We start from the raw sequence: 144,179 nt of genomic DNA on the forward strand, positions 1-144,179 counted from the left end.
ACATTAACTGTGTTATCACCCTTGGGCTCACTCTGTCCATTGTATCTGGAATGTTTTATACTTAAAGTTTGTTAGTTAGATGGAGGAGAAATTGGCTGTTTATTTTGTGATAGTGCCTATTGCGAAGCAACATTGCTTTTTGACTATAGTGTCTGACTAGTACCCTGTTACAAATAATAAGCTGGGGCTGAAATTACATTCTTAGTAAGTAGGATAGGAAAAAGAAGGGGAAAAAAATGGAAAAGACAGACTTCTGAAAATCCACTTTTTTGGTCTCTGCAATCAAATAACGATGTCTATTTTCATGTATAGGTGAGATGCTTTTAGATGCTAATTGATTCCCCTCTCAAAAAAAAAAGCCTAGTTGATTTGATAGTCATTGGAAACAGGGCAATGCTTTCTCCAAAACTTTTATTATAAGGGAAATACTCTGGGTTTGAAAGAGAACATATTGATGAGAGAAGTTTGAAATCCCTCTGTGGCCTTCTTGTCCTTGATTGGTTTCACAATATTTGGATAACAAGTAAAAAAATACTTGTGGTCTCTCTAGTCTGAGGAAACCCCCAGATTGGGTTAAAAGTTGTCAAAGACATGTTTGGCACTGACTTTTCCAGTCTGTGACACAGGGATTAGAGAATGACTGGAGCATGGTGTACATCAGCAAACCCAGGTTTTGAAGCTGGGTTTGGGCACCACCATATCCTGGGTCTGAACCAAGGAGAAGAGCCCTGATACTGCCTCCATCTAACCTACTCAATGGCTACTGCAAAATGGAAATAGCCAACAGCACGACCCATGTGACACCAAATCACTTAAATATGTGTATCTTATTTTGCCAGACCATGGATGGTGTTCTTACTGTGAGTGTTTATGCCTAGTCTCCCTCTAGCATGCCCCTGGTCAGTAGCTGATGTCCTGTCCCCGTTTCCACAGATGCCTTGTCCTGTTCAGTAAGGTGATCCAGAGAAGTCAGCCCAGCTGTGAAGAAGAGTTAGTGGGTAAAGGAGGACTGACAGCTGCCTTCATGATTAGCCAGGTCACAATTAAAAACCTGTGTCATTGATGATACTCTGGTTACCCGTAAGTAAATGAGAGCTGTAAGTTTAAGGGAAGAGGCATGTCTCCCTATTTTTTGCTTGTTTTCTCCTTCCTTACTTTCTCATAGCTCCAATGCATCAGTGTTTACAAAGAAGCAAATTATTCTCCTTTTAGAGAACAGACCCTCTATCTGGTCTTTCTCATCTTTTCCAAGATCACTGGGAGTTTGCACCATGCAGTACCCTAGAGACAGAATTAAAGCTTATATGCAAACTTTGTGACTTTTATTAGCATTAAATTGCATTTTGTAACTCTGTGGTTTTGTTGGTTTGCCACGCTGATGTGTAACAGATGTATTTTCTTTCACCTTTTTTTTTTTTCATATATATCTCCAAATAGTTTCCTCACAGAAAAGTGTTGGGTAATAGTGGGTAATAGCTTTGGTAGAAGGAAACGTGTGTTTCCCGGAATTACAGAAGGTCTAATATCACTCATTTTCAGAGATATCTACTGTGAGAGTGCTAGTATATGATGTATAACTGGTCTAAAGCCTTAGCTTTATGATAGAGGTAGAAACACATTTAGCTATTATAGTTGTTTTGGTGCTTCATGAAGCTGTGTATGTACATAACTCGCATGAATTGGCACCCTCCATTTCAACCCTTACTCCACAGCCTGTAATAAATGGGCAGAGCAGCCTGCTTGGGTGCTACACAGTGAGGCACAGGTGACCTCAAACAGTTTGGGACAGGAGAGTGGAGACACTGGTTGTAGGGGCTGAATGACAAGATTTTGGCCTATTTCCTATTTTTGCGTGAGTTTATATTCAGCAGAGCACATCTGGCACTTTTAATTCACAAGCAAATATTACTTGATGTGAACAGAAGGAACAGAATCTGATGTTAATGAGAATTTCATCTTGCCTTCAGAGGTCATGAAAACCTGTCAAGACCCTGTAGACAGTAGCGACAGCTGTTGTGTATGTACCTGCTCACTGGCCATTCTACAAACTACTGCTGCAGCCATTGGAGTATCAAAAGGTGGAGGCTCTACATGTTTTCTTACCAGCTTTTGTTGCACATTGTCTATTTCACCAATTAAATTTCATTATCAGTATTTCTGTAGCATTAGGGCCTAATGTAGGTCTCACATAGTATGTCCAGTACAGGTATTGATGTAACTAGGAAGTTTTAAAGAAAATCTCAATTTCCTCAGTACAAAAATCAACCTTTTTTTTTTTTTTTTGCCATATGTCAACTTTTTTGCCACTTTTTTTTTTCATATCTAGTTATTTCTGTGTAAATTCTATGTCGAGGTATCTGATTTTTGCCGATACATTGTAAGATCAAGGTAAAACAGGTTTATTAGTATGAAATAATCACTTAGGTAACTTCTATTTTGTTGATTTTTTTTTTTTTTTTAACAGTGGGTTTGGTAAAATTATGTATCCTGAACTTGATTATTTAACTTATATAATTTGGGCTCTGATAGTGAGGCAAAAGCAATGTAATTTTGAAATGTCAAGGAGGACGTGTGCAGCTTGTGGAGTTGATAGGTGTGAAAAAGCAGACTTAGAAGACATTACTTGCTTTGAAAAAATCTGTGATTGGAGTTGAAAATAGCAATGAATCTGCTCTAAGGAAAATGATAGAATTTTTTTTTTTCTCCCCTTGGATTGCTGAGTAATTTAAATTGCACTCATGGAATCATAGACTGTGTCAGGTTGGAAGGGACCCCTGAGGATCATCAAATCCAGCTCTCTGCTCCTTGCAGGACTACCTGATACTAAACTATATGACCAAGAGCGTCATCCAGATGCTCCTTGAACTCTGTCAAGTTTGGTTCTGTGACCATTTCCCTGGGGAGCCTGTTCCAGTGACCGACCACCCTCCCAGTGAAGGACTTTTTCCCAATCTCCAGCCTGAACTTCCCCTGACTCAGCTTGATAGTCATTCACACCTGTTGCTTTTGCCCCATTTCTGTGTTTCTTATCTAAGTAGGAATGTTCTTTCAAACTGACATGAGGTTGGGATACTAGCAGGACTTCAGAGCCCATGTTTTAGAACAGCTGCTGCTCTGTATAGGTTAATTTTGATCTGCAATTAGAGGCTGTTTAGGAATGACCTTACAAGGTGAACTTCTATGTGGCACTCTTAAGAAACTTTCTGTAAAGACTAGAGTGTTACAAAATTACCTGGTAACAATACTTTGCTGAGCTGTTTCAAAATGATACTTCCTCAAGTTCACATTTACAATTTTTAAAGAAGTAATGGTATTTTTCAAAAAGTGTCGAGCAGCTGCAAATCTGTTACGGTTCCAATGCGTGCTCAGAGCAGTGAACGTTTCATGCCAACTAGTGATTGCAACACATTGCCTTATTTAGTTTTGCATCTCTCTTAAGCTTGACATCATTGAGTTCAATTTCGTAAGATGGTGTTAGTAGAAAACTAAATAAAGGAACAATTCACTTAAGTTGCGTGCCAAGGAATGAAAATATGCATGCTGATTTTTTTTTCATAAGTGATCTTCAAAGTTTAGATTAACGAAAAATGTTCTTCCCAGAATTAATATTTAGGCAGTGTAAATTTGTTAAAGGTATTTTTCTGCGTATGTAAGTCTGAGAATTATACAAGGCTGTTTAACAGCAAAAGGATAGACTCTGCTTTGGAGATAAAATAAGACAAAACACAGGTTCCTAGCTGATTTTTTTTTGGGCGGGGGGTTGGGAGGCATGGGGCACACAGAGTGGTCCAGAAGAATCTACAGAAACCTGAGATGTTACCTGCTAGGGTACTATGTTTGCGATTTTTATATACTAACCTTTTGTCAACTTCTTTAGTGCAAAAATTAGCCTCACATCAATGTTTTTACAGTATTATTTACATTTTTTTCCAAACAAGATGAAATGAGGTTAAGTTCAGTAAGTCAAGAAAATACTCTTGTATAAAGTATTAGTACAATAGGAAAGGAAGCACAGATGCTATATTTAAATCTAGGAGGAAAAAAATCTTATTAAGTACAAAACATGATATCTACTTCTGAAATATTGGACTCACATGTAAAGCCATTATTTATTTTTCAGTTTTTCACAGTTGCTATTAACCCAGTGATAAAAATTGAAAAAGAAAAAATTACCATAACAGATCCTCTCTAAAGCTGGAAGTATCATGAAATTCCCAACCTATTAACTAATTAGAAATATGGAATGGTGGGACCCTGATATGTGTGTGATGTTCCAAGCATTTATTTAGGCAGATTGGTTTTGTTAGTATGTTTGAAGGACCATGACTTTTGTTTAGGTTAAAGCAGATGCTTGATATTCCTTGGTATTTCTGGTTTGCTTTAACCTCTTTGCAAGAAAGCAGGCTGTCGTAACTATGTTAACTCTTGCTGCTTTGTTTTGCATTACATGAAGTGAAATGGTTGAACCTGAAGTGTCATCTCTACCTTCTGGCTTTGTTCAGCATTCTCAAGACTAATATATAGATAAAACTTTAAAATAAGCAACTTGTAACTATAGCGCTTAGTGGCCTTCTGCATTCTTTATGCCAAGCTCTGTTCTGTATGCCAATACCCAGCATCCATGTAAAGGCCACAAACATTTGGTTGTGTAGGAGTGCAGAACTGGGGTTTTGTAGTTCAGAGAAATCATCAAACTACTTTGTATTATGCACTAGTATTTTCAGAAAAATAACACTGAATGAATACATAATGAAACTATGGTGACCTACAGGACTACTTTACAATCAGTGCATGCCCTAAAATATTGCTTTGTAACATCTGTTTTATACTAAATACTTGGTGTTCAAGTGAGTCTTGTTAGCTATTTGACAGTGTCAGACAATAATATTTATAAACCTATTACAATAAATGCCTTTTTAGTCTAAGAAAATGTGTGGTATGGCATTTATAAAAGGGAAAACAAAAAGGTCTCTGTGAGGCTGAAGAAGTCTCTCCTGCTGCCCTGTGTTAACAATCCTTCCTGTACCATGGATTTGAATGTATTACCCTGAGTAATCCCATTTAAGTCAGCGAGGCTGGTGATAGTAGCAAATTAACAGGTGTTGGGCACTACATTTTTTCTTTTTTGCTATCAGAATCACAGTGCAGATGTAAATAAATGTAGTAATCTGTATTTCAACGAAGTATTAATCCAACTTTCACTTACTGTAAGTGACTAGAATGTGGAGGTTCCTGTGGTGGCCTCTATGCTGCGTTTTTGTAACCTATTTGATGCAACTATAATCAAGTTGCCAATAATACTAATGTGGGTGTTCTTTGTCTACTGCCATCACTGCCTCGTTGCTTGGCCAGTCAGAGGAGCTCCTGAAGCACTCTGACCAGGCTTTTGCAGGGAAGAAGGTGCAATTATATTGGGGATTTGGAAGAGAGAAGGAACTCCCATAATGCTCCTCAAGCAAAAGCAGCTCTAGAAGTCTTTCAGACAGGGATGCTTCGATTTCTGTGATCTCTCAGGTTTGAGCAGGTATTTTAGCTCCTTGCTGGTGGAGTGAGAAGAATTTGCTCAAGGCACTGAGAAAAGTGTTGCTTTTACATTGTGTGCCCTGTTGTGTTTGTAGTACTGCTACCCTGTAGTTTCAGGCTGTGAGAAAGGTTAGGTCTTGTGTGTGTCAGTTACTTGTGCACTATCCAAGTGATCATGATCAACAGAGGCCTTAAATATACTCAGTAGAGGATCTTATATTGTTTGTCTTGTGCTACGTAACATTTGATGGATTGGTAAGGCACTTCGTCACAAACATGACGAGGCCAAAATATCCATCTGTTACTCAGATGTCTGTGTGTCCAACTCTCATTCCATGCACACAGCTGCTGTGTGGGCTAACCCTGCAAGATGATAGCGCTCTGGATTTTGTTCATCCCCAGGTTGTGCTGGTGCTGTGTTCTGCATGCTGGCCCAGAATGGGAGCATCTTTCTGTTGGTGCTATTGACCACTCTGCATTAGGACCACGCATTTCATTCCCCTCGTTAACTGAACAATATTTGTAGCCTTCTACGTGAATCATTCAGGTATAGCACTGCTGATAACACCGCATACTTTAACTGAGATACTGAATAAAGTTGTTTCTGCAATAAAAGTCACTGCTCTAATCATTGGGTACAACCAGAGCCAATGTTCCCAAGAGCTGGTTTTCATTTTCTTTTTATCACTGTTTAGTACATGATGTTTAATTTGGAGTCATCTTATCTTAACAGTTGATCTGTGTAAAAGATTAATTTTTAATTTATCCCAAAATACAAATGTATGTGCCAGTGACCTAAAGATACAAAGTTTATATCTCAATTATGAACTTCAAAAATACTTTTTTTTTTCCTTTGGTCCTGCTACTATTGAAACTATAGTCGTTTATGTGGAGTGTTTTTCATTCATCTGAAGAGGATATTAGTTTGTCATTAAACTGAGGTGAATTAATGAAGTGAGATTAACCCAAACTGAACCTTCACAGAAGTTCATTAACACAGGTTAAAACAAACAAAAAGTCTCTCAAGCAGGGATAGTTATTTTCTAAATACACAGGCCAGTGCTGACACCTTGTGGCTTCATTCCCGAGTTATTTTATAGTTCCATGTGGTTATTTCAGGTATAAAAATTGTGATTTAACTTGCTGTTGTAAGTGTTGTCTGTCTCCTCTGCTTTGTGGCCACCTCAGTACCTCGTATTTTGGTATCAGGTGTTAGACACCTTGCAACTTTAAGCTGACTTTGAGCTAATGTGCTTGACCGCACATCAAGTGAACAAGAACAAGGGGTGTCTGGGGTCTATTGAAGGGGATTCAGAAAGCTTCAGATCAATGCACAAAATTGTGAGTGGTAGTGCAACAGCAGGCACACGTTACAAGATTCTCTCTTCCTATTTAGAACCTCATTTTATATTTCTCTCTGCAGGGGAGAGCACTGAGAACTATCAATAATCAATTTATATTTCTCTCTGCAGGGCAGAGCACTGAGAGCTATCAGTAATTGCTGCGTGTGTACTTTTAGGCACATACATGTTTCTACATTGACACAAAGGCATTCCTTAGCTGCTCTCTTCACCATTGAAGAATTACTAATAGCAAAAATACATCTAAAGGGACTGTTGGAGAGTTTCTGGTAGTTTAGGACCCTGGGGTTGACTGCTTATCTATAGCTATAAAAATGCCTAAACCACAATGTATCAGTGCAATTTATACCTAAATTGGCATCTAATGTAAAACCACATAACATTTCAACTTAAACAAAAATAGCTGTTGAGGCTGCAGTTGCTGCTTGAAATCTGTTTACAGAATCACAGGTTGTTGGGGATTGGAAGGGACCTCAAAAGATCATCCAGTCCAATCCCCCTGCTGGAGCAGGAACACCTAGATGAGGTTACACAGGAATGTGTCCAGGCGGGTTTTGAATGTCTCCAGGGAAGGAGACTCCACAGCCTCCCTGGGCAGCCTGTTCCAGTGCTCTGGCACCCTCACTGAGAAGAAGTTTCTTCTCACATTTAAGTGGAACCTCTTGTGTTCCAGTTTGAACCCATTACCCCTTGTCCTACCGTTGGTTGTCACCAAGAAGAGCCTTGCTCCGTCCTCGTGGCACTCACCCTTTACATATTTATAAACATTAATGAGGTCACCCCTCAGTTTCCTCTTCTCCAAGCTAAAGAGACCCAGCTCTCTCAGCCTTTCCTCACAAGGGAGATGCTCCACTCCCTTCATCATCTTCGTTGCCCTGCCCTGGACTCTCTCCAGCAGTTCCCTGTCCTTCTTGAACTGAGGGGCCCAGAACTGGACATAATATTCCAGATGTGGTCTCACCAGGGCAGAGTAGAGGGGAAGGAGAACCTCTCATGACCTACTAACCACCCCGCTTCTAGTACACCCCAGGATGCCATTGGCCTTCTTGGCCACAAGGGCACAGTGCTGGCTCATGGTCATCCTGTTGTCCACCAGGACCCCCAGGTCTATTTCCCCTACGCTGGTCTCTAATAGGTCATTCCCCAGCTTATACTGGAACCTGGGGTTGTTCCTGCCCAGATGCAAGACTCTACACCTTCCCTTGTTGTATTTCTTTAAATTTTTCCCCGCCCAAGTCTCCAGCCTGTCCAGGTCTCTCTGGATGGCAGCACAGCCTTCTGGCGTGTCAGCCACTCCTCCCAGCTTGGTGTCATCAGCAAACTTGCTGATAGTACACTCTATTCCCTTGTCCAAATCACTGATTAATATATTGAATAATACCTGCCCCAGTACTGACCCCTGAGGCACTGCACTAGATACTGGCCTCCAACTGGACTCTGCCCCATTGACCACGACTCTCTGGCTTCTTTCTTTCAGCCAGTTCACAACCCACCTCGCTACCCAATCGTCCAGACCACACTCCCTCAGTTTAGCTGTGAGGATGCTGTGGGAGACTGTGTCAACTGCTTTACTGAAGTCAAGGTAGACCACATCCACTGCTCTGCCATCATCCATCCACCTCGTTATGTCCTCATAAAAGGTGATGAGGTTGGTTAAGCACAACTTCCCCTTGGTGAAGCCATGTTGACTGCCCCTAATGACCCTCTTATCCTTGATATGCTTTGAGATAGCATCAAGGATAAGTTGTTCCATCAATTTGAGGTGTTTCTTATGAGGATCACACATCCTCCCTCAGTTGTTACCTCAGAGATTGTTTTCTGATATTTATTGTCATGTCCATGTTCTCAAGTGTTCATGTTGTGGTAATAAATGAGTTAAAAATTTTTATTGCATTTAAAGAAAAAATATTTCTGATGTGTTGTTTATAATGAATAGTGAAACACAGAATTGGAAAGACAAGGTTTTCTACAGTATGAACCAAATCCTCAGGTTATGTAAATCAATATTTATAGCTTCACTCATCGAAGAGGTGACATTAATTTCTATTCCTGAAGAATATGACTGCCAGAGTCTGTTAAGAAAAATCAAAGGAATGAGGATGTGCCTATGAAGATTTGATTTGCTGGCATCTCTGCTTATCTAACAGAAAGATTTGTACTCTCAACTCCCTCCATGTAAATCTTAATTGATGATTGCTAATTGAATGTTAATGCAATAAATGTATTGTAATGAGTCATTACAGTCTCTTTTTGGCATGCTTCTTCTGCTCTGCAGGAACTGAAGAGAAAATGTTTGGGTACTGGTATGTGCTTTTTACCTATTTCAACACCCTGCCAGGAGGCAGATCTGATCAAAGAGCAGTGAGTGACAGCATCATTTTAAGGTGCAATAAAAGCTTCTCATATGGACAACTGCTTGTAATGCCTCATCACTATCAGGATCAAACAAGGTACCAGTAGGTCTATAAATGCCTCTGCTGTGTGAAATTAAAGCACTTTGTCAAACCTATATGTGATCTGTTCAGCACAGGTAAACAAGGAGCTGCAGGAGGCAAGAGGGACCTTTATAAGCATGAATGGGTGTGTAACTGATAGGAAAGGCTTTGCAGCACGGACAAGCCAGGACTGCAGTGCAAAAGCTTTAGGAAACTGTCTGGGGCCACCACAACCTACAGCTGTAGGATGCAACATGGTTACTGCAAGTGAGTGGTAAAACCTCCACTTTTCCTCCTTGGGATGATGATAGTGATTGGTCTCAGCTATAGTACCTTGTCTTTATATTGCTTTGCATTTAAAAGCTGGGCTATGAACAGTTGTATTCCCATTTTACAAGTTAAAAACAATTGTGCTCAGGGTAATCTCAGCTTTTAGACATCTGTGTCATGCAAGAAACGCTCCACCAAAGCCCAGGGGGACACAAATCTACCATGAAGTTACATAATATTAAACTTGCATGTAAATCCTGAAAAGAAAAATAAAAAAATCAAATTCCTATATCTATGCACTTTTCACATGTTCAGAGGAATACAACCTCTGTAATAGAGTGTCGAGGATAAGCTGCATTTCAGTCAGAAGAAATAGGAAGATGCCTCTAGGGGTTTTCTGGCAGTGTTACCAGAACCAGCTGATGGGTTGTGTTAAGCTGTGAAAGGAAAATTGTTTGAGTAGCACAGTGCCAGCACTGAGCTAGTTCAAATGTCGTGGATCCCAGTCCTTACAAAACTTGCTTGGACCAAGCACATTTATTATAAAGGCATCTGAGGCACCTGTAAAATGTTAGCTGTTGCCTTCATGTGTGGACACTGGGGTCTGGCACATGCCAGATACAGGAAATTAGCCCTTGCCTAGATTATATCCAAAATAACTCCATTTGGTTCAACATAACGTCACAAATGTCAGATCTAAAAAATGAGACAGAACAACTACTTTTTTAGTGGGCTTAATTTCCAATAAAAGCACAGATGCTTCCATGCTAAATAATTTGATGCTAGCACAGGTTCAAACAAGACAAAATTCTCCATCTGGTCTAACCAGTCTTGCTCTCCACCTTGCAATGACACTGCAAATTTCTGAATATTTTCAGCTTCCAGAGACTAAAGCAGCAGTAGGGACAGGAGAGTGTTGAACAGAACTGCAATAGGGCTGTGCTGGTTGGATGGGGAAGAGGAAGTGAAGCTTGCTGCTGGGCTCTTTTAAGCCTCAGCCCTTGGAAGTCACAGAATCACAGAATGGTTGAGGTTGGAAGGGACCTCTGGAAGATCATCTAGTCCAACCCACCTGCTAAAGCAGGTTCACCTACAGCAGATTGCACTGGATCGCTCCAGGCGGGTTTGAATGTCTCCAGAGAAGGAGACTCCACAACCTCTCTGGGCAGCCTGTTCCAGTGCTCTGGCACCCTCAAAGTAAAGAGGTTTCTCCTCATATTCAGATGGAACCTCCTATGCTTCTGTCTGTGCCCATTGCCTCTCATTCTGTCATTAAGCACCACTGAAAAGAGTCTGGTCCCATCCTCTCGACACCCCTCCTTGAAATATGTATAAGCACAAATACTGTCCCCTCTCAGCCTTATTTTATCCAGGCTGAACAGACCCCACTCTCTCAGTCTTTCCTCATAAGAAAGATTCTCCAGACCCCTAATCATCTTTGTAGCTTCTTCTCAGCACAAGTAACGATGGCGCTGGAAAGCCTCGCTCCGCACTCTGCGCTAACCGAAGCGGGAAGGACGAAATGAAGGACTTCCAGGACGCCCCCGCCTCTCCGTCAGTCCCGGCCGCGGGGGAAGGGGGCGCTGCCGCCGGCTCTCCCGGCGCAGAACTACATTTCCCAGCACCCTGCCCAGCCGGCAACTCCCCTTCCCTGCCGGGCTGGGTGCACGCCCGTGCCCGGAGCCGTGCGGCGGCACTACCGTGCCCGGCGCTCCCGGCCGCCTCTCCGCGCCCTCGCCCGTGCGGCAGCGGCGCGTCGCCCCCTGGCAGCGGCGGCCGGAGCCGCGGCCGTGCCCGGCGCTGGGCGGGAGGGGGCGGGCGCCATGGCTGACAGCGGAGAGCTCCCGGCGGCTCCGGCCGCGGCCCCTCCGGACTCGCCGGCGCAGAAGCGGCGGCCGAAGGGATCACCCAGCGCGGGTGCGGCCGGGGCGGAGGGCGCGGCGGCGGCCATGCCGCGGCTGCCGCTGAGCGGCCCGGGCGGGGCGGCGGGGATGTCGCTGCCGCGGCTGGAGAAGCCGATCAAGCAGGCCTTCTACAACACCGGGGCGCTGCTGTTCGCGGGGCTGTGCTGCGGCGCCGCCGTCCTGGTCTACTTCATCCTGGAGGCCTTTCTGCGGCCGCTGCTCTGGGCTGTGCTCTGCGGCACCTTCCTGCACCCCTTCAAGAGCTCCCTGACGGCGCTGGGCCGCCGCTGGCTCAGCCGCCTGCACCGCTCCCGCACGCCCGTCCTGCTGGCCGCCCTCCTCCTCCCCATCTGCTTCGCCAACTACGGGGTGGAGGCGCTGGGCGAGCAGGTGCTGCGCCGACGGCGGCTCTTGCTGCTCCTGGGCGCCGGGGGGCCGCTGCTCTACGGGCTCTACTGCCTGGGCAGCTCCCTGGGCGTGCAGGTACTGCTGGCCCAAGCCGCCCGCCTCATCTGCCAGGGGCTGGACTACTTCAGCAGCCAGTGGGTGAGTGCCGCCTGGGACGCGAAGGGGTCTCGGAGGTGGCTGAGTTCCCCCGGGGCGGGGAGCTGAGGGGCTGGTGGCAGTTTCCCCCGCCCCGCCTCGGAGATGCGCGGCCCACCGGGGAGGGCTGGGGGGCGGCCGGGCTGCCTCGGGGGGCGGCCGGGGGCGCGGTGCCGGCCGCCATCTCACTTGTTGCGCCGCGGCGGCAGTTGGCAGACGCAAACGTTTAAAAATCGTTAAGGTGCCTGTTTTGAAGCCGCCGCAGCCTTTTTATCTATCTATTTATTTATTTATAGGGTAAAGGACGCGGGAAGTGTCCCCACAGCACGCGGGCGTGACTCTAGCCGCGGTGCTCCGGGGGTGCAGCAGAGCCAGGGCTTCGCTGGGGCAAAGTACCAGCGTCCTGGTGGTGTAGGGCAAACCCGGCCTTCACTGCGAAAAAAACACATGCAAAATAGCTTTAGGAAAGCTCCCGCGTTGTAACCCACGGCACAGAGGGGTGCTGTGTGTAACTGAGTGGGTGTAGGGGGAGCAGATATGTTTTCTCTGCCAGTATTTTAGTCATGCTGCAGTTCTGAGATGCTGTTAAGTCAAAGGTAATTCAGGTGACGTCTTGGGCAAACACTGGCTCTTGTTGAGCTGTGAGATGTGTATCAAGTGTTGTGAAACAGCAGCTCAGCTGGTGACTTGGGGTGGGGTGGGGGGGCGTAGACTTATTTCTCAGTATACTGATTTTGGTTTTTTTTTTTTTCAAAGTATCAAATGGTGCAAACTCAGTTTGAACGTTAAAAAGTAAAGCTGGTTTTTTTTTAACTTAGAAATTTTACTTATAGTAATAAAGATCCTGGGAGGCTGCTTTTCTCTGTGTTGTCTTCAGTAGGTAGACTAATTAAAACCTCTGGCAGGACTCGTTTTCACTTTGTTAGTTATAATTGAAAATGCAAAAAAATACTATAAATCTGAAGTAAATGGTTATGTGAAAGTGTAGAAGTTCAGTAAATTATACTTTTATTAAATCACAGAATCACAGGTTGTTGGGGATTGGAAGGGACCTCAAAAGATCATCCAGTCCAATCCCCCTGCTGGAGCAGGAACACCTAGGTGAGGTTACACAGGAAGGTGTCCAGGCGGGCTTTGAATGTCACCAGGGAAGGAGACTCCACAGCCTCCCTGGGCAGCCTGTTCCAGTGCTCTGGCACCCTCACTGTGAAGAAGTTTCTTCTCACATTTAAGTGGAACCTCCTGTGTTCCAGTTGTACCCATTGCCCCTTGTCTTATCATTGATTGTCACCGAGAAGAGCCTGGCTCCATCCTCCTGACACTCACTCTTTACATATTTATAAACATTAATGAGGTCACCCCTCAGTCTCCTCCAAGCTAAAGAGACCCAGCTCCCTCAGCCTTTCCTCATAAGGGAGATGCTCCACTCCCTTAATCATCTTCGTTGCCCTGCGCTGGACTCTCCCCAGCAGTTCCCTGTCCTTGAACTGAGGGGCCCAGAACTGGACACAATATTCTAGATGTGGTCTCACCAGGGCAGAGTAGAGGGGAAGGAGAACCTCTCATGACCTACTAACCAACCCTCTTCTAATGCACCCCAGGATGCCATTGGCCTTCCTGGCCACAAGGGCACAGTGCTGGCTCATGGTCATCCTGCTGTCCACCAGGACCTCCAGGTCCCTTTCCCCTACACTGCTCTGTAACAGGTTGTTCTCCAGCTTGTACTGGAAGCTGAGGTTGTTCCTACCCAGATGCAAGACTTGACACCTTTCCTTGTTATATTTCATTAAATTTTTCCCTGCCCAAGTCTCCAGCCTGTCGAGGCTGATATATGATTGGCATGCCCAGATTGCTTAGTGTCAAAGACTGTTTTTAAGCTGCTCTAGTTCTTTAAACAAACCAAACAGCACTCACCCCCACTGTAGGTGAAAAATTACATATACAGTTTAATGGGGATATAGAGATATATGAAGAGAAAACTGAAGAACTACCTAAACCTGATCTTTTCATGTGGGCAAGAGAGGGGAATTGCCACCAAAAAAAGGAACCAAAAAAACCCCAAACAAACAAAAACCCAAACTATAACTAGCTTGTCCAGGCTTCTGATTTTGAATTGCATATGTTCTTTGAACACTAATTTTATCCCTTTGGTGGAACTGGTGCATGCTGATACCTCAAACACAGGTTTGAAGGTATATACCTGAAACAAAAAAGTAATAGATCTCCTGGACGTACTGACAAAGGGTATTTGGAGCTATTTCTAGTGTGAATAGGATGGACTAGAGGATGTGTTTTGTCTCTTGAAGGTGAACGAACAGTGGAAGAAGGGATTTCCTTGGCTTTCCATGCTGAAGTGTTGTCATACACTGGAAAGTGTTAGGAGAGATCTGTTTCTGGTCTGTTTTGTCCTTAGAAGTATAATTAAAACTGAGGAGATAGACAGAGACACTCTGTATTTATAGAGGCAAGATCTTTACCTTCAGCTGAGTGGTGTAAGAATGTAAGCATGGCTTGGTACTGATGGGAAGCTTTGGTTAGTTGCCACACAATTTACTTGATAAACTTAAGACTTTCGTGTGCATTGGCCTACCCATTTTATTTTTAATAATTCAGCAATATTGCTACACTAACTGACTTGGCTACATCCAGTCCTTTATTCAAACTTGGTTAATTAAGCTGTACTTACACTGAGTACATATAAGGGTACAAAAGGAAGTTGCAGTGATTTAACCTCATAGCTATGCTGGGTGTCTGTGCATGCTCAGTGCAATTTTGTTTAGCAGTATCTGATACTTCTGTTTTGCACTGGTGTTGCTATTGTAACACTTGGTTTCATTTAAGTGCTGTTAAGACTTTAACTGGGGAAAAGATAACTTCCCAGAACTCCTCTGACTTGAGTTCCATTGGAAGATTTTGGGTTCATGTCAGAATAACTGACCATGGACTTCCTTGAGCAAACCAGTTGCAGTAGCTTTCCGAGCAAACCAGTTGCAGTAGCTTTCCAAGCAAACTGCTTATGTCTATTTCTACATGAGAAAGAAACTCTGAGCTTCCCTTTGTAAATAACTTCAACTCAACCTGGAATCATCTGTATGCTTTATGGTGTTTCACCGTTCCAGTTTTTTTGAATTTTGCAGTTACCTGAGTTGTATTATCTCAGAGCTGTAGCAGAAAAACTGAATTTTATCCATGCTGCTGAGGAGCCTTGAGCTGGATCAGTTAACAGCATCTGCTTAAACTTTAGTTAGGCATTTTAAAGCCATTTAATTGCTGTATTATACTGTAGAACTCTGCATGGGTACAGTCTACCTGCACAGGAATTTTGGGTGTTGTGAGTCAGTTTGCTCCATTGCAGTGTTCTTCCCTGGGATCTGACTCCTTCATGGTTCTTTCTGTATGTTATCTAGCATGATCATTACAACTATTTTTGTTAGTTAGATACTCTATGTGATAAATAAAAGTAATGGTATTTTCATTTCTTGCACTGTTTCTTTGAGCAGCCCACTATGCCAGTCTTTATTTCTGTGTTTTGAAATATTTTGATATGGAGTAACTTAATTAACATATAATAAGAAATTTGCCCCTTAGTAAAGAATATGTTATTGCCAAGAATATGATATATAAATCATTAAAAGCATAAAAGAGATGAGCGAGTGTGAAACCAGTATCTGACTAGCATAGTACATTTGTTTATGGTAATTTTGATCTTGTGAACTATGAATGTCTGTGCTCCAGCCACCAATGATTCTGCCTTGGGCTGCAAAGGTGTACAGTGTATTTATTGTTATTTGGAGCTTTGCCCTACTTGGATGGTGCTGATACTTAGAGAGAGGAAGAACATACAAGGTTGCCTTCTCCTGTTCTGGTTCCTTCTGCTGTACTAGAGAAATGAGAGAATGCCTATCATTAGAATTTGACTTGGAACAATATAGATTTTGGGATATCAATTTGGTGTTCTCTAAAGGTATTTTTATGGTATCTACTAGGCCATGAAACAGAGACAGAAATTCTCTTCTCTTCCAGGAAAAAAAAGTGTTTTCCAAATGCAGCAATGGCATGTGAAAATGTTATAGTAAACTGTAGCTTGGCACCAGTGTGTTACAGAGCTTTATTGTACTGTTGTCCTTAAGTCTGGGAAAGCCATTCATGGTGTTGATGAGTGAAGGTATGCAAATGGCTATGTTCCTGTCTGTGGTTCTTAAGTCACACCTGCAATTTAGGAATTAAGAACCCTAGATACCTCCAGGATAGGACTGTTTGATAGGTGATTGCAAAACACTGTATTTGAAGAACAAGCCCAAGATCTTAGGTTAGTCTACAAGCATCTTGTTCCCACTGTCTCCTTTTCTTTCTCTTCGTTCTTTACAGTTCCCACATCATCTTTGAAGAACCTTGCTCAAGAAATGTAGTAGGCTGCTGGGCCTTAAAGCTAGGAGCTGGGTATAAATTCCAGATGAGTTCCTTGCTCTGACTCCAGCCTTCTCTGTGGCTTGTTTGTAGAAGTCTTACGTAGAGGACATGCAGTCTACATGAACTTCAGTTATGTACGATAGGGAAGGTGAATGCTTTTCTGTGTGCTGTTCTGGTTTTGTTTGGGTTTTTTTGTGTGTTTTTTTTTTTGTTTGTTTGTTTGTTTTGTTTTTTTGTTTTCGTGGTTTGTTTTGTTTTGTTTTGTTTTTTCTTTTGTGAAAAGGAGTGGAGTTTGTCCCATAGTGGACTGAATATACCCTGACATGTTTATATGCTATGGCAATTTCAGCATGGTTACCCTTGCAGTTAGCATACCATCTGCAGACTAATCTTGGAGTTCCTTGTCATCCTAGTCTTGTAGCAAGTATGCCTTGTATCCAGCATTGTATCTAAGGTATGGGAAATTCTTCTGCTTTGTGGCAAGAGTTCAAACTACTTTAGCCTGATGTTTTACACTGATGATAATATACAGGAAATGCCAGCTATTGGTTGTATTTTTTTTTCAGAAGGGTTCACATGCTCATATTTATTTAGAAAACAGTTAGTTTGTCCTAGCAGATGAAATTAATTATACAACTGCTCTACATTGACTCTGAAGTTCATCCTAGTAAATTAAATTGGATGCAGTCATAATTGACAGAATTCTTTGGAGTGAACTTGGTTACAGGGCTGTTAAAATCTTTCTCCCATGGCACGTCTTTCTTCCTTGGTTTGTCACAAGTTACTGGTCAGGGTCAGGACTGTTTGCTCGTGTGTGTGCATGTCACTGTATTCTTGTGTCTCTGTACTAAGTACAACTTGCGTTGTTCTAGCACAATTAGCATGCAGTTAGGAGACCTAAACAATCCTTCCCTCACTACAGTGCTGGGCAAATCTGGAAACACTGGAAAACTCCGTTTGTGTTGGCACTATATATCAGCAGTCCCTAAAGTAACCCTTGCAGACTGGAATTCTCAGACATGCTTCTTGCAAACGTTTTGGGTTTCAGGTTCCAAGATGCTTGGTTTCCACAGTGCTGTTGAATATCACCTATGGAGGCAAAAAAGCGTCAATATTTTGTCAAGTTTACCTGGTGAGGCATTTTCTATTCTAGCAAAGGAAAGGGTTAAGTTTGGCTATAATGTAGGAATAACTATAAATGAGAAAAAGAGAGTTCTGATTTTTAAGGTGCATATAGTTTCTGTTTCTGGAGTGTTTCAGTAGGGTTTTTTTTGTTGTTTTTTTCTTCCATTCCTTAGAGCAGGCTTGCAGGTTTCTAAAACTTGCCCAGCATAAAAAACCTCACACCTGAAAAAGCCCTTAAGTATTCTTTCTGCTGATTATATTAATCCTTTTTCCACCTTTTATTTTTCCCTTCCACACCCACCCCTAGCTTTGGGAGAAACTGCTGTGAGGTACCTTTCATGAAAAGGCTTGTCAACTTATTTAGATTTATATGTATAAACTGCAGCCCCAGGCAGTCAGCTGAAGCTAGCCTTGAGCCTAATGATATATGCTACATAAAATTAATTATATTTTTGTATTAATATGTATTACACAGTATCACAGTATGTTTGGGATTGGAAGGGACCTCAAAAGATCATCTAGTCCAATCCCCCTGCCAGAGCAGGAACGCCTAGGTGAGGTCGCACAGGAATATGTCTAGGTGGGTCTTGAATGTCTCCAGAGAAGGAGACTCCACAACCGCCCTGGGCAGCCTGTTCCAGTGCTCTGGCACCCTCACTGAGAAGAAGTTTTTTCTCAAATTTAAGTGGAACCTCTTGTGTTCCAGCTTGATCCCATTACCCCTCGTCCTATCATTGTTTGCCAACGAGAAGAGCCTGGCTCCATCCTCATGGCACTCACCCTTTATATATTTATAAACATTAATAAGGTCACCCCTCAGTCTCCTCTTCTCCAAACTAAAGAGACCCAGCTCCCTCAGCCTTTCCTCATAAGGGAGGTGCTCCACTCCCTTAATCATCTTTGTTGCCCTACGCTGGACCCTCTCCAGCAGTTCCCTGTCCTTCTTGAACTGAGGGGCCCAGAACTGGACACAATATTCCAGATGTGGTCTCACCAGGGCAGAGTAGAGGGGAAGGAGAACCTCTCTCAATGTACTAACCACCCCCCTTCTAATACACTCCAGGATGCCATTGGCCTTCCTGGCCACAAGGGCACAGTGCTGGCTCATGGTCATCCTGCTGTCCACCAGGACCCCCAGGTCCCTTTCCCCTACACTGCTCTCTAACAGGTCATTTTCCAACTTATACTGGAACCTGGGGTTGTTCCTGCCCAGATGCAGGACTCTACACTTTTCCTTGTTAAATTTCATTAGGTTATTCCCCGCCCAACTCTCCAGCCTGTCCAGGTCCCGCTGGATGGCAGCACAGCCTTCTGGCGTGTCAGCCACTCCTCCCGGCTTGATGTCATCAGCAAACTTGCTGATAGTACACTCTATTCCCTTGTCTAAATCGTTAATGAATATATTGAATAATACTGGCCCCAGTACAGACCCCTGAGGCACTCCACTAGTATTATTTGAACACAAGATTTCTTTTTTTACCACCTCTGAAACATGCATGGTTATTATGGAACTGTCCAGCAAAATTTTAACTGTGCTCTCTGTAATAAAGCAAGAAAATGAAGAAGTTGTGTATGGTGAGGTACAGTCTCTTGTCAAAGTGCTGTCATGAAGCGTGTCGGAGGAGTGTTACTCTGTCTGCAGGGGGAGAATTTGATGTGCTCTGAAAAACCCCTTCTCACAAGTGAATCTTGAAAAGTTTGATTTCTGAATAGCATTTTTATTAATGGAGTTTCTCATAAATAACATCTGTACTAAGACAGAAAAAGTGAACTAAAGGGCTGCAGTCTTCTGGATATAGATTTAATGGATTTCCTTAAATTCACAGGGTAGGAAATGTTGCAGGACACATTGAAAATGCTTTTAACTCATGTGTGACAGTGTTGACTCTGATGGTCAGTTCTCTCCCCTGTCCCAGGATTCTAGTTGAAAGTTCATAATGTTGTCATTTCAGAAAGCTGAACACCAGGCTTCTGTTTCGCATGGTTTAGCAGTCTGTGTGTTAATGCCAAACATATCTACGTGGATATATGTCATAACTGAGGGTTCTAGAAGAAATAAAACTGATGTGCTGTTCTAGTCCTTTGGATGGAGGACTAGGAATAACCCAGTCTGTCATTTTTATGTGTACTTGTGTTCACTTAGGAAAAAAAAATCAGGATGTCATTTACCTGCTTAGATGAAAGGCGGCTTCCTTAAAGAAGGGAAAAGGTGGTTGAGTTTGCTCTGAGGTGGGCAGTAGTATTAAATGCGTGATTAGTTGGTTTTGGGTTTTTTTTGGTTTTATAGCTGTTCAACCGTCTCTATGCTAACTGAAGGGCAGTTATACTTTCTTTATTCTACCAAACTCTCCACGTTGTGGGATATTTCCTCCTGTGTACTGTGGAATCTACAGTAAAGCCACATGGAATCAATTTTGATTCTGAAAATTGTCATCAAAATGACATTTTCATAATTCCTCACCTGCCTCATTATGTTTTTATTGTTTAGAAAACTATTTTCAAATGAACAGACAAAAATAACACTGTGAGGTTCATACGGAAAACACAGTTTGGCTTTTAGCAATGCATTTAATGCCTTGTGTCACTTCATTTTTCAAGTCCAACGCTATTCTCCCCACCTTTTGCAGTAGGTTCATTTTCCTTCACTGGCCTGCATTGCCACTGAGGAGGAGGTAGCAGTAATGAATTGCTGTCATAAGATCGCGTCTTCAGCCGGGGTTGCTCAGTGCAGCACTGTTGTACAAATTTGCAAAAGTGCCATGTGAATATTTGGTCCATGTTTTTAAGGATTTCCTATTTTAAGAAAAAATAATGAAAATCTCTATTTCCAAATGGAAATTTTGTTTTTAAATGTTAAAGGGAGGTGGTGAGGTAGTTAGGACTTCTTTTTGGTCATAATGCTGAAACTAACTGGAAAATAGGAAACTGTTTGAATTGGATCCATAGTTTCATCAAACGGCTTTAGATGTCTCAATTTAAAACAAACAAGCAAAACCAACCAAGAAACAAAATAACCAAACACACACAAAAACTCAAACCAAACCAAACAAAAAATCCCACCTAAACAAACCCTAAAAACTTTGCTGTATGATTTTCAAGTGGAAAAGGGCAGCCTTTGAAATGGCAAAGGGAGGGGATAGAGCTACAACTAGAAAACAAAAGAGTTGAGACATGCCATTTGGTAGGTCCTGAGTTGTTAAAAATTGGGAACTTTTGGAAGGTCGGCAAAAGAAGTAACTCTGGTTATTCTACTGAGTCTTCACTGTTGTGTTTGCTATAGGGTGGTTTGCATGAAGCAGGTGGGAAATGTGTTCCCTGCAGGGTGCTTAATTGTTGGGGCGACGTTCCGCAGAAGGCTGAGTCCTTCCAACAGCTTTGCTGCCCGTGAGGAACTGTTGTTGCTTATCCAAACTTGTGAGGTATGCTTCAGTTGCACTGTTGTCAGTGCCTGTCTTATCTCCCTGAGTCTGTTTAGCTATAACTGTATTAGATTTTAAACTCTTGGGGTTTTTTTTCCAGATAGTTTTTTATCAGCTGTGGGAGCTTGAGCTGGCTGGCTGAATGTTGAAGCTGGTGTGCAGAAGAGGTGGGACCCTCCACTTTAAGTAGCAGTGAGCTATTATTAGTAATTAAGCTTATCTGTAAAACCTCTACCTTAGAGATTAGCATGCTGATAGGGAAAAAAAAAAAGGGAGTGAACTGTGTAAATAAAGAATTTTACTCATCAGTATAAATGTGGTCAAGAGTTGAGTAGTAAGAAAGAGTTTGTTCCCATTGAAAAATGATGCCAAAGCCACCAGTATCTCACATTGTCAAATTCTCTTCACCTTTAATTGGAACTGGAAGCAGACTTTCAGTAGCACTGGTGATGCAGTCATGCTGATAAATACTAGACTTCCCAACACTATAATTTAAAAGAAAAAACACTGAAGCAGATGCTTGAATGTAACATAAAAGCTGCATCTTTCTATGGTGTAATTTTGCCTCCAGTTGGCAATTTAAAGAGAACTGAAGCCCTTCAGACTTGCCTGGACATCTCTAAAACTGACCTTTTAAATTTACCACTGCAACATGAAATTGGATGCTGAAATCCAATAAGTTGCCCTGCAGTATTCCAGCTGTTTATTCAGGGAAGCAGGCAGTTTTACTTTTTATGTCTAAAGGCAAACCAGCATTTCATTTAATTTGCAAGGGGTGCTACAAAATGCAGAGGAGATGTGAGAAATGAGGTATTTGCTGTCTATTGAGACAATGAAGATATGTGAGAGAAGGAAGAAGGAAAGATTACAGCATTAAACTATATATACTGGAGTTCGAATCTTTTGGTTGGAAGAGACCCTCATCAAGTCCAACCATTAACCTAACTCTGGCACTATACCATGTCCCTGACTTGAGCTACAGGTCATTTAAACACCTCCAGGGATAGTGGCTCCACCACTTCCTGGGCAGCCTGTTCCAAAGCCTGACAACCCTTTCCATGAAGAAAATTTTCCTAATATCCTATCCAAACCTCCCCCGGTGCAACTTGAGGACATTTGCTCTTGTCCTATCACTTGCTTTCTGGTAATTGTAGACAGCAATAAGGTCTCCCCTCAGTCTCCTTTTCTCCAGGCTAAACATTAGAGTTAGATTATAATCTATGATATAATTAGAGTTGTGCATGTCTATAAATATTGTGAGTGAACAGGCATTTAAAATCTCAGAGTATGTGGTGAAAGGCATCTGCAGCTGACTTCAGCTTGATAAATAAATAGTTGTGGTAGCTAATGTATTCTGCAATATCAGAAGTGTTACTCGTTAGCTGTATACTCTCATAAATCAAATTTATAGGAGTTTTGGTTTAGCATGGAATCTGTATCCATTCTAGTTTCAATGCAGTAATTACAGTAGCTTAACTTTAATGAAAGTAGGCATTATCTTTTATTCTTCATTTCCATGGTGTCAGTTGTTGAGATGGACATGTAATAGTAAAGAGGCCATTAATATTCTCATGCTCTTTTGACCAGAACTATTGGAGACCACTCAGAAAAACAGTGAGAAAGGTTCCATAACATGCATTTAAAGGGTTAAGGGGAAAAAAAAAAGGCTGTTGCCAAGTTAATATGGGATGAATTCCTAGTCCATGTCAATTTAGATTAATTCGCTTTGTCAGTTGCTTTCAGCTATGAATTGTTGGAAGTAGACTACCCTAGTTCCCATGCAGCGTAGAAGTGCTTGGCTATAACATTAACTGATAAGGAACTGATTACTCCATGGTGTCACTGAAATTAAACTTCTTGCACCAGTCAATTGATTCCACAGTTTTTTAGGATTGTTATTGTTTGATCTCTGAAACAAGATGACTTGTTTACTTTAAAATAAGTTGTTTCTCTCTATTCAATAGAACTAAGAAATAATTTTGCTTGGATCATCTGCTAAGCTTTTAGAAATGAGAACTGATGAATTATTGTAACTTACAAAAAATTATTGAATACCTAAACCCTGAAATGCTAGCTTCTAGTTCAGCTACCTGGATAGCTAAAAGCAGTTCAACATGTTTTGCTTTGTTGGCTGTTAAACTTAGCTTTGTGCCCTTTTAGCCTCCTTTCCTTTTTTTTGGTGTTTTATCATACAGATATGCTGTGTGGCATATGTTAGGGAGTAGGATAGCATCTTCATGCTGAGTTCTTTTGCCGTTACTGTTATGCTCTAATATGTCTTGTGTATGAATTTGTTATGAATCTGTGCTGTTAAATAGGTGCTGCCATGCATTTAATTTTTTGTTGTTGTTGTTCATGACTTTAGTCTTAATGTCTAAGAGTTCTGTTAGTTTTAGGCGTTTGTCTTGAGTCCACATTTGGCCATACACAGCTCTGTTGATGCCAAACAGAGCTACTTATAGCAGTGAAAAGTTGGACTTACCAGTTTTGATGAGAAAGATTGGTATGAAAAGGGTATACATTTGTTCACATTTCTTGTTATTTTAAATTGCCTTGTGTGTATGACCATTCCCTCTGAAGTTAACAGAGTATATCACTGCTTGTCTGCTGAATTCACTACACTTAAGATTTCCTCTATGCCAATTAGGTTCATGGGAGTAGTCGCACAAACCTGTTCTTCACAGGGACTATTTCCTCTTCAACGTGAGTCATACAGTGCAGAGGAAAGACATGAAAGCTCTTGGGGTGTGTTCTGTCGGATGGCTCGTTCTGTGCATCTGCTGGTATATTCTTACTTCTTACAGTGACATCTGATTCATTAGATGCTGTTCACAGAAGTTCTGTTTAAACTTCGTTAGGCTGTATTGATTTATAAGTGTAAATTTGAAGGTGTCTTTAGCTGGTTGTGCATAGGGAATGTTTGTTGACTTTTGGCCAGAAATGTCAGTTGTTTGTTTTTTTTTTTCTTTTAAGAATGCAACAGAGTATTTATTTTCACAAGTTTTCATATCTTATTTCACATCTGCTGAGTAGCTGCTTTTCACCTCTTGTTGTGTTTTCTGGTTTCTGCTTGATTCTTTTCAGTATTTTCAAGCTCAGATTCTTCATCTGAAGTTTCTTAATTAGAATTTTCTACTGTGATTTATCCGATGAGCAGAGGTATAGAAGGCAGTGAGAAGCAGCAACAGCAAAATCAGCAATCTGTCTCTTGATATGTTGTCACGGACATTTTTCTGTATCTTTAGTGGTTTTAGTGAAATATTTGATACAATTCTGTGTCACAAGTCATTTAAAAGCATGGCTCTTTTGTGGAAAAACACTGCTGAGGAACAGCGGGTTTTGTTTCGCTTTCTAATGGCTGTGTTTGGCTTAAAACCCCATTTGTCTCTTTGGACTGGAACACAGGAGCTGGCAAGCTGCTCTGTGCTGGAGCGAGTAGTGCTCTGTTGGCTCTGTCTCCCTGTGGCCCCACTGGTGGCCCCGTTTCATTGAGGTTCTCACCTTTCAGTAGTAGTTCAGAGTAGCTGCTTGGTCTCAGCTGCAAAAACATCTTCCTTCAGGGTTTGTCTCCAGCAAAGCGTGTATACTCCTTTGCATTAGACCCATACTGAAGGCAGACCAAAGATGTGTCTAGCTTGTCCATACACTTTGCACATACTTTACATTTCTCTTATGTGGAGCAAAAACTCCTGTAATTAATTGACAGTTCTGAAATGTGGGCTTCTTAATGAATTAGAACCTGACTTCAATTCTCTTGACAGGGGAGGGTGCACATGTGTGTATATGCACACATCAAAATATAGGTGCATTGTACTCCTGTATGTATACATACCTATGTGTATCTTTTTCTTAAAGATATGGACGCTGGTAGTTGGTTACCTGCTGATGGTTTCATTCAAGTGGAATATAAGCACTGAGCGTTACTTAAAAGCAGTCTCTGTCCCTGTCTGGATTATGCTGCTCTTTCACTTAGGTGAGTAATAAGGAGTTATTATTCTAATGTGTCTGCTGGGATTCTGTTGTCTGGCAAATAAAGCTACTCGCTTGCCCTTCTGCTAAATCGTTATAGTGGAGTCTTAGCTGACACGCAGGCTGTTTTATCTGCTCAGTAATTCTGGCTGCATGTGGTCAGCAAAGAGTCTTGGAGTAAGGAATGGGAAGGCTTCAACATGGTGAGCGATGTACATCTTTCACTCCTTCTGCCCAGTAGGCACCTCCCATGGCTTTCCCTTATTTGACTCACCGACCTGGTACTGACTCCCTGACAGTGAGGAAGGGCTGGGGTCACATGTGGGTGGATTTAGACATACGCTTGTGAAGATTTTTAATATTAGTATTTTCTTGAGAGCCTGCTATTAACCAAGGCTCAAGCTTTAAAATTAGTTTCATAGTAGTAATAGAAGAAAAAAAAAATGCTATCAGTAGTCAACAAGCATGTTGATATGATATCAACAATGTCAAATAAATCTACTAGTAACCTGTATAATCTGTTAATACAAATATAACATTATAGTAATCTGTTAGCATTAGATTTATTTTACATATTTAATATAACAGATTGTCAGATTATATTATCAAATCAGAGAGTTTATGGTAGAAGTGTCATGCAAATAACAGAATGCTATCATGATGGAAGGCTTCACAGCATACTTCAGGATTTACTTTGCTTTAGCAGCAGGTTTCAAAAGTTGTTCTGGCTGTGTGGGGACACTTTCCTGAGGCTTTAAGCTACACATAATGGCTTTGCATTTGCTTACATTTTGACAGTCTTGTATTTGCTGGGGAGTACTAGCTGAAAAGCCGAAACCCAAGAAGGCACTGCTTGCTGCCACTCAGTGGAGATCTAACATAAGTGTAGACTTTTGGTGGAACTTGATTTGCCTCTAATATCTAAAATGTTTTTATTTTGTGTGTATTTTCATGTAATTTTGCATATTTTTTAAAAACTTGTTCACTATATCAGCATAGTTTAAAGTCACTGAAGACAGGAACAGTAACAACTTGGTTTATTCATTGGGAAACTTGTCCACCTGTGTTCTACATTCTTCCTTTTCGTGAATGTAGAAAACTTGTTTGCTTTATGGCATTTAGTTTCTGCCCAGATTGTTCCTCGTTGATGTGGTGCCTTTCTTGGTTTTGTTAAAAGTAGAGTTGATTACTAGTGTACTTTTTCTTGTGAAAAAAACCTCGGTGTTCTATCTTTCAGCTTCTGTGGCAGGTTCCTGGAGAATTCCTGTGTTTCTGGTTATAGTTGTTCTGATGACTGTAGGCATGTTGCACGAACAGCAAAAGGGAAAGGAGTCTTCTGGTAAGGAACAAGTCACTGTTTCTTTTATTGTTAGAGGCAAAAGCTCTGTAAAGTTCAGTGAAAGAATCTGGACCATATCACTGTAAACTTAATATCATATGGATTGCAAAAACTGACTATAAGACTTTTTAGTATATTTGTTTCAAACTGGTTTACTCATGCTGAAGTGCATCTTCTATTCTTTACAGAAAATCATTGTAATAGACAGATGTTTCTTTTCCATAGGAAAGCAGCAACTCTCATTATCAAACCCGATTGCTCAAGTTTACAGAATCCTATATGTAGCTTCAAGCATAAGGAAAGCCCAGGAAATTTGATATCCAAGGCTAATTTTGAAAGAAATAAGCAATATGGGTTGGGTAGCTCCTATAATATTGAGTATGAGAGAAACAGACAATTCCATCCAGCGAATTTCCTATATCCAGTCATTCATTTTTAAAAAACAGCTTCTTAAAACTGTGGTTTGTGTTTAGATTTTGAGAAAGATAGGTCTTGCTTGTTGCAGGTCAATTTTGCAAAAAAAAAAAAAAATGCCAGGTGTTCTTTTCCAGTATTAGCTGTATGAATATTTGGGGAAACTTTTTTCCTGTTTTGCTGTTTTAGTTTTCTTGAAACTCATCATAATCTTGGTTAGTAAAATTTTGTTATCTGCTGTAAAGAGTTTTACGTTAATCGGACTGCCAGCAACTGTGAATGACTTAGTTGGTAGCAGTTCATTAGTAGGGAAGGTGTTAAACAGATAACTAGTTTTGTGTTTTGGCTCCAAGTGTATTATAATATTAAAATTATTAGCATGCATTCCTGTTTGATTGTACTGACTTCATATAATACGTATTATAAAAACTAACAGTGTCTCTCTGTATAATTTCTGTTGCTTGACAGCTTCAGTGGATATCAGGCAACAAATAAAGTGTTTTAAGATTTAAGCTTTTATTTATTTACCTACACATATACATTTTACAGGGGCAGAGCTTCGTGGTCAAATGATTTCCATTGCTGCTTCAACAATTGCCATGGCAATTTCAATGACAGAAGATGAGTCCAATAATGAACGTTCCTCACAACCCTCAGGTGACTGAACACTCTGTAAGAAACATTTGAATTTGCTCTAAAGGCATGGCATTAGACGGAATTAAGAACAAATTTCAAAAGAATTCCTATCCTTTTCATCCTGTCCGAAACAGCATATTGATATTTGCCTTGTGAAACAGGTTTATTTGTTTTTAAAAATGTTAAGAAGACACTAATATAAAAGCTATCTTGCAAATGATGGTTTGCATGTAAGTGTGTACATTTATAGTAAAAGGCCTGACTAGAAGTATTTTTTTTTAAGAATGAGGGTATTTTAAAAAAGTTTTTCCCCCATTCTTTCTTATTTTTATTTTTTCCTAACCTCCTTTTCATTTGTTGGCAGTTAGGAAATATAACTGGATTTTTGGACCAGGTACAGACAGACTAGAATAATTTTTGTGTACATCACAATGACAAAAAACCCCTTTGTTTTCTATTTGAATGTGTTATGCTCAAAGTCTTTCCTATAGTGAGTTTACTTGACATTAGCTTGAGTCATGATACTTTCACTTGCAATAACACAACTATAAATCTATAAGAAATGACTTGAAAGAGTCACAAAGAAGGTGTTTAGATGTCCATCACTGATTTTGAACCTTACCATCATTTTTCTGGGTAGGCATTTGATGGAAAAGATACTAGAAAAATAGGTTATTATGGAAAACTCTGGAAATGGAAAGGTTTCATCAATTTGCTGCAAGTAGACAGAACAGGTCATTCAACTTGACAGAATGTGAACTTCCAAAGCTTTAATTTGAAATTGGCTGTGTCTAAGAGTTTTCTACTTCAAGACAGCATGTTGTTAATATTGTCTGTAATGTGTAAATCATGCTCCAGAGGAGGAAACATAGTGATTGTGCAGGAGAGAATGCTTTGAGCGTGTGGCTTTAAAAACTTACGTCTAAAGGCTACCATTTGTGAAACTGAAAAGTTACTTCAACCACCAGGTGAAAAGGTGTAGAACGAGCTCTTCAGAAATTTTTAATGAAATATAAACACACTTCCTGATTTTAAATAAGCCAAAAGAAGCTGCACTTGAAAACATGTTTCATTTTTAAATACAAAAAAGCAGCTTTAAACAACTTATTATTTTCTTATCTTTGTTTCTACATTTTACATAACTATCGCAAAACCAAATATAGAATCCTAAGAACGTTATGTCCTGAAATATGAGAATGGAGCATTACTCTAGCCTTTAATTTTGGAAATGAGATAATTTATTTAGCTGGCTTTTGAACATCTGGTCAAGGAACAGTCTCCCACAAATGTGCCATGTAAGTGTTTGTGTTCTTGTTTGTTGCTTTTTTTTTGTTTGTTTTGATTTTTACAATAGATTTAATTTTTTCTCTTCAGGGCAGTTTTTATTTGTTTTTTCTGTTTTCAAGGTGTAACCTCTCTTTGCCAGAAGAAAACTGCAGTGGTTTTACAAACTTTTTTTTAATGAATATTTTTTGATTTATTTTCTTGAGACAGTTAACCAGATGTTTTTTTGTCTTGCAAATTCTATTGTTTTTCTCCTTCAAGACAGGAAAAGAATAAATATGAAGTTTCCTGTTTACTCCTAACAATAGTTCAAATAATTTTCCAACAATCTGTTGCAAATTAGCATTCTATTCTGTGTTATGTGTTAAGCATCCTTTTGGTCATCTTTGATTTAGATCTTCTGTATGAATGGTGATGAAACATCATTCTCGTCCAGCATTCTCTTGAAATTACAGAAGGACGTTGTTATTCATGAAGGGGTACCTTCATCTTGGTGTTCTGACAGACATTAATAATAATAAAGTCACTATTTCATCTAACCCTCCATTTCTTATAACAAAAACATGTTATCTTTTTAGGAAGACTTCTCTTTACAGGTAACTTTCTCTACCCGTATAGAAAATGAACTTGTCTTTCTCTCTGAAGTGTAGTTTGTAGGACAGGGCTGGCCTTTATCCCTTTGAGACATAGAATCATAGAATTGTTTTGATTGAAAAAGACCTTCAAGATCATTGTGTCCAAACATTAACCTGACACTGCTAAGTCCACCGCTAAACCATGTCCCTAAGTGCCCCATTTACACATCTTTCAAACACCTCCAGGGATGGTGACTCCACCACTTCCTTGGGCAGCCTGTTCCAATGCCTGACAACCCTTTCCGTGAAGAAATTTTTCCTAATATCCAACCTAAACCTCCTCTGGCACAACTTGAGGCCATTTCCTCTCATCCTGTCATTTGTTACTTGGGAGAAGAGACCAACCCCCTCCATGCTACGACCTCTTTTCAGGTAGTTGTAGACAGTGATCAAGTCTCTCCTCAGCCTCCTTTTCTCCAGACTAAACAGCCCCAGTTCCCTCAGCTGCTCCTCATCAGACTTGTGCTCCAGGCCCTTCACCAGCTTCACTGCCCTTCTCTGAACTCTCTCCAGCACCTCAGTGTCTTTCTTGTAGTGAGGGGCCCAAAACTGAACACAGGATTCAAGGTGCGGCCTCACCAGCACCGAGCACAGTGGCACAATCGCTTCCCTAGTCCTGCTGGCCACACTATTCCTGATACAAGCCAGGATGCTGTTGGCCTTCCTGCCCACATGGGCACACTGTTGGATCACGTTCAGCCAGCTGTCAATCCACACCCCCACATCTCTCTTTGCCAGGCAGCTTTCCAGCCACTCTTCCCCGAGCCTGCAGCACTGCCTGGAATTGTTGTGGCCCAAGTGCAGGACCTGGCACTTGGTCGTGTTAAACCTCATACAATTAGCCTCGGCCCATCAATCCAGCCAGTCAAGATCCTTCTGCAGAGCCTTCCTACCCTCGAGCGGATCAAGAGTCCCACCAAACTTTTTGTCATCTGCAAACTTACTAAAGGTGCACTCAGTCCCCTCAGCCAGATCATTGATTAAACAGAACTGGCTCCACTTACCACAACTCTTAGGGCCCAGCCCTCCAGCCAGTTTTACCCAGCAAAGAGGTTTGCCGAGAAGCACTCCACCTCAAGCTTTTGCTGCGTTTAGCTGCTTGCAGAGTTCCTTCTTTCAGGTTGCATGTTGTAATTTCTTTGGGAATATTCTGAAGTTCCACCAAATATGTTACCAGCAACCAGCAGATGTTTCTGTCATGATCCCAGTGTCTATCAGTTGGGTAAATCAATAGATTTGTGTTAGTGTGGTGGGGAAGTTTTTATAAGCTCTAAAAATAATTCCACTTACTTGTAGAACACCAGTGCAGACTTCTACAACAAGAGAAGAGTGTTTATCCAGTGTATGAGGCTGCAGAATTTGTCACTGACTACTACTGTACACGTATGACAAATCGGTCTTGTCTTTTTGTACATTCTAGCTGTCATGCTTTAGGCCAGGAATGGCTTTAGTGACACAGTGCAGCTAAAACTGCATGTGTGGAACGTAAGTTGTTTGGCTGATATGCATGTAATGTATTGTAATACAGTTTTTACAGCAGTTTATGGGAGGAAAGTGGCTGGCGGTGAGGGGACACAAGTCCAGTGAAAGAGTTGTGTTCATTGCTTACCTGCTGCAGTATGTACCAACATAACAAATTGCCTTTTATTGTTCAGCATAGAGTAACTATCTAGGATTTCTTGTGTGTGCGTTCTTCCACTATGGCTGCAAATTTTTCTCAAGTAATGGTGTGTGGGAAGTCTGTGCATTTTGCCACCAGCATGGAGCCTCAGGATGAGTTAATACTGGTGTTCTCAGGGAGAGATTCTATATACAGTGACTGAAGATGGATTTGATGTCACCCATAACTAGACAGATTTACCAATTTAAAAAGAGAAATAAATCAATAAATTACTATGTTCTTTATACAAGAATTTTAATTTGGACATTAAATTTTTGCCTGAAATTACTATTTAGTGTTACCTATAAGTGCATTTAATACATCACTTTATGTTTTGTTTTGTTTTTAAATTCAGTTTTGTGTTTACTAACAATGAAAGAATGACAACATTTGTTACCCATTCATTTATGCTTGCTGTTGTTACTAAAGTATTTTACACAACGAAGTAATTTAGGGTCACAGTGTGAGTGCTATGTTTGTAGTGTGAGTGTTCAGGAAAATAAAAAGTGTAGTAAGAAATTTGTAAGATAAAAGCTTTCTCTTCAGTGTTTTGTTTAAATGAGCTTTGAGCAAATCTAAGATTTCTTTTTGAGTACTTAAAGAGAAATCAAAGATTTCTTTTAAGATCTCTGATTTCTTTCAGAAGTGAATTACACTTTGTGTTTTTCAGGGTCTTGTGGTTCTTTGATAAAATGTATTTGGCTTGTAATTTACCTGCAGTGACAGGAGGCCTCTTAGAGGCTGTAGCATTTTTTCTTCTGTCCTCCTCCCAGCACTGCTTGGCATGGTGTTGCATGATGTGGGAGAGCTTACACAGCCCTGTTCTGGCATTTCAAAATTCAGATCAGCACCAAGGCTGTATGTGTCTTGTAAAGAAATCACAAAATAACCCCCACAAACAAACGAAACCAACCAACCAAACTCCAAAACAACAAATAATAACCTACAAAAACCCTGAACAAAATGATAAACCCCAAACCAAGCAAAATCTCAAATCAAAACAACAACAAAAGGTTAGTTTGGGACTATGGAATGTATTCTGTTCTGTGGTGAACATTAATGTGATAATTTCCACTTCTTTGTTTGCATTTGTTTTAGGAGCAACAGAAGGTGATCAGTCTCCACAAGCTTCATCGTCATCTTTATCCTCCTCTTCATCCTCTTCTGGGAGCAGACAAAGACCTGAGATTGGAGCTTTTCTTAGAAAAAAGAAAACTAGTGATATTTACTTTGTTACACTTGTGTGGGCCATTGTCATTGTCCAGATCTGGCTAAATTTCTGGATTGTGCAGCTATTGCCTGTGCCTTTTGCAGGTAATAAGTCAATTTATCTTACTTAATGTGTATTAAATAATGACTTTGGATAGCCTTAGGCTTTGTGTTTAAATAAAATAGAAGGAAAGGCTTGTTAAGGCTTTTTGTTAAGACAAGATGAATTGGAGCTTCAAATAGGAAGACAGATATGCGCTGTCTGTTGCCGTGTAGCGGACAACTTTGTAAAATTGATTTATCTGTTGACTGTTGTAGTTATCTGGAATAATTTAGTGTCATACCTTACATTGTAACAATACTTCTGGTTTAGAGTACATCTTTTATGGTTTTTGCCCCTATAGATAAAGACTATTTTAGCTGTTTTTCAGTAGCCAAGTACAGCTCATACTAACTTTTAATTTACATTAAAAATGGGTTGCTAGGTCCTGTGAAGAAGTCACAAGATAAACTTGATTCTAATTCTAGATCTAAGGTTAATTAGCTTTGTCCTTCACATCTATATGCCATCTGTTCTTTTATATATCAAGCAAGATTTGAGTAGTTGTGATAGCTATTGAAAGAGTTTATTTTAAAACTGAATGATGCTTTTTCCAATACCCTTTTGGGAGGTGAATATGGAAGGTGGGAACTCTGGAAATATGCATGAACTACTATGTATCTGCAGGCATTTCCTCCCATCCCCCTACCATAAACAAAATGAGTTTCATAATTTGCTTGGATTTTCTCTAAACTTAAAATGCTATTTTTCAGCAGTTCTAAATGTATTTAACACTTAAATGTAGTTATTTTCCCATTTACCATGTGTGGTGGTTTGGCCTCAGCTAGCAACCAAGTGCCTGCACTCTTGTCCTGTCTTCCAGCATGGGCTACCCCCATGAGCTGCAGTCCCTTTTGGGAGGTACCAGCTCAGGCATCTCCTCATCCCTGGGCCACAGTCCCTCTGGAGATGTGCTTGCTCCAGCATGGGTCCTCCATAGACCACGGACCCTCTGAGGGGTGCACTTGCTCTATGGTGGAGCGCTTCTGCTCCCCTGGCCTTTTTATTCTCTCTGTTCATCCCTCTGTTCTATCTTCCTCTCTATTCGCTTGCTCTGTGTTCTTTCCTTTTCTCCTTCTCTAGTGTTTTCTGCCCTTCATTAAATACATTTTCACAGAGGCACCACACTTGTGCCTGATGAGTTCAGCTTTGGCCTGTGGTGTGTCCATTGTGGAATGCCCTGGAATCAACTGTGTATGGCACAAGGCAGACCTGGCCTCTCCCCATGGAGGCCACCCCAGTGGCCACCCTGCTACCAAAACCTTGTGATTTACACCAATACACAAAGCCATAATAAACCATCTAGTTGTGCATCTGGAAATCACGACTGTTGGGGCCATGCTTACAGGTTCGAGGAGCTGTGAACTCTGACAGGCACAGTGAATGAGGGGCATGGTGAAGGGAACAGCTGCAGATTTGGCTGCAACACTGTAGGAGCAGCTAAAGGGTAACACGATGGTTAGGAATATAAATAGCTGAAAACAGAGTAAGCGGAGAGAGGGATTTGATCTTTGTTTCATTGCAGTGTAGTTGCAGCAGAAGAAACTGCCCAATTTTGTTGTCTGGGCATTATGGGAAACGGAAATGGAAGGTTGGATGTGGCTCATAAATAAATAATAAAAATTATAAAGGGATTAGAAAATAAATTTTAGACTTCCTAGAAACAGAGGCTTACATGGTTTAATTTATTGAAAAGTCAAGGAGTGACTTTACCACTGTTAAGAAATACCTACTTGTATGGAATTAAAAATTGATACAATAGTTTTATGATTAGGCAGACAACAATAAATGGTTTTAAGCTTGAGCCAGACAAATCTAAAAGTACACAACTATAACTGAAATGGGTGAATACTGCTGCTTCCAGTCATTAAGTCCAAAATAGCTATCTGAACAATAAGCTCATGCCAAATTAGAAAATGAACTTGAGAATATTTGTCACTTGGTTCCATAGTGGTGACACTGGGCTATTTAAGTGCTTTTTCTTGGTATATAACTGAATATAAGTAGATCACCACAAAAATATTGTGAAAAGGGATTATAATGATGAAGAAAGCCAAATTTAGAACAGTGATTCACATTAAGTGTCAGAAGGTGAATGATGTTAACCTGGATTGTTAAAAGAGAGGTGGTATTAAAAATATTTAGTAGTGGAAAACAGGGAGGCTTATAAAGCAGTTTGCCTTGCAGCTGTTCAAGTTTAAGGACGCTAATAACTTTAAACAGTTCTGAGACCTTAAGAAGAACGCTTCTAATATGTAAAAAACAAAAACAAAACCAACCCAAAACCTTAAATAGAAAGGTGTTAAATTCACCAGAGTTCCTTATATTGGTAGACAGGGCTTACATTAATTAGCATTTAGATTATTAGAAATATCTTGGTACCGTTAACATTTTTCTTGAATGCAGTTGTACTTCAGTAGAATGAGACGCTCTTTTAAAAATGCTTAATATAGAGGGCGGATAAATTATACCATAAGATGAAAAGGTGAAAGAATTACTTTTGAATTTAAAAGCTAAGCAATAAATCAGGTTGTGGAACACTTGTAGGATTTTGTTCAGTGATATGAGCCTGGGACTCCTGGTATTGTCTCTTTTTAAGATCTTTCATTTACTTCCTTACTTGTTCTGCCGCCTCCTTTTTTAAGTCTATTTTTGTCCTCAGGTCATTTTGTTCTTCCTGGAGATTATTATGCAGCTTTCTCTTCTTTTGCTCACAACTTTTTAATGACAGTCCTCCTTTAACTTTTTCTCTCTTGCCTCTTTTTAACTTAATAAATTACAGCTGCATGGTTGTAGCACCTCCTGACATCACCTTTGAAATAAGTGTACACTTGGTTATTTTAGACGATACTATTTAAACACTTACTTTTAAATAATAGCAGAAGGTTAGAATGCCATTTCAGGTATGTTGTTCACCTTGTAAAATTCAAGGTTGCCCTGTTTTGCATCAGTAAGTCTATTTACCATGAGTTGCATTTCATCATACAAAACTTCAGCCTGTAAGTTAGGTGCTGGCACTCGCACTATATTTTCTCCCTTTTCTTTTGTTTGTTTGCCACATAATCTTTAGTGGAAAGATTATTTCTTCGAGAGAATAAATCCCATGTTTGCCATGTGGTGGTGCCAGAGGGTAAGTAAACCAAATGTCAGCAAATTGTTGAATGAGCTCTCTGTAAAAAAGAACTATTACACAAATGGCTTACAGATAGTAGGTTCTTGTTGAACTTTGATAAATGCCCTGTGGATATTAAAATTTAACCTTTTTGACTATGTGTGTCACTTTACACATCTCCAAGTAGAAGCATGATGTGAATTTTTGAGAATGAGGAAATTACTGTGGTGTTGATGTAAGGCAGTAGTAAGTAATAAATCTAGCTTGGAGAGTAGCCTTTGTAGTAAAAAAACACTTTATTAAAAGTGCACTTCAGTGTAATGATGGGGAGTTCAGTATCAAATGTTGCTATAAGTATGGTATAATTGGAGGAATACTGCTAGCATTTTCATATTTTACTTTGTAAGTAGAATTTTTAACACTGATTGTAATTTTTGATCTACATGTGACATTTGTAGTTAATAAATTCTGGGTTTAAAAAAATAGGTAGAAATTAGGAGAATTCTGTGATTCTGTTGCTAATGGTTTCACTTTGTTTTCTGTTAGAACTATAGTTTTCAATATTTGGGGATGTAGCATTAATTATTTCAGAGGTTTGTGTATCAGTTATTCATGTCAGGACTGGGTTGTGAGATCTTCTGGTTTGTTACTGCTATATATAATAATCCTTTAAGTTGATGGATCTTGTAATGATATTTTTGTGACTGGTATGTTTCCATCAATGCTCAATTAATTCACATTACAAACAAAGGTTTGCATTACAACTGATTGCACTTAACTCCTCTGTTTTGATGTTAAAGTGGCTTTGGAAGATTACTCGCTTTTCTTCTTTTCAGTGAAGACAAAACAGATAGTTTGAGTGATCTGACATTTTGTTGAATTAAAAAAGTATATGGCAAATATTTCATTACTATTAAAGATCTATTAGCTTCCAAAGAAAGTTTCATATGTACCATGCTTTTTTGCTTTTACATTCCTGATGCTGATGATTCGCAAGTGTTGTGTGTATAGTCAGTAAGTGAGAAAGAGCAGTGCCCTTGCAGAATTGGAACCATAAGCCTTGTGCAAAAGTATCTGGGCTTTATTTCATGGCAAGTAAATGGACATGAGCTTTTATTTCTGTAACGATAACACTAGACATTTCTAGTGTTGCTGAGAAGCTCTTTATTTTACAGTGGATGTGTGTCAGAAGTGTTGGAGAGAAGCTGCTTGTGGTAGCAAAATGCTTCTTTTGGGGGGAGAAAAAGTTGTAAATGTATTCTGTTTGGTTTTGAGGAGTAGTATGGGTTTCTCTGAAGCTTTGTGATCATCAAGATCGAAAGCTGATCTCAAAATAATGTTTTTTATGTTTAAAAGTAAAATTAATCAATAGTTGTATCTCAGTTGAAAGTTTAAATGAGCACTTCGTTACTGTGAAATTAGGCATGATCTGCTTTAGCCGTCTAAAGGCCTAAAACTTAAGAATTGAGGCTGAAAATTTTCTTTCATGCGTAACATACTGTTAAGTTCTGAATGTGGTATTTTATGTGTAGTTATCTGGTGCGGTGGATGTGTGAAGATGTGATAAATCCACTGTATTGGGATTGTGGAATGGCACCTTGATACCTGCTTATCCCAGGCCTCACCCAAGTCTGTTAGCTGCATGATTGGGTAGTATGCAGGCACCTCTGCTGCCATCTAAATTCCATGTGGATAAGCATAGCTGTAAAATGAGGGAGGAGATTAATACTAAAACCACTTGAAAATTCTAAAAGCAGTTTCTAGTGGGAAAAAAACTCAAGAATATGTTTATTTCTTTTTCATAGGTCTTTCAGAATGGAGTAGATGCACAGTCTTGTGGTGCTCCTCTGAAATCTCTAATACTTCATTTCCTTCTTGTGGTTACAGTTTGGGCACTTAAAAAACTCGTGGTTCATTTTGGAGTTTTGAACTTCATGGCAAACCATTGCAAAAGTTGGTGGCAACTCATTGAAAATTTTGTGAAGGAACGTCAGGAAGCTCTTGCTCCACGGCCCATCAGAGGGCTTGGAAGAGTCATACTAAAGCTTGACAGTAAGGTATTTCTACTTATTTTCTTAAACAGCCTGAAAGTTTTATTCTCTGTTCACTGTATGCTGAAATGCTTTAATTCTAAAATAAATGTCTGTCACTAATGGACATGTCTCTCATGTAAAACTGTATCTGTTTTATGGTGTATTTTAAACCGTGTCTCTTCTTTCACTATTCACACTTAAGTACACATTTAAACTTTGTTAAATGATTACATGCAAAGCTTGACAGAAGTCACTTTTAAAATGTTGAGTTAGTTTTATAAGATTCCTTATTTGAGAAAGGCAAACTTCTCATGATTCAGTCACCCTACCTGATTACAAAGACTTTAAAATAAAATTTAATCAGATGTAATCTGAAGGATGAGATGTTCCTACTTCTGTTGTGAAAACTTAATTGAAAAAGCAACCCATTTTATTCTGTAAGTAGGGCCTGAGCTAGTTTGAACACATTTGTTTACACTGTGTGGAAGTATAGTTGAACACTGTGGGATGGTGGTACAGAAGGGAGGCTTCCCTCTGTAAGAGAAGAATACAGTATTTGGGAAATGCCGTAGAATAAGGCTTCTGTGTTCCCCTCCTTTCTCCCCCACTCAAAATGCACACACATGTGCATTGCAAATTGCAGAGTTGGAAAGCTCCATAAGATCTATGAAGGCTTCTCACTTAATCTGATAGATTATTTGTTCATAGTAGCTTTCTGTAACTGTGTTGTTGAAGTATTTTCTGCTTTAGAAAAAGCAATTGCGTCAGACTTTCTATAACTGAAGAGCTGAACCCTGTAAGTACATTTGTCAGAGCATCTGCACCTCAGCAGATCCATCTCCAATTTATAGCTCTGAATTCCTATAGGAAAAGGAAGAGCTTAAGTCCAGATCTAATGGGTAAATGGATGTCAAAAGGTCAAAAAAAGCATTACAATGACTGTAGGAAATAAGTAATAATTTCACAGAGTTCATTAAGGAAGAATTTGAAAAAGGAAAAAAGCCTTTCAGAGTACAGCTATGGACAAGATAACAGGAGTTTCCAACGGCAGTGGAAAGTATTAACATATTAGGATAAAAGCTTACATTACACAAATCTTTTAATTAAAGCTTTTGTTTTATCAGTAAGAACACTCTCTAGACACAATGTCATATGTATTGTATTTCATGAGTTGTTGAGTTTAGCATCCTTGTTTTGCGTAGCTATGTGGTATAGTATCCTCCCTAATTCCACTAAGACTTTTGTCCTCAAAGGAGGTAGGGCTTTTGTCATAATGTGCAGCAGAACTTCCCACTCTTCAGCTTACATGCATTTAAAGTCAGTTTATATTCATTTTGTTCTTGTCTAAGCAAAAGAACAGTGTAAGCACAACTCATTTCTCTATCTCCCTTCTCCTCCCCATTTTTTAGGTGGCAGTCATATTCCTTCTGAGTCTGTGCTGTGTGTATTAAGGCAATTTAAGCTCTTCTGGTCATTATAAGGACACTTGATACTCTGCATGATGCTGTTGCCCTTGTTTGTGCCTATTCTAATTACAGTTCGCGTGGCTTTATCATGGGTGGCTGGAATTATAGGTGGTCTTCCAGTGCTTATCACACTAATACTTTAATATCTTTTTACGTTCTACTAGATAAGCTTATTCTGTGCATTGTAGGATCACAGATGCATCTTATCTCTGAGAATTCGGGAAGCAATGACATAGGATATTGGCAATTTTGATTTTTGCGGGGACAGGAAAAGGAGAGGAATGAAAATGACATCCTTGCAAGTTTTTTTTTTAGAAAGGATGGATGAGCAGTATTTAAATTCGATTACCAGACACTTTAGCTTAATTATGCACTGTTGAAGAGGAAATAAAAATATGCAAACACAAACCAGAAATTCATGCAGTAAATTGTTACAGCTTACCATTTGCGGGTATGTGAGGAACCAAGACTGAAGGATGATTTCATTTGCAATTAGATGTTTAATTTTTTAATATTTTATTTGTGCTTTCCTTTCTTGGGAGCTGAAGCTTCTTAGTAAGTTTTTGTTTGTTTGGCTTGTTTCTGGTTTTTTTTTGCATACTAAGTTAACTGGAGGCGGAATCTCAGGCTCAGGACATATTGGTGCTCTTAGCCAAGTACAACAAGCCATTGACAAGGTTTGTTTCACACACTTGTCTAGTGGTACTCCTTGCTCTTTCTAAAGTAGTATGGCCTGTTTGGAAATTGTTATAGTTTTGAGTAAAAGGTAGTGAGGACGATGAGACATCTTCAAATGGCACGTCTTTTTCTCCCAAATGAAGTTTAGGATACTAGTGTAGATGATCCAGAAAACAATGCATTGTGATAAATAATGGGGGAGTACTGTTTCTGTGTGCAAATCTTTGAGCTTTACTGATTATGTCTGTTTCTTAAGTAAAAGCAGTAAGAAAAGAACTGCTCTTCTTCTTTCCCACTGTTCATCAACCTTGAGTTATCTTGGAAATGCAGGCTAATTTTAGCTCAAGTTCTGATCAAGCCGAAAGAAAGTAGGGTATTTTTTTTCATTTTCTTTATGAACAATAGATCAAGCTGGGCCTGTATGTGCAGGCCTGCTTTAAATATGAACTGTAGAAATAGGTTGTTCTTATCATATTCTTTAGTCCCTGGTTGTGCATTTGCCCCATGGAGCCCACAGAAGTAGCGGTTCAGATATGAGAGACTCCCTGGAGGAAAGAGTAGGAAAGTTTCTGTTGTCATCCATCAAGACATCTTAAAGCTTTATAGGTACAATATCATGCGTGTTCTTATCAGCAGTCAAGAACTAATTATTTGTTTAACTGATAGGTTTTTTTTTTTAAAGACTGTCCTTTAATAAGGGCAGTTTTGTTTTGGCTGGAGTTTGCAAAGGAGTTAAGCAGCATGCACTGCACTTTTTCTTTTTTAATTAGAATGTGCTAGTATCAGTGAATCATGTAGCTATTATATGCTTTTTCTTGGTATAGCATACTATAATTTTATATACGGAGTACTGTAATAGTTTTTTTTTGGACTTCGGGTAAAGTCAAGGTTTGGTTCTTCTGGTACCAAGTTTACCGTGTAGTTAAAGCAAGGACAAAAAATAGGGAGAATCTCTACCCGTGCATATATTATTCTAGGAAATACTTCCATAGACGTGTAAGGTCTGATGTAAGTGGTTGTTCAATAAAATACTGGGCAAGTGGCTGTAGCCTTATTAATTTTGGATGACTTGAAAATTAGAATGAAGCTGTAGCCTATTTTTAAATGTAGATTGATTACATTTGTAGAACTACTTAAACATCAGTAAGCTCATAGGCAGGTAGGGCCTCCCAGATATGATCTAAAACATTAATAAAAAACATTGTTATTTTTGATATATAGTGTTACTTTATAGTTACTGTATTTATAACGGAATTCTAGGAGGCTGAAATTATAGAAAAATACCAAAGACTTCCTTTTACATTCTACTAAAATCTCAGGGTCACAAGAGAGCTCTAGCTTTTGTTGTGTTTGATTTGCAAAGTGGAGAAATACAGCCATGAGATCTAAGTTTTTTCCTAATATATAGTGTGTTTTAATATGCAGAAGTAAAGTTAAAGGCAAAAGTGTGTTGTTGAATCAGTAAACTACCTTTTTTCACTGATTAAATTATTCCATAATTGAAGAGGTGAAATAGGAACAAATTCTGCTGTGTCAGTTCGAGGCTTTTGAAGCCTTGTTATTGCTTTCCATTACTGTGATTCTTTCAATGAGTAGTAAAAATGGATGCTTTGTAACATACTTTATTTTAATGTTTCCTGTGTTCATGTTTATTTCTAAATCTGTTTCTTGCTTCTGATATAACTTAACATTCTGAGATTTTATTTTATTTTATTTGAAAGGTTCTTACATTTTGCTTTCATTGGGAGCTAATATAATTTCTGGCAACTAGTCAAAATGCTAGATTTGACCATTCAATGATCTTGTTTTCAGGGAGAAACAAATTTCACTCACTTGATCTTAACCTCTAACAGAGATGAAGAATAACGTTAAAGCTTTTCACTGTTGTGATGACGCTGCTAACTGATTACTAATGGCGAGAATTAGGAGTATCATCCTACATAAACTAGGTCCTAAAAATGGGTGTACATGAGCAGTATGGGTGAGAATTAGTTAGGAAAAATAACTATAGTACAAAAGGATAAATTGGCTGTAGACAAGTGCAAAGAACTCCTGCACAACCAATAAAATGATACGAAATCTACGCATTTATTTGGTCTACAGTTTGCTGTTGTGTGTATATCAGATTTAGTTATGTATTTTATGTTGTGCCGTTGAATGTGAATGTTGTAATATGAATGTGATACTAAAAAAGCCATAAAATTTAACAATAGGTAACATAATAGGAGTGTTTTGAAATACATAGGAAATTGCCTGAATGGGAGTATTAATGCAATGAACAAATATCTCCTGTTAAGTTTTGGTGTTTCAGTAAAGTGCTCTTCTCAAAGTACTTCTACAAGTCCTGCTCTGAAATCTGAAATGTTAGCTCTCAGAGTAATTAAACTGGAATTACCCAGATTGTGCTGATAGCTCTGCTAATAGCATTAAAGTTGTTCTTATTTGTTATGTCTCTCTTTGTTTCAAAAAGTGCATGTTAATAGTAAAATCTAGATTCATGCAGTAGAAGTTATGATCTTTTCTTCCTATTGCAATTTACCTTTCTGTCTGGAAAAATTTCATTTTCATTCTGTGGATGACCTTGCCTGCCTCTCATTGCTTTTATTTCCCCTCTCTATTACTGCATTTTTCAATGATTTTCCACTGTGTTCTTGTCTTTTTTTCCCTTTCTCCCATCTCCCCCTGCCACTGACAAGCTGTGGCACTGGCTTAATAAGAAGGTAAATAAGCAGAAAAATTGTGATTCCAACTAATGGATTCTGTGGTTTTGGGGAGGTTTTTTGGTTTTGTTTTCTTTTTTTTTTTTGCAGCATGAACACTCCTTAACATGCCTTGCTTCTTAGTTTTCTCATCCAAGTGTCTCTCTCTAGCTCTTGATATAAGCTACTGAAGGTCATATAATTCTACCTGATCTCTTGTCTTCTACTAAAATGAATGCACATAGTCAAGTGTTTGGTACAGCAGAAATATTACACTGGCCTTTCGAACAGTTTGATTTAGTGACACTTTTATTTAGGACCAGTTCATCTTTACCTGGTTCTCATTGTATGCATAACAAAACCAGTTCTCTTCTGGATGGGAGAGCTGTTCACTGCTCAGAGAAAGCATCAGAGAAAGCATCATGGGAGTAGTGAGGGTGAAGCACACTTGTAAAGCCATAAATGTGCTTGCAAATAGTGCATTGACTGGCTTCAGTTGGTCCTGTTAGTCTTGTAGTTTAAAAGTGTCAGACTGGCCTGTATATTCAGTGGTATTCAGTGTAGCAGGAGTGAAATGAGAATACTCACAGTCTCAGAGCTGCCTAATCCAACATCACTCTTAAGGGAAGTGAGGGTTTGTAGAAAAATCTTTAAAAATGTAATTAAAGCAGTTGGTGTAGCTAAAATATTGTTTCTTTTATGTGGCTTGTAAACATGTGGTGTGTGTTTTATATGAAATGTACTCCTCAGTTCCTGTGGTTCATCTTAATCAACTAGTTTATCGTTCTTTGGGGAACTGTCATGCCAAGGGAACTTAAAACTGATTCAGTCCATGTTTGGCCTCATGTGACTGAAATCTGGACAGCTCCTCAGAGCAGAGATATCTTTGGGACTTGGGCAGTGTCATTGCTTCCAACCAGCACAGAGCTGGAGAGGGATACCTGCAGCATGTGTGACTCTGCAGGACCTCAGAGTTTTAAAGATGAAAATCTAGTACATGATAAAATGTGTGAAAACCAGGTAGGGAATAAGGCTGCATGTAGTGTGCAGGATGAGCAGCTGTAATTAATTTAGAAAGGTTAATCTTCTGTATTTAATCAGTGAACTCAGGGTTACATGGTGAGGATCTTTCTGTGTTTCTGAACAAGAAGGTAGAGTTGCTTGCTTCATGATTCAGTTATAATTATCCACTAAGAAGGCAAATTTTTGGATGTTCTTTTGCCCTTGAAGATAGTTTGGTTGTTTTAAAATTAGATTTTTACTTCCTGACTTTGAAATTTTTGCATTATATGAGTGACTTATAATTAGTAAATATGTGTAACCATAACCCTTCATAATTTTTTTTTATTAGATATTGGTTTGTTAGCACAGTTTAGGTAAAGAGCTGAGTTCAGTGTGCCGCAGGTAAAAGTTTAGTCTTGGCTACTTTTTTCTGGCTCCAAGTTTGTCATGTGCTTGTTTGAAAATTCATGTATGTAGATCAGTTTTTTCCTTAGTATTGATAGGTTCCAAAAATAATTTCACTGTAATTGCTTTGAACTTTAAAATGTCTAGATTTTATTTTTAGTTTAGAGATTTGCTTTACTCTGTGGATATAGTTTCTTAACAGCATTTTTTTTTAGTCCCTAGGGGCTATTTTTGAAAACTACTGGTTTTTACTTTGCAGTTTCATAGGAAGAGATCCTGAAAGTCCCGTAGTGTTACATGTGATGTTGATCCCAGTGCATGAGAAAGTAGTAATAATATTATAATCAAGATTTTTTTAAAAAGGTAAAAAAATACTGTGCAAGCTGTGTCAGGTTCTTGTGGGTTTGTTTTGTTGAGTTTTGTTTGGTTTGGTTTTTTTTAATTAATTACATTTAAAAACATCTTACTCTACTAGAGGCAAATAAAGGAGGACAGTTGTAATATAGAACATGGGGAGCAGTTAAAAGGCTGCTTCCTTTGCACCTTTCTCCTTTTTGCCTGTTGTTGGAGGGAGGTGCTTGAGAACACCAAGATAAATTTCTGATAATCTACCAAGAAACTAAAAATATACTGCCTAGAGATGGCAGAATTTGAAATTATAGCTTATTGTGGCTACTAGTGATAAACCTTTTTGTTTTTCTTCCTATTCCTGTTCTAAGAGCTTCTGTCGATGACCTGCTAGAAAATTTTGAGGTTTTTTGGCAAACAAGGATAGTATATAACCACATAGTTTAACACAGTATACGTAGCCCAAAATATAGAATAGGTTCAGTTGGGCTAGCGTGGTTTATTCTTCATAACATTGTCTAAGTCAGGAGTCTTTAGAAAGAATTGCTAAATTTTGCTGTTGGAGGGACATGGGTATGAACAGACTTGAGATCTCATATAGACCGTTCTCTGTCTTTTCTCACTCAACTAGTCATCTGACTCATTTCAGTGTAACCCTGAGATGTGTCCTGATTATAGGCTTCCACTTCTTCAGATGATATTAATAAGATGATATCCTCAAATATTAACTGAACTGAGAGGAAATGTCAACAAGTCTAAGAAATGTCTTGGAAAAAAATCCTGGTAGATAGTGAAGCTGTTTAAAGAAAAAAAAAAATAGTACTTTTTGGTAATGTTATGTAGATATAATTGAAGCAGATGTTCAGATATGCTTCACTGTATGTGTAATGCAATAAATAAAACATACCAGACTAGTGTTCTGATGGCTATGCAGTGTGAAACATGACAATATGAATTAATAGATGATGTATCATACCGCATAACATGGAGAACTTGTTTAAATAGTAGGATTCCCAGTTGTTAAGCATGAGCTGTAGTTACATTACAGCTCAGTGTATTTTGGTTTGTATTATCACCCAAAAGTTGAAAGCAGGGAGCATTTGCAAATTGTTGAGAAGCATTTTAACAGAATGTAGTTCATTTTAAAAACTTTTTTTACAGTGAGCTAAATCGAACAATAAAAAAACAAAGAAGTTGAGACCTTTCCCTTCAAAACTGTGACAATTAAGGATAGTTTTTTTTGTGGACAATCTATCACGAATCAGTAATATTTCAGTTTGGTTTTACAAGTGTGACCTTCTGTAGCTTAGGAGCCTTGCTTTCCTTTACCTTTGTGTAATTTTGGGTGTTGTGGCAGCATCAGCTTCCCGCTATTGACTAACCTTTAGATTAGAAACTCAGAACTGAATTTAAAACTTCATGATCTCTGGCTAATGACAAGTGTTTAGTTAGTGTATGTTTGTCTTTGTGTGCATGCCCATGGTTTACAGGAAAGGTGTAACGAGGGTCTGGCAGGGTTGGGGTAAGAACGAAGTTTGGACCTGGTTCAGTGGTAAGTACAAGCGCACAGGGAGTTAACAGTCCAGCTTACCTGCAGTAACATGGCACCTAAGCATTATTTAGCATGAGTGTGCAAAGGTGAGTGTTTCCTAAGGAACTGTTGTGGGTAAATGTGGAGGACGGAAGAGAGGTTTAATAGCAAGTGAGTAAAAGGAGGAGGAGTACATATAGCCCTAAATGAACGTTGTGCACCTGATTTTACTTGTACAATACTCAGTCCAATGCAGTCTTCTCCTGTGATTTGTCTGTACCAGCTGTATAACTTGGATCTCCTCGAGACTGTTGTGAGGGCTGTACTTGCAGTACCTGCAGGCATACCAGAGCTAGCTTTCATCTGGCTTGCTTGGGCTACCGACCCAAAGAAACACAAAGTGGGCTTGGGTGGCTGTGGCTGCTGCCTGTACTGGTACAACACCAGTGCTGCCATTACTTTAGTGACTAGATTAAAGTTGACTCAGGAGTTATGTGTGCTGCAGCCACAGCTCAATGGCAGTGTAGGCTTACTCCAACCCACAGTAAGGAGAGTCAAGAAAAGATGCCCTGTTCTTCATGTTCCAGTTCACAGGGAGTCCTCATCCTCATCTTTTGGAGCTTGATCTTCCAGTAGTTGCTACTGTGGTGAAACATCCAGCTTCACCTGCACTGAGATTTCAGCTACGGGATACCACTCACGCAACCATTGAGGCTGGCGTTTTTAGAGATTTCTGACAGTACCTCCAATTTCTTGGATTCAGTGAGCCTCATTAGGGTGCTGTGTGTAAGACTAGCTAGGAGATTACTTTTATCTCTGCCTTAGAACGTAAATAGCAATTAGTTTGAACTTTGTTAACTAAGAAATAATAATGGCAGCTTTAATTTTTAATAGCTTAAATTTGAAGCCCATACTATAAAATTTCTATCCCCTGGCCATCCAGTATTTTTCAGTTATGTTTTTAATTTCTGACCTTTAAACCAGAGGCTTTTACTTCTTACTTCTCTTGCATAATGCTTAGATGTATGTGAGGCTTGGAAAGGCACAGCAAATCCTGTTTTCAGTCTTATTTCCAAAGAGGCAGCAGCCCCATGTAGAGGCTACTCAGAGAAAGCTGCAGTACTGGTAACTCCATCTAGCAGTACTGCTAGTACTAGCAGTACTAGTAACCTCCATCTAGCACTGGCAAGGCACTTCTGATTGCTGAAATATTTCAGCATTGATGAAAAATGTTAATATCTAAGACAAAAGATTTTGTGGATTCTGTCAGGTTCTCTGAATTCCTTTCTACAGGACATAATATAAGTACAGATTTTGTTACAAAATCTTGCTGGGTCAACATCTTGCTTCTTTTGAAAGGATTTTGCTGTCTTCCAGTTTTCTTCATAATTTCCAACAACAGTTCTAAAATGCTGAATATAATCCTTGTGTTAATTTAGATCAAACAAGGAGCTTGTTGTAAAAGAACCTGAAGTTTAAAAATAATTGCTTAAAGTGCATTAATTGCTCAGATACTCCAGGATGAGCACCAAAAAAAACCCCTTACTTTTTTCAAATAAGAGGTACAGCTTCAGTGTTAACCAAGTCAATCATCACACAGCAGTGTGTGGATGTTAGTTGTTCCAGGGCCAATTTCACGTGTAGGGGTAGGGGAAACAATGGAGAAAGAACTAATGTAAACCATCAGCAAGCATATTAGTAGTTTAGTGAGATCTCTAACTAATAGGTTACCAGCCTAGTTGCTGAATGTGTAGCTTGTACTCACTTGGAAATGCTTTCATTTACCACACATTGGCTTTGACCTCAGTTCTCTTAAAGCACAAATCTTACAGCTGTAATTCTGCAGCTTTTTTTTCTGGAGTAATGCCAGATGGAGTAGAAATAACCTTGGTATTTGACCCATAGAAGCTAGAAAAAATTGTTTATTCTTGCATGCCTTTCCCAGCTTTTTATGTACACAGTCAATATATGTATGAGACAGAACTCAACTTGCACTATTGTAGAGCACTCTGCATAGTTGCGTGGCTGAGCAGTTTTGTCATTTTGAATGATATTATCAGAATTTCTCTAATCTTAAGTGGTATCGCTATTTGTTTGTGGACATGAGTACAATGGGCCTTTCCATAAACTGACAGAACAACTTACATGCCTGTTTCCTGTATCAGTAGGTTTAGCTGATGCGTGTTTAATGCTGAGCATCCTTTCAAGATTGACAGTGGATAGAAATAGTCAATGCTGAATAATTGGCCAGATGTTCAATAATGTAGAAACCTCCAGCCCCATTTCAGGTCAGAAGGTGATAAGCAGCTTGAAAAATTTGGTTACTTGCAGAAATGCATCATTTGTTGTTTAGATGCCAATTAGCTATTAAAATTTGAAAGTTATGGTTGTCCTTTACAGTATACCTTGGTAGCTTCCAAGTCCTGTGCATACAGTGTCTGGAAGTTTCCAAGCTCTGAAGGACAAGAAACAAAGACAACTTTCTAGGTTCGTAGCTGTAGTGAGTGCTAGCTTCTTTAAGTCTAGTAAGTAAACATTGCATTATTGCTTGCTTTGCAGAGAGCTTGCTGTGTCTTGTGGTAGTGTGTAAATGTCGTTTGCAAAATCACATATCATGACCTTAATCATGCTAACATCGCTTGTTAATTGTTCATCTCCAAGCTTGAGCATAAATGCTGTTTGATTAGCGCCTGATTTTGCACTTTGATTGTAAATTAAGATAACAATACTGTCATATAGCATTGCTTTCATTAAAGATTGATTTATATGCTATGATTTGTTTTTTTCTTCTTTTTTCTGCACAGATGATCGTGTGGTTGGAGAAAATGCTAGATAAAATAATCAGCATTTTCATAATATTTTTGCTAGTGATAGGAACTCTTCTGCTAGCCCTGCTACTTACTGCAAAGGTACAGTGCTCTAAGGAATGTAATCATAGAGCTCATTTTAAATGCTGAATGAAAGTTACTGATATTTGTGCAAAATTGTGTAGCTTAAAGAATTCTTTGAAAAATTTAGCAACTAGATGCTCTGTAGTTGAACTTGTTGCCATTGTTATATATAAAAAACCCCTATATATTTGTATTTATATCTTTATTTACATATATGACAAAACTAATATATAGACACTTGGGAATAAAAAATTTATTATAGTAAAAGAATTACTAGCTTGTACTACAGGGATAGATTTCTTCTGCATCCTGTTACACTTTTCTTGTCAACAGCAGTGCCACTTAGAGTATTTTTCTTTTTAATTTACATTGTATCAGAATCTTATTTGCAAAATGCTTAAGGTGTATTTGTCAATTTGTTTGTGTAATTGCCTGTAATAACTTCATGGTATCCTGTTTGGAGTTTAAATGTGCTGAGATTCATGATCAGATGTTCTCAGAACTGATTTTTTTGTCTGTGGTTGGGTTTTTTTCCTCACCAGAAGAGGTCACTCCTGTACCTTTTTTCACCTCCTTTTTTTTAATGGGCTGTGTTCATTCTGGAAACTGTCAATGGAAATTGAATGTTTGACTTGAATACAGTTACAGAACAGAAACCAATGTGTTCTCCTTTACCCAAAATGTAGGCTTATATAATGTTGAGTACTTAAAATTGAAAGCTTTAAAAGTTGTGCAAACATTCGTGCCTAAAGCCTCCTTATATTCATAAAAAGAACATTAAGGTATTTATAAAAGGTGTCTTTTATCATTCTTACTGAAGAATTAATTTAGTGAGCCATTTCATAGCATGGTTGGTCATGTTAGAGCTGAGCATTCATTAATTTTTATATTTCTTTGATCTATGGCCTAAAAAGGGATATCTGAAACTGTGCTTTGTATTTTAGCACTTCCCTTAACAGCACTGTTGTATTGGTGATTTTTTTTTTTCCACAGATGAAGTAAGGTTTCCATTTCCATTTGCTATTACTAGTCACACAGTATGTGACCAAAGCTGTCAGAACAGGCTGATGATATTTGTATTGACTACTTTTTTTGGTTAATGGCACTTCATTCTTTGTAATGACTTGTCTGTTTTGGAAGAATTATTCTTTAAATGTACAGACTAGTCACCCCCAAGAAAAAAATGAATGTAGGAAGAGTTCTAGTTTGCATTACATAACATTTCTCCTCTCTGTATTTAATTTAGGTACATCAAGAGAGCGTTCACATGATTCAAGTCACAAGCAGCTTGATCAATGAGACAGTAGCCAGTCACCCAGAATGGGCAAAGTAAGAATGCTGAAGTTAAGCAAATAGTATAGGGTGGATGAACAAGCTTCCAGGTGCTCTTTTGCATAGTTTTTAATTAAAAAAAAAATCCATAGGTGAGCAGAAATGGGAGTGACTATTACAGACAAATGTAAAAGCTGAACTCTCATTTAGGAGTAGTGTTCATGCATTACTCTGGAGGACTGTCAATGTGGTATCTCATTTGAGGACTTGTTGGACTTTGGAAAACGACAGCTGTATAAACTTCTCTAGTTACAATTTTGGAGAAAAAAAACTTGCGTAGTGCAGAAAATCAAGAGGTCAATATTCTTTTACCTGTGAAGAAAAGTAATAGCAAAGAGTGTTCTCTGTAGAAGGTTGTGAGATGAGCCTAATTATTTTTTCAGTTTAGAGAGCTGGCTGCAGAATGCCTTTGAGGGAATAGGAGTTCAAGAAAATGTTTTTGGAGTTAACTGAAAAATGGTTTGATGGTGGAGAGAAGGGTGGGTGGGGAGAGTTCTGCCAATGCAGAACCTTTCTGAAGGGTTAGACAGACAGAAAAGCATCCATGTTGATGTTCAGTCAGGCGAACAAACACAGCAGTTCTATTTCCTGAATGCTTTCTTGTTTTAGAGGGGCTCAACATGTGCTATTGAATCATGATGTAGAAAGAAAATCAAGGCAGAGAACGTGTGCCCTGTGTTCCCAAGTGCTGAAATGCTGGCAGCTCAGTAGCTCCATTGCTTGAAAGTGACATGAATCACTGAAGAAATTCAAGAGCAGATAGTTTGGTGGGGATGTAGAAAGAACTGGTACCTAAACCTGTTGCTTCATCTGGTTGCTTTTTCAGGGAACCTAGGTTAACAATTTACACTCAGCTCGTAATTTAGAAGATTATCTTTGCAGCTCGATGAGACTGCTTCATATAGTATTTTCAGAAAACTAGAACAGTAAGAAAATTTGTAAGAATGTAGTGTGAATAGCATGTATGCAGATTGAAGAGCAGATCTCTTTTGAAAAAGCTGAGATACCAATTTAACTGAAGTTTCAGGAACCTTGGAGAATTCCAAATGCAATTATATGCCTCAAATTCAATTGTGCTTTGCTTATGAGAAAGTCTGTTCCTTGATCTGTAGAAGAAAATATGCTAGTTGTAGTAAGTTTATATGTATTTAACATTAACTGTTTGTTGTTGTTTCAAAATGTTAATTTGTAATGTGTTTCCGGTGTAATGAAATGGGTAAAATATTCAGCAGTTAATTTTGTTTTCCTTCTCTAAAAAAACTAGCTGGCTTCCAGAGGCCCAGGTTATTCAAAAGGCACTCAATTCAGCAGCTAATAATGTATACCAATATGGCCGAGAATGGATTACACATAAGGTAAGAGTGAACTCCCGCTACCTTTTTTAATGTTTTTATTTCTTGTATTTCATAAAAGTAAAAAGAAATAAAAAACTTTTTGATAAGTGATTCTCTTCTGTGTGGTTAACAATTTTGTTAGCAGATCTGTTCCTTCCACTCTCCAGTTTGTGAGTTGAAGGAAGGCTGGGTGTAATTTCAGTAGTCTTTTCTGCTCAGAGGAATATTTCTTTTTAAGAGCTGAAAAATCTCATATTAAAATAAGATTGCCAATGAAAATGCATCAATTAAAGATGAGTAATATTTTTCTTCTGTCTTTAGCTGTCCAATTGTAGGCAATTGAGACATTTTTTTCGGCACCAGTATTCTAATTTCTATGTGGGCTGCATGTGGTAAACTGGATTTTTAAAAATATTGTGATTTTTTTTAAGTTAACTTTCTTCAGGAGAATTTACCAAGATTCTTATTTATGCATTTTTGTATCTACCACACATCTCAAATTATTTGAATTATTTACTCTAAAGGTTATCAAGGATTTTGGATTAAGCATTTTAGAGTCAGCCTTCGTTTTTCAGTGCAGAAAGAAGTGCAACAGAATGTTTTTTACAGACAAAATCTTCATGTTGTGAACCATGTTTTCTGAACTGTGTATTCCATACTGATACTCACCTGTTCTAATCATTTGGGTTTGAGCCATGCTTTTACTGACAATTTTATGTGACTCTTCCAGCTTGGAGTTTGTCAGTAGATGCCAGCTTCATTCTGTCCTGTATAATAAAAGATTTCTATATGTTTTAGCTCCATAAGATTTTAGGAGAAAAAGTGAATAACACCGCTGTGATTGAAAAACAAGTGCTAGAGCTCTGGGACAGGCTTTATCACTCTTGGTTTGTGAAGGTGGGTAACTTATTCGAATGGTATTTATATAAACTTATCACTTAATGCTTTGAGGTAATCATGCTAAGTATGCATTTCTAAGAAAGAGATTAGCAAACAGGTGGAACACTGAGTAAAGGTCATAATAAAAAGCTGATAAAAATGTCAAGTGTGTAAGACAGATCATTCTTCAGTCACAGTTCGAGTATAGCCAGAACCATGTCCTTCACTTAAGTAGTTATGTGTTTTTATGTATGCCATTTAATTTACACTTTGCTCACCTTTTATATTTAGTATTTCATAGCTTACAGTTTTCTGTTATTTTTTTGTGATCTTGAGGGATGAGGAAAAGGAAACTGGTATTCTGCCTGATTGTGTAACTTTTATTAACTTGAAATTTTGAGAAAAATTATCATTTCGCTAAGTTTCTTACAATGCAATGTACTAACCATTCTGTAGTAGGTTCTGCACACTGAATCTTGAAAAGGTCATAAGAGTTAAATCATTTTCATGCTGCCAATGCTGTTTGCTTTTTAAATTAAAAATCAAGCAATTTGTTAGGCATACTGCAATGGAAATATCAAAATCCAGAAGTCATATCCTTGAAATACTTCTCTATATTTAAATAATCGCAATTATAGTATATGAACATTTTTCTTTATACAGTCATTTTTAAATTACCTCTCAAGTTTCAAGATCTCTTACTCTGAAGGAAGAATTTTAGTATAGTAGTCAAAATAGCAGGGGAAAGAATCAGTTTCTTTTTGTGAGAAGATAATGGTGTTGAAGAGCATGTGGAGAGATAACATGACTCTGAAGAACATGGGACCACACAGGAGAAATTGAAGCTCTATCTACAATAGATCTTGCTGGCCTTAAGCAGTTTGGAGTATTCAGCGCTGAATGGTTAACCAAGAAATGTGACTATTTTGGATACAGTTGCACTGATAAATGTGTTGCTGTTACTAATCTAACCTGTGTGCCAGGTGGTTCAGCGAGGCTCTGTGTCACCCCGCATGCTGTGGCGTGCAGCACAGGGGGTGTTCACTGCACTGTGTGACTTTCATGCAGCTGTTACTTGAGGGAATACTATGAGGCTTCTTCCTTGTAGGTACTCTTCTGGTAGGGTAAGAAACAGCTTTCCTGGCCACCAAAATGGTGGAAGAAGCTGCAGGAATGCACTGATGCTCGCTGCCTTCAGTCTTGCAGTCTGTTCCCCTGGCTGCTGTTTGCACATTAGAGACCCAATGTTACCATTTGCATGCTAGGCTGCAGCCAGTTGTCTGTGGGCTGCAAGTATCTCCTCCAGAGTAGATTTCTAATCTTGTTCCTTCTGTTGCACTCTGTATCCACATAAATGTTTCACCCGAGTGCTTTGCACCTGGGCATTTCTTTCTGTAGTACTGCAATAGCCTTGCATGGTCCTTTGGTGTATCTGAAAACTGGTATATGAGATGATAGTGCAGTGTGGAGGACATCTGTATCATATCTAACTCTCCCAGTACAGCTTTCAGGTTATTTCAATTTCAACTATTTCAGTTGTACGGGCATAATAATTACACTTCATTTTGAGGCCTGCATAGTTTTGCTGTAGTCTGTAGGTGACTGAAGAACCCAGGCTCAGGTGATAGTCTTCTGTGAAAGCTGTAGAATTGAGGAAGGACTGCCAACAAAATGTGAATTCAACCATTATCTGCTGCTTTCTCAGAAGATCAGTAGGTTGCAAATGGTTTGTATGTCAACAAGTTCTAGGGATGTTGTGATAGATCAGATATCATTGTGTCTATATACCCAATGAAGTAACATAGAATAATAAACCACTTGGAAGCTGATGGCCTAACTCTGCAATCAAGGTGTCTTTTTCAAGGACACGAATCTCTTCTTCCAAGTCCATTCAGGTGTGGAGTTTTGTTTTTAAGATCTAGTGACTTTGTTCAGGAGGAACCAGTTGACAGTTTTAGTCCCTTATTTATCAATATCTGAGGCCTTAGGTGTTACACCAGTATAGTTGCTGAAAACCAGTAAACTTTAAATGTATATTAATAACAATGTTAAAAAATTGGCAAATGATACCTGATTCTGCTAGTTAATGGTGGCTGTCTTTGAAGATAGAGCTACATGAATGGGAAATAGGTTCTTGATACAGTTTACAAATACAGAAGTCCTACTGGAGGAAGATTTTTCACACTTATATGTTTCTACTCTAAATAGAATGCCAGCTCAGAAGAAAGTTCTCTGTGTTGCTGTGGATTGTTTAAAGAGCGTTGCTAGTTGTGCATAGTAACGTGTAACAATCCATTTAGGGAGAATTCGTAATAAGCAAAAAATGTAATTCTCTTAGATAAATAGGTGCAGAGACTTCATTTGGAATACTACTTGCCATGTATGCCAAAAAAGATGTCATTATGAATGCAGGCTGGTAAGGTTTCAAATTTTTGGAAAATTTTCACAGAAATAGTGGGATGCTTATGTAAACATCAGAGCTGAGAACTTGAGTAGTCTCTTGCTATTGAAGAGGAGGATGAGATCTGTTGTAGTCAGTGTGTTTGCTTAGACTTGTTTACAGTAGAATTTTGACATCCTTCTCTGAAGCATTTGTCACAGTCCCAAACTGAGTCAGTCTCATGCTAGTCTGTGATCAGGTGTGATTTAGTTGGACAGCAAGCAACTTCCTAATTAGGGTGAAGCTACTTAAGAAATTAGTTGTGGTTATGCCCATTTCCTGTTGCCTTGATGTGTTGTAGTTACAAAGCTGCGTAATCAGATGAAATCCTTGTGCTTCCGGTTTAGCTTCTAGCTTTTGCATGACTGAACATTGCCAGCAGAGAAGTAGACAGTGATTGTGAGAAGACTAATTGGTTTGACTTCTGCTTGTATTTTCTGTGGTGGGTTCTACTGGCAGAAGTTGTATGTTGCAAATAGTAAATTATGTAGGCAATAACTGAAATTCTCTCTTGTGTGCTTTCATAAAGAGCAAGATGGACACCATTGTATCAGTCAAGCAGTAAAGCTAATGTTTAACTGGGATGAATCAGTCCAATATACAGAACTGTAATTATTTGGGATAATTAACTATGATTATCTGCCAGATTTTAATTTTTCCAGTGTACAGAGTACTCCCAGGTATTTTTGAGTATGCCAATTAACACAGCTCTAAGTATTTGGATGTATGATTGATCTGTTCCTCATTAAGAAAATGTTAATCTTTGGCTTTCTCATATCTGAGTTATTCAAATGTTCATTTTCTTGACATCTTTGTCTCTCTTTTTAAGAACGTAACACATTCTGGAAGACACAAAGGACACAAATGGCATATAAATCGACAAAACAGCTGGCTTGGTGATATTCTGGACTGGCAAGATGTTGCATCATTTGTTCATGAAAACATTGAAACATTTCTTTCAGTATGTATTGTTTGCCCTTATTACGAAATTGGTCTCATTTTTAGCTGATAACAATTCCTCTGTAGACTACCACTAAGGTTATGGGTTCAAGTACATGGAAAATTATGGAAAGACTGTTGCTGTTACTTATAATAACCTAAGCAATTACAGCAAACCTACTTAGGATGTAACCATACTATAAACAAAACTGTTTGTGATGAATAAGCTTCCTGATTTCAGCACCTTCATTAGTACTAAGTTCCCAGATTTATTCTTGAGAGAGATTGTTACTGTAGGAGTGTTACCTGTGTCACCTGCAAGCTGGTTTTAAGTGCTTTGTATTAGGTAGTATTTATTTTTTTAAAAAAGAGACTAGTTTATCTAGGTTATAGTTGAAGAAACTATGGACCAAGAGTTTGTGGAAACAAAAAAAAATATATATATATATATATAAAATCCTTATTTTTTTTCCCTCAAAGTATTGTTCATTGGGTTGAAAGCAGCTTACTTCTCCTTTCTTGCATGGAACTTCTGTGGAGAATGAAATTAATGTTTTGCACTCTGTGAATTCCTGAATTAATGCAGTGGACCTTTTACCTCATGAGAAAAAAAGCATTGAAAGCAATCCAAACTGAAGCAACTATATTTCTCTAAAAATGCTATTAAGTCTGAAATATTAATTACTGCTATACTAATAATATACAGAACAAATCTCTGATATAGTTAATCTTTTACTTCAGCTGTTGTCATAAACTAGGAAATATCTTCTGGTTACTACTTATCCATTTTGGAAGAATATTATTTATACCTAATTCACAACATAACTTCAGTTGCATCCACAGACATGTTAGTATTTGCCTGAAGGCCGTTCTTGGTTTAGACTGATGAGCATGTGTGCTTTTTCTCTCCTCTCTCAACTGCTGCTTAAATGGTTACAGTTTCTATCATAGAAGATGATGTGAGTCAAGAAAATTTGAAACATTTTATTGCAGTGAACCCTTTTTCAGTTAATGGTGGAATTTTCTTAATGTTTTCTCAAAATTGACCATGCATGCTTGAGGCAGAGTTACAAAAATGCACAACATGTCCTCATTTAAAATCAATGTGGAGTTTCCTTGTAGGCAAGAGCGAGAGAAGGAGGAGTAACTACACAATAAGTAGGTTCTGGACATACCATTTTCAGCATTGCTACACAGTGCTGCTCAGAAACCATGATGATAAGTGTGCATCAGTAATCTAAATAGGCTAGAATAATGCAGGAAATAGTGTAAAGATAATAAATATTTAAGACTGAAATACATTAGTATTAAAATTTTCATCTAGCTAGCCTGCTTTGCTTTACTTCCAAAATCTGGTTTAGAAGCTCAGGGAAAAAAGTGCCAGCAGTTGACTTGCTTTCCTGTTTATTTCTGTGAACTCATTACTCATCAGCTGTGGGGAAACACCTGTCCTTTTTCTCCATGCACTCATGTCCTTACTGACAGACTGTAAACCAGTCTGCATAGTATATAGCTCTAAATCCTGATTTCACATCCTTACTGGGCAGGATTTTCTTTGCTGGCTTTTTCATACACAATGCATTGCATAAATATTACTCAACACTGGTATTTCAAATTAAAATTTATGAAAATCTGATTTCTGTACTTGTTTAAGTCATTAAAACTCAGAGATGATAAAAATAAGAGTAATTTTGACTTCAGTCTGGTGTTTCTAAGCAAATATCTCACCTGCCCTAGGGTACAGTGGAAAGTTACTGTATTCAGGATTTATGTTTTTATCAGAGCATGAAAATCTTCCTCTTGGTATTTTCAATAGGAAAAATGAGTTATTAGAATGACATACTGAATTGGGAAGGATCAATATTTTAAATTATGTGGGTGCTTTTGAAGGGGGTTCTTTTGGGGAGTTTCCTTTTTCTTTTGGATGGACTTCCTGTTTGGTTTGGGGTTTTTTTGGCTTTTTTGTTTGCTTTTTGTATTTTGTGGGACTTTAAGTGAGAATTGTGTGTATGTGTGTGTGTGTTGTGTATGATGGGAGATTGTGGGGAGGTTAAATAACAATTCAAACTGTAGGATATTTCTGCATTTGGACACTTGAAATCAATGCTAACCTGGCACTTCTTAAAAATATAGCAAGACACAGTCCCAAAACTGCTTTGACAATTTTTTTTTAAAACCCAAACCATTTAAATACAATGAGATAACTGTAAAGAATATGTGAATATGTTATAGTGAGATTTCGTCCACCTTTGGAAAAGAATAAACTAAGATTACACTACTTGCATGTAATAAATACATATGCGTAGATCGGGCTAGAGTTTACCATAGAATAAACTGTCTTGTTAGCCCCTTGGCTTTTTGAAATATTTTGGAATAGTACTGATGACTCTGTTCTCTGAAATCACAGCTATTTGACAGTGTCATATTGCAATCCCAAGCAGTTAAGCTCTTTTCCATTGATGGAAATCATAGGAAGTGTTCATCCTTTTTAGTAAGAGAAGGAGCATTTGCTGTAAGAAAAACGTGAAAGAAGACAAATGTGTGTGTTTCACTTCAGGCTTTTTCCATAGTGGAAGAAACTTTCATATTGGAGTTGCAAGCATCTAATTAAATCGCAGGTACAGCTGTACTGGGGAATTACTGGCATTCGTTTAATTTGTAACAGTATGCATTGATTTGGTACTTTGAGTATCAGATAAAGCACAGAAGACTTCTGTACCACCCTCAAACTGTGCTATTCATTATAGTATATATGTTTAGCTCTAGTTTGATGTAGACAGATTTAAAGTAATTGTAAATTACTTTAAAAACATGTAAATTGCTTGAAGATTTAAAATGAAGATAAGCTTTTCCAAATAAATAGCTTTTTTCTAAACGATTTGGTGTTAGCAGCCCTACTGTCTTTCAGTTTTGGATTTTTTTTGTATTCTTGAGAAGCAGTAGTGTTATAAACAAGTTTATCCAGTGATGTGTTTCTGAAGTGGAGTTTATTTCACCCTATTCTTAGTTTGGGGAAAGAATTAGAGTGGATCCTCACTATGCCTTGATTTTTGCAACCCTTGCTTTATTCTAAGGTTGTTCAGATGAATGAAATATGCAGTACATAGCTGGACTATGAAGATCTAGTTTCTGAAAAATTAAAAAGCTCATTCCTTCCTGAGTCACCTGCTTTTCCATTCATACCTTTTCCCTCCATTTACTGAAGGCTTGAAACTTGAAAAAGTAAACCGCTGCTGGCTAAATCTGTGAATGATCACTCAGAGCTCCGTTGATGATCTATGAGTCATTGCTAATGTCTCCTTTAATTGATCATTTTTGCTTCTTGCACAAGAAATCTCATCACTGCACCAGCAGCCAGTATCTCATTCAGAGATTTCTCAGACAGGAAGACAGAAGACCTTCCATTAAGACGTCCACAGCCAGCTTCAGCTCAGTTAAGCTTCTCAATCCGTGCCTTTAGCATGACTGAGCTGTGTGTTCCAAATCAAGCCAATTCCTCAAATATTTCACTGAGTTACCACATATCCTAATCTTTTCTGTGGCCATGAGAATTTCTTTGAGTAATTTCCTAAGTTTATAACTAATACAATACGTTCTTCAGTAATAATTCAGCTGCCATGCATTTTTTTTTTCCTAGTAAGGTAAGTGTTCAGAGGTTTGCTGTTCTCCTCTTCGTCATGGGTGGTGTTTTTTTCAGGACAGGTGAAATTCAACATTATGTGTATTTTAAGAGTAGGAGTCAATTTAATTATGATCAGAAAGACAAAGATACGATGCTGGAGGATAGTCCTTTTTCTGTTGCTGTTACGTCTCTGTTTCATGTAATGGTCAAGCAAAGATATTTTTTAACAATAAGCAGTGGAGCCCTGAAGGGTTAGCCCAGAACTTTATGGGTAAACGTTTGTTTGGAAATCCGCTTTTAACTGGAGCAAGAAGCCTTTGATCTTGTGTGTGCTTTATTATTTTTCACAGAGCCCACTGCTTGCCTTTTACCTTAAAGGTTTATTGACTTGGTCTGTTGCTGTGGTTTTCGAGTCGTCAGGATGGTACGTCTTTCTGAACAGAAAAAAGTACAGAGAAAGACAAGTTTTTTTCCTAATACCTCTTCGTGTTCAGTTTTATTCCCTTTATAAATCTGTTAATGATCTCTATGATCAAATTAGGTACATTAATCTACGTGGCTTCCAGAAGTTTGTTGGCTTGAAGTTCTCAGCAAATAATTTCTTTTGGTCAAGTGCCTTTTAAACCTTGCTTTCAGGTATTGGCCCGTTTAAGTAGCCACTAGTATACCTTGGATGGCTAAGAGCATTACATGCAGTTTGGATTTCTTGCCTGTTACAGATTGGAATGGCAGCACAACAGCTGATACTCATGGTGACACATCACGGTTATGCATGAGTCTTGAATTCCATACAGCTTCGTAGCTCTTTTAAACACAGATCTCTTAAGGTTACTTACAAAGCAGTATTTTGAGGAAAGAGTTGTGGTTTTCTGTTATTTAATAGCAGTAATATTAAAAGTATCATTATTGCATAAATATGCATGCCTAGTTGTGTTTTGGAGAACTGGTCTCAGATGGTAAGGGGTTAGAAATTGTTTGTGGATAGTAGTAGAGCTCATTAACTCAGCTGCAGGATGCTCTGGGAATCAAACGGCATTATGAACTGTTAGGTACAGGTACCTGTATTTATATTTTGTGACTGTTAGGGAAGTATTTGAGCACGTTCTGGTGTTGTATTTAATAATGATTAACGTCGGCTATGCTTGTCTTCTCATCTCAGCAATGAGAGGCATGTGTCTTGAAATTTTAATGGTACATGGGCATGAAAAGGAACTTACATTGCAGCTGGATCTAGTCCAAAAATATGCATGTGCTTTCATAGAATGTACTGAAGCTGAACAAAAGGCACTGTCTGCACTTACTCTAAAGCAAATGCTATGGTAACTAGTTCAACAGTAGTCCAACAGTTCTGATCAATGACTACGTAACAAGGATGTTCTTCTAGGAGAACCGTTCCCAATATTGATTGAACCACCTGATAACTGCATTCAAAGTAACTGCAATTGCATACTCCTGGTTGTCAGCTCCTTAGGCTAAAGCTTCTATGGAAAGTGATAAACAAATGCAGCCTATACTGGAGGAACATACTATTTTGAAGGAAACTTTCCCAGCCCACACTAGATGTATGTTCTCTTGTAGCAGATGGACCAAACCCCTCACCAATATCAGCTCAGCTGAAATGTTGCAAGTGATGGGGTGTGGGGAAGGGAATTAATGATTGCTGTGGTTGCTATTTAGAAGACTGATCAATTAGGCTGATTTTAATTTTTAAGCCAAAATTTTACTAGACCAGTTTTCGTTAACAACATACTTCATGCTAATGGTTTGGTTTAAAAACTATTAATTATCATTATATATTCAAAGTGGTCAGTCCTTAGCAGTCCTATCCTTCATGAACTGTGAGGATAGATCACCATTGTGGTGATGCTGTGTAGTTGGCACCAGTATCCACTATCCTTGATGGTCTGAGTCATAGAAGTCCAAGTGAGGAAGCTCAAGAGCTCTTAAATAAGGAAAGCTGGAACTGAAAAGGACATCTTCTTCCCTCAAATTAAGGAGCTTGTCCTTTTATTAGGTGTTTTGGTTTCTGGACAACTCCCACCCCTCGTCCTCTGCCCTGGACTAAGTATTGTGTGATATTTAGAGAGGCATTACTTTCCGAGGTCATGACAGGTGCCTTATCCTGTTGCTTGAGTGTTTTCTGTTTGGTGGGTTTGGTTTGTTTGTGGGTTTTTTGCTTGGTTTGGTTTTTTTGGTGGTTGTTTGTTTTGGTTTTTGTTTGTTTGTTTGTTTGTTTGTTTTTCCTTCCTTAGTTGCTACCACGTTTTCTTAAAGCAAAGCAGTCTTTTCCTGGCTCTTAGGTTTGTGCATCTTCAATGCCTTCTTCCTCAATGAATTGCTTATGTTTCAGTGACCTTTGTTTTCAACTTATGTCCCTATTGTCAACACCTATGCTGCTGTTTTTTGATTAAACTCCACATCATAACAGGAGAACTGTGGCACCAAGCTCCTGTTCACATGCCAAATTCTAGTAACAGGCTTGAACAGCTGGGACAGGAGCCTTGCACAGTTAGCATACAACCTACAGCAATGGCAGTACTGTTTTTGTTGAGTACCAATAGAAATGGCTCTGCTTTGGCTACAAACTGTTCCCTTGAAAATCACTGTTTCTGTGTTTACAGTCCTTGTAGTGTAATGTACATTTAATAAAGTACCTGGCAGCTGCATGAATTTGTACCACTGCTGCACCCCCAAAATTAATTTTTAATCCATAGAAGAAGGGATGGGTACCAGTGAGTGATTATTTTTTCAGTAGAATATCCTCTTGTAACCTCACTTGAATTCTCAAGAGACACTAATAAAATCTGTTCAGAAGATGAGCCTTAAAATTAATAATTGCCATTAAATAGTAAGAAGCATGCACTAAGTAGATCTTTCTGGTTTTACTATGTGTTGTAATTCCCTGTCACTTCCCCTAGCACTTATTCCTTCCCAAGTTAATGCTTAATAAATTATGTTCTATGTGTTTCACTCAGTTCCAAAGGAGAGGCGATCACTTGGCTCACACTCTTTTGTCTGCTCTACAAATGCCAACTACCGGTGTTTGTTTTGTTTGTTTCAGTTGAGTCTAACTGATTAAGGTATTCATTAAATCAGGAGTAACAGAGTAACTGCTAGTTTTGAATTCTTCATTTACAGCTTTGAACCTAGAGAAGGGCTTTTGTGGCAGAACTTCTACAGTTTTTCCAGTGATATTAGTCTGAAAGAACTTACAACTTTTTATTTGTAACCTTGCTTCTTTTCTTTGTTTGAATCAGTTTGGCTAATACATGCTTACTGTTTTTCTTCTGAATGAAATATTTGTTACAAAATGATGATGCGTGCATTTAGGATGCCTCCTTGTGCCATGTATTAATGTTCGTAATGTCTCGTGAAGTTGTTGCTCTATTCAGATTGATGCGTCTGCTTCCATACATAAACTAATTTGGCAATAGTGGGTATTCTGTGTTTAAAGGCATGTCTCAAAACCACACTTTAACTAATAAGCAATCAGTTTCCTAAACAGTACAAAATTTAATAGATTGTCTAGCGTTGTTTGATTTATTTCCCATAATTGCTTGACTAAGTGATGTACCCCTTCTCAAAATCACAAGTTGTGTGGTCTGCAGACATTATAAAGAACATGCATCTCATTACCATAAAATATTTTTAAAAGTAAAGTAGTAATTCGATTATTTGATTTGAAGCTTACACCAGATTTATTTCTACCTTGTGATATTACTCCTTGTTTTTTGTGTTTTAGCATTTCTGCTTTTGAAAAGGTGATTTTTTTCTCCCAAGGCAAGATATGCTTTCAGTTGATGGTGATGGTAATCGAAATAAGAAAGTGACTTTAAAAAGTGATTTAGATTTTTTGCAATTTTGTATAATGAAATAGTTTTGAGCATTGGGAGAAAAATTCTAAAACATTGTAACTATCTACATAGAAACTTGTCTTTGGTAAGGTAGACATTTCACTTGATATTATCTTATGTAATTTAGGAGTGAGGGAAGACAATTTTTTTATAAAATGTCTTCTTTGTATGGCTTGATGGAGATGAAGCACTTTCTAAGCAGTTCTCTGTCCTAGCTTATACTGTCTGGTCCCTGACTTTGTCTTTGCTTCCTCTTGCTTTTCCAGATCCTGGAGTCCCTGTGGATAGTGATGAGTCGCAATGTGAGCCTCTTGTTTACTACTGTTACAACACTAGTGACAATCGTCTTCCATAGTGGGACAGCTCTTCTCAATTTTGTGCTTTCAGTGGTAAGTAGGATGTCATCGGTTTACATGGTCCATTGTACTCAAGGAACCTGATCGCACTTGTTGTAACAGTGAAAAATCGGACCTAAAGCATTGAAAACATCTTTTGACCTTATCCAATACCAAAAATCTTTTAAGATGGTGCAACTTTCAAATCTGGGGCATTCTAGGCAAAGGACAAGATTCATGCAACTTCCACATTAAGGAGCTGGCAGTCTTCCTATCATTCATGGAAAACTCTTGTTTTCTGGCCTTGAGGATACTGAGCTGTAACTTGTGAAATACTATGTCACTGAAATCTTAGGGCATGTCCTCATAAACATAAACATATCCTTAAACACGCCAATGCTCTTGGAAGCGGCTTAAAATTGTAACAGGGAAATATCAGCAAAAGTATTTATTATTTCACAAGGATTACTTTATATTCCCTTTTTTCTGAAGTGTCTTCAGCAAATCTGTGTGACGGGGTTGTTACATTGTTTTTATTTAAAATCTGTGAGCTCTTAATTGCAGAATGCTTACTTCACAAAGTTAATTCCTATTAATATTATTGTTCACGCTGACTAGTAGTCTCTGAAACCCTTTTATTAAAGGTGCTTTCTTTAAAGGATGTATTATTAATACTTTTTAGTGTATTATGTGAGCTAGATGTTTATAGTTTATTTTGTTTCTAAACACCACAGCTATGTGGAGGAATTATAACTGTAGAGGTAACTTCTTCCCATTTGCTATGACAGCTGTTACTTAAAATAAAAAACTCCTAAAATGCTGGCCTGGGACCTTTTCCTGCTTTAACTTAACAAATACTGATCTTGGAAGCTTGACTGAAATACACGTCCTGGTTTTTAGTTCAGGATTCAAAAACATTTGTTAGAAAACAAAGTGTTTTGCCAGTTGAATTTTATCGCCTTCATTGGTACTTGCTCGGGAGAGAGGTCTTTGTAGACAAAGCTGCAAAATTGAAATAATATTTAACAGCATTTCAAGGCAGCTGTGTGGATTCTCTCCAATATTTAAGAAAGAACAGATCACAATAAAACTTAACAGAATAGCTGTCTTAAACTGAAGAAAACACTGCCGCTTCATTTTGTTGTTCTCTAGTTATCTTTCAGTTAGTAAAGAAAAGATTTCATGGGAATATTTCATTTATTTTCTTCCTTAGTTTACAACTTCACCCATGATGACAGATTGAAAACAGTGTCTGAGAAGTTAGTATACTTAAAATCGGATAGTATTTGGATAGTAACTGCAGATGATTTCAATGCGCTCATTGCTCAGACACAAAATTTAGCTCTAGGTACCTAATGGCTTATACCGAGTTCATGACATGCTCTTGCTGTGATGGCTGATCCTGCCTTTTTGTCGGTCAGTGGGATCCTGCTGCTTGCTGTGCCACTGTGCAGTCAACTGGTTTAGCAGAACTAGTTGGGATATTGCTATGGTGGAATTACTTGAAAGATTAGATGCCATAAAGGCTACTCTATTTCCCCCACTGCTGTTGTAGGTTGAACATGTTACTTAAAATTGTGATATAAAGCTTTCCCCACCAAAACACATCAGTCCTCCACTCTTAATTTCTTGGATAAACCATGAGCTTATATAGGAAAGATCTGTTTTAATAAATATATGGGTTCTTTCTGTAGATTCTTGATAACTTTAGCCTTTGAAATGCAAACAGCAGAACTGGTAAATTAGAAATACTTTATCTTCTAAGAAATAAGGCAAAAAAATCACTGAAACACTTTGTTCTGTTAGCCATACTTTAAATACACCAGGGTGTGGGGAAATACTTGCTTCCATTTCTATGCACAGAAAATGTCTTAAATCCTGGTGTTCTTGTAACTGTATGAATTATTTCTTTTGAAGGCATCTAAAATTTGCATGCCTACCTGAAGAGTAGTTATTAATGCTGTGAAGCTCTGTGGGAGAGTGCTATAACTTGGCCTTGTTTGCACTGTACATTTCATAGGCCATTGTGTCTATTCAAAGGCTTGGTTTCTTACCTTTAAGAAAGTCTTTTGCAAAAACTCGTACTATAAAAACTAGACATATTTTCTTAAAACATGAAAAGATAAATTAATGACAATTGTTTTAATAATGTTTAGTGTGGGCTTGTTAACAGGTTACAACTGAAAGGACTTAAATTTAGGATATTCAGTAAATAGCCTGCACTAAATAAAGACTAATGCAGTCCATTATTTGAGGCAATAAATAAATGAAAATGGTAGTCGTCGTGGAAATTTGGCTGACCCTTAAAGTACTTTTTAGGATAACTTAACTGTTGTGGAGACCATGTAGAAATAATAACACTGGTTCTTAATTTTTCCTCGTGTGTTTTTTTTTGTTGTTTTTTTTCCTCTTTCCCTACTGCAACAGCTTAATGTGATAAGCAGAGAAAATCCAAACATGACTCTAGGATAAATCACTGCGGCTTTCTTAACTTTCGTGATGTGCATTGTTACTGAATCCTATTTGGTATTATGTCATGCTATTCATGTTCCTTTCTTCAGAGCTAAGGAGAAACACTCTCCAAGAGAGATGATGACCAGAAGTGACCTTGATAGTTCTTGTTCTTGTGGGGTCTTAAGGCATACTTATATCTTTTGCTGTAGCTTGATTTTTTTTTTTTTATTCCCCAATAATTCGCTTTCCAAGAGTGGATTTAACAATTTAGTTTTTCTTTAAGCTGAAATTTCAGCATGAACTGTTTCCTGTTCTCTTTTGGAAAGTCTTGAATTAGGAAGTTTACTGTTTCCTGGGAAAACTCTCACTGTTCTCCAGTAAGGAGAAAGAGCTTTTGTATAGAGTTCATTTTGAATGTGAAGGCAAATAGCTTCTGAGATTTTGATTGTTCTAGCCTAGTTGCTCCACCTTTGACTGCTACCTGATGCAATATCCTATCCCCACCTCCCTTGCTTTTTAATGCAGTTTTGGAAAGGAAGTTTTACATTTTGAATGAACTGAACCCTAAAGCTAGGTAGGCAGATTTTGAGCACATTTTATATGTTGCTGTGGTCCAACCAGCAGTGTCAGTCGAAAAATCTGACTCTCTTGAAAATGCCATGTCTGTGTTTTGACAAAAGATATATTTAATGGGTTACTGAGGGAAGTTTTTTTCCTAAATGTGAAACAGAAGGAACTCTCTTAAATTATGTCTAGGTAGAGCTGTGTTTAAAAGAAAGCACTCTACTCTAGCCTTAACTGTAGTCTTATTTTTCCATTTCACAGGATTCTTAGTTGCTACAGAAGAGTTTTTCTAGTTTGAAGTGGCATAAACTAATTTAAATTTTCTAACAAGATAATTGCTGATATGGTTAGCTTTTCAATCAATTACATTTCAGTTTAGTTTTAGTCATCTTGAATAAAAATTGAAATAGTGAATTATCCTTTAATTCAGTCTGTGCCCCTCTCAAATTAGAGAATTTAATATTTTGGGCTACCAAACAAATTCTACAGCAAGAAATAGTAATCCATCAATTGTTTAACAATGGAAAAATCTTATTATTTTGTCTTTGGTGGATTCTTCCTCATAGTCATCAGCAGGATCTTGAAGTGTTGCTTAGGAAACAAGTGAAGTCATGTCTGAAATCTCAGGTGTCCTGTAAAAGAGGTCTGAAAATTTTCAGACTGCAGTTCATGCAGGATGGGACGTATCTTTGTGCTGCTGAATGTACTATTGAGGCTGTTCTACTTGCTTGAAGAGTCAGTAAGCCACTTGATAGTAAATTATCTTGTTCTGTGACTACTGCTTCTTCTTGCATTTCTGTACCTATTAAGCTAAAGCAAATATGTTAATTTCCCGAAATACTGATAATCTAACATGCAGTTGATTTTGTATGGTGCTGTGGTTACATACATCTTGTCTTAACAGGAATTGAGTTTCCTGGAAATAAGGAAAGTGAAAGAATTCTTTTTAAGCTTGCGGAGAAAGAAAAAAGATCTAAGGCTTACAGATGAAACAAATATAAACTGTGGTTTACCATTGGAGCATATAGAATGGATATTCCTTGTTTGAGGTGTTCTGTTTCAAGCTGGACACATTTCTGTGATGTATGCTTAGCCCAAGAAGTTTCTGAACCCACTAATGGGAAAATAAGGAAAACAAGGAAGACATAGTAGACTACAGTGTACAGGAAGCTAATACCATCTGATTGTACTTTTTTGGTCTTTAAACTGAAACACTGGAACTGTCATCACTTCTGCTGAGACTCATCTTCAAACTCGCAGTAGGAATATTTAAGTAAGGATTGCCAGCCTAATAAATATTATGAATTTTCTGTTAGTGAGTTTTTATTCTGGTCATATCTGATATATCTGATATCCTGCTGCATAATTACTCTTGAGAAAAATCAGTTATTTGGCTTTATTTTTTTTTTTTTTAAATAGGTGTTACTATTCAGCAATTCCTTGATCTGCTAAACATGTTGGAAAAACCCAAAAAACAAACAAACAAAAAACAATTAGAATGTTGATCTAGGTAACCATTCTAGTTGTTTGATGTAGTTGTGACTTTGGGAAGAGGTTAAACAGGGGGAAAAGTTTTATAATGTTTAGCTATAACTGTGAGGTCCTTTGTGGAGCAGAGGAGAAAATTATTCTTCTATCTCTGCGTTTCTCTAAATCCAAGCTTGTGGAATAGTATTTTATTTTTTGCCTTTCCAATGAAGTTCAATATCTGAAGCATAGGTGCATACTGTAGTTCTGGGAAGTATTTATTGACTTTTACATTAAAACTCCAATTTGTTTTGCAGGTGATTTTTCTGACAACACTCTTCTACCTATTGAGTTCCAGTGATGAGTACTACAAGCCAGTAAAGTGGGTGATAAGCCTGACACCTTTGTCTCAGCCAGGTCCCTCCTCAAATATAGTTGGCCAATCTGTAGAGGAAGCAATAAGGTATGTTGTTGATTTCTTGCCCTTTCTGGAAAACTCCTTTTTTAAATTTGATGTTCAACTACAAATACTTAGCAATTGCAACAGCTCATGTTTCAAAGATGAGGAGCAAATCTCAGAGATTTTCGAGCAATTTGACTGGACTTGCCTGAAAAATATGTCAGAGTTCTGTGCTGTATCGAATACTGCTATTTTATAAAACTGATACACCCTCCACATCCCCAACCCATCAGGAAGCGCGGTGCTTGCAGCTGTGTTGGCATTAACGGCTGCTGCAGCTCAGTAGGAACAGATTTGTGTAGCAAAACAGTTGAAATGGAGGACCTGATATCTGTGCTGTATGGATTTCAGAGTTATTTACTTTGAACTGGTTTTCATCTAATGGTGGGGACTAAGTACCCATTTGCAGCTGACGTATATTCAATGTGCTTTAGAGTGCATTTTCCAGTTCAGTTTCATCTGAGAGAAATCTAGTTCTTGATCTCCATGAATGAAATTACACCAAAGAGAACAGGAGAGCGCTCTCCTTATCCCACTTAAAACACTACTGTACCACACCTCCAGAGTGCATCCACAGTGTTTCATGCTTAGTTACCATTCTTATGTTTCACTTCTAAACTACTATGGTAATTGAAGGAGGATTTTTTGTGGCTTTACATACAGTTCACTGAGATTTTGCAATAAGCAATTCTTGAGGTGGTTCAGTAGTGTATTTCATTCATTGCAGATGAATGAAACTGTCAGCTTTTACTTGGAAGCAGCTTGAAATATACGTTGGTAACCTAATAAAAGGATTTAAAATATGGTGTTTAAGTCATAGCTCACTTTTTTGGAAGAGTTGATGGACTGGGCAAAGTCAACAGGCTCCATACTAAATTCTATACAGCCACTGTGTATTACATCAGTGCTTTCTGTGTTGTCTTGTGTATACATACAAAATATCAGTAGACTTTAAACTGGCTGATATTAAAACTGGTTTCCAAACTCACTGCCAAATGTTTGCCATTGTTACTAGGTGTACTTTACAAGTGAGTGTTGGTACCTGTTACTGGAATTAAGTGGCTTCTGGGTTCATTTTAACAATGAGAAGGTTATATCATGCTGCACAAGATCTTGAACAACAATGTTAACTACTGTAGTTGTTTGATATGAAGGGACAATCCAGGTAGAAAGCAACAAATTTGGAATTCTGCCAAAAAGTTAATAACCCTTCTCTAGAGTGATTGCTATTGAGTTTTCATTGATCACGTATTTACTGTCTTAGTTCTGTCTCTTCTGAAGAATACAAGTAGATTTAGAAACTGAAACTTGTCTAGTGAATTGCTCTGTTTAGCCCTTGATAGAGCAGAACAGTGTCAAAAAATAGGATATGGCTTCTCTGGACATAGATACTCTGCAAAGAGAATTTGACTTTATAGGTCTGTGACACAGATGACCCAAGGTATTTGCCAGACTTTAGTGGTGGAAAGCAAATAATGTTAGAGAAGCCATAGGAAAATGGGTAGGAAAGAGCCAGTGTGCATCAGTAGCTGCAAGTATGATGAGAAAAGACAGTGTCTGAAGAATGTGGTATGTGAAGGCTACATGTCATATCCAGGGGAACTCAATCTGTGTGTTCACTGAGGTAGCTTGGATCAGTGATTCGTATTTGCTTGTTTGGAGTAGCCTTTACTAGGTGCCTTATTTGAATTTTTTGAACACTTCTGGGATTTTCTGGGTTCTTCTCTCTTGCTTAGTTGTACCTAAGAATTTATCATAATGCTTCTGGATTACCTTGCATTCCACTCAGTACTTACTGTGGTCTTCAGTATGTAAATATGAAAAATATAGTAACAAATTCCTATTAGTTTATGCATGCCTGATGTGTTACCATATGAAAAACAGCTGCCACTACAAGCCATTTCTTTGTCACGAAGTAGCAGCTATCCTTCGTTTTTGAAGAAAAGTTGTTGCTGGAGGCGTAGGAATCTAAAAACAGCTTGCTCCGCTTTGTCTATACAAGGCATGTAAAACGGATGTTAATGTTTGATCATAGCATGGAAGAGATTCCATTTGTGTTATGAATTATCAAATAATAAAACTTTTGTAGTCGCTTTCATCATTAGACTGACAGCATTTACATAACATGAATTCAGCCTTAAAATATGCATTTAAGTTGAGGAAAGTGAAGATCAGGTTATAAATCTTGAAAGTCACTAGCTGTGTTCCAGCTCCCATCACTCTTCAGCACGCCATAGCATGTTAACAAAGCTAAGAGTAAATCTAAATACTCCTGTCCAAAGGGCAGAGATCCTCCTGGAAAGCGATGCAGTTACATCTCTGTTGCTCATGGACCAAATGACATGAAAATACTTTCTCTGTGTTGTTAGTCACTTCCGTTGTTCTTTCACTTAAAATGTGTTTGTGAAAAGAAGTAGGGAACTTAGATATGGTTGAGAAAGTCTCTTCCTTCATGGCCTTTGCCATTTATTTGTGAGTAGAAGAGCAAGGGGTGAATATGAGGAGGGCAATCGGCAAAAGGTTTCTGTAGCCCAAGAAATCCCTCAGGTTGAAGCTGTTATCCAGCAAGCACCTAATCAAACCAAGACCATTTCCTGTTGCAGTTTCTCTCGTTAAAACTGTGTTGTGATTTTTATTGTACTGGCTATAAGTAGCTATAGATTTTTCTGAATAATTTTCTAACTGCCCTGGTGATGAGTTTGCAAAGAAACTGACAGTTCACAGTTCACGTCTATTGATTTATGGGCTGTATTGAGGTAAGAATGATTTTCAGCCTATTTTCTGTCAAGTATTGAATCTGACTGTTTCTGTCACAATACCTCAGATACTAAATTTGACTTTCCTAGTCAAAGACAGAGACCAGGAGGTGTCACAGGAGTGCAGATGCACTCATCAAAGTGCCAAATAAGAGAGGATGAAAGCATTTTTCTTCTTTTGTTGTTGTTTATTGTCCAGCCATGAAGATGCGGCAGCTGGGCCGCAGGTAGGGAGCCAGCCGGGTGCTCTTGTGATGCTGTTTGGCGCCATCTCTGAGGGCCCCTTTCCTGGGGCTTGCTCTCCCCTGCCATGTTGCTTGCCCAACAGAAACACTGTCTCTTGGGCACAGGAAGCGCCATCCACCTCCTCTCATGAGCCCTGGGCTCCAGCCCCGCCTCATCCCATCCCTGGAATCCCCTCAACCAGATGGTGGCAAGAACATTCCTGGAGGTTTGGGACTCCTCAGTGACCCCACAATGAGCTGGTGCCCTGCAAGCAGCACAGCCCCCTGCGCTTGATAGTGGCTGAGAGGGGGCAAAGCATCCAGACATCCCGCTGGTGGAAAGTGAGGCCCAGCCAGCCTGCACAAGGTCTGCCAGCACTCCATAAAAGAATTGCTGATTGTCAAGTGTTGTGCGGACTCTTCTTCCCTGGGTGTCCCCTGGCCCAGCCCCTGGAGCGTGGAGAGGGGCCGTCTCTGGTGCACGGAGCCCTGGGACAGAGGGGAGCAGAGGGCCTGGTGTCCTTGGGCTGCTGCACCAGCTGCAGGCGAGCCTGTGAGAGGCCACCAAGGGAGGTCCTTGGGGTCAGGAGGTGGGAAGGGGTTCAGTCAGAGGTGTACCCTTGCTCTGTTGGCTAGTGAGGAGCACAGAGCTGCTCACTGCTTTCAGTCTCTTGCTTCCCTGTTCTGAGCAATAGCTCTCCTGTTTTGCTGGAAGACCCAAAGGCAGGTCGTGAACTAGAGGCTTCCAGCAGGTTTTGCGGAAGAAACTCTTGCCATTCTCAGCCATGTGCCAAGAGATGGCTCAGATGCACACAAGCAAAAAGGTGACATCAGGGAACAGGCAGCACAGCTTCACCAAGGACGTTGTGCTGGGGCCAACACGAGCTTTGCTTTGACAGGAGACTGTCCCAGTGGGACAAGGGGAGAGCAGTGACTGCCATTGACTCTGACTGGGGCAAGACACATGATGCAGCCTCCCACGGTGTGTCCAGCTGGGTGAGGTGAGGACAGGAGAAGGGGACCACATGATGGGAGGACCCTGCCTTGTGCTCTGCAGGACAAATGGCAGCCAGAGGCAGCTGGTAGTGCTGGTGTGCCGTGGGTCAGTGGTGGGGCTGATGCTGGTGATGTTCTGGAGGAAGGGCCTCGGTGGTGGTGGGACAGGCCACATTCAGCAAGGTTGTGGGTGTCTCTTTCCATCCAGGGAAGGCAGGACAGCTCATGCTGAAAGAACCTCAGAAGAACAGATTTTGAGAGAGGTGCTTAGAGGTTTCACCTCCAAGTTGCAACTCAGAACAGCTCCTGTTGGATCCTGCTGCTCAGGACTTTGTTTAATCATGTTTGGATGCCATCAAGGATGCCTACTTCACAGCCGCTTTCGGCACCTGTGTTGTTTCTGAGTAGCTTTGTTGTAACACTCTTTTCCTGTTACCTACTGCTGATTTTTCCTGGACCTACTGCCCTTCATTCAGGTTTAGTCAACCATGAGGTCCCTCTGAAGACTTTTCACTGTAGATCAGAGGTAGGTTCCTCCAGCTGGCCTTGTGTTCCCCTCACCATCTCACAACCTTTTAGCTGCTTCCATAATGAATCTGTCCTGGAGTGTTGAGACCAGGAGTGGACAGAGGACTCAAGATGAATTTTCCAAAGTGCCAATTAAGAGAAGAGGCTTATTTCCTGGTTTTTTTGTTGTTGTTGTTTTCTTGTTTGGGGTTTTGTTAATGGAGGAGAATCACTTCCAAAGACGTGTGACCTCAGGGTTTTCTATCGGATGTATGAAGTACTGGTGCTACTTCCAGTAAAGCAACTCATTCAAAATTCAGAATGCCAAATTATGTGCAGGAATTTTGTGTGCTATTGCCTGCAAATAAGATGGGAAATAAAAATTTAGGAAAATGGTAATAATCCCAAATACTGCTAATGTCTCAGTAGCAAAATAGCTTTTGTTCTGTAATAGTTTTGTTCTTTCCTGCCCAGGTGGTTCATCTGTTTTTCCTTGGTTTGCAATCAATCTCAGATCTTTCTCACTCCCAAGTTTAACTTTCTTGGTGTGGCCACACTTCATTACTATTTCTTCTTCTTGGTAAATGCTCCATTTACCTTTCGTCCCTCCTGCCATTCTGTCCTTTTTTTTTCTTTTCTATTTTTTTTCCTGTTTTCTATATTAAGTAAGTGGATATCAGCACAGAAATGTGGTAAATTATGAAGGCAGTATTGCACCTTCATCGTATGCAAGACTTTCCCTTGACTGGCAATAGTGTTTAGTAGCCTGTGAATATAGTGAATAACATGATTTTCTTTCACTGAAACTGCTAAAAGTCAGCTCCAGGAACTGGTGGAGAAACAACAGTAGGGAGGGCACTGGTTACTGTGGCAGAAGGGTCATGCCAGAGTAGATTGAGCTGCAGGAATTCTTTTGGAGGAACTCTTAGACAGGATTAGGGAGATTACTTGCTTTGGAAATGAGAACCACTTTACTGAATTTAGATAATACTAGTCAGTGAATTTTTTTCATTGTAGTTATAGTTATGTTAATAATATAGTATTTTGAGGGTCAGTGGGAAGTTGTCTGCACGTATCAGCATGAGACTTGCTTTGTTCAGAAAGATTCTGTAAAATCTAATTCATAAGTCATCTACCTCACTGCATAAGTAGGAAAATTATGTCCTGTACCCCTGAAATAGGGACGTGGTGCTCTTGTCTGGATTTTTTTTTTTCTTTTTCTGAATGAATGAAGCAGTAATTCTCCGATTCACAGGTCTCGAAAGTAGTAGCATGCACACCTTTGCCTGAACCATTTTCCTTTCCCTGAGCAGCATGTCGTTCTCTTCCTGAATGCACCATACCCTTCTTCCCTGAAGCTCCCATTCTGCTTGCTCTGGTGGAGATATTGCACATTACTAAGTTGCATGTTGTCACGGCCTCAGTGCAATTTAGTGTGTGCGATACTTTCACATGAGTGCATGCACACGGGTATGGCTGTGGCTTAAAGTTACTGCAGCTTTCCATTTTGGTGGGGCCTAATTACGTTGTGAGAGATGGTCTTAAACCCAGATTGGTATTTTGATTGATGCTTTGAAACACGTGTTAGTGGAAGTTTGTTCTGTAATGCCAGGAAGATGAGTACTGTTTGTTTTCAATTTGAGAAGGGTTATCATTATTTGCTTCATTTTCTTCATTTGCCACACACACCTCAAATTTGATCAGATTTTTCATTGTTTATATAAAATTTATTGAAAATATTAGGAGTTTCTAAAGAGGAAACACTAATCATATCCTTAATTGAAATTTTCCAGAAATTCAAGGATGTATTTGATATGAAGAAAACCTACAGTGCCTTGATGGCTGAAATAGGTTCCTAATGTTTTTTCAACTTTTATTTATTAAGGTTAAAGAGCTCTGAAATGAGCTGCCATGCAAACAAACAAATAAACAAAATCTCAGCTGTTTAAGCATCTAGCTGGTTTGCTGTGGCATCGTGGCAGTAATGATGGAGAAAATGAAATGGTGATACAATTCCCACAGAAAACAATAATCTTCCAGCATGTTAAGCTAATGCTTAGAAAAAGCAAAATGTGTGATCTTGTTGATTTTACTGCAACATTAATAATGTCTTTCAGATTAATTTTTCAAAGACAACTGTTAACTATGTTTTGACTGAATTTTTGCATGCAATTTATGCTCTTTACTAGCAGGAGTATCTCTTGCGGAAATCTCTTGACACAGGAATGCATTTAACAGGACCTTATAGAAATTTTATAAACTCTACTTATGGTGTGTGTTACGAGATAGGAGTAGAATTGGAAATGATTCTGTCTTAATGAAATAATTTCCTAGTCTAAAATTTGGAATAACAGGTGCTTTTTAAAAAAAAATTACACAGAGGAAAGGAAAGCTTCAGTTGAGTTACTGAATAAAAAGTAGAATGTAATCTATACATGTAGAAGAGATGCTGCAATGGTTCAGTACGTTTACAAAAGCAAACTGACAGTAACTGTAACCTGGTTATCCTGGTGGGATAGATAGTAGTATTTATTGGTTGAATGTTTTATTAGCAGTAACCATGACTTGTTCATACCACTACCTTAGTCTTAAATATTCTCCTATATGCAAAAAAAGAAAAAAGTCTTTACCTGTACTTCCTTTTTCTTTTATATCAAGAATACTTCTTATTATTAAATACAGCTGTCTGTATATTGCTTTACATACTTTAAGAACTTGTTCAAAGAATAATTCAAAGGAAAACATATTAAAATTTCAGAAAAAAAATTATTGGCTCATGCCTAATCTTTATTCTTTTTTCAAGTTTACCCGAAACAATGAAAAAACATTTGTTATTGCACATGCATAATTTGGGTCAAGCACATCACAAAGTCTGTAGGACTTTTACAGTTCACTACCCCCAATTCCTGAGTTTGTAAGTGTGTAATCTGATTCTGACACAAACAGTTCTGTTCTCTGCGCCATGCAGACTGGCATAGTGTATTTCCAAACATATTGATGGGTTATTGAGGGCTTCCTTGTTTTATATCAAGCAGTCGCAACATTCTGCTATTTGCTTCTTTCCTATTCCAGATGGCACATTCTGTATGTTCCAACAGCAGTTTCCTTTAGTGTGTTTTTTGTAGTTTGTAATTCTGTGACTGTCTAGTTTGTTTAAGACTGAAGGTATCTGTGAACACATAGAGGATGTGGGTTACTCTGTGTGTGTGTGTGCACGTTTAAACACATAGCCAGATTTGCACGCAATCTTTAGGAATAGTGTTGCATCTTTGATGCTAGTCCTCTAATTACATATCGCATTTATGCATGTATATATGTTGTTTTTCTATGCCAGCTTTTTAAAACAGTTATTTTTATGTACAGTCTTTCTTTGAATGAAAGTTTAGTTGGTACATGACAAAGACTGTATCAGTAAAAATAGTGACGCTTACTTGCACCTGGAATTCAGCTCAACCATAGCTTTTGTCTTTGCTTCTAAGGCAGGCCTAGTAGCTGACTGGGAGGGATGGAAAGACAAGGGTTGCTGAAAGAATTATTAAATACATGAGGAAGAGGTCTTCTATCAGGCTTTTCTAAGAATAAAGGGATACTAGGAGAATTATTTTTAGTATAACATCTTGCAGGATTTTGTGCTTGCATATCTAATAGTTCTTTATGTCTGTGTTAAAGGTTGCAGTATATATATTATTATAACCTTGGTTAGATTTCTACTATTTAAAATGCAGGTGCATTGTAATGTAAGAAGACAGCATGAAGGCTGATACAAAACATCAGGATTTCCTGGCATTTCAAAGATTTAGCATCACAGCCTTAGCTTTTTGCGTTTCATTTTTTTTGGTCGTATTAGGACAAATTATGAAGTGAAACCATTATTTATTCTCTCCAGCAGCATAAACAATCAAAATACTCCCTTCTCTAGACTTCTGATTCATAATTTTATAATATTAATAATCTGAATGGACTGTGAGTTTCTTAATGTAAGATGGCAATGGATTTTAAGCTGTATTGAGTCCAGATAGCTGCTGTTCTCATTCATGAATTTTTCAAGGTAAAATGAGGATCTAAAAGAATTGCGTCCTTACAAGTGGTGTGGAGAATAATAAATTATCAATATACAGTGCATGTAACAGCTAAGAAAGGCTTGAGTAAGGCTAAAGGGAGAGCTGAATGCACAGCTGGGGCACAGGAAATGAGAAACTATCCTTTGAAAAAGCTGAAGTTTTATCTAACTGAAGAAAACAGAAGGTTCATAAAGTTTAGCAGATAGAAACAGGCACAGAGAGGTGTGTGTTTGTGTGACTGATTTGCTCAAAGCTCCACAAAATGCTATTAAACCAAAATACCATTTTTTATATGCAGCAGGAGCAAGAAGCTCTCAGGGGGCTGAGGGATGACAAGGAGCAACAAGGTTGCTGCAGGCTGTTGCTGGGGGGCAGGTGTAATAAACTGATGCTGTGTTGTTCGTTGCTGTGAAGGTAAGTGGAGGGAGTCACATTGTAGAACCCTTCTTATAGGTGTGCTGCAGCAGAATCTCTCAGACATTACAGTGACTGTAGAAGTTATAGAAGAAACAGATTAAATAAGCAATAGCAAATTGCTGAGAGTGGATGATACTAACTCACCAAAGAAAATTCAAGGGCAAAATTAAAAAGAAGGAAAAGACGTTCCAGGGAACCCAGGAAGTACAGACATTTAAGTTGTACATCAGTACTGTGCAGCTTAGTGCAACTGTGCAACTGTGCAACTCTTCAGCCTGGAAAAAGGATGTTGCACAACTGAGGTTTGCAAAACCAGTGTGGAAAGGATGACTGGGGTTGGATTGCTTGTGGTCTCTTCCAACATAAAATAATGGGGTCGTCAAAAAGCAAGCAGTTGGTTTCAAAACGTAAGAAGAATATGTTGGTTCCTACAACAGGCAGTAGACATGGGGAAGGTCTTACCAAAGAATGTTGGACCTGCAGCAATTTGAAGATTTGGACAGGACTGGGAATGCATATCAATTTAAGAGTGCTAAATAGACTGCATCTGCTTCATTATATCCCCTGAGGTGGAAACTAAGGCTGGAAAAATGTTCAGGGGGATTGTTAACTGGTTGTCCCATTTCTTTTGTTCCCTTAGCATCTACTTCTGGCCTCTACTGGAAATGGGATGCTGGCTAGACAGACCTTTGGTCTGAACTAGTATGGCTTTTTATACATTATGTTCCAAGATCCATTTTAAGAATAGTTAGGTGTTGCCCTTTGCAAGCATTGTGGCCTGCTCATAACAAAAATTTGGAAATGTTAGAAATAGTTGATTCAGACATAACTAATGATTTCAGATGTGCTTCTCAGAAGAATAATTGTAAGCTTATGCAGTGTATGTGACTAAAACAGGCCAAAATAGTCATTAAAAATCATGGTGAATATTATGAATATGAAAGTATTGTGAAGAAATAATCAGAGGTAGAATTTCTTATAGTTTGGACTACGTGTTATTTGTTCATTTTCAGAGAATGTAGACATGATAGAGAAGAAAGTCTGTTTGCTGCTGTGTTCTTCGGACTGGTTGCCACTGTTTAAAAGTGAAGTTTTGATACAATCAGTGAATTGTCTTGAAGTGAGAGGTGTAATATTTGCATTAGTCACACCATCTCGATGACCTATGCTTTGTTCAAGGCTGTATCACTTTATCTGATTAGTGTCATCACTAGGTTCCCTATGTTGGAGGTGTTACCTCTCTTTGTACGGTGTGTCATTGCTAAGGAGAAATTCATTTCAACAGCAAAACTCTTGAAATCTTGTAATGGAGTTGTCTCTGAAAATCACTTGCGTGTTTATATTGCTCCTGAAATGATCTTACTGTTTTCAGAAAAACTGCAACTTCTGCTTTATTTATAGCTGGAGTATATCGTAGTATTCTTTGCTTATTTTCATGTGCAATTTGAAACTGAAAAACAATGAGTTTCTTTTTATTTCCTAAAAGAACAGAACCCTTAAAGACAGTTGAAGAGCAGCTTAATAGTTCTATTTGTGAAAGGACTTGTCTGAGTCATTTAATTTTTCAGTATTCTCCCAGTGATCACTTGAAATTTGGGGGATCATTGTAGAAGAAGAATTCTTCAGTCCTTTTTAAGATAATAGCTGTCATTTGGTTGTCACTGGTAACTTGTCTTTTGCAATGGATCTTGGTGGTGTCTGAAGGAAGAAAATTAGTTATTTGATTTTGAAATATGGTGACAGCAGCTGTTTGTTTCAGCCAGAATAAAACAGCAATGTTGTGCAAAGAGGAGCTCCTGCCCTCCAGCCACAACTGAGCTGCTGCCTTCTCATCTGCTGGGAGCACAGCTGTTTGTGCCACTGCTCTATGAGTGGGACAGGGAGCAGAGAACTGAGCTAGTTAGCTAAAACTAACACAGCAAAAAATAATTATGAGCTGAATTCATTGTAAAAACTGTCGTGGCACATAAAAGAGACTGTGCTGGCAGGCAGGCAGAGGAAGAGTGGTCTGGGGCAGGAGTGAGCGCTTGAGAACAGGGGAAGGGAGGGCTCTTTTCTTGTGGTAGCTCTGAGTTTACCTGTTCTGAAATAAACTGTGAAATTGTGCTGTGAAGTGTGGAGTGCATTATGCTTGCTTTTATATCTTAAACCCTCTATTTTAAAGATGTAAAAGTTGTCTTCTGGAAATGGAGTAGCTGGAGTTTCTTAAAGCATCATTTTGAATTAGTCGGCTCTGTATACAGGAAGATTTTGCAACAAAGATACAGTTGCAGTCCTTGTGATTTCTGCTTAGAGTATATGGGAAAATACCAAACATCAGTGGTGTCAAGATGATGAAAGAGTAAAATTGTCTTTTTTCTAATAGTTTTTTGGCTTAAGGTGGTCCTGTTATAAAATTTGCATTTTAATTGGATTGTAGACCATTGTATGGCTTGTAAAGTCTTTTAAAATGTATTTAGGGAAATGCTAATTCTTGCAAACATTTCCAAACACAAATGTCACTTTTGTCTAGTTTTTACTCTTACGGCTGTTCAACAGCCAGGGTCAGCATGCCTTCATTATAAATTTAATGTAGTAACCAGTGAATCTCACTTCTGAACTTACATGGTTATTCCAATCTTTCTGGAAACTCAAATTCTCATCATTTCAGCACATATGTTCTTCTTTCCTCCAGTGCTCCAGGGAGATCTAGAAAATCAAATTAGTTTTGAGGTCAGAAAATGAATGCTCTGAGCTGAAGCTTTTTTCCTTTCAACTGGCGTTGTTGCAGCATTAGGTTGCAATTTTTGAAATTTTGCCAAGTCACTAATGGGGAACAGACCTTACCTGTGGGCTTTATGAAGTGAACCTGAATTCAGGTGTAAACTTCAGTAAAAGCAAAGCAGAAACTGTAGACTTTTTATGGCAAATCAGTAAAAGAAAAATCACTAAACCCCACAAAGTCCAGGAAATGAAGAGGTCACACTTTCCTGTGTGAAATCAGCAAGCAAATTCCCCAGCTTTGCGGTGAAGCAGAAAGAACTTAAAAAAATATGTTTAGGTCAGCTATGCAGAAACATTTGACAATTTGACAGAAGTTTCTTCAGTTTTAATCTGAATAATTTGAAGTATGATTTTTTTTTTTTTTTAATTTTACATGCTTTTCAAAGCTCAGTAAAATGGAATATGTATGTCTTAGTATGTCTTCACGAAATTGCCATAAAGTGCTCATAAATTACACATTTGCAGATGATAGCTCTTGCAGGTGAAGTGGTTCATCCAGATACAGTGCCAAAGTGAGACATGAGCAGCAATTTGATTTCCTTATTTCTGAAACATACAATTACTCTTCTACATAAAAGGAAGCTGTATGTATGCCAGTAACGTATTAAGAGATGACATTAATTTACTGTCAAAATTTTGCCAGTAAGGTCGGCATTTTACAGATGGTAATAAATTCTTTCAGCGTTTGCGCTAGCATACCACATCATCTTTAAGATTTGGTGTCACAGATGCAGAGTAGCTGAACCATACTGTGGATGAAGATTTTGGTTGAAGTTTTCAAGATTATTTTTTTAGCTTCCTTAACCCTGAAGTCAAATGGATATGAATGTCTAGAGACTTTAAGGGATAATGCTTAGTTCTTCTGACAGAAGTAACAAACAGGAGTCTTCAGGGAGTTCTCCTGGCCCACACTCGCCACAAAGTAGGACCCCGTGTGCTTTTTCTCTGACTAGTTGAACCAGACACAAAGAAAGGTGAAGGAGAGGAGGAAAGTGAAATTAGGTATAGCCTCCTCTTGCTTTCTGCTCGATCACTGGCACCTCACAGCTTCTCAGCACTGTGTGGTGCCTTCTCCTTATAGCTAATTAGTTGTGTGTGCCAGATACAAGGAGCTAGTGATGTTGGACTGTTCTACAGTCTTTTAGAGGTATGTACTATTTTGCTATTGAAATACATTACATATTAACTTGTAGAATGACATCAGACCAGACCCTACCTGTTGGTCCGTGATTAACTTTACAGTTACTCTACTAGTGCATCTGTAATGAGTAATGGACTTAGTCTAAAATTTTCTTATAAGCTGATGACTACATCAGCAAAACACATGACAGAACTTGAACTTAAATTTGAATAAAATTAATCTGAGGATAAAAATTACGCTTATCTTAACTGAAGTGTGAAAACTGTTGAAATCAGAATGGCAATTTTGGATGCTTTCTTATGAATGAGAAATGGATTTGCAGTTTCTCCCTAACACAGTTAAATTCATAGCAATTAATTCTGGCTGTTGGTTTGGGTTCTGGGTGGTTGTCTTGCTTTTGGTTACCATAATAAGACTGTCTTCCATTCTTTTGTAGTCTCTGTGGGAAAATCTAAAATGATTACTTATATAAAAAGTCTTTCCTGTAGTTGTAGATGAATATTCTAATTTCAAGTGAAGTTGATACTTTAGATACCTGCCTTAAGCCTGGGGCCTGCCTCCCCCTCTATATACTGAAATGTAGTTTTGGGGCATACTTACAGAAGATTTTAAGGCCTTGTTCATTTTACTACACTACAGAAAACAACTTTATGGAAAATATAAGGAGATATATCAAGGACCGTTTTAAAATATTTTTGACAACTGAGATGTATTTGTGCCACAGTTCCTGTTTGATTGAAAATAAAAGGATTTACTTAAAGATTCAATTATAGCATGTTGAAATCTATGTTCTCGTAGATGCTATTAAATATTTTGATTTAATGTTTCATTCTAACAAATTGTTCTGGATATGTTGAAGGTTTTTTCTTTTTGTTTTTTTTCTGGAAGGACCCGGAAAATTGCATTAAAAAAACTTGAAAACTTTGTGTCACCAATGAAGAGTTTCAGAAATTGTGAGATACCTCCTTTATAGTACAAAGGGATTTCTATGGGACAGGTCTAAAATTCAAGAGACCGTCAAGGCTGTGTAACCTCATCTAGGTGTTCCTGCTCCAGCAGGGGGATTAGACTGGATGATCTTTCAAGGTCCCTTCCAATCCCCAGCATTCTGTGATTCTGTGATGGACTGGGGTTTAGTGGGAACAAATGTCTCTTCAGTGCAATCAGGAGAAGTGAGGGGTTTTTTTGTTGCACCTTCATGACCATTGCAGTACAGACAACACTTCATCTCTCCAGCTGCCTGGAGGCTTCCATTGCCAAAGACCCTGCTGCACTTGTTTATGTTCTAAGTTCTTAAAATCCAACCACAGATAACTTGCCAGTATGGATTAAAGTGGTGTTTAGCCCTCTGTTTTTGTAAAGTATCCTTAAGTAAAATGTTGATAGATTGATTATTTTTCTCCCTTTTGTATATGATATTTATACTTGATGGCTGACAGAATCAGTTCCAGTTAATAAACAGGTTCTTGTTACAAAAATATTATGCTCATTAGATATCATCAGAGAGATCGGACATGAATTAAATGCCACAGAAAATGCAGAAAATTGAGACTTTTGAGTAGCTGAAGTGTGAAAAAGTCTTGAGTTTTTAGTACAAACTCACATTTAGCATGCTTGCTTTGGCTTTGGGGGTCTTTTCTCCTCCTTGCCAATTTTTTTACATTAGAAGCTTACTTTTCTTATAACTAAAATACAGGTATTTCACTTTTTAAAATCTGTAGATCCTATATATTTCGGTTGGTGATTTCCCATTTTAATATAAGTTTAGATAAACTGTGAAGTATTCGGGTTTTTCCACTGAGGCCACCATATATTTGTAGCTATTCCTTCACTTTCTTCATGCATCACATAATATTTGCCTGTCAAATGTTGGATTTGTTGTTTCAGGTTATTTTTTAAAGCTTGCTTTTTTCCTTATTTTCCCTTTCCCTCTTTTTGGGGGGACAATGGCTGTTTCTAGTTAACCTGTTAAGAGAATCTCTCATTTTGAACAACACTGTTGATGTGTGAGGTTTATTCTGTACTCATAACTTCCAGTGGCTGAATTTCAAATAAGAGAATTTTGATTCAGCAGTCATTTGGGAATCTATGTGTGCCTTCAGGTTGGAAAGGAGGGCAAAAATATGCAAACTGCCCATGGAAATACTAGTGAGGATAGTGCTCAAAAATGGAAAAACTAGGAGTATGGGAATTCTTGCTGGTAGTTCAGCGAAGATTCTACCCAGAGAAGGTTTCTTTTCTAGAAGACTTTATCAGCTCAACAGAGGACAGAAAGTGCTCTTAGAAGCTTTTGTTCCAAAAAGGGCTGATTTCTGTGCAGACTGTGTTCCTCTCAGAAGTGCAAAGAAAACCTTTCAGCTAATCATCTGGCTCCATGATTGGAATTGTGTGTCTTCCTGTCCTCTCTGCCCTCCTACTGGAGTTCCCAAACCTTCAGAGACAAAAGCATTTCAATAAAAGCGTGAAATGTAAAACTGGAAGTTAACATCAGCAAACTTTGCGTTTGTCTTTGCTAAGAAGGGGTGTGTGCCACCGTGTCTGCAATGATCTATCTATTAGGACTGTTACCAGGAGGGGAACTCAAGGATAGTTCGGTTACTTAGATCTAAGCTAAAATAGTGGTTTCAGGAAGCTTCATACCTTTCTCAGATAAGGGTGAAAAACTGGCATAATTCAATGGTGAGATCTACTAGTTTTAGAGTATATTTTTTGTGATTTATAGTGCTAAGGCACAGGCTTTCAGTTATAGGTTACTCCACATGTGTAAGTACTCTAGTGCTGTGAATGTGGCACAGCACTCCTCTGCCTGTTTGCTGTCTTGTGAGGCTGTGGTCACAGCAAAGAGAGGAGAACTTTGTTTTGTGGCCAGCATATTGGATGTAAATTCGGTAGAATCGAATTAGATTACCAGACTTTCTGTTTGGTTTTCAGTAATGTAACCTAGTAAGCAACCTAAAAGCTAGGAAGATAAAGATATTGAGGCTAAAATCTAGTAACGAATATGAGGTGTTCAAATAGTCTCATCTGGAAAGCCATGTAAGTATATAATAGAATCATAGAATCATTTTGGTTGGAGAAGACCTTTAAGATCGTAGAGTCCAACCATTAAACTAATGCTGCTGAGTTCACCTCTAAACCGTGTCCCTAAGAACCTCATTTAAGTAGCATATTTCACTTCACAGACGAGTGGTTTTAATCCGACAAGAACGAGCAGATATATAAATGTAAGCAGGTAAAGAAAATGAATGAACAGTTAGAAGTGGAAAAGTAGTTCATACATAGAATGGTAATCCTTCTCATAGATAAAAGATTATTTTTGGTAGAGGATGTGGTCTGATACTTGAGCAGTTTCTTTCAAGGAATTTATCCCTGGAACCCATTCTAAAGTAGAGTTTGGGTTTTTTGTGTCTAAATACCTTAAATAACTGGTGTGATGGGTGCTAATTCTTATCATAGGGAATAAATTTATAAAGGGTTCAGTGTAATGGTTTGAGTTGTATAATTTGGGGCACTAAACAACTCTGCAGTTTTTCGAAGCAGCTTATATATATCTTTGTGGATCCTAGAATCCTATTGCAAATAAAATTTAACAGTGTTTCTTTGATTGTTTTAGAGGTGTATTTGATGCTTCCCTCAAAATGGCCGGGTTCTATGGACTCTATACTTGGCTGACTCACACTATATTTGGAATTAACATAGTCTTCATACCATCCGGTAAGAACTCAAACAATTACAAACTATTTATAGATAATATTACATAATTATTTATTGTGCAAGTTCAGTAGGACCAAATGTTGCTGATAAGATTACTCTTGAAGTTATTTTTATAGAACATTAAATCAGAGGCTGGCAACTATCAGAATTTGAGTTGCGTAGACAACCTTAATATGGTCAAGTTGTGCAAATGTCTTAAGACAGTTTCTAATAATCCTAACAATCCAGAATTGGCTACTTTTTTATTATAGCACCTGAGTCTATTGATGAACTCAATGTATGGTATGAAAATAATGAGGAGCTGTTCAGAATTTTCTTCTTTATTCCTTGTTCAGTATGTAACCTTATTTTTATTTCCTGTTTACTGTTCAAACCCCACTATGAAAATACAATGACAAGTTTAATACTTTTGTGATATGCGTTGTGGTTCCGTAAAACTTAGCATTGATTGATTCTTCCAAGTTTAAATTAAACTGCCATACATCTAATTATCCTATGCAGACTGTACAGCTTTTCATAGCTCTTATTTTCAAAATCTTTGGTTCCAACAGTGAACGTATGTAGCACTCCTGGACTTATTCCAGGGGTGTTTCAGGATGGCCATGGGTAGGATGGAGAGAAGTCTCTGAGTGGTATCTTACTTCTGAGATTTGCCTCTTTCTGTTTTCACAACAGATCCCTTGCTATCTATTTTACTTATCCATCTTTTGATGGATGTAATTCTTTCTGTCTTCTCTCCAGCCTGAGCCTTAGCAGGTTTTAACTTTTCATTTTTCAAGATACCTAAATGCAGGAATGTGTGGTGTCATGAAAATGCACAATAAAGGTGTGCTTCTTATCTCAGTACTGTTGCCTGGCTGTTTTACCAGCCTCTGGTTTTGTGTTATTCTTTGATCTTAGCTTTGGAAGTGGCTAAATGGTTTTCACTGAAAAATCTTCTATTCCTCTTTTGCCTCTCTTCCCCTGACCAAAAAAAAAGTAATTAAAAAAATACTGTACCTTCATGTATTAGGGAACAAAGGGGAAGCTATAAAAGCTATAAACCAACAAAACGCAATATAATAGGAAATGTCTTTATTATGAAGTGCAGCTACGTTAAAGGCATTGGTTGTCATTAGACCTACTTAGAAGACAATTATTCCTTTTCTTTCAGCTACATGCAAAATATTAAAAGTTTGCTTTCTGGTTAATGAGACCAAAAAAAGAGGAATAAAAGGAAAAGCTTTTTTTTTGTTTTTTTATTGTATTCATTCCTGTTGCATTAAATTAGAATGACAGCAATGATGCATCACTTTAGATTAAAACAGGTATTTGTATAATGAGAAGGGTGTACACCTGTGTGCATGTACGTGCATACGGAAATACATATGTCATGGATTTTACATTTGCCTGGTTTCTCACAGTACATTATTATGGTTGACTGCAGGAGATCTGCTAAGTTACAATGAGACAGAATTTTGCTTGTATATTTTCTTGCACAGAGATGCTAATTTGTATTTATGTAACAGTTTGAAATGTGCATGATTGGTATAACTTTGATTTTTTGACTTGTGTCTCTTTTGGAAGTAACTCCTTATGACTGACAGTTGGTGAAGCTTTTCTGTATAGGGAATACTGTAATTTGGGTTTTTTTTTTTCCTAAACCACAGCTATAGAGCACCAAGAGCGCTTTACGTAGCATTTCTTTAATGTCTTATTTACAAGAATTCATAGAAGTGAGACTACCAGTGTGGCAAAAGTGTTAGAATTTAACTGTAAATATATTCGTGGAATACGTTTCTCTGGTCTTTTTCTCACCTCTGGTTCTGTGTTTCCTAGCATTAGCAGCAATCCTTGGAGCAGTGCCGTTTCTGGGGACATACTGGGCAGCCATCCCTGCAGTCCTAGATCTGTGGCTTGTGCAAGGACAGGGATGCAAGGCCATTTTGCTCTTGGTTTTTCACCTCTTGCCAACCTATTTTGTAGATACAGCAATTTATTCAGATATATCAGGGTAAGTACATTGGAGACTTTTAAAAGTTAAATGTAGAAATGTGTAGTCATCATTGACACCTTTAATTAAACTTACTTTTCTGAAGCATCCAAACCAGGATCTTTGAGCATAGGAACAGGTGTGAGATGTCTTACTGGCCTTAAGTGCCTTTACTTTCCCAGGCTTCTCTTGTGTGTGATCTTTGTCACTTCAGGGGTCTTGAACTTGTTCTCAAAGTGAGCAAAATCAACTGTTTCGGTTGGTAAAGTAATTCTGAGAATACCTTGGCTATTTATCTGTTCATTGACTAAAGAAGTATAGCATTTTCCTGTACATCACCTAATGCCAGATGATGCTGCAGAACAAACAAGAAATCCATGAGCTCATTAGGGACCTGAAAAAAATACTTTAATTTTCCAAAATGGATTGGGAGAATTTTGAGTTATGAAGCCTGCCTTTGTGTTGTGTCACCACATCTGAATGTAAAAAGTTTTGATTATGGATTGATCTTTAAATGTGTTGAGAAAGGTGAAATTGTGAAACTGGAGACAGTAGCCAGTGCTGTTTTCCTGTTGTGGAAGGTAGGCACAGATTTATTGAAAAAATTCCTAGGTATTTAGCTGCCTCTGTTGACTTGAAATATCTCCTGGTTTCGGCTCTGAGTTCATATACAGAGAAATAAAGTCCAAGTTACGGAGTCAACATCTGCAGTTGTATCCAGAGTGCAACTGTAATGTCCACTGACATTTTCTGCTGCTGAAGTATCTAGTGAATCCCTTTATGCAATTCAAATTAGAAGATAAGGCAGCGCTGTTTAACAGAGCTGGTGAAGATATGAACTGTCAAGTTCATGTTCACAAACATGCACAAGGTAGACGTAAAGTTGTACTCCTCTAATCAGTGCTTCAGTCTTGATCATCAGAAACAATCCTAGGAAACTGTCTAAATCGAGAACGTCATGGTCCAGACTTAAGTTACATGCTGGTACTAGACCCTCATTTGTGCTGATTTTTATTACAGCAGAGTTAATGTAGGATAAGGACATTAGGTGTATCAGTTCTCTGTTAAGATTGAAATTAGTATTTTTGTTTATAAAATATAATTATACTGAAAGAGAGAACCTAAAGATAATATGCAGAATATTAATAATAATTTTCATAGACTGTGGCATTAGTTTGCATGAATCAAAGCTATTGGGTGAAGTATAATTAAATTACGATTTTTTTTCCAACCATAGATTATGGATAAATTTAAGACCAGTAGGTATTTAATCAGCCAATAATTCTTCTACTTATTAGAATACACTTTTTTGCTGTAGGGGATGCAGGCTCTGTTTCATGTCCAGAAAATATATATGGCAGGAATAGATTTTCTGACAGTGAAGCCAAATTGTATTCTTCTCATTAGATAGAACAGTAAGCATCATGCTGTCTTGCAGATTAGATTAAATCTATTTGAAATAGCTATAATTAGGTTATGCAGGGTTTTTCAAGTGCATTAAATTTATACTGTAGTCCAGTTTCATCAGGTGATCTGTTGCTTAATTTAGCAAACTAGCCAGAAGAATATTTACAGTGATGCAAATGCTGGAAAAAAAATATTTGAAGTTATTAAAAGTTTAGAAAATAATCGTGTGTCTACTCTTGGAGAAACATAAAACTTTGAGCTCAAATCTGTCCTCTCAAAAAACTGATCTAGCCCTACTAATAGGTTAAATTTGATCTAGGTAGGATATGATTGAAGTGTATATGATGTAACAGGTCCTGTTTCATGGTCTCGTTCTGCACACAGTTGTGCTGAAGGTGAAGACTGCCCATGAGGGAGCTGGGTAGAAGTCACGACCATTGTAGGAACCTGGCAGAAACTGCCAAAGCTCTGAACTGAATGGCTGGTATTTTCACTCCATTACACACAGAATTTAGAGCAACTTCCTGAAAATTGGGTGCTAAGTTGAAACTATAGTTTCTCTTATATAATTCCATATTACCATCATTATTTTCGCTACCAAGATTAAGCACGATGAGCAGGTTTTGTGTAAATGCTGTTGATAGGATTCATATTGTGCATCTGCACTGAAAGATAGAAAAGAAAAATGGCATGGCCTGCTGCCATAAAAGCTCATATCAAAAGCTCCATTGGCCCCAACTTTCTGGTAAATATTTATATATTAGTAAAAATCTGGTTTTGTTTTTCCTGTGAAAACATTAAAACTAATGATAACAAACAATCTGAGAGGTTGTTTTGTAACAAAATGAGAAGACATGACTGTCTATTAAAAGCATATATGCTAACTATTCTCTGAAAGATGAAATGCAAATTACAGTCATGGTGTAAATTAATGTTGTTTTTCAGGGGCGCTCATAGTACATCTTGCTGGTTGTCTTAAAATTTGACAGTTCTTGACCACAAAGCACAAACCTTCTTTATAATCAATCATCTTTCCATTTTCAAAAGGGAAATGTTTTTGCCATTGACTCCTTCAGACATTCTTCAGCAGATGTCTATATAGTAACTACTTCATTGTGGATATTACAAGCATTAGATGCTATAAAACACTGATCCATTGTGCAAATACAGAGCAGAATACAGCTTGGAATAATTGTGCAGTCATTTAAACAACTGTTTGTAGTGTAAATATGGGTATCTATAGCTCTCTGTGTAATTTCCTAAGCTTAATAAAACTTTATGATTAATTCACATTTCATAATTGGTAGTATTGTTGTTTGCTATTCTTAATTTTATTTTTCTTGTGCCATAATTCCAGAGGTGGTCATCCTTACCTGACAGGTCTTGCGGTAGCTGGTGGAGCGTATTACCTGGGGCTGGAAGGAGCCATCATAGGACCAATTCTACTTTGTATACTTGTGGTTGCTTCTAACATATATAGTGCCATGTTGGTGAGTCCAACAAGTTCAGTGCACACTCCATCACAAACAGCGTGGCCGTTACAGATTTACCGGTGAGTTATAAATGTCTTACACGTGTGCATCATGTTTTTACTTGGATCAATGTATGTTCACATAGGTATAGCGAACACATGCATGGGTTTTATGTGTCACTCTACCTACACACCTACATGAGTATTGAAGTATTTGAAGAGGATTCAGCTGTCCCGTGTTCAAGAAATAGAAATCATGGTGAAATAAAAACTCAGTTGTAAACTTGGAATGTTTTGTAATGTCTCTCAGCTACTTACAGAAGGCTCTTTTAGCAAATTCACTGGTAATACCCTTGTATCCTATAGTTTGCATGTTGCCATTGTGCTAGGAGGTGGTCAAGCATCCCTTTTTCTGTGTAAAACTATTATTGATGGATATCTGATAGTCAGTGTTCATTGTCCTCATTAAGAGACCTACCTGCAAATATTGCATTTTTATGTGTTACTGTACCATTCTGCAAAATATAAATAAACATACTTGAATTTAAAAAATTATGTAACATTATATGCCATTATTCCATTAAAAGTATGGTCCTTATTAATCTCTTCATTGAAGTTACTGGGCGTGGAATATAGAAATGTATCTTTCAACTGTACAGTTAAAGAATGGGATGAGTAAACTCCTAATTGAATACTTAATTGGAGTTGAAAATCATATTGCAAAGTTATTAATGACTGTAGCCATTTTAATGTCTCTACTGTCTTGTTCAATTACATAGGTTAGCTCATTATACGTTTATCTTAAAGAGGATTCTGTGCTTGTCAGAAATAATCCTTTGCTTCATTCACATGAATAATGTTGTCATCTTTTATATGGGTACTGATGAGAAAAACCACTAATTGGACCTGTCTGTAGTCTCTGACTTGCAGAAATTGTGTTCCAAGACTTCCTGTATATGCCGTAGATAGAGCTGCCCACAGTACACACAAAAATATGCATATGTGTTTGTTCCCTGTTTCATCTGTATGTAAATAGATATTTCTAATGACTCAACAGATTTGAGTCTTTCTTACTCTTTTTTTTTTTTCTCCTGACACCCAGGTCATCTAGAGAGAATCTCGAGGATATTAAAATGGCTGCAGAGTGATGAAGCTGCTGTGCTGCACCTATTCAACATGAGAGAACTGCTGTCTTCTGTCTCAAGTTCACCACAGCCATGGCCTTCTGTCCTTTTCCAGCTGTGCCTAGGGACAGCTCACCAGAAAGCATAGCTTGGGTTTTAGGAGAAACCACTTCTCGAACATCTGCTGGCCTTACATTATTGTGCACTTTGCCTCTTCAGGAGAGAATGTCGACTTCCCTTGGCTTCGCATACTAACACACAGTTCAGCTGCCTTCTTGAAGACATTGAAGACGTTCCGTCTTCATAAAAAGAACGGTTAAGAGGACAAGTGTATCCACTGGAGTTATTATTTACTGAAGTGACTGACTAGGCTTTTATTTATTGGGTTATTTGTGTTATTAAATTGTAGTAGCTGTAAAGAAAGGTAATTCTAAAATATTTATTTTGAGTTAATCTGGTGGCAAAAAAGGTGTACACCACTTATTGTTAAATGAAAGTAGAATATAATTATTTGCTGCTCCTCAGAGTATGTCCTTAGAGGCTTTGGCCATGATCTGTAACTTAATAATAACACCTAAATATTATCCTCTTATACACACTGAAATTTAATGTTGTTGGAGATTGGTATTTCTAGTATCTACCTGAAAGTAGCAGACATGCAAATCATTAAACGAGGGTTTTCCTCATATTTAAGTAGGAGGGTTTGTTTAAATAGTTTAAATTTCGTCCTCATTTGCAGTGAAATCTGGTAGTATGTTGCTGTTTACCCACCATCCCAGTGGAGTCATCTTGTCAACTAAATTTAATCGAAGGCCTTAAGTGTTTTCAGGCAGAGGTAATGTACGATTGTCACGTCTGCTTCCAGTAATAGGAAGAAGTTAAATGAGGATTGTTTAATGTTGGTTTTCGAATGCTGTGTCTGGGTTCAGTTAAGTTTTCAAACAAATACAAGTTTATTTCCAAAGAGGAAGGGGAGAAAGCATGGATTTTGTTTTGGTTTAGTTTGTTGTTGTTTGGTTTTGTTGTGTCTGTTTTTCCTATATGCCTCTAGCCAAATATCTTAATAGGGTATAAGATATATCTTATATATTAAGATATATCTGAATAATAAACAGAGTTCTTAAATTCCTGAAATGGTGCATTGCCTAAGTCACAGCATCAGACTCCTCTAGTGCTTTTCTTCCATACATAATTTTGCTTAAATTGCAGTTTTGGTGACAATTAAGGCCTTTTGTATTGATTGTTGAAATATTTTGAGACAGTGGATCTTTATAAATGGATCCTTTTTATAAATAGGAAGTGTGGGGTTTTGGTAGAAATTTCATACTTGAACAGCTTTTTGACAAATATAGTGAGGCCCCAGGTACAAAGTAGCACGTGCACATGCTTAACCAAAGAACCACTTTTCAGTTTCTAGTAACTTATCTTGAATTTAGATCAGAGTTTGGTTGATGATGAGTTACACAAAATATAGGCATGCCTTCCATTCATTGTTGACAATAATGGAACTGTTGAAACAGTTCTTACCTAGAAATAATGATATCTAAGATTTGTGTAGAAACAGCTCTCAGTAACCTGGATGTTTGTTTTACTGAAGTTGTAGAAGTGCTGGTAGATTTGGAAGGCTTCTATTTTCATGATATTGCATGTGTTTTTACATTGTTTCTGAAACTACTTTGCCATAGGAAGTGTTCAGAAGGTATTCTAATATTTACTAAGCAAGAAAATCCTGGTACAGGTTTGCGATAAACAAGCTTTCTATTAAGAGACAAATAGCTGCTCCTCAGATTCTCCCATTTTATTGATGAAACTTTTTACTTAAATGGAGGGTTTCAAGCATGCTGGTGTTGCACTTGTAAACTTGCAGGTATGTATTTGGAGGACAGACTCAGGCTTAATTTAGTGGTTTGACTCAAGTTCCTTGAAATACAGAAGCACCCCATTCAATATTTTAAATGCTGAATGACCTATACATCACTTACAGCTAACTGAAGGATGTATTGCTTGACTTAAGTAAATGTCCTGTGTTTTAATTTCTTTGGTTTTGTGGATCACATAAAATGTTTAATGAAACACATTTTTGTAATTGTTACTGGCTAGAGTAAAGTATAACGAAGAACCTGAGGCTGTCCCTAAATATTCCCCCAACATTCTAACCAGCCTGAATGAGACCGCCATGATACTTGGGAAACTTCTGTATTACATAACCTTTTACTTCCAAATTTTGCACTGAAATGTTGTGTTCTCATTGTAGCTTCTTGTAGTAAGCATTTAAAGAAGATTCCTAGCAAGAAATACACATCTTTAAGGTATTTCCAGTTTTCCATTGCTTATCTTTACTCACTGCTCAGGACATTTGTATTGCCCAGATTTGCTGTCCCAGTTGTTTCTGAGACAATCTTTCAGATTCCTATGGTACTCAACATAGTCATTTTAAAGAGTCATTATAAAGCGTTCTTTTGTTTGTTTTTAAGTTTTTCTCTTCTCCATCCCCAATCACCCAGCCTTCTTAGACTGAAGAATGGTCTCTGCTGGAGGATTAAAACAGTATTTCAGACTCAGTTATCTTCAATAATGGCAAATCAGTAAAATCAACTGAGAAGATATGTTGCTATTTTGAAATGTTTCTTTCACAACGTGAAGAGAAATAATTTTGTGTAGAGAATTCCTTTCTGATGTAATCTTGTTAGTTTGCCCTGCTTTTAAATGGGGTTTCATATTGATGCTTCCTCTTTCAAATCCAGTTAGGACTTGCTGTGAAGAACCACCTGTAGTACAGTCTTTCCCAGTAAATGTAGCTTGAGGAGCTCATGTACATGCCATGTGTGATTGAGGAACCAATTGTGTGGTTCAGTGGTGGCACAGTAACAGTATACTGCCAAAAAGAAAAAGAAGAACCAAAACCTCCAATAGTACCTTCTTAGAACATGAAATATTCACTGAATTTATCCATGTTTAAAAAAATACCAACAAAACACCACCTTATGGAAAAGCGTACCTTGATTATTAATGGTTTGTCTTTAATACCTAATTACCTGTAGAAATAGAAAAACTTGTCCGTGCGTATTTAACAATCTGCATTATTTTCTGAAAAGACTCAGCCTCTTTAAGAACAGTTTAGTTTAGATCAATCTCACACTAATGTAAAAATAATCAAACTGGTCATTTTGACTTCCGAGGTGCCAGTTCCTGGTTATATTGCCTCATCTGCAGAAGCAAGTAGCAGCTCCATGGGTGAAACTCCTCACACACCCTTTTCTGTAGTGGCATTAAACGACAGTTTTCTTAGGAGAGAACCATCTTTTTCGTAATGCTTGTAGGCAAGTTGATGGCCTTTAGCTTTACAGTCATTCCGGGAGCAGGTATTTACTTGTATTTAGTACATTTGATATTCAGTTTGAACAAAACCAGTTTAGAATTCTGAAGGGAATCCTTGTAGTAAACGAAGACAATGTGTTCTCATGATACTGTAAAATAAAACTGTGCTGGTTTTTATCATTCTCTTCTAGCAAATCAGGGTTGTTACAAATAAGTGTAGTGCCAAAGGGCTGGTGGTAACTGTTTTTTGCACTGTTAGCCCTTCCTCCCCTGCTGTACCTTAACTGAACGTTACTGTGTATAGCAGAGCTAGCAGAAGTGAACGTGTGCCACTTTATAGCCCAGCGTGTTAACTTCAGGTCACTGTAAATACTGGCTTAATTTAATACATGAAGCAACAAACTGCAATGGGCAGGAATCCGGCACACATTTTGCCAGACTTACTACAATAAGGTGACTTGCAGCACAGATACACTGTGACCAGCTGGGAACAGTAATGTCTTAGTTTGAAAGACTACCTTTTCGTTTTTTCTTTGTTTTTTTTTCCTTTTTTTTTTTCTTTTTTTTTCTAATGTTATAGTCATTCATATGATACACATTTTTGAGAAATTAAATTGACACCCATGTATCTAATACTGGAGACAGCAGTCAGATATTTCCAAGTGCAATGGTATGTATTTGCAGCTCACCTAGGCTATATTCAGATTTGTCTGATTTCAGGGGCTATGTGGCTTCTCTTCAAGACTTTGGGCAGGAAGATATACTTATGTATATTTTGTCAGTGATTATTGGATTAGGAAATCCATAATCTGTTTAAAAAAATAAAATAGAATAAAATAAAATAAGAAAAAGCATTGTGTAGGGAAAAATGGATGCTACCATGTGGGTATCAGATGTATGATACCATGTGGTTATCAGTGTACCTTCTGAAATAGGTGTATGGCTGCAATGTCAAACATTGTTTTTCAGAAAGCCTGAAAATACAAAACTGGATAAAATTGTTCCTCAGTAAAAGCAGCAGCAGAATTGCTATGCTGCTAATCCCTAGTGCTGATGACAGAATACTGCAAAGAATGTTGCCTTTCCTGTGGATCTGATATACTAATGGTGGGAAAATGCTGTTATTCTACTGAGACTCGATGGCTTTACATCAGTGCTGGAAGATGCTCTAACAATTGCCTTTATTCAAACATTGTGTTCATATTATATTTGCTTTAGTGTGTCAGAGCAGATGGTGCCACCTTTGTAGATACTACCTCTGGAAACAGCTACAATTTCCTCCAGAAGGTGCTGAAAGCTGTTGGGATTGGAGTTAGTATTCATTATATTTGATAATGGAGATAGCGTTCTTCTTCTAGAGCTGCAGTTGTTGGCCTTGAAGTTTACAATTTTACAAGAGAAAATTGGTTCCCAAGTTAAATAATCTTCGTTGAGTGACAGCTGGCATCTCTTAAATCTGTGGATGCATCATGTTTGTAAACTGTATCTTGTCTTATATTTCTAGTGGTTTATTATTGTTATTTCTTACACTTTTTTGGTGATCCATACTTTGGCAATTCCCTTCTTATTTTCATTTCTACAAAATTATAATTGCCTAAAACTCCTTACACACGTTAGGGAAGCTTGATCTTTAACCTGATACTGCTTATCTGTCACTTTTAGTAAAATACCTTAATGCTCTATGGTAAAATTTTCCAGAATTGCTTTTAAATGATGAAATTGGAAATTAAAAAAAAAAAAAAATTGTAACTTGGAAAAAGAACTTGGTATTTGGAAACCAGAAACAATGCCAGAAGTGATGAGCATATTCAGGCATTCTACATTGGGTTCATAAGTGTATATATTGTTATGCAGTATTATTCAAATATGAGCAGTGTCTATTGTATTCAGCCTTTAACTGAAATTTTTTTAATTTTTTTTTTTCAAGATATCTGATAAGAAAATAGTGCCTGTATATAATGAAAACAAGCAACATTTTCTAGGACTAATGTTTACCTGATAAAAGTTGGGGAAGAGCCACGTAAATACAGGTAGAGTGACTAGGAACTGTTTTGTTGTAGTTAATAGAAAGTTGGGAAAAGCTGTTTTTCCATTTGGTAATGCATTGCTAAGAGATTACTGTTCCTAAAGGTATTTGCACACATCCATTGAAGAGCTGCCAAAATTAATAGGTCATGAATATGCCTTCAGTTCCCCCACCTCTTAACCTCTTCCACACCTCATCTGGTATCGTGGTTTGAATCTGGTTTAGTACCTGAGAGTGTTGCTTCATCCCCTTTTGAAATCAGTTCCAGGACCTGAAGGGCATGCTTGGAGTGTCCATACTGAAATGGTAGGTCCAATTCAGGAAGGAATTGCTATTTGACAAGTAAATGCATCCTCGATGTGCTCTGCTTATAGGTGGACTTGGGCAAACATAACTCATGTCACGTTGAATTAGAGGTTATTCTTTGGATATAGCATTATGTAGCCACACCAAAGCTTGGTTGGATATGAAGCAGGGCATATTAGCTTGCAGCAGGATGCATTCACAAGCTAATGAAGTCAGAGTGAGTGCTCTAGCATCCGTGAATGTATCTGAAGAATCTTCAGCATGATGGTTTTAAAGCAAAAATGTTGATTTCTTTTCCTGGCCATACTCTTTGCCACTTGTTCATTGTATACAATGATCAGTGAGAACCTACAGTTAGAGTAAGTTTTTATGGTATTTATGTAGATTAAATGTAAGAGGCATCACAAAACTAAAAAGTAGTCACAGAACAAAAAGCTCATTAAGCTTAAGAATTGACATCCAGGCCATAAAGTTGGAAAAACAAAATCCAAATGTTTGCCTCCTTTCTGCCAGTCTCATCCCCAAACTGAAGCTTTTTCAAGAAGTATCAGTCAAATAACATTTTTGTGCTGTTTATAACTTACTGGTTGTGTAGATCAATGTTTTCAGTTTCCAGTGTCATCACTGGTATATTCTGCAAGCATACAATTTGTTCAGATTGTTAAAATTTTCTATGCTTCAGTGATGGTTGGAAACCAACTTTTTATACTAATAGTTACCTGTTTACCTGTATGTGTTAACTAGTGTTTGATGTTTTGGTTGGAAGACCAGGGAAGTTGTTTTTTTCCCTTTGGTAAATTTCACCAAGCCAAATCCAAAGAAATTTTTGACATCGGGTCCTAAGCCTGGCCAGACCCTACTCAAACCGCACAGCGGATGTTTTGTATTACAGAGCATGGGTTGTTCTGGAGTGCGCATTCCTACCCAGAACCTGTGGGGATTTGGAGCAATAACTTCTATTGTCTGTTGACACAAATTTTGTCTGTAAATGAATGTGTGATACATCTTCAGAATGGAACTATGTTCAAATCTAATGTTACCATAATTGGATTTGGTACAGTACCTGGTTTTGCATGTGTAATACTGAAAATATAACCCCTGTGTCCATCTGTGGCAGAACAAAATGTGAGTTAAGGTCGAGAAGCACTCATGCAGACTGCAGAGGTATTCAAACTACATAATTTTGATTGTATGCACAAGTCCTCTTCCTAATAAAAAAGTTTTTTTGTAGCAGGTTTAAGAAGCTTTTAACTTAATATTGTATTCACACTGCAGTCCTTTGTAAGCACAGAACGGTTAATATATTTTGAAATAAAAAGCTGTTAATGTAAAGAAAACTGAGTTGGATTTGAATAATGGGATCTTTGGAAGGAGCCACAAAGGCAGCAGTTAATCTGGTGAACTAACAGGTTCTCTGGAGACAAAGTACACATGCAGCAGTGGATCTGCCATTCCTGAGCATAACTTCATTTCACTGGAAGAAGCCCTACTTTTCTTTTTCCTTCGTGTTTTCCATGAGGTGTGGAAGGACATGGGCCTCAACAATAACTGTGGTTCAGCTGACGTCTGGCACCTTGCTACGCTGTCTGCAGGGACACAGCCATGTGTCCAGCCCCTACAGAAGCTTATGTTCAGCAGCCGTAGGTAATCCCAGTTGCCTCCATTATGACTTACTCCTTGAAATGCAAATGGTTGTTTAGAGACTTAAGCGTAATTTTAGATCATTCTGTTAACTATAGAGCAAAAGTGAACAAATCATCCCTGTGTGACTGCTCGCACCTTTTGAAAAGAGATGTGGCTGATGTTCCACTTTTCATCCCTCTCACTGTTTTGTGACCAGACTCATTGCATTGTAGTAATTCATATAGCACAGTCAGTTTTAGCTAATAACTCTTCAGTTCTCTGAAGGGATCAAACCTTGTTTAGTTTAGTGGATACAAGCTGGGTTGTTTTATTTTTTTTTAGCAACTGATGCTAGTAACATAATAACGATTTCTTTTTTTAATTAATTTATTTATTTTTTTTTTAAATTGAGGCAAGTCTTCCAAGATGCTCGTAATTCCTTTTAGGTTGGAACCAAGACAAACGACATCTGTAAAGAGGCAGCTCAAAGCACATGCACTTCTGTGAAAACTCCTTCTCTCTCATTTTTTTAGTTGTTTTAATGGGCAGATACAGTGTTTCTTTTTATTAAGAGAAATTAAATAGTTCTACTTAGCACTTGTAGAAGCTAAAGGTTTATAGTTCTGTAGCACCAGTGAAACAACGTATTTGCTCTGTCTCAACTGTTCCTTCAAAGTGGTTTGGGGGGTGCACATCCCGTGTAGGTCATTCACATTTTGGGGGGGGGGTGGGAGGGCAGAAGATATGAAAGAGTTATGAGGCACATACACAAGCAGAAAATGTGCTGAAAGAAATATGTTACTGATGTATTTTGAGCTTGACCAGAGATATAATTTAAAAGGAAATTGTTTCATTGTAAGAAGTCCTCATCACTTCCAAGCTACGAATTTATTCTTTGGAGAATTCAATTGGCTTGTTAATCAAAGCAAAGATTTCCTGGAACAGTGATTTATACGGTAGTAGATTTTCTTGGAAATTCATTTCTCTCTCATACTGATGGCCTTTTTTTCTTAATTTTAAATTTGTCATCTAACCTCAGAACTGAGTTTGCTTTGCCTACTCGGGACTGCATTGCTTGTTAAAGTGCCTCTGTCACTTTTGAGGAGGATGTGCACTTAAAATATTCAAACCTCTGCAGGCCTTACACATTCTTGGTTCTGTCCTCAATTCTACTTGTTGCAGTTCATTTAGCATTAAAAATTAATTGCTGGGGAAGTAGTAAAGGCCCAAGCAGTAAAGGCCCCTCCCTGGGATAGTTTCAGCATTTAACTGAAATGCGAGCAGAAATCTGTGGTGAGTAGCTGGTTGTTACTTGCACGATTAATCTGTTGTATTTCTGGGATTAGCAGGAACTAACACTGGAAGACTAGCCTTTACCATATATTGCATTTTTTTCAGCCATTCTAAAATAATTATTGTTGTATATTCTATAAATTGGAACAAAAATTTTATCTTAGGTTGATTTCTAATCTGTTTTTTGAAATATTTCAAGATGAGATGTGACGCATCAAAATAACACGTGTCCAGTGGGCGTCAAGGTGTAGCAGTTCCCAAGCAGTGTCCACATACAAGTTACAAGTCTGTGGACCTCCAAAAATAGGGCAAAAGAGCTGAATAATATTGATTGATAATTAAACAGTAACTGGTTGGGAGTTTGCTGCAGTATTTTGTGACAGTGGGGATATCAGTCTTGCAGTGAGAACAGTATGATGCTCCAAGAGCACGTGGTATGGGCTTCTGTCATAAGATTTGCTTTAATGTTATGAGTTTCAAAAAAACAATCTGTACAATTCAGAAAGGGAATTTAGATCTCAATTTTATGAAAGGAAATAGTTGCTTAGATCCCTGTCAAATAAAAATGCTAAAAAGATTACCTTTCCCTGAGGTGTTTCAGAACTTTTTCTTGGTCAAGCCAGTTCAATTCTACTCATTTCAATTCAGTCAGGTAAAAATCACAGTTTCATCTTCAGATGTCTGAGTAAAAGCCTATAACCAGTATATATCCCCATCAGGATGTAGCAATGTCAGATTTTCTTTAGATAGTTCTTTTTGTGTTTTTTTTCCTTTAAGATAATAACCCACAGAGTTTTTCAAAGAAGTTCTGTTCTGTGAAGAGCATGGCTGCTGGCTTTTCATCAAATGCTGGTTTTGCTGTAGACCTTCAAGAACTGAGACAGTGGTGGGGGAATTCAGACGCTTACACACTGGGAATGTCAAACAATTTATTGTGTGCTTTCTCAGTGGTCTGTAACTGACACGTAATAAGTTATTTCTTTGCTTTATGAAATACAGTTGGTAGACAGTTGCGGCCAGATTGTGGTGGCTGTACTATTGCAATCATTCTAGCGGTGGTTAGTCTACTTTCATTTTTTGATTGTTGAGGGTTTAGATTGCGGGGTGACAATAAAACCCTGGCAAATGTATTGTTAACCTCCTCTCCGCCCCCTTCCCCCTTTTGCCTCTCCCTCTCGCCCCTTCCCACTCAGGAGAGGCGATCGGGAGGGAAAGAAGGACAGAGAGAAGAGAGTTGGAAAAAATTAAAGATGTTTTACTAATGCTACTAATAAGAATAGAGAAAATAATACAAAATATACAAAACCAATCTTGGAAGTCTCAGCAACTGCAGAGCTGGCACCCAAAGTCCTGGATTGGACTCTGCAGCCAACTGGAGCTGGATTCAGTCTGTCACTAGGCCTCAGTTCGCAGGGACGACTAGCAAGGTCCTCTCCTAATGTCAGCTATAAGCAGAAGGGAAAAGGGATGAGATCCTTGTGATCTCCCACTTTTATATGAAGTATTCACACGAATGGAATATTATAGACAGTCAGTTTCTTGGTCACCTGTTTCTCGTTGCCCCTCTCGCGAGATGTGAATCTGTCCTTATCAATAGCTTCACATTCCATTGCTATGTTTGCCAAAACATGTGTCTGGTTCTCCAGGAAAATGCAGCTAATTTGAAGGCTTTAGCTGACAGGCAAATTCACTACAAGAGAAACTTGGTTTTTAACAAAACTAGGACATTGATACATCCTGACAAACTATAAACTGCTAGCACGCTCTAAAGCCAATTTCTTTGTGGAGATTTAAACTATTTTTTAATGTGTTCCAAATAAAACTACAGAGATGGCAATTAATTTGAACTCTCTGCTTGCCATCACCACTAGGTTACAATAATTAACAAGCTTGCCTTCAAAGCACTTCTGCTCTCTTATGAGAGCAAATGAATGTCCTGTGGTGACAAACTTTCAACATATTTAATTTTCTGGTCAGAACAAACTACCTTGCACTGGTAGTTATTAAGTAGCTAAACAGAAATTTCTCAGTACCTGTAGGAGAACATCAGATTTGTCTGTGCACTTTCAAATGTCATTATTCTCTCTGTCTCTCAGGAATAAATATTTGAGGAAAATGAATCTGAGGTTAAGTTCTTCCAGCTGGGAAAAATCCACCATACCCGTTGCCACAGAGCAAGGACACTTCTTAGATACAGCAACTTATTTCTACTGTTATGTCCTATCTTTCAAAGTAGAAGTGCTCTGAATGTTCATAAGAATTAAATAAAATACTAGAAGTAATTCTTTTGCTAAACTGAAATGACTCTGTGATAAAGGGGACTCCTGTCTTCTGGTCAGTCATGCACATGACAGGTCTTGCCTATGGAAATGCTTTCATTTTAATTGACTGTGAAGAATTTTGTTGACCTGGTGTCTGACCCCCTGTGAGAGCTGACAAACACCATGTCACAATAACATCAGGGTTAAAAAAAATGGTAGAACACAAGAGAACTAGATGGATTATACACTCATCAAGTCACTGTAAAAAGCATAAATGAGAATATTTGTTTTAGAAAGCATTGCAGTAAGTTCCTGTTAAAAACTGCTCTGGTCTGTCACAATATTGTTGAAATATATCAAGATAGGAAGAAAAATTGTAATTATTTGAAGGTTAAATGTAACAACTCTCAGTATTTGCAATGACAGATAGAAATTCCTTCTGGACAATCTCGGTTACTTGTCAAGCTGTTCTCATTTTAACAATGTATATGTTAATGGAACTAAATGCAAGGTGATGTATTCAGGATTATATGTCTGTTATGAGGATTATATTTTGCAAGCCAGTGCCTCCTTAAAGCGTTTGTGGTTCAGCTTAGATATCTGACAGGGTGAAAACTCTTGGTGCCGGATGATTGTTAAAACAAATATGATCCTTGGATGTGTAGAAAAGATAGCACCAGGTATATGTCTATGGCATTAACAGGAGAACTGGGAAAATAATTGGGCTAGTCCTGAGGCTCATGCGTTGAAAAAGATGTTGGATAGTAGAAAAAGTTCTGAAACAAGAGAAAGGAGTGATTCAGGCCTGCCAAATGTTCCTTCTAATGAGAGATTAAAAAAACTCCATCTTTGGAGTTTAGCCAAGAAAGGGGTTATTTGCGATGGATTGATCAAACCCTAAAGAAAAGCAAATTTAAAAATCAGAGGGTCCTCTTTCAAGCAGGAACAATTGGCAATATCAGATGGCTGGAAGCTGATTCTAAACAAATTTGGACTAGAGTTAAGGCACATGTTTTAACACTAATTAACCAATGGAAAAATCTCTCTGACTAAGGAATTAATTATCCTTTGAGGATTCAAAATCATTCATTATATTGTCTAGGACAAGTGAGATTCTGAATGAAAAAAATTGATTGTCTCTGTTGCGTAGGATGGAAAACAGTGGCTAGAACAATCATCCCCTTGTCACAAAATTCTGTGCGTGCTTAAAATAAGGAATGTTTCATTCAGTTAAAACCCCTCATGTACTTAAAGCATCTGTAGTTGTCTGCAAAGATAAGCAAGGCCTGCTGTCTTGGCAGCTGTGAGATCAGCACCTGAAATTTCCTGATGGTTCCTTGCATTCTACTGATTTTGGTCCTTTAATGTATCTTTTTATCATAACACAAAAATGGTGGTTGCAAAAAGGCATTTTATGGAGGATTTAGGAGTAGAAATAGGTTCATGAGTCATGCTGAAGCCAGGTGCATTTTTCAGCTTTTTGTGGCTTTACTTCGATGTTACCTTGTTGACTTTCATGTTTTCCAAATAAATATTTGTGATGTTGAGTGAGAAAAACAAACAAACAAACAAACAAAACCACGAAAACACTTGTTTTTTTGGTCTTGTTTTTGTTTTAAATGGTACTTTGCCTTGATCTCTCTTAACGGTAACATTTCTTGCTTGCGATGCTGGAAAATGCTGTCAAGTTTTCCGGCTTTCTTAGGTGCTACTTCATTTTCTTCCAGAGCCAATACATTTTCTGGAGTGACATGTAGTGTCCACCTATCCTCCAAGTATTCATTTCTCTTTAGTGAAGGAGCAATCTAATCCATAAGGCTCTAGGGAGCACAATAATGACCTTGTAGCTTTGCTGAGTTGATAAAAGTGTAGGAAAGACCCACTGGCACTGATTGCTCTTTTTGTTGGCTTTTTTTTTTTCTCCATATGAAATCCAGAAGAGGAACTGGATAAACTGTTGCTGCCTGCAGCCTCTTTACCACATTTAAGTGATACTGAAGCATTGGTGCTATGTTTGATAAGAAACTGACTCTTTTCATTTACTGTTTGCATACATTTTGTGCAAGACTCTTGACGGATTTTTATCTGTAAAACCATTTTTTCCCTCATATTTGAAATATTTTATAAAAAAAATAGTTAAACGTTTTTGCTCATACACGGAGTCCTTCGTGGAAAAAGATGGATATTCCTACTGCCAGATGGTTCCTTTTCTTTCACTTCTTTCCAGACAAGGATGTTTGGGTAACTTGTTAACAGCACATCTCAGCCTACTGAGAAGCGGGAGACTGTTGATAATTGTTTATTACTCACAGATAAAATGAGGTAGCAGGAAATTCTGGGTGGGATAAACCATGTTGATGTAACTGTGCTTTCATGACAACCAGAGGAGTTTATTGAGTGTTTCAGCGGCACCAGAGTCAAACCAATGTACCAAGTGATTTTGAAAAATCCCACCTTGCATGGTTTGATTTGAAGATGGAGAAAGCCAGCGGTGCAGTGGTAGAAAGGATCAGGGATTTTTGTTTCCTGTGTGCTCTGCTGTACACAGGATATATCTGCTACACCCATGTGTACCTACTGCCACCAAACCTGCTTCATCTGAAACAGGCTTTGGGGTGTTACCTCTGCAGCAGAAAATGTGCATTTGCATAAAGATGAAGCCGAGTGATTTGGGTAGGTGTGTCACAGCGGGTGAAGGATCCCTTTAGGTGTAACTGGGCGAAGCCTCCAGAAACACTCCTGTCTCACACCCAGCCACCTCCAAGTCTCCCACCTTGTGTTCCCTGGCTGCCTGTTTCCCTGTGACGTTCTGCTCTGTGGAGCAGGAGCAGCCCAGGGAAGTGACATCCCCCTCCTGGATCTGTTCTGGTTTTGTCTTTTGGCACAATGGGCACCCTCATAACTTCTGTGGGTTTCTTTAATGTTCAAGGCAGTTGTAAACTTGAATATCCTTTGTTGCCCCCTGTGGGTTGCGTTTGAAGCTCCCTTTTCCCCACTGAAAAGCTGGAAACTAGCCATGGCCCTGCTGGTGGTTCTGGCAATGCTGCTGTGCCAGAGTTTCCTCAGGCTCTGTCAGGGGTTTGAAGTTGTGGGTTCTCATCCTGACCACTGATGGTGTTAATTATCCTTTGGGTTTCATTCCTCTTTTCCTTTCTAGGCAACCGTTTGCTTTTGTTTGCCAGCAAGTATAAGGCATTGACAAGCAAGGGAACCTGTTATTTGTATGTTGGGACACGTCCACACAGACATAGAATGGAGGCACGGGCTAAAGGTCAGATCTGGAAAGGGAACTGGTATTTATATACCAAATATCGCAGTTACTATGTTGAACCATTGAGTTCATTTTGATCCTCAAGGAGGCTAAAGTCTGCAGGATTACTGCTTTTACTACTGTGCTCCTCAAAAATCTGTCCTTGAGTGAGCCTTGAAGCCCATCGGACTGGCAGAGCTGAGCAGCTCAGTAATAGATGTGGACTTGAGGTCTCTCAAACCTGTACTAGGTGTTGTTCCTCTGCTTCTGTTAAATGCACGTACTCTCAGTAGACCTAGTCTGCATTATATATGTTGTGTTGGTTGGTTGGTTTTTTTTTCTTCTAAGTTAGCCTGTTGGCTTACATATCCATGGAGGTTGCAAGTTCAGCCTACTCTTCTTCCTGAGAGCAGCCTGTGTGGAAGAGGATCCAAGTTCCTTATTGCTGCTCTGGTAACAACTTCATGTGAAGTGAACTTATATTTTTACCTAGACTGGAGGCTGCTCCTCACTCTGATTTAATTGTTTAAATACTCAGCATGCAAAAGAACAACTTCAACTGTGAAAGAAGACTGTCTTACTAGCTGCAGATGGAGGAAGCAGTAAAGAGGGAAGAGTAATGTTTTAGTCTCTTTAGGCAGAAAAGATAATTGAACTCTTTCAGGCAGGTATCCAAACACCTGACAACTGAGTAAAAATGGGCTGGATACAACCCTCTTCATTTTGTCTGCTTCATAGGAAAAGAGTTATTCCTTGCTGATCTTCATCAGAAACATGCTTTTAGGAGAAGGTCCCAAGCATTTGGTCCTAAGATGAAGAGTGTTACTTCAGTTTTGCCAAGCAAGGTTGCTTAAGCGCCAATGAAAATGGATGTAAAGCACATCTTTGCCATAGATGTCCAGCAGGTAGTGCTCAGAGTACATCTATCAGTGTTGGAGGAGAATGGAAGAAAGAATCCCCGAGGGTATGATTCTGAATTCTGTAGGAGCTGCCTGTATAACTTGCCATTTTGAGAACATCTGGTTAATAGGTTCCTGAACATGTTGGAACTTCATGAAAAGCAGATGCTGTTCCTCAAATAATAGCCATTTCTCCAAAAAGCAATGACATCATAGCACTGGCTGTGTGGTATACCTCATTTTCAGCAGTAGATATGTTTTCATGGAAGAGTAAACCATCTTACTGTGGGGTGAGACTGCACAGCTAAAAATGAAACTGCTAATGAAGATCTGCTTGGCAGCTCATGTAACAGAAACTTATTAAGACCTTCATGTTTAGCAGGTTCTGGCGTTGCTGTTTGCAGCTGTGCTCATGACCATGTTCTTTCTAGGAGCTGCAGTTCTTTAGAAAGGATGATAAAATTGCAAAGAATTTTGACATTTCAAAATGAAATTTTAATTAAAACATGAAGTGAAATCTTAGAGAAACAGCACAAAATGAAAAAATTTCCCACCAGAAATGTCAAACTATGTGGCTTTTTTTCTGAAAACTAAATTTCGAGTTGCTCTCATCTGTCATTGACCAAGTTTCAGAATTATTTTTTTTTTCTCCAAGGTGAATATTGAAACAATATTTAGTTTGAACCCATGTTTATCACTTAAATGTTCCTCACCAGATATCTGAAATGCTTACTGGGAATTGTCACGTTCCTATGGGGAAAAAAATGATCAGTTGAGAAGCTTCTGAGAGGAGGATTATCTGCACAAAATTTTTGGTTGTCTCAAGTTCAGAGGATATGGGAGAATAACCAAACAAGTCTAGCAGGGAAAAATATAGTGCTGGCACATTGTGGGGCACACCAGATTAAAATATAAATTTTTGCCTTATCTTCAAGAACAGACAAAAGATGTGGAAGGATGTTTCTTAGCAGACTTCTTGTTTCATGAAGCAGAAAGTCAAAACCTTCATTGATTGTGCTCTGAAGAGTAATTTCTGATAAGGGAGATCCTAGAGATTATTCTGGGTCTGTTGACCTTCAGGATACTTTGGGTGTGCTCATCATGACTCCGTTAGGGGAACGTTCCTGTGAGCCCCGGGAACAGCACCCGTGCCAGCCCCAGGCAGCTTTACCATGTGTTGCTATAGTGGCTGTTGGCCATGGGAGAGATGCTCTGCTTACAGCTTCATACTTAAATGACAATCTAAAGCAGACTCTGAAGAAAGAAGGTAATGTCAAGACTCTGAGCCTGTTGTACACCATCCTGATCGTTTTGACTTAGACTAATACTGTGTGAGCAGCTAAAGAAAGAGCGTGGTGAGCAGTAAGGAGGAATACCTACCTATTATGAATCAACAAAGTAATTCAAGACTACCTTCCTTTTCAGAACAGTCTGGAACAGTAGCTAAAATAAGTAGGCGTATTGTTAAAAAATAATTAGAAATTAAATATCAATAGCTGTGTTATGTGACGTTACTAGTAAACAAAGGTGATTGACACAGCATATGATTAATGCAATGGTTGACATAAAATACTGTAATATGGTTGATTATAGAACTGTGTATTTGACAAACACACACAGACTTCAGTAAATAAAAGCGGATACAAGTGATGTCATAAGGATTCTCTCAAGGCTCGTATTTAACATGCACAGTCCATATTGCCAGTCAATATTGTCACTTTCTCACAATGTTAATCCAAGGCTACCTTAGTTTGTAGTTGCAATATATTTTTCTGCTTAACAGAACATTGCTGCCAGGGAAATGCACATAATCTTGGAAGTGAAAAATACCAGATCAGCAAAGCAACAAATAGGCCTCGAATTTCATAAATGGTATTTTTAGCATAGAGACATTGCTACAAATCCTATCCTTAGCTTACAGATAGATGATTTGAATATGCTGTTTGCTATAGCCTACCAAAGGATTTTGGAATTAGGAATTTCCAAGTCTACTGTATACTTCCTTAATCCAAAAGCTTTTGTAAAATAGGGACTCAGCAATGACCTTAGAAAATAAAGGTAGTTCCTTTGGTTCAAGAGAAGTGTGATTTGCAAAACTGATCTCTGCATCATTATAACAGCGATTCCCAAGGAAAAGATCCTGATTTGAAGTGAGTTTATCTAATTACTTGCTGTGGCGTGATAAACTGTGTTATCTTTCTAATGTGTACTGTAAACACCTTGGGAGAGATGCGTGGTGTTCGCATAGATTACACTTTTATCTCATTGACACTTGATAAACAATAATAATCTCACGATCTTCAGTGTCAGCAAATAGTTTCATCCTGGGAACAGCTGGGTATCCTGTACTCATCAAGTGCAATTACTGTCTAACTCTTAAGCCAACAGTACTGAAGAAACTGCTACTTCAAGTGGATTATTTCAGAGTTTAGCATGCAGTGCTGTCAACAGACTTCTGCTGTTGTAAAGTAAGCCTGTTATTTCTTGGGGAAAGTAACTATATTGATTTGCTTTGTCTTAACAGGAACTTGGAAGCCTCTGTTGTCTGATGCATAATTAACATCTGAAAGTAAAGGTCACTTGAAAGCTTTAGCATGTAACAGATAATGCTGGCATGCATTTCAGTGGTTGTTGTTGTTGTTATTATTATTATTATTATTATTAATTGTCTTAATAAAAATAGTTTTAAAACATAAACTATGGCTTTCATGTACATGGTGGAGCTGGCAGCTGTTCAGTCTACTCTTATATATCTTTTCATGTAGACACATATATTCCCTTGGCAGCTGAACGTGTCTATCCCAAGTTGTACATTTTTCATAGAAAATGTAACACGGTTGCCAGTTTCATTCTTAAGCCTGCCAAAGAAAGGGTACTTAACTGTTCAAGTTTTCATTGGGTTTTCAGGTGTTGCTGTAACTTTTTACTGATGTTTTGTTGTTTTACTGTCTGTCTTGTTGTTGGCCAAAGGAAAGGAGGAGATGCAAAACGGAGAAGACATGAACTGCTTAGTAGGTGTTTTTGAAATGGTGTAGAGAAGTTTCATTTTGAGTAGTGTACTGATTGTTACCTTTGGAGAGCTCAGCTGTGTCCCAGGGAAGACATGTTAGGAATCCAGACGTGGTAGATGGTCCTGTGAGGGAAATACATCAGAGCGAGATTGTACATGTCTAAATGTGATTTAGTTGGGTTTATAACAAGGGAGTATAAAAGATTATATTGGCTGTGTGTTTATATGTATCCATGAAGAAAGACTCACTGAGACAGGGCAGATTGCTCTTCAGCCTTTGTTTTTCTGAACCCCGAGCAGGGTCCCAGCCTGCGCTTGAGCCCAGGGGTGGGGAAGAAGTTCTTGTGCAGGTAGGTGGTGTCATCCTTCTCTGCCTTAGGTACAGGCTACAGATTTCTGCTTTTGTCCCTAACATTTAATTTAAGCAGTAGAGAAGTGCTGTAGCTACAGAGACCCCAGCCTGTTTGATGATGGAGTTTCATGTGAAGGGCTGGGATAGAGATATTTCCCTTTTTCCTCCATCTCTGACTCTGTTTAACATGGAGTTGTCTGATAGTCACACTGTCAAGGCCAAACATTCAAAATGGGGATTGAGTTATGACATTTCTGCATTTGTTTCCATGTGTTCTTAGCTCTGGGTAAATACAAGGGTAGTTGATTGAATAAAGGGTGTTTCAGCAGAGTTGACTTACTTTGCATTTTCCCTGGTACTAGAGGATGCCCATCAGCTATTTTTAGTGCTCATAGGACCCATGGTGACTTGGCTGCGTGTTTGAGCCCTAAGGTGTCACCTCTGGTAAAGACAAGGGAAAAACGTATTTTGCATGTCTAGTGAAGAACAAAAATAGAAATGCTTTATGATGCAACTTCACATTATAATTTGTATTGTAATGGAAATATAGGGGAAAAGTTAAGAAACCACTGGATTTACTTTGTAATAGCTAGACTTTAGAAGTGTAAAAGTTTAAAAATTCTGACTATTCTCAATACTGCTTGCAATGTTCCCCATGAAGTCTAAATTCTGTCATTTAGAAACAGTGTGGTATGCCCTGTGAGAACTGACTTGGAGCTGCTAACATATACCCTTTGTGTATAATAATCTCGAGGTCTCAATAATGCTCTCAGAAAAGACAGAATTCAGCCTGTACTTCAGCAAAGGGGTGTTCTGAGGTGCAGGACAAAGGGCAAGCCAACTGAATTACTTTAGCTTGTCTTGGTTCCCTTTTGCCTTGTTATGCTACCGCAAGAGATCTAAGGACAAAGGGGATCAGATTATTGTTTGTGTTCTTTGAGTGAGATAAACAAAAAAATATTTTTTTTTTTAAATATCAAGTATGTTTATTCAAAACAGTAATTTTTTTTTAGTGGATGATCGAACAGCTGGAGGTCAGTATCCAAGGAATATCATAGCTATTTTATATTTGTGGCTGCATTGCAGAGAGAGTAAAGAATTTCTTCAGCTTTAGCTGAAAAATCTGAAGTGATAATTACATCTGTGTGTTTATCAAACATCTGCAAATTTTCCATTTCGGTGAATGCAGCTAGTGCCTACAACTGGTTATTTGTAATCACCCCTCTGAATGAGTTTAATGAAGAGCTTAGATTTTCAGAATATAAGAATGCAGTTTGCTTTTGTGGAACTAACCAAGTTACATGCTGCCTGATGAAATGTCAGCCAAAAGGTACTTCAGTCCTTCTGTTTGTTTTTATAAGGGGGAATCATCCCACAATCCCTCCAGAATTTTTTCTCCTTCCTTGGAAACTTCACTTTTGCTATAAGAAATTGTGGTTTTGCAATCAGTTTTGTTTTCTGGGGTTTTTTGTTTGTTTGTTTGGTTGTTTTTTTAATCTTAACTGATTTACTGGGTAGCCTGACTCTTCATGTAGAACAGATTTTGAAGTAAAGAAGCAAATTGATATATTTGAAGAAGAATGAGTAGTTCCTAATTGTAAGTTATTGAAATTACATCTAGTTAATGAAATTTGTGTTGCGACTTTCTCCTTGAGAATTTTATGGGTAAATTACAAATATCCTTTCACTAGAGATTATATAACAGAGCTGTTGAAAAAGGAAAAATGGTAGAAATTCCCCTAGTTCATACTTTTGTGTGTGTTTTGTGGTTTTTTTTTTTTTCCTACTCTGCTGTATTTTTCAAAACTCTTATTACACATATTCCTCTCCAATGTCTTTCCTCTTCCCTCAGCTGATTTGATTTCCATTAGTATGAGCTGTTGGGTCCAAAGCTGTCTGTCATTCAGCTGTGATTTGTGATCTTTTCAGGGTAATTCAGCAGTATTGTGTCAGAACAGAAATTAAAAACCCCTTTCCTTCTAAAATGAGGGTCAGCAGCTTTTAGTTTTAAGGAGAGGGAGGAATCCAAGGTGCAATCAATGAATCAAGGGAGTCTTTTTGGTTAATGACAAAAACAGGAATTAGTGCATAATGCTAAGAGATTCAGTGCTGGTTGTTCGCTGTGTAAACGCTGTCTGCAGTACCATCCAGTCAAAGGCCTGTGGAGCATGGGGGATGAAGCTGATGTGCATCTCTTAAGATGAACCTTGCTCATGAGAGAAATAAAGCTACCAAGCAATGGTTGTGAGTCCGTGAAGTGCAGTAAATCACCAGGCACACAAATGGAATTCTCTTCGCTTCCCTCTTGCTCTGTCTGAAAAATTGTGCAAAAAGCAGTACTGCAGGGAAAAAAAGTTTCCCCAAACATTTCAAGCTACACTTTTACGAATAGATTTGGTTTTTTGTCTAAATGAGGTGCCGTGGAATAAAACCAAATCACTGTTGAGTGTGTCTTTCATGAAGGGTTAAACTTTCTTTAGAGCTTGTTTTTTATACAAGTGCAAAATATAGTTAAGGCAAGGTATTCAATACACTGCATCTATTTTCTTATTTAATTTTTTTTTTCTTAGTGTTAAAGATGTTGGTGCATTTTGCCCAATTACATAAAATACAATTTCATATTTGATTTTAACATGTTCAGTACAATCTGAATATGGAAATATGAAAGAAGAATTTGGAAGATCTATGTAACTTAAGTGATAACGTTAAAAAGTCCCCAAAATCCTGAACAAACAAAAGCTACCAGAACTTCCACCATAAAACATAAGGATGTTAAATTCTGCAAATTTTAGCTGAGTTAGAAACTCTGTTGTGACAACATCCGTGATACACAGTGAACACATTCTTCAGGTGGAATATTTCATATGGAACGGATTATCAGATTCCTTAATTTTAAAGCTTCATTTTCTTCTATACGAACACCTACCAGACAGCAATTTATATAAAGAATTAAGTAAATAATTCTTTTAGCATTTAAGAACAACTTAAGTTTTAAAAGACTAAAGCCACATAGGCATCCATTAATTTAAATATGTTCAGCTCCATAGACAACTTCAGTTTCCCAGAATAGGTAGGTGAAATTAGGTTAATTGCATTTATATCTTTATGCCTTGTTTTTCTATACATTGTGAATGAAGAGGTATATATGAGAGTGGAAATAAGATCTGATTTTGATACGATTTTTCTTGGAATCAACTAAAGCTGTTAGATTGTAGAAATACAGAGGAACATCTCAGGCCTCTCTACACTTCTGAGAGTCTATAAGTGCAAGTTAAGTCCTTCATGTGTATTTTGACACTTTGGGCATAACTGATTGTCATGAGGAACTGGCGTTGCATTTTTTGAATAGTTAGCCACCTTCTCCCCTTCAGAGAGCTGAGAGGGGCTCTCTCCCTAGTCAAGTGAGCCTTAAGAACCAACATTTTAAAAAGTCTTCAGAAGAATCTAACTGCAGTGGCCATCTGCTTGTACATTCCCAAGTTAGGATGGGTTGCACCTTATTCAGTCATGAGCCACTTTCTGCAGAAACATCTTTACCTGGGATATGTGGTATGGAAGGCTCTGAGCTAAATGCAGCTTGGTGGCCCTTTTGTAACCAACAGGCTGCCCTGTCATTCAGCCCATTTTTTCACCTTAGACCATAGGAGAAAGCATGCAGAAGAGCCACAAGAAATGGGAAAACTCTTAATGTATACTTTTAGTTTGAGTAGTAAGTATGCATTCATGTGTTTAGTTTAATACAGTTTTCCTTTCCTATAGTTTTCCTCAGTGTGTGCCTGCCTGTATATAGGTCAACTTTGATGCCTTATTGCACATGCACTTGTTTTGTTAAAATGCCACATGCATGTGTAGATCTCACTTCAGTGAGATGTTGAGCACCTGCCACTGTGGGAGTTCAGGAGCAGCCAGGAGTGTTCAGCATTCAGGTCAAGCCCTCTGTGGCGAGGTCTTCTCACTGATGAAGACAGATGCACGAATACATGAACACATTATGAACATGATGTGAAACTATTTAAGAGTTAGGTATTTGTCATACTGTGTATTATTACGTATGTATAGTTAGCAGACATACTCATTTTTTTTTTTTTAATGGAAGCACTGTAACTCATAAAACTTTGTTTTTAAGAAACTGTAGGCACAAATCCAATTTGTTTGGTAAACATAAGCTTATAAAGAAAATAAGTGTACATTTTCATAAATCTCTGAGGTAGTTCTTCATTAGAAATATGGAAAAATGTTACGTTTGCATTATGTAAAGTGTTTGTGACTTTCTTCTCTATTTTCAGTGCTTCATGATGATGCAATAGGCAGTGTGGATGGCTTGCTCATGCCAGCATTTCAAATGTAGTTAGGACTTGGAGGGTGATGGTGTAGGATAGATGGAAAAAATCTAATGCTTTCAGATAAACACTCTAGTTACGAATAAAACAGTTCTCTGCCACAAACTGTGACAATCCAGTGATGCCTTCTAGAAGCTGGTGCAGAACATTCTGATGGGAAATAAATTCACTAGCCAAGGCACAGAGAGTCTTGCAAATGAATCACCCCTGAAAACTTGTATGTTTAACAGAACAGCTGCCCAAGCTGATGCTAGTAACAAACATCAAGGCCTTTGAAATTCTTCAATCCACTACAGTGGATATTGATGTGGGCAATAAGAAATATTTCCTTAGGGAAACACTTGATAAAAGAAGTGATTTTGGGAAGTGATTTTGTAGTGGATGTGAAGAAAGAGAATAACCAAACGGCAGTCACTGTGATCATTTGTGTTTTTAATTTGTATGATGCTGCAGCATCTGAAGAGTTTGAGTACCTCTCCCCGAGTCTGCAAACACTGCCGTCATCAGGGTTATTCTGCCCTTGACAGGAGAAAGGCTGCTGCTCTCCATGTGTGGTTGAACACGTTCATCCGACTGCACATGTTCATGAGCTCAGCTGGGAGAAATGCACAGAGCTGTAATGTTTGTTTTTCAGGAAGGCTCTGCCTTTGTGAATGGGGGCCGCAAGGGCACTGAGTCAGAGTGCAGCTCTGCAAGAGCGTAATATGCCCAGTGGCAGGAGCTGTGTGCCGGCTTCTTCCAGCATCCCCAGACCTTCAAGTCTGAAGGCCCAGTCTGCCACTGCTCTGAAGATGTGTGGCAAACAAAATAGGAATCATTATGGACAGACCTTGCCTCAAGATTAGACTGCCTTTTCCAGCAGCCCAGCTTCTGCCACATCAACAACATCAACCATCAGGATTAGGTTCTTTGCATGATGCATTTGTCTTGGGATACTGGAGTGACAAGCATGTTTGAAATACATGCGGAGGAAAGAGATATTAGCAAGTAGAGAGGAAGACAAGTGACCAATGACAGGTTTTCTTATGAAGAAGAGTAACTTCTCAGTTTATGATGCATGTGTATTTGCACTTGCATGTTAACGTGATCTTAAGATATGTAAAGCTAAATAAAAATACCTGTTTTTCTGTTACCTCTCACCTTCTACTGCAGTCTAGATCTGCTTGACATTTTTCAGATGCAAGATGAGCACTGCCCCTGAGGCCTCTTCAGTCTGTTTTGTGCAGTTGGAACAAGGTAATGATGTATTTGCAGAGGGTGAGGACGATGTCCCTGAAAGCAGAGACAGAGGTAAACTCAGGAGGAAGCATTTCTTTACTTCACCCCTTTTCAGTGTTGCTCACTGGCTGTTACTCATTGACCTGAACATGGTGTCTTTTGTTTGCATTTTTTAATTCTTCCATCCTTTACTTTGCATTCCAAACCTATTGGTTTGCCAGGTGTTGTGATGTCCCCTATTCAGATCAACATAACTTAAAAGAGTCTGAGTACGTGGAGTCTGAGAGAAGGTGAACTGAAGCTTGGTGGCAGCAGTGCCCAAGGGTGCAGCAGGGGAACCCTCATGGAGTGGTGACTGAAAGGGGTGAATTAAATGGGAATGCAATGGAGTGTAAGAAGACTTCTGGAAGGTGAGTTTTGGTACACATCTGGTGTAACTGGAGACACTGGAATGAGTAGTTAAGACTGGGTATGTTGCGAAAGCACTTTGATAGGGGAGTTTGAGGGATGAAGTGGTATGATAGCAGTGTCAGGGGAGGTGGTCACTGTACATGATTATTTTCAGCATGTCAGCCAGATGGGAGAGAAGTGGAACAGGTGTGGAGATTGGTAAGGAGGAGGCAGATACAGACCAATGGACAAATAAAAGATGTAGGGATGGAAAAATGGTAAAGGGGTGGATTTTGTAAGACCAGATTATTTTTCAGTTATCATTAGAGCTGAAGAACAGAGGCAAAGTTTGCGGGATATGTTTATCCTTCAGACTCTTTTTATAAGATATATGTGACACACAGATTTTTTTGAGGAAAGTGAAATCCAGGTTTTGTATACATCAAGTTTCAGTGTGGTTTATCTCTAAATTCAGATTCCTGAATTTTTCAGAGGCAGGAAGGATGAAGGGGATGATTGACCATATGTTTAGAGTTAGTTAAATGCTTTGATATATTTTAAAGAGGAAGAGAAAGAAAAAATGTCAAACTTCTAATAAGTGTTAAGCATGAATAGTTTATAGGATGTGTCTAGGGCAGTCATATATGCCAGTCTTATTAGGGAAGCAGCTGCCTCTTATCTCTGGAAAGAGCATAAGAATACCATTACCTAGAAAAAACTTCACTGAAAAGAACCTGCCTTTTACAATTCCAGTTTTATATGGTAGGGGAAAATTTTTTCTTTGTTACAGGCCAGAGGAGTTGGGATCATCAGGGGTGCTTGGCTGTTTTGAGTTTCCTGGAGCCAATATTCAGCCTTAAGGAAAAATTTTTATAAATTGTGATATCTCTTTTTGTTTTAGTACCAAATACGATATTTAAGTGCATTTCGATAAATATGGAGGGCTGGATGCAGCTATGTCACTGCTGGGAACAGGAGGGGAGGGAAGGTGGTGTAGATCCATGTAAAAAATACTGTAACCTATGACTCAAAATATATTAAGAGGTGCTGACAGGAGAAGCAAGAAGGAGAGGAGGTGTGAGTTTGGGTTTGTCCTTGCTTGCAAGATTGTGTCATCAACAGAGAGTGATCAGTGTCTCATTCTTCCACTTCTGCACAAGAGGAAGACTTGGAAGCCTTGAGGAATGCTACAAGATGACATTTGATATACCTTTTCAAAGGCAGCAGTAGCTTGGGATGGGTGAGGTCTCTGAAGGTTTGTGAAACTGCTCTCTGAGATCACAGAAGCAGATTGAGTTTGTGACCTTATAATAAAAAAAATGTGGTACGTACAAAATCTCTGTAATAGAGTTGACAGAAATAGAGATAGTCATGGAAGTAGAATGTAATGGACCTGAGGTAAAATGGAAGTCAATAAGATTCAGCTCAAGTAATTGCATTTCTTCCGTTCCTAAGGCAGGCATTGTTAGCCATTCTTCTGATTGCTACATCACAGTAGTTGTTCAGGTTTGTTTGTTTTAAAACATCAGCAGCTGAAAACAACAGCAAAAAAAAAAAAAGGGTTGAAAGCATACTTCAAAGTGGCTGAGGGAACCTAGATAATGGCAGTTGTAAACTGAATCCAGGTTTGCGAGATAAGGAATGGAAAACATTCTACATTAGCTTAACGATGTTTTAAAGCACTTAAAGTTGGCATTGTGGCATACATCATTGTGTCCACTGTGTCGGTTCACTAAGGTTCCTCCAACTTGAATTTACTTTTCATTTCTATCACTGCTTCTCTAGGTGATGCTGCTGAAACAATTTCATGTGCAGGGCTGTTGTTTTTTTTTTTCATCTGCAAAATGGGAATAATGATACTTAACTTGCTTTGGAGTGTTTAATGGCCTACTGATTAAAAGGAGTGTAGGTGCGAGTGGAAAAATGGAATGAGTATTGGTTGTAATTTTCCCACAAGCATAGAAGTAGCCTGACTTGTATCTCCATTGATATTGAAAACTCCCTCTGCTTTTGGTAGGACACCGTGTTATCAAAATCATTATCAAAAGTGCCTTATACATTTTTAACAGCGACTAAAGGGATCTGGATCATTTAGGCACCTCTGTTGGCTGATGAGCTTCCTCTCTGTATCTTTGTAAATGTGCCATGCAATCTACCTTTGCCTTCATGCTTGATCTATATCCAGAAGAAACATGCATAACGTAATGACTGCTTCCAGTTGAACTACAAAGAGCATCTTCAAGCACAGTTCTGTGTGTTTTCCTTTTCCAGGCAAACAGAGATAATGATAAGTATTTACAAGTAACATTACAGTTAATAAAATACAAGAATTATAGTGAGGAGTCATTAAATTAATCAGTGTATTTCAATGTCTATGGCTCATATCCATTTCCATGGATCAGTTAGGCTTTCCTGCAACAGCAACATTGCTTCTCTTTGTTCACAAGATCTGGCTGTTGCTTGTTTGAGACCTTTTTGAGTCTTAGAGCCCTTTATATTTCATCTTGGGTTGTCACCTGATTCTCAGACAAGTCCCTTTTGGATGACAGCTTTACAGGGTACTCTAGTTGTCTGGCTTGTTTTTATCACCACTATTGCCTTTCAAGTTGTGCTCAGTATTACTTACCTGACTTGGTGCCAGCTCATGGCATTCCAAATTATAATGACTTGCTTTTCTCTTGCTTGTCTCTTTCGTCTTGAATATTTGTAGAGAATACTGTTGTGTTTCTCACAACACAGACATTCTTATTTCCTGCTGAACAGAATACTAGCAGCTCCCAATGCAAGCACCATTCTGGCTGTTCAGCCCTGTACAGTGCTCAGGCAGAGGCTTCTTTGCCTGCTGACAGACTCCCTTGGACTTCTTTTATTTATTTGTTTATGTGTTGCCCCTCCACTGCATGTATCATCTAGATATGAACATGTTCTTATCTAGTAAGTCTAAAGTGTTAAAAACAGTACTTGTTTACTTTTCCTATTTACTCACAGGTTTTGCCTCACTTTTCTAGTGAGGGTTAGCTCACTATTACGAAGCCTATGAACATTTTTTGTGACATCCCTTCCATTGCTAATGTCATTGTTTCTGATAGTGTCGATTGTGCTCCTATCCACCTTAAGTGCTCCAGTTGCTTTCAGGCTAGAGTTGTGATCATCTGCTGCTGCAAAGTTGCCCACAGTTCTCACTGAAATGTTCTTATCAACCTAACACTGCTATCAGAGTCTTGTCTTGCAGATCGTCAGAAAATTCCAAGTTCATTGACATGTGTCAGAGGAGTGCTTGTTCTTTGCCAGTGCTCTAATTATTATAAATGTATAAAAAAGTGGTTTTTTCTGCTACTTTCCTGCTATGTGCTTTAATACAATGTGGGGTTTTGTTTGTTTATTTTCTCCAAAGCTTCTTACAGTGTTTAACAACTAGAAAGCATTGATCTCATCCAAAAACTTAATTTGATGTTCTTTGTGATTCACTAGTAAGTATATGAACTACCTCTTGTCTCTGCAACCATCCTGGTGTGCCTTGCTGTTGACTTTGGTCAGGCTGAAGAAGTTGACTGTTTATCTGTTTGATTTCTGCTACTCTCATGTTTTTTTTGTCATACTGTGAGCTAATGAGAGGAGGCATGACCGACTTTTCCACATAAAGCTTCTATGAGGATCATTATCAAAAGCTTTCAGAAACTCCAGATGAACACTTCTCCATGTCACCTTCAGAAAAACCACTCATATATATTGTTACATGATGGATAACTCAGAACCTGTTTATTCTTTTCTTCCTACTTTATTTGGATTGGGGAAGTACTTCATTTACACAAAAATCTTGACGTGAACAAGGAAGACTTTGTTTCAGCTTTCTCTGAGAAGTTAACTTCAATGTTCTGTTTTCTTTCCTTTTGAAAAAAAAGAAAAAACCTTGCTCCACAAGGAAGTTGCTTACACACAGTTATGTAAGGCTTTATTTTCATAAAAATAATGCTCTGTGACACTACTTGCTTCTTCCCAAGGTCAGAATGAGGGACATAGATTATTGTTTTATATATATTTAAAGGAGTGTGCAAAAGCATTTATTTCTGAGACTTGGCAGATTTGACAGGTGAGGCATCAATTTTCAGAATTACTCTTTGTAGAAGTTTTTGTATTATTTCTAAAGGTATTTGTGACACTCTTCTGACAGGTTGAAGGGATCACGTATGTGGCTGTTCAAAAGTGTGTGCACAAGCGGTTTTTAGTTGTGATGGAAATACCTGTATTACACGGCCATCTTCATCTATAATATGCTTTGGGTTTGCAGTCTTATTTTCCCACTGTCATGATACAATCACAATGGCAAAGAGATGTTTCAAGTCTAATTACATTAAATTGATTTGGTCAGAACGTTTCAAGTCTCACTTCTCTCTGTCCTTGATGGAAAGAAGATACAGAGCTAAAATCAATATTGTTTACTTTCTCAATTATCCTGTGTACTTTTGAGTTAAGTCTGAGCTTTTGCAACTACAACAACCATTAGCAAACCACTCACCAATCATCCATTGAGGTATGCTAATTTTTCTCATGTATTTACTTTTATTTGAAGGGAAATAAGAGAATAAACTTCATGTGACTTCTTAATCACGTCTACCCGAGAGCAGTTACGAATGTACTGGAAGTGTTGCAATATCTTTAAGCAACTTGTATCCATAAGTAGAAATCTAACTTCTTCATTTTCATAGCCACCTGGCAGCTTAAATAGTAGATTAAAAAATAGATGCAGAGCAACAGCTGTATATTCCTGGAGGCTTTGGAGTATTTCAGGCTGAATAAAGATCACTGGTGGGACGGCAGATAGTCCAACTTATGGTTAGGGACCATGTAAATTATTTGGGTTAAAACATGGCACTTCTTAGAATTTTTCTTTACAATCTACAGATTGGTGTTTGTTTGTTTTCCCAATGACATCTGACTTTCTAGAGAGAAAGAGTAACATATTTGCAGTGCTGTGACTTGTCTTTTGTTGGTGTTATGGAAGAAACAAAGCCTGACATGGATCAGGCTTTTTTTTTGTGGGCCAAACTTTATTTTTTAAAAAGCTATCTATCTTCAGTGATTTTACAGGTAAGATAAACCTGCAACTCTAGCATGTATCTTTACTGGGTGATGTATTTTCTGACTGTTGTATCCTCTTACAGCCTGTATTTTTTCGTTCTGGCTGATCAGATCTCGTTGGAACTTTTGTGAAGTTGCTTAGAGAAACCTCCAGAACTCTTGAGCATGTCTTTATTTGACCAAAAGCCCCAGAATAATACTTCTGCAGCAATTTGTCTGCCAGCTACTGTGTAGCTCTGTGTGTGAAAAGGTACAAAAACCAGAATATGGTGCCTTTCTTGAACAAACAATGACTCTCTCACACACCACAACCTGTTCCTTTTTATTTAACAGTGTGGATGCAATGGTGGCAAGAGATGTCCTCTTGATAGGCCATGGAAGAAGTCATGCATAAATGTGCCGGTATGCCTTTTGGAAGGGGGAAATTTAAGGAATTTTCTTAGGAGCACTAATTAGTTTAATCTCCATAGGTCTGGTCTCTTCTGCTCAGTCTTTTAATTATTGGAAAGTACGATGATGAGCTAGTTTTGAGACAAAGAAAATATATTGCAGCCACACACTGCCACTGGCCTAAATGGAAATAGAGGTTAAACATGACACACAAGTAAGGCACCAACAGTTGACTCTGAGGTAATCATCTGTGCCCTTGGGACAACACCAGTACTTTTCAAAGAGCATTCAAATTGTGTAGTTGAAGACTGCAAATGTCAGAGAAAAGGTTACTTGTGTAATCTTCATTCAAACATGGACCAACTTGGGTAGTCACAGCCCTTAGCTTTAGGAGAACATACCATGTTTTTCACATAGCTGTCCTAGGCTTCTGTGACTTGAGCTGACATAACCCTGGTAAATCAGGGTTTCTCTTGTGTATGGCGTGTCTGTAGAGGTTGTATCTTTAACCTTTGGCTACAAGTTCAGGGATCTAGTTGAATATGTTCCTCCTCACTGCATGGGGGTTGGACTAGATGAGCTTTGAAGGTCCCTTCCAACCCAAACTATGCTATGACTCCGGTAGCCAGGATATTTTTGAACATGGTTTCATGAAATGTAGCTTCACTTTCTGGCAAGGTGTAGTGTGGAGGCTGAAACAGTGCTCACACACAGATTCGTAGCATATGCAGATCTGCAGTCTTGACCTGCTTGTTCCAAAATTAATGGCAAAAGTAATTAGATCTGAGTCTCCTTTCTGTTTCCAGTATGCCTGGAGTGCCTTCAGGCAACTTCCCACGTGTCTGAGTGGGAAAATCAGTGAGACACCACTGCAGAGGGAGATACGAGCCCTCATTTGTTTAAGTGCCATGAGGTGTGTAGAGGACTTTCTATCTGCAGTGTGTGCTGGGTAAGAATATATGGCTTACTCCCTAGGTTGGAGCCAATAATTTGGGGACATAATTTCAAACATATTTCTGATTTTTTTTCCCATCAAGCATTATGAGTACTGAAACCCATAAACAAGTACAAATGAGGCCAGAACATCTAGGGTGAGGTCTTAAACGGGGATCTTTCAAGTGACAGTGAGATGCTCCAGCACATCATTGTTGTCATGACATTTTTCTTTTCAACTGGCCATCTTTTGCTTCTCAGAGGCTGAATATCATGCTATGGTGACACATTCTTCTTTGTGCTTTATTTTCTTCTCTGAACTCCTGTAAGAATATATTTCTCAAATACCTTTCGGCAGAAAGTTGAATTCCCGTGGCTTGTCCTGCTTACAAAGATGTGTATCACTATCCTGAAGTGCTGGTCTCATTGCTGAGTTGCAAGCAGTGAGCTCCCTAGATTCTTTGCTATGATCCTGTGACTTCTAAACGGAAGAGGAAGCAAATGATTTTCTAAATATCTTTCTCTTCATCACTTAGATGCACTTCTACAAAAAAAAACCCTACAGCCTATTTCTTTACCTTTTCTAAACTATAGGTTCTGCCATGTTCTCTGCATGCTGGAGAGTTGCAGGGAGCTGGAGCATGAGGAGGAAAGTGTAGAATAGACATCCAGGGAAGCAAAGATCCAGTCCAGATTTTGCACAGCAATTGCCATAACTATGAGTAAAGAAATCAATAGGGTGGGCTGAAAGAAAATTGAACATCAGCTCTCTATGGAGCTGGATGGTTGTTAACCTGTAGGAGCAGTTTCTGGGCTACAGCCAGAAATATCAATACAGGCTGTGAGTGTCTGTAGTGAAAAAGTAGTGAGAATATTAGAATATTAGTTACATTTTTGTTTTGTTAGTTGTGGAAAAAAAACTTGGTCAAGCGGGTTTTTAGTTTGTTTCTTTGTTTTGTTTTGTTTTAAATACTAGACAAAACCCCCAGTATTAGGGCTATTTAGCTTGAGGTATTAATACATTATAACTGGAATGCACATACTTAGCTGCCCACTAATTTCTGTTCAGTGTGAGTATTTCTATTGGAAATCTGGACATCAACAGTGTTGTGGGTGGATGTACTGGCTATTTCTGCACCAGGACATTGTTACCTTGCAATATCATTTCTTGCTGAAGGACATGAAAAATCAAGTGCCACATTGATGACCCTCTGTATCTCCTTCTGTGCAGGAACTAACTGGGTGATGTCCCACAGCTGTGAGAGCTTCCTCTAGCAGCTCTAGCAGGGGGTTTTTGTTGTGTTTTTTGTTTGTTTGTTTGTTTGTTTGTTTGTTTAGTGTGTCTGTGTTTGTGTTTTTTGTTTGTTTGTTTTTTAAGGAAAACTACCTATGTACTGTGTGTAAATCCAGATAAAGGTGAGATTTGAATGAATACCATTTAAATTTGCTTGGTAGTGGCCTGTCCTCTTTGTCTTTTTGATATAGATGACTGAAACTGGTGTTGTTCTAGGCATGAACATGAATTTGACAGGGTGGTGTGTCTCATGCTCCTTTAGAGAGTAGGAAGGTGGAGGTCCTGAGACATGGGAACCGCAGTGTGTGAGAGGGGGAAGGCTGGGGCGTCATACCTGCTGGAGATGTTGGAATGGGCTGCTGTTGTTTTTAGCCACCTATCTTAACTGCTTCTGAACTTCAGCCCAATGTACTTGGTCTGTCACTAATTGTAGGCACTTTTCTGTTGGGCAGCTTAGCAAGGAGGAGGGAGAATCATGCACTCTCTAGTTTCATTATTTCTTAGCTACTGTACATAGTATAGACTCATCAAGTTCAGGGAAGAATCACTGCACCAAATTACCTAGTAGCTGCTGCAGCAGATGTGTGAGTTTTAGGCATATGTAAGGCAGGAGAATTAGCTCTGCAAGCAGATTGTTCTTGTATTTGTATCCTGATTCTAATACCTGCTCTTTGAAGAGCTGTGCCCATCCTGTTCAGTGTCTTGGTCTTGTCTCTTTTAAAATAGCTCCCCACCTATTTATTGAGATATGGAATATTATAATGGCTTCATGCTCAGGTGATTGTTATGGTGTGCTTGGTTCTCCTGCATACACTTCAAGAATTACACTGAAAAAGTACAGAAAGGCTTGCAAAGCATGACTGGAGAACTGGAAGATACATCTTCCAGTGAAGGACTTCCTCCCTTTGTTTATCTTTATTGCACAGAGAGGTGACTGGATAAGCGAATTTCACAAGTACTCTTCTGAGAAGAAAATCATAGGTTCTTAAAAGGCCCTTTAATCTTGCAGAGAAAAGCATAACAAGAAGCAAAGGCTGGAAGTTAGAGATGGACAAACTCTGTCTGAGAGAGAAATAGCAGAGTTTTGGGAAGAGTGCACATGTTCTTAACAGGTAGAGTGGTTACCTGCTCAGATAAACTGACAGCCTCTGGAAGTTTTCAAGAAAGAATGTGAAGCCTTGTTGAAAGATGTACCATAGTAAAATATAAGTTGTCAGGCAGAAGTAGGCTTGACCAGTGTTTGTTGTATAGCAGATTGAAGTAAACGATCTGGTAGTCATTTCTGGTTTTAAAACAGAGAACTCTATCCAGACAACAGGTCCCTTCACCAACATGTGTGCATTTTTAAATTTTAAAATAGTAAATATTGAGCTATGTGAGTAGATTATACTTTCACAATAATGCACATTTTTTCAAATACATAGTGCAGAGGAGACACAGGCAGCTTTTATTGATTTTATTTACACATGGAGTAAAAATAATACATTTTTTGGTATAAAGATAATTGTCAAAATTGTCAAAATAGAAATGTGGTATTGCTCAAAAACACCTTTGTTTGCAATGTCTGTAGTTGCTTTCATTGATATTAGTGATGTAATTTTACTTTCTTGTAACTTAGATTTTTCATGGTAATGTAAAAAACAAAACAAAACAAAAAACAAAAAACAAAAAAACCCCACAAAAACAAAACTCTCAAAAAACCAACAAAAACGGGGAAAAAAAAAATCACAAATCAAATAATGTATGTGGATTTGAAGAATGGGCATCCTTCCAGTGTCTCAGGAATGGGTGTCTGAAGGCCAGTGTGTTCATTTTGGATTACGTGTGCTTTTTTTGTTTTGATATCAAAACACTATCTGAAAGTATAACAAACAAAAGAATTAGTCACATGAGCCCTATAGTTTTATGACTTTGAGAAAAATCTTCCTCTGATTCACTTGTGCTTTTAGTTTGTGACAGTGATTTTACTGTGTTGGATTTCTTAAAAAAATAAAAGACTCAAGATGGGGTGCTCAGAGTTCATTTGCGGGTTTTTGGTTTAAGTTAAGAAAATACAAAGATTAGAATTACAATAACCTTGGTTCTATTTTTGTTGTTGTGTCGATAGGAGTGCTTTTACCTCTGGAAACGTTCACCACCTTCCCGTCAACAGCCAGCTGACCCCCCCCAGGGTAGTGAATTCAGTATAAATACCCCGATTACTAACAGTGTATGCTCTGAAGCTGCTCTGTTTCATCCTGTCTGCATTTCAGGGCATATTCTGGGCACTGACATTTTTGGAGGTCCTGAATGATGCAGAGCGACTGTACGGAGCAGGCTTTTTCAGTCTTTGTGACAAATCCAAACAAGGTGTTTGTGTGGAGTTTGCTTTGATTGTTTAGAATTTGGGGGAGGATTTTGCAAGTATATGTAATCTAAAATGTGCTAGGTTGTGTGTATCACAAAAAACTTGGAAGGAGGCTGGTTCTGTAACTTTTCATGTTGGCTTTGTTGCCTCCTTTATAATAGAAAAATAGTGAAGCAATCTCTCCATTAGCAGCAGCTGACATGGCTATTGCAAACTAAGACATAAATACATGGAGGAGGGGGAGGGAGAACTGCCTATGAAAAAACAGAAATTGAAGAACTGATGCTTGTATGTGCATGTGTTTATACACATACATGTGCACACACACGGAGTTCAGTACAGTTGACAACTCCTGCAAAATAACATTTTTTGAGTGAAAAAGCAAAGAACATTGGTACATGGAGGAAAGCCAGAGGTGAAAGAAAACATATTTTTCACTGTTAATGTGGAGCATTTTGGAGAAGAATGTGCTGCAGTGACGGTTTGGGCTCTGCAAGCAGCCATAGAAATGTTTGTCAGCTCATAATGAACCTGCTTTTGCCTTGCTTTCCGCATGAGTTGTCAGTGTTTGTGTTTCCCTTTTTCCTTCCTAGCTGAACTTCTTTCTTGATCAAAGCTCCTGTTTTATTTTTAAACTTTTCATTCCTGTAAATGATTGGAAGGTTTCCAGCAGACCTCTGCTGAAGCCAGAGGGGACTGGAAGCAAAGAGCAAGGACAGACTCCAGGACAAATTACAGACACTGGGGGACACTCCTTTAAAGCAGCAAGAAGCAACTTCCCTTCCTCTCCTCACATTTTAGCTCTTTCCAGTCCTTTCTAAGGAGAAGAAAATTTCATCCCACATCTCAATGCAGGAAGAGGTGTCAAGGAGACAGGGAAAGACCTTGGCAGTGCAAATAGCTTAGATGTTTTTAAAGGATGTGAATACTTATTTTTGGAAAGTTAAAACAGACCATTCATTCTGAAGTAGGCAGCTGCATGTAAAATTCAGACTGGAATGACAAGTTTGAATGCAAAAACATTAGGACTCAGCCAAAGGGCACTGTCACCTGAACAGTTTATGCCCAAAAAACCAAGGATAACATCTCGATATTTATCAGGCAAGAAGTAACAGGCAGCGGTAACCTTTCTGCTCTGTGTGGCTGGATGCGAAAAAGGCGATGCACCCTGGAACTGATTCAAGCCCCACTTTGCTCTTACCTGAGGCATGGAGTGTATCAGGCAGATGGAGAACAGGGTGAGAACACAAGGTGCTCAGGTTGTTTACATTGCTGATGCTAGCCTTGCATGACCCATCTGTCTCACTTTCTTCTTCTATGAAAGGCCCATGGATGACGGATGAATGCTATGATGCCACTCCTAGTGATGATGGCAATAAACAGAAAGAATCTGTTAACATTAAAGCATCATAAAGGTACTCCCCAGGCATATTTCTCTTCAGTCATATTTAAACAGCAGCTGTATCTTAGTAACTTGGTTTGCCTAAGCGATCGTATTCCCACTAGCTCTTAAGCCACCTTTTTTCTTTTTTTTTTGCCCGCATAGTTTCCCTGTTGACCTGCTGAACTATTTCTATTAAAGTACAGTATTACTGCCAGGACAGATTCATATTGATGCTAGCTGGACAACAACTCCTTTCCATCAACATTAGTGAGATCCCCTTCAAAGTGTAGTCCAGCTTTTGGGTGGCTCTCCATTCCTTTTTCAGCTTTGTAAAGGGACCTGATGACCTTCTTTCAAAGACTGCCAAAGTCAAGCTAGTTCTGGCATGAAGAAGTCCATATATTTTTAGGAATGTTAAAGTTTATTAGACTTTAGAATTAACTAGCCTTAACTTAAGGAGACATTGTCAGCTTAAATCTCACCCATCATTAACATCTTATATAAATAAGCTGTAAAAATATTAAGCCTGAGAGGGGAGAGAAAATATCTTCTCATTTTAAAATAAACAAAACATACAGGCATTTCCCTGGACTGTGTGAAAACCCAAATCCCAAAGCACAAAGGACTTACCCTATGTTGACAGTAAGTGTAAACAGAAGTGAAATGAATTTTCTGTGTCAGCGCTGAAAGAAATACAGGTAGTTTTAAAAGAAAAAAATAAATATTCCCTTTTGCAGAGTAACAGGCGTTGAACACCACTCATACTCTGTAGTAATGTCACAGTCCTGTCTCCTTCACGAGTGTTAGGGAATGTGGGACACAAAAGTTTATGAACAAAATCATGTTTCCTATGAACTGCCCTGTCAGTGGTGTAGACCTCTCCTACACTCCATGTGATCTGGATGAGCCAAATGCTGTGTATGAGCATCATCATCCCATGGTCAGGTCTGGTCTTGTTTTGTCCTCCTGCAGGAGGACTGTAGCCCAGCTCAGTGCTAGTTGCTGTTTGAGGAGGGGAACCTGAGTCCATCCCACTCCTACCAGTTTGATACCAATGTCAGCGATAGATGTCCAGAGCCTGGAGAAGGATCACGAGTCAGCAGGAAAGCACCTGAAGAGAGGCAAAAAGGAATTTCAGCTACTCCAGCCAGTAAATTAGCTTCATTGTGAACCCAACTTAAATGCCTCTATGCAAATACATGTAGCATGGGGAATAAACAAGAGTTAGAGATGTGTACACGCTTGCCAGACTATGGTCTTATTGGCATCATGGAGGTGTGTTGGGATGAGTCCTATGACTAGAGTGTTGGAATAGAAGGATACAGACTCTTTAGGAAGAGATACAGAGGAGGCAAGAACAGAGTGTCACCTTCTATGTCAATGACCAAGTGCAATGCATGAAGCTTTGCCTGGGGATGGATGAGCTGACCCAGGGCTTATGGGTCAAGACCAAAGGGAGGGCAGAAACAGGTGACATTATAGTGGGGGTCTTCTTCAGGCTACCTCGCCAGGAAGATGAAGCAGATGAGTCCCTCTAGACAGATAGAAACAGCCTCACATTCATAAGCCCTGGTTCTCATGGGGGACCTCAAACACCTTGATATCAGGTACATCAGTGATAAAAGGAGGACTAGGGAAAATGTAGGCACTATCTGGAAAGAAATGGGAGGTCTGGTTACCTGGAATATGGAAAAGGCTAAGACACTCAATGACTTTTTTGCCTTTGTCTTTACTGGCAAGTGCTCTAGCCACACTGCTCAAGTCACAGGAGGCAAAAGCAGGGACTGGAAGAATGAAGAACTGCGCACTGCAGAAGATCAGGTTTGAGACCATCTAAGGAACCTGAAGATGTACAAGTCCATTGGACTTGATGAGATGCATCTGTGGATCCTGAGGGAACTGGCAGTTGATGTTGCTAAGGCACTATCAACCATATTTAAGAAGTTGTGGCAGTCCAATGAAGTTCTCACTGACTGGAAAAGGGGAAGCATAACCCCTATTTTAAAAAGGAAAAAAGGATTAGTCAATGAAATGTTCCCTACCATTAGCATCATGCTCCATGTATAACTGCAGTTGACCTTTCCAGCATATTAGCTCCCTTAATTTGCTAGTTCCATTTGGGTTCAGTTCCATTGGAATTTGGCCTTCTGCTATTCTGCTGGTTTTGCAGTAAGCCTTTGGCCTGTTTACCTTTTACCTTTTTGCTCTCTCACTGGGATTGGCAGTTTGGGACAAGGGGCACCCTCCTTTCCAGGACTGGCTGTTTACTGTGACTGGAGTTTGTGAGGGATTGCATTGAATATAACTTACTATATATATGTGTGTGTATATTATTATTATTATTGTTTTTATTATTAGTGGTGGTGGTGGTGGTAGTAGTAGTAGTAGTAGTATTTTGTGATCTCATTAGACTGTTCTTAGCTCAAGTCATGAGTTTCTCCCCTCTCTTTCAATTCTCTCCCCTATCCCACTTGAGGGTGATGGGAAGGGAGCAAGTAGTTACTCTGATCCAAGTTGCTAGCTGGAGTTAAACCACAAAAATCTCCTTGCCTATGAAATACAGATAATGATCCTGTCTGTTGTTCAAGAAGTACTATGGAGATAAAACAATTATAGCTATTCAACAACAAAGCAACATATATATATATATATATATTAAAAAAAACATACATAGCATATATGTAACGTATGTGTATATGTATGTGTGTAGAGAGATAAAGTGCAACAGGGCTATTCAACTCTTAGTTAAGAGGTTTCATGTCCATGACATTTCTGAAGGAAGCAGTCATCTTTCCAGTGGGAAATGATGCATACGCATACCTGAAAAGTGTATGTAAATTTCTCTTATTAAGTTAGCCTAGACCACTGGTGTTGAAAACTAGTGACAGGTGGGAATATACTGATATTACTTTACAAAGCTGTCCCTGTTACTTTCACAAGATACAGATCTGTTCTCTCAGTGAACAAATACAACAGGAGAAAGACATACAGGGGCTATCTTTTTAGTTCCTATTTGCACATCAGAGAAGCTATTTCTTCAAAAGCCTTGTGGCAGATCACATTTTTACATTTAATTTTATTCTTCTCTTCCTAAAATGAGAAGCCCCTGGGACTCATATGCTGGTCAGACATTTGATCGCCTTTTGTGCAGCACTTAGAAAGTCTGGGGTCACATTGCAGTAGCCCTATAGGAACACCACAGCTGCCAACTGTGAGACTTGGCAGTATGGTCTTGAGAGGTATTTGCCAGCAGACACTTGAGTTCCCTATAGAGATCAAGGAGAAGGGGAAAGTTTTGAAGAGGCCAGGTGGCTTGGCTTCTTAATAGATTCCCAAGAATTCTTTCAGGGTATATTCCTTGTTGGGCTTCACCATTTTATGTTCAGATCTGTGTACAAATTATTTCTTCTCCATTTGAAAGCAATCTTCTGTACTCCCAGCAAACAGCCTGTCATACACGGAAAAGGATTAGAGATGTCCCAAATTCACAGCAAAATATAATCTAAAAACATGCCCTTTTCCTTATGGATAAGTTCTCATTAGGTAGATGACATATAAATATTGTGAGTGGTTGTGTTTCCTAGACAATAACTTGTTGTATGTCTTGGTTTCTAAGTAGGTGATTTAGAAAGGAACAAGTCTACAGTTAATTTTTTAGATTTCCCTTAGGTGCAGACAATGTTAAATTTGAAAGCTAATGCTGGAATACTTTTGCTGTTGTGTGGTACATGTTCCGAGTGACTACTCCAAGAAACATTTTTTTTTCTGTAACTACAAATTCTTTGAACACCTAATTTTTATATTGCTTTCCTTATGGGAAATAGATGAAAGTGAAATGAGTGTATCCTGATGTTTTCTGTATAGTCACCTTTATAATGGTTACTTTTGTTTATCACATTCCTTCCTCTTCAAATTTGCTGTATAAATTATACTGTTGCATACTTATATTCCCTTCTCAGCCTCTTTCTGCTAATGAAGGAGAAGAGAAGCCATCAGGTTGTTCCAGAGAGGATGAGCATGAATTCTAATTTAATTCCGGCATAGCTAGCTTCCTACGTGATGGTACATTTTTATCATTACTGTGTGACCTCTTCCCGCTGAACACAAGAATTAGAGAAATCAGGGCAGTTTGGCCACTCAGGCTGTTTGAGAGCTTCCGGTGATCTGCAGCAATGTGGAAAAAGATACCAAGAACAGAGTTGCAGCCAGAAAAGTCAAATGTATATTTCAATTCCTGTATTTTAGCAGAAATAGAAGTAGCCTAGATTTTAACACATTAAAGGCTTATCTCTGAAGGTATGACTGATTGCAGAGAGTCAGTAATGTGGAAAGCACAAAACCTTGCTGCAAGGCAAAACTGGAACCACTCTGAACAATATTTTACCGGTGCTGTGATTTCTCAAAGTTGCTACGGAAACTGAGCTCACAATATACTTCTTTCCCTCTCCCTGCTGAAACTATTTCATAGAATCATAGACTAGAATCATAGAATGTCCTGACTTGGAAAGGACCAACAAGGATCATTGAGTCCAACTCCTGTCCCTGCATCTGACAACTCCACAGTTCACACCATGTGTCTGAAGGCATTGTCCAGTCTCTTCTTGAACACTGTCAGGCCTGGGGCCGTGACACCTCCCTGGGGAGCCTGTTCCAGTGCTCCACCACCCTCTGGGTGAAGAACCTTTTCCTAATGTCCAACCTAAACCTCCCCTGGCACATCTTCCTGACATTCCCTTGGGTTTTGTCATTGGTTGCCAAAGAGAAGAGATCAGCACCTGCCCCTCCTTCTCCCGTTGTGAGGAAGCTGTAGACCATGATGAGGTCTCCCCTTCATCTCCTCTTCTCCAGGGTGAACAAACGCAGTGACTTTAGCCGCTCCTCATACGGATTCCTCTCTAAACCACTCGTCAACCTCATAGATCTCTTCTGGACATTTTCTAGTAGCTTAATAACTTTTTTATCCTGTGGCACCCAGAACTGCACACAGTGCTCCAGGTGAGGCCGCACCAGTGCAGAGCAGAGCAGGACAATCACCTCCCTCACCCATCTGGCAATGCTGTGCTTGATGCATCCAGGACATGGTTGGCCCTCTTGGCTGCCAGGGACACTGTTGGCTCATGTTCAGCTTGCCATTGACCAAAACCCTCAGGTCCCTCTCTGTGGAGCTGCTTTCCAGCATCTCGTCCCCCAGTCTGTATGTACAGCCAGGGTTGCTGTGTCCCAGGTGCAAAATCCAGCACTTGCCTTTGTTGAACTTCATGTGGTTGGTGATTGCCCAGTTCTCTAAGTTGTCCAGATCCCTCTGCAGAGCCTCCATGCCCTCTAGAGTGATAACAGCTATTCCCAATTTTGTGTCATTGGCAAATGAAGTAATTCCTCACGTCCTGCATCCAAGTAATTTATGAAGACATTGAAGAATGCTGGCCCTAAGATGGATCCCTGCATAACCCCCACTAGTGACTGATCTCCAGCCTGACACAATCCCATTTATTAGATTCCTTGGAGCCCAGCAAGTCAGCAAATTGCTCGCCCACTGTATTGTGTGTTTATCCAGCTGTATGCTGGACATCTTCTTTCCTATATTCAGCAGGAGCTCTTGAAAACCATTTTGCCCTTCTCTTCTAAATAACCCTTTTTGGTTTATGAAAGCCAAATGGACAAAATCTGTGTAGCAAAAGAAGACAAATGGACACTCTTCACTCTTACATGCTGCTGCCTGAAACTGCTGGTGACACAGTCAGTGTCTGACTGTTGAGTCTGGTGGTATAAATTTCTATATTGTCTGCAACATGGATAACATTCTGGCAGAAAAAGGTAGTTAATCCCAAATTAGTTATTTCATGAGTGACAGAGCATTTGAATTCTTTCTTATTTCCTCTCTCCCACTTGAATGATGTAGCTGTCCTATGTCATGTACACAAATGTCTGGAAAAATCATGCAGCATTTAAAAAAGTGTGTCTGTGTTTTTTTTGTTTTGGGTTTGTTTGTTTGTTTGTTTGTGTTCTTTTTTTTTTTTTCTTTTTTTTTTTTTCCTCCAAATGTCCATTGTACCACGACCATCTCAGCAATATAATGTTTTGGACCTTATTTTGTGCAGGCTCTTCTTTCGTCCCATTAAGTTCCTAAACTCATGAACTAGTTCTGCCACAGCACGTACAATATGTTCTGTCGTTATAGTACTAAAATCAAAGACTTTCAGGAAGTCTTTGCTTACCATAGCCTAATTGTCTAATTCCTCTTACAGAGCTGAGTTTCATGTCCTTGATGTAAATCCTTTGGGAACCCATGTAACTCTGCATGATACAGAGTTATAGTGAGAGCTGGTAATGCCTATGGCATACATTTGTACTTTCTCACTACCTACTATACAGTCAGTGATCTACATTACGGTCCCATCACGCTTCTGGAAACGCCATTGACTTTTTTGGACTTGGCATACGTATCCATGTGGTATCCCTTTAGGCTTGCAGTACCTTAAATAACATTTTAGCCAGTTTGCTATGAACAAGTGTGAATAAAATGCAGCAACAATCTAGGCTAGGTAATTTCCTTGTCCTGTGGGAAAGCTGGTGCCAGGCAATTTCTTGTGTCCTTAATGATGATGGTTCTCCTTCAATTTCTGTCAAGACTGACATTTTAACATCTTCTAGCAAGGTAGATTGTTTTACTTCCTCTGATTTTCCTGGTCACATACAGATTTTTTGGTATCATGCCCTGGACATTTTGCACATATCCTGTTGTTGAGGAGTGATTTTCCCACTGTTGCCTTTACTGTTTGTTATATTTGGCGTGGGCCCCAGTGGTATTTTATTTCAGCTGAGATTTTTTTCCACCTTGTTCACAAACCTCAGAAGCATAGCAAAGACTTGATGACCTGCCTGTCTCAGGCATTTAATGAATTGTTCCTTACCCCCATATTTAATTTTCATTATTTCATCTGCTCTCTACTAACACATTAAACAGATCTTTTTTTTCTCTGATTTGCATTGCATCTTTCTACTTTTGTTTTGAGTAATTGTATTTACAGCTTCTAGTGATAGCTAGATAGTTGTAAGAGGTGTAGTTAGTCATTAGAGAAAGTCCTCTTTTTCCATTTCTGTATGCTTTTATTCTCTCTGGTGATCCCATTGTAAACTGTTGCCAGAACCCTTAGGTGTACAGCTCTGCATTCCAGTTTCTTGCCACAGTATAATCTGGTAGGTAATCGTAACCACCTTGCAAGATGAAAGCTATATGATATATTTGTATGATAAGCAAGGCAAGGTGTCTATACAATGCATCTTCTGAGGCTGCTGGTTACCAAAAAGACAAAAAAAAAAAAAAAAAGAGCTGGAGTTAATCTATTTTAATTTTGGTGAACAGTGTTTCAGCCCCCTGTATTCTTAAGCATAGCTAGAATCCATGCAGTGACTCATGTCACATGCTAGGACAGGGACTATTGAGCAATTCATTTGTGCTGATTTAAAAGAGCCATTATAGTGAAAAGTGAAGGAATTAACACTCACTTTTTTCAAAAACCCTGATCAGTGTGAAGTCCCCTTCCCCATGTCATTATGACTTCTTATGACTGGTTGTGCTGCTCCTTCTATAGGACAGCTTCTTTTAGGTCCATGATCAAACATTTTTGTTTTCCATTCCCTTATTTTTTCTATCTCTCTTTTTTTTTTTTCTTTTTTTTTCTTTTTTTTTTTTTTTCCTTAATAATGAGGTGACAGCAAGAACAGTTTATGGTCCAAATGATTGGATACAATTGGGCTCATGAAAGCAGACCGGTTGAGGTAGCCATGGACTGTAACTAGATCATTACACTTTCATTTTTATTTTTCAGACATGTCATTCTAATTGAATATTCTGCTTGGAATCCTTTTTGAAGTAATTAGAACAGAGGATTGAGACATGCCAGATAGTAGATTAGAGACAATATATTTGGAACGACTGAAAAGAACGTGTGATAAAAAGAGAAACCCACTCCTAATAGGAAAAAATGCTAGTTAAATGTCTGTAAAGAGAAAGTTCTTTCTCAAAAGGCATAAGACAGAAAAAAAAAGAAAAAGAGAAATAATAATGAGCCAACAGTATCTTGTCCCACCTAAGCAAGGAACAAAATCAACTCAACAATTAAGTGCTTTAATTAAGATCCAAAGCAATGATATCTGACATTAGTTGAAAGGGGAAAAAAACCAAAACCCATAATTCAAATGTTCCAAGCGGTGAAGCAGGAGGAAAAGAAACCACACGCTGAGATGCATTAAGATGCAGAAGTGATTCATCACAGGCACAACTAACCTTATTACAGGAAAGTTACATTGTCTTCATGGTGCAGGCATTGATTCAAAGCTAGGAAATGAACATGAAGGTGTCTTTAGTAGTAAAAGCATTAAATTGCTCCTCAAAATTGTAGCTGTGCTGTTTACTCCATCAAGGAAGGATAATGAGACTGCTTAGGGAAGTCCAGCCAGCCAGCATAAGGAATGTGTTTTGTTAAATTCTAATTAAAGACTAATTTCTGCTGAACAGTGTCCAAGCAGTGAATTATTTATTAAAAAGAAGCAGCCTAGGAAAACAAGCAAAAAGCCAAAATATTCCTCTTCAGCTGTCTGGAAGCCACCTACAATTTTAAGTGTGTTATTGTCCAGGTTAACTGTTCGGTTACCATAATTGCTTGCCTCCTAGCCTAAAAAGGAGCTCTTCCTTTATTCTGCATGGGCTGTCTGGTTTGCCTGTTAGCTGAGGGCCCCATCCACTGCCAGGCATAAGCTGATGGGTCTCGCTATAAAGTGGAGAAATTAAGTAGCCTGCGGCAGAGACAATGCTGTGGAGATAGTCCAGGTCTGAGAGGGTCAGGGCACAGCTCAGGCAAAGTCTACTGAATCCAAGCTGGTTTGCATACAGCCACTGTAGTATCTGGACCATGTTTTTGTGTGTTTCACAGTACACAGGCTCTCGAGGCATTTGTGTTATTTTTGGTATCTGTATACTACTTTCTGAATGGATGTACAGTAGACTGCAATTGCATGAAAAGATAAAGTGAATTGAATCCAGGTTAGGTTACCCAGAGAGGTGTTAGATGCTTCATCCCTGGAGACATTCAAGGTCTGACTGGATGGGACTCTGAGCAACCTGATCTGGGTGAAGATGTCCCTGCTCATTGCAGAGAGTTGTACTAGAAGGTGCTTTATGACCCAAACTGTTCTTTGATTCTATGAAGCAAGGCAAAACTAGAAATATCATCATTCATTCCACTTAAGATCATGAATCGGCAGTTTAGTTTATAAGCAAATTGGCCTTGTTTTCTTAGACCATGGACACATGTGAATCTACTGGGTAGTTTAAACTAAATTCCTATGCAGAAAAAAGCAGCCATTCCAAGTAAAATTATGACAAAAACACAGACAAGAGAGACATAGCAAACTTTGACTTGGCTGTGACATTCCTCTAAAACATAGGTGGAAAAAATACTGGTAACTCAGTGTTGAGATTTGATGCTGAGTATGGACAAGAATAAGTGGATTTCTAGATGAACATAGATGAAGGAGCAGCCTGGGGAGAAGAGGGAGTGTGCTAGGTGCTCTTTAGTACTCTGGTAGATCTAAATAGTTGGGACACTCTTGTTAAAACTTCATTTGGTTTAGAAGGAGAGGTTGGTACAAGTATGGGATTTCCATACATACCCAAGTGAAGAGCTCTCTTCTGCCACAGGCTGAAGTGGTGGGATGAAGTCTCTTTGAAAGACAGTAGGCATGTTAGACATACTGTCCTGAAGTGTCTTCTGCAATGTGAGTATGGTTGAACACAGGTCCCTAAACACCCTGTGTGCAATCAGGGGAGAGATCTTGGAGTGTATGTGGCTCCTTCCTTGCTTATGCCACTGAGTTCTTCCAGGGGATACCAGGTAATGGGAGGGAAGGATGCACATCCTGGTCTCACCCTGACATGCTATGTGGATATGGGCAGAGAATGCAGATGTGGAAGGCAAAAACTGCTGGGAATACGAAAGAAATGTAGCTCTCCCATGATGTAGGAAGACTACAAGTTACTGGCAATTTTGCATGCTTAAAAGCCTGAGTCTCAAAAGAAGGTGGTTTTGTGGTTGATGAGTTCAAGCAATAGGGCTTAGACTAAAGTGGAGGGTGGCATGGGTGGAGTGGTATCACTGTGAAGACCTTGAGTTTGCTGCCATAGTGGCATCATTAAGAACATCCTGCTTAGCATCCGGCTGTGATTGCTTCTGCTGGAATAGGTAGTAGAACACTTAAAAAGTTGGGGCTTCCTGCAATTAGACCCTTACAAGCCTGGTCAATGTGATATAATTAGGAGAGAAGTCTTTTAATGAACTGCTAGTGCTGGCCAGGCAGCAACTTGCAGGTATTGAGGGAAGGCTGGGGTCAGGCCTGCTGCTGAAGTATCTGGTTCATTATTTGGACATTCCAAGTTTACATTGGTTTTTCTTTCCTTTGAATGAAAGAGATGTTTGTTTAACTGTAGGATTTTTTGCATGCATGTGGGCATACTGCTTATCATGAATGCTCATGTGGTGTAATTTAATTTCTCAATGAGGACTAGATATTTTCTGAAGAACTTTGGAAGTCAAACTGCCTGACAGAAAGGTTAGTACATGACAGATGAGAAAGCTGATAATCACTATACTTGTATAAAGCTGTAAACAAGTTGGTTGACGAACCAGTCAAAGAAGTTAAGCTGTCTGTTTTTCAGTTTGAAAAGTGAACAGGACCATCCAGCTCAGTGCTGGAGAAGCACAGATCTTTAGGGTCAATTCCTTTCCAAAAGCATAGCCCATCAGAGCTTGGACTTCAAGCATCTTTCCCACTGGTAGCTCCCCATGGCTGTGGCAGTTTCAGGAACCTAGGTCAGATCTGTTAGCACCAAGGTCCCAAGTGTAATAAAATTTCAGAAAATGGGCAGTCATTCTTCCAACTTTCAGGAACTTAGTCAGATCAAACAGATTTTAGTTAATGCCAGCCTACAGAGAATCTTTCACAAGAAGCAGATTTGACCACATCCTTTGTAAATCTTTGAGAGTGGTGTGACAGTCCACCTACACATCTTCTGTATTACAGCCTAATTGGCTAGAACACATACTGTGATAGTGTGTGACCAGGATAAATTCCTTCCTCAGCCTGAAGGAGTTTTAACTTTTGTTACTAGTCTACCAGAGTAGAAGCGCTGAGTGCAAGCTGTTTTCCCAGCCTGAACCAGGCTGTCTTTCCTTAAGCAGGGTTAGTATTTGACTGAGAGTGTAAGAGTCTTTGATCAAAAGAGAGGGAGCACAAGGGGAATGTTACTGTAGTGACTGGGGCATACAGCTGGGAGAAAAATCCTAAGCTCTGTACTTTGGACCATTTTTCTGTTTGTGTCAGTGCCATTACAGGAGGAAGAATTAGAAATCATGATCTCCAGCAAGACTTAGCGGGCTAATTATTGCATTCTCCTCCTCATCATGTCCCAGAGTGCCTGGAAAGTTTCCCCCATTTAGCCATACTTAGCAAGAGGTTGAAGTATGCCTTGAGGAGATAGAAAATATAAATTTGAATCCCGTCAGGCTCAGTTAAGCATTTACCTTAGGTTTCCTATTCGCTGGCATACTGCTTTAAGAAGGAGGTGATTAAAGGTAGCCTACTGTGAAACCTTTCTCTCTTGTTTCTCCAAAGAAGAGTGAGCCTTGCTTAGTGTTGGTTTGGGGTTTCTTTGTTTGTTTGTTTTGTTTGTTTTGTGGTTTGAGTTTTTTGTTGTTGTTTGTTTGATTGCTTTTGTTTTTCTTATTTTTCTCACAGCTCTTAATACTCTTGCCTAAATTTTCTTCAATTAATTCATTAAATTATATTAACTAATTGTTTCAATTAACTGCATTTTATTTTATTTCCATTTCCCAGGACAGTAATTGCTTTGCTCATCATTATGTATAAACTAACTCTTTATAGCTCTTTTCACAAACCATAGGATTTGGGGAAGAGAAATGGTGAATTTGAAAAGCATTTGTGGATGAAAAGGCTACTGATTTTTGGTGTTGTGGCGGTTTAGCCTTGGCTGACAGCCAAATGCCCACCCAGCTGCTTGTTCATGACCCCTCCTCAGCAGGGTGGGGGAGAAAATAGGATAAGAAAGCCAACAGGTCCAGGTAAAGATGGGAAGATGGTTATCAGTTACAGTCATGGGCAACACAGGCTCAACTTGAGGAGAATTACTTCCATTTATTAAAATTAACACATAATCGGGTAGTGAAAAACAAACAAAAAACCCCACCAAACATTAAACCAACATCTCCTTCACCTTTTCACAGGCTCAACTTCAATAATTTGTTTCAAACTCTTCTGTCCTTCACTCTGAGTGTCACAAGTGGGTAGGGATTGCAACCCCTAGTCCATGCATACCCAAACTCTATCAGATCCATCCCACAGACTATTGATGTGTATAGCTTCTCTGTCTTAAGTTTCAAAACGTTTTTTCTTCTTGTCAACATCTTTGGTCCTCAGCTAGCACTCTGACAATCTAATTGTGTCCAGCTAAGGGTAAATTTGATCAGAGACATTACTGTGCCTCTGAGTCTCCAAAGGCATACCTTGCTGCTTGAGCACTGTAAATGCCATGGTGTTGATCAGGCCCCCAGGAATCCCTCTGTATTACAATGTGTCTGTCTCTGTACTAGACAATATCACACTCTATAGACTCACAATTACTGTCTTGGTCTAATTTCCAGTCATCAGCAATTACTTTGGTTTTGTAGAGGTTTTCCAGGTTTTGTGAAAAGATTCTCTGTTTCATTTCCCTGGCTTGTGCAGCCTCACATTTACTCAATTCAGGTTCTCTGAGGCTTTTCTTTCCTTTGGCACATCAGCAGAACACATTAAAAAGAGTTCCTGCAGTTTTCTTTGGAAGACTCAGGGAGGGTACATTGATTGAAAACTCTTCTAGTACCAGGTTAATTCAGGTCCTACAGCAATTCCTCAAGCGCATCTCACAAAAATGTGCCTGCTCTAAAGCAAAAGTAGACTAGCTTATGTATTGCCTTTGTTATACCTGATGTGGCAAAATCTTTGGCTTGTGCTCATACTGTTTCTAGCTAAAGTTTCTGCTTTGTATTCAAGCCATGAGAGCATGCAAATGACTGAAAAACCTGTGTCTGCTCCAGAAATGCTTTTGAAAAATTTACTGATAATTTCCAGTTGTTCTGACTGCCTTACCTATATTTGAGCTGTGTAAATCCCCCACTCCATTCAACAGTTTGTTGCTATCTGGTCTCATTCGGTCATCATTCGGCTACTGAGTCAAATTCACTTTTATTTTACTTTACTTTTCACAGCTAGGGGGAGTATTTCTGCTGCAAACATTTGTAATTCTTAGCGTTAATGTGTCACTCAGTCTATTAAACATTTTATCTTTTACATCCATCCAATAGGAGAAAGAAAAATATGCTTATATGGCAATTTGCATCCACAGACTTTCCTTCCAAGCCCTTCTAGATTGGACTTAGGACTTTTGGTTTCTGTGTATCAGAACAATATATCTGGCAAATTGATCGTTCCTTCTTTGTTGGGTATTTTTGCATTATGATGTTTTTTGTTTTAAGAAATGTTGTTGCTTGAATGTATTTTCAGTTTTTTTTCTCTTTGTGAATACTTTCATTTTGCTATTAAAGCAGGCAAGAGTGAACAGCTTAGCAGCTTAAACTTGCATATCTAACTTTTAATAGGCCATGTGTTTAACTCCTGCTCAGTGTGGGCATCTAAAAAGGATGAGGATAGATAGACCTAACCTGAAAGTATTTGAAGTGTAACTGGGAATGAGAACAAAGCAGGATACTATGAGAAAATAGACATACTACCTTATTGTCTGTTCATTTGCCAAACCAGGGAAAGTGGATTTGCAAAGTTAAACATGCACATTTGAGCTGATCACTCTCACCTCTTTATAGCAAATGGAAATAAAAGGCAACTTCCAGTGTGAAATTCATCTCAGTCAAAGTTATGCAGCTATTCTCACCCTCCTCCTTAGCAGTCACAATGTTGAACAGGTATGGGTAACATCCTTCTTTCGTGGTTGCTCTGGAACCTGATGGGAGTTTCTGTCTGGTTGTCAGAAAACTTTAGGGGGCAGCAATGGCGCTTGTTGAAGAGAATTATTTCTTTCGTAGATACAAGGTGATGTAGCCCTACTGAAAATAAACCCACAGAAAAGTAAAATGCTAATTTTCAGTCAGGTCAGCTTCAGGCCACAGACCCTGAAAGCTAAAGTGTTGGCATTTAGGCTGTCAGGGGCATGTTCATTGATCTGATGTAGGACAGGACTGCTGCTTCTGGGGCTGTGGTGATCTTGGACCAGTTTGCCACTTTAGAGTTTCTGTAGGTTCAATTAGGTTATATAAAGAGGCTTCACTCAATGTGGATTGATTTAAAAGCCAAAAATATTAATGATGTTTTAGAAGGAGCTATATTTTGAGTGACTTTTTCTAACAGCTTGATACCTCTGACATCTACACTCAAACACACTGCATAATTTCTGGAAGCCCTTTCTTGTTATATGCAGTAGCATGGGGGACTTTACTCTTGACAACCTTTTTTGATGCCACCACTTCTGTTGAAGAAAAATTCATAAGTGCAGAGAGCATTATCTCCAGTTCTGTCGGCTGCTTTTTCAGAAATAGTGTTTGCTTGTTTGTTTGTTTTTTGTTTGTTTGTTTGTTTTGGTTTTTTTCTTTTTAATTTGCCTTGTTCCATTGATCACTTCAGAAGCCATTTAATAAAGTACTGGTAGGAGACTGAGTTTCATTTCCTAGCCCCTAAGGTCATGGCTTTATTGAGTTTATAAAAGGTTAATACTGATGCTGTATATTGGGAACTAATGTTGGCTGTTTTCAACAGCTGTTTTGACAGTGTAGGTCTTTGCAATTATTGCCAAAGTCATTATATCAAATAGCCATTTTAAACTTAAACCTGCTATATACACGTTTTAAAGTTCTAGGGCTTCTGGACCAGTTAAGTATTCCAGGAACTTCGCTGCATCATAGAGAGGTCACCAGAATTCCACAAGTTATTTTTTAAAAGTCACAATCTCTAAATATGTTTTGTGGGATTGGAATATTTGAAAAGGTCTGCCTTATGTTTTTCTTATACAATTGCTTTGGCATGCCAGGACTATTGAAGATGTTTCTTCCGTTGTCAGTGAGTGGCAGCCAGTAGCAATAATCCCTTCTTGAAGGGAGAAGTTGATTTCCTGTTCTCTTGTACATAACCTGCTGTTTTATAATGGCAGAAAAGGCTTTGTGCAGTGGCAGTCTACATGAAATTACACCATGAATGGCTGGTGTTTCTAAACTTTTGCTCCTACTTCGTAACATGTAGGCTGTTGTGTCTCTTAGATGTGTTGTATGGTCTGTCCTTTCACTTTACTAAAAAAAATAAATGGATTCTGAGATCAAATAAAGACATGAGGAAACATAATTTTCTCTGTTGCCAGAGAAGAGGGTCACTGAGGATTTTTGTGGTGCCACAACCGCAAAATGCTGCATAAGTGCACATGTAACCCGTGGCAACTACAATTCCAGTCAGCTGCAGAATTTTAAAACTCCAGCACTGAATGAACTTGGCTGGTTACAGCTGTGAAGAACATCTCTTACTCATACTAGCTTGTCTTTGTGCCTCTTTCCAGGTTTCCTGGGCCTTCATTCTGCCTCTCTAAATGTAGTGGCTATTGGAGGCACTTTGTATGGGCAGTGCTGGCTGGTCACTGCTGCAGTGGAAGTAAAACGGAGATCTGGGAATACAAAGTTCTATTTTCACATCTCTGTGTTTAGCTGTTTAAACACAGTGCTCTCAGGACAAAGTGCTTTTGCATTACTGTAGAAATGCATAGTTAATATTCACTTGTTGGAGAATGTTATATTTTTCATTGGTTTTCTTTTCCAGTTCTTATTGCAGCCAGTAGAGAAAGAAAACAGGGAGGAAAGGAGAGCTTTTGAGGAAAAACAGTCAGTCTGTTCTCATTAATTCTTATAAGTGGGAGCATTTGTTATCAGTGTGACAGTTTCACAACATTATGTTTAATTTGCTTTAGCTTTATAATTTTTTTTTTGGTCTTGCATGGATACTGCCATAATAGTTGTGGTGTCCTGCTGTATTCTCTTTGACATAGCAATTATAAATGGATCTAGGTGCCTGTAAGCAAAACTGTTGTGTGTGCTATTCTTTGCATTGTGAAACTATTTCTGTGTGTGGTATAGCAGCTTGAAAAGCAGTGTTATAAATTTTTAACACGTCCTGCAGGTGATGTAGAAAAAACCAGCTACAATAATTTTTCAAGGTATTCCTCTTAAAACACACCCATGTTACTCTTTCTGTTGATCTTTTGGGATTTAAAGCTCTTACTACTAGTCAGATTGAGTTCCCAGTGTTGGGGTGGCTTTCCTTTTCCAGGAGAGCCACTAGACAGAGCACTGGCTGGACGCACTGGAGACTTTGCATAGATTTGTAGTATGACTTCAGACAACTCTGTTTCTTTGCTGCAGGCCAATGAAAATCTCTAACCAGTTTCTCTAGGATTATGATTTTTTTATATATATTTGCAAACATGTACAAGCTTTAAATACACATTTTCCAGGCCTCTGTAGCCATGAAGTGAGATGTCATCCTCATGTAATTGCCAGAGTACTGAAGCTCGTAGGGAGGGTTGTTTAAAAATAGCTGAAAAACATCATGAGAGCTAGCAGTGTTATTTAATCTGCCTTGTTACTTCAGTTATTTAACTGAAGACTGGGTATGACACAGGTAGAACACAGGAAAATTTTCAATGTAGAGAAAATGTGGTAGACATTGTCAGAGGCCTGCTTAGTCCCATTTAAACATTGTCACAGAATTAGAAATGGTTTGATCTCAGGATTCTCTATTATCCTCAGATACCCTGCTTTGATTCTCTGAAATTGAAGTTGATTAGTCTTGGATTTCTTTTTTCACTTTCTAATGGGTTGGAGTTGGCAGAGGAGAGACAGTGCACTGTTAAGCAAATCAAGTAACATGTACTGTGTGTAACTAGTGAGTGTGCTGTGGAGGGACAATAAGAAAACTGATATTTCAAATGAATTATATGCAGTACTGATGTTGCACAGTCTTTACATCTGTTACTGTTTTTGAAATGTTTTGAATCTCATTGAAGGATATAATGAATAGAGAGAAATCCTCTATAGCAAAGTGCAAATTGAAGAATTATTTTTTCTTACAGTTCTTCACTTTGAGACTAAAGCACGCTTGGGTTTATGCTGTAGTGAATAAGAGTCAACAATCTAATAATGAGTGTTAAAGAGCAGTTCCCCTAACTGTTGAAGTTTCTATTTAAAAGCCCCACTTACTGCTTGAATGTTTTCAGCTGAGCATTCTTATTTCTCCTCCTTCTCCTGGACTCTGAAGCACACTATGTAAAAATATTTTGAAATAAACAGCCTTATGAAACTATTTTACAACATGATAAAATAAACAGAATTTGCTTTGAGCAACTGGCCACTGTCCTCATAGTTGAGGTCTTGAAGCAGAGTTGAGAAAAACAGTTATGGAAATTTTTTGAGATGCTGTGAAGTTGCAGCACTTGCAAGAAGCATCTTTCTTTTCAGGCTCTCTGTTTCTGGGTGGTACCACAACCTTGTGGTCTCCAAAGTAACGTGATTCAGTAGATGTTCTCAGAAGTTTTATGGTTTTCGTTCAGTCACTCTGAGTGTTATAGCTGAAAATCACGTCTGCATCTAAGAGACTACCTACCTTAGCCTGTATTCACTGTTGTTGGAAACTGTCAACTCCAGAGAGGTGTTCTTCTGATTCGCTGTAGAAAAC

At 38.6% G+C, this 144,179-nt stretch overlaps 1 protein-coding gene across 1 annotated transcript; it reads left to right on the forward strand.

Moving 5' to 3' along the window:
• Nucleotides 1–11,412: 11,412 nt before the first annotated feature.
• TMEM245 (transmembrane protein 245) lies at nucleotides 11,413–89,595 on the forward strand (the record flags this gene model as incomplete). The annotated part of the gene is made up of 17 exons (XM_080340388.1): nucleotides 11,413–12,039; nucleotides 24,846–24,963; nucleotides 26,197–26,298; nucleotides 27,262–27,369; nucleotides 32,026–32,241; nucleotides 37,236–37,405; nucleotides 42,222–42,245; nucleotides 48,315–48,419; nucleotides 49,648–49,730; nucleotides 50,998–51,088; nucleotides 51,866–51,964; nucleotides 55,216–55,347; nucleotides 63,068–63,190; nucleotides 67,939–68,084; nucleotides 84,560–84,660; nucleotides 86,479–86,653; nucleotides 89,397–89,595. The coding sequence occupies 17 exons, from the start codon at nucleotides 11,413–11,415 to the stop codon at nucleotides 89,593–89,595; spliced, it is 2,619 nt and encodes an 872-aa protein (XP_080196514.1).
• Nucleotides 89,596–144,179: the final 54,584 nt, after the last annotated feature.

This window comes from Nesoenas mayeri, assembly GCF_963082525.1.
Source record: "Nesoenas mayeri genome assembly, chromosome: 2".
Taxonomy (NCBI): Eukaryota; Metazoa; Chordata; class Aves; order Columbiformes; family Columbidae; genus Nesoenas; species Nesoenas mayeri.